Below are 144,179 nucleotides of genomic sequence, written 5' to 3'. Positions count from 1 at the left end.
CCTATGGTAGCCACAGTGGCTAGGCTACCTACAATGCAGTGGGAAGTGGATTTAGCTGTGTGGTCAGTCAGCAAATATAAATTCCTGTCTTCCAGGTGCAGTACAGCTGTTTGGGAAGCCTAGATATTCACCCATAATGGACTGCTGAATGGCACTGACTTTTGGAGCAGAGACAAGCAGCCAGGCAGAGCACCATGTGTTGCATAGCTGGATTGGTATGAGGAATGAAGAAAACAGAAAGGTTCTGTGCACTTTCTTGCCATGTACTAGTGGAAGCTCACGCACTGAAGAAAATCATGTTATAAGCTCTCATATTCATGCAGAGAAGACAGAGGTTTCATTGTAAATAATGTCTCAACACTGAAAATAGCAAACTGCCTAGAATTAATTTTCACTTCCCTAGGGATCAGAAGGTGAATCTAATGAGAGTTGAACCCACTGGCTTCAAGAGAAATAAATACTTCAAAGATGATACATAGGCTAGCATGCAAACTTCCCAATAGGACCATGGAAATGCTGTGCAACTTTATGTATTCTTTATTTACATCCTTTTTACATTTTGCAGAATGCCAGCATGGTCAGACACTCCTCTTTCCGTGTCCCCATTCCATCTGTACTCACCTCTTCCCCACAGATAATTCAGTTTGTGCACTCATGCCTGTCTGTAGACAAAATTACATTCATACTGCTATTTCCTCAGGCCTCTCAAATTCCACAAAAAAAGAATAACAATAAACAAAGAATAAAGTCTTACTTGAGGAGGAAAGCACAGAATCCACACTTTGCAAGAATTACCCGATTTTTACAGATGGGAGGACCAAAACAGAGATACGAAGTAAACTTCCTACAAGTAGTGTTTATCAAAGTTTTTCTGGATGTTTTTCCTTTAGAAAGCAATATGTAACTGAAATCAAAACTCTCCTTGGGAACTCATATGTTTCAGAGAATTTAAGTTAAGGGACAAACTAAGCACAGTTTGAATAGACAGTAAGAGTAGGCAAACCAGGAAGATTACCCTCCCTTGCTCTTAGTGCATCCCAGGCCATCCAGATCACCAGGTTAAGAATTTCCTGCCACAACACCCTTTCAGCAAATTCAAAATCATCTCTCGGGAAAAATGAAATGGAGGGTCCCTACTCTTCCCTCTCTTCCCCCTTCACCAGAGGGCTTAGCCAGCCTGCCTTCCCCAACCCCATCTCTGTGCTGTGTTCCCTCCCCATGCTTCATCCAGGAACATAAGCTTCCCCACCACTTGCCTAGCTGAGGGCAGGCAAGCTAACTCAAGCGTTCTGCCTTGCCAGCAGTCAAACTGGAAAGTTCTTAGAAGTTTTCATTTTCTCTCAGTTCGAAAGGGCTCCCTGTAATTTGTCTTGCTTCCAGACACTGATTTCAGTTACATCTTTCTCTGAAATAAATGACTACCTGGCTGCTAGCCCAGCAGAAGTGTCTGGATGGATACCAAATTACTTTTCAGAAGCCAAACAGATTACTCACTATAAGCTATAGCCTCTCTCTAATGCTGTCTCTAGTAAATATTCCTTACAAGCCTTTTCTCTGCTCTCTTTGCTTTTTCAGTATCAGTTCTTCTTAACAGAGCATCGTATGGGGAACTCATGTTGAGTTTCTTGTCAGCTTATAAACCCCAGGTCTCACTTAGTCATTGTCTAGCAGGGTATTAAAAGTATTAGAAACATTCAGATTTTGTTTAAACGTGTTGTGCTTGTCAAACTACCAATAATGTTAAACCTGTCCTCTTCCATGTTTCCTGTTATCCTGGTCTTTGTGCCATTTGTAAAAGCTGTTGGTAATGATCAGTCTTCAAATTTGTGATGAAAATTATGCCAAATTTGGCTAAACCCTGCAGAACCTACCACAATTACCTCCACCCAGTGAAGTAAGGCCAGATGCTCTTTGAGGTGCTGTGATGAATTACAATCTATCTGATACCTCTGTACTGGTAATAGTAAGGTGTCAAATGTCTGATCAGGTTAAAAAAGGTAAAAACCCATAAACTTCACAAAGCATAGTACAGCTCAGCCTTTTCTTATAGCAGCCAAATCCTTGATTTCATAAAAGAATGAAATCATGTCAACCGCAAGTAATAGGGAACAGGAGCGTCAGTTTTCATTTCAGAACAATATTCTTTCCAAATATCATTTAATAAAATTAGAACAATAATTTAAAGCAAATTAACAAGGAATCTTTTGATATTATCAAAATCTATTATTGATTTAAACAAATATATGGAATCAGTTTCATTTTTGTATACTTTTTTTTTATATTTTCATTCTTGTTTGGAATGAATGATGGAGAAGATTTAAAAACAATCTGGAGTCAACTTCATATGACATTTCTTAATAGACTCTTAATAGAGTCCTGTTATATAAGATGCCACTCGGTGGCATTCGATGAATGTAAGAACAAAAATGTACCGCTAGTTATATTTTTTCTTCAACATTAGACTAAGCAGAGGAACACAAGCTTACTCTTTTCCCTTAGGAATCAATCTACATAACTGTGACACAGCCTCTTGTTAAAACTGTTTTTGAATGTAGAAGATTATTCAGTTCACTGGAAGCTTGAAAGATAATGTTAAACGAAATACAGGGTTGGCTATTTAGGATACTGATGATAGCAACTGCTCTCAGTAAATCACTTCATAAACAATGAGGGTAAGGCACATACATTGAAAAAGTGATTCTGGAGTGGGTAAGAGACAGTATTTCCAAGAGTTTTTACTAGAGTATGTTAATGGTTTTGATAAGGGCAAATCTGTAGTTAAAGTTGTAACTTAAGTCAGGACATTCTTCTTCCTCTCCAGCTGTCACAAGGAAGCACCATTTTCTTTGAAGGCATCATTAAATTTTATAGAAATAAAGTCAGGAGGGAGGAGGAAGAGAGGAAAAAGACTTTTTGTTTCCAAAGACAATTAATTTTATTTATCAACTTCAGTCAACTATTTCACCTCCAGAAATATCTTCTACGACCTCAGAGGAAAAGCTAATCTCAAAATAAAAGGTTTGGAGTTGAGATAGATTTTGGTCATGCCAAGACACAGATAGCTGTATAATTTCACTCAGGTGAGGCCAGATAATTCCACTTGGTTCCTAGAAACCTATTTCATGCCTCCTCTCCTCCTCCACAGTGGGAGGACTGTGCTTCCCACACAGCATCTGCATTTCCCACCACTGCAAGAGGCAACACGATGCCCTCTTTCTCTCTTACTCCCTTCCCAGGAAAAGCAGCAGCCACAGGAGAGCGTTACATCCCGTGTGTCAAGGCTCAGAGTGAGCAAGGCACTGTCAGCCCACCCGGCTGGCTGCTGGCCCGACAGCAGACCCCCCGGAGCTGGTATACGTGCCTCACAGCTCTGATCCACACACAGGGAGAGGTCCTGAAAACCACCCACGCCGCGACAGCCAACTGCAACTGGCGTGCAAAGAGTGAAGGCTGCACTGCGTACTCAACACAGAGCTCTTTCTGCACATTAAAAATAACCACTCTCAATGTGCCAGAGGAGCCTGGGGTGCTTACAATAGCCCTGGTTGTGCTCTGTTAGGATTCTTGTTTGGGCTTTGGCTTTTAAAACTAACAGCTGCTATGTGTTTAAAGACAGTGAATACCAGTATCTCCATTTTACATGTGAGGAAACCAAGACACAGGGCCATGAATTGACCTTGTCAGGACAGGACAAAGTGTTGAAGCCCAGTAGTAAAACCAGGAGAAGAATCCAGGTCTCCTGAGACATGGTTTAACAGGCCATGCTGCCATCACTGTACTAAAGTACCATTCCCACTCAGCCTTCAGCACAAATCTCTATTTAAAGGAGCTATATCAAACTCAGCTACTTTTCTTTCAGGAGCTTGTACATGTGATTGAAGTGCTGTCCTATTATTTTTCCCTCTGAGGGAACTCTGAGAGGGTTCTCCCTCTCAGCAGAAACACACCCCACCACACCTGAACGAGATTTTGGACACCCAGCACTCTATGCACAGGCTGCTGGGATGCTGACTCGCTGGTGTCCATGAACTTCCTTAGCAGTCCTTGTGCAGAAGTAGCAAAACTACCCCTGTGGGGGTATTAAAGCAAGGAATTGGCCAAGGCCTACCTACACCACAGCTTATGACTGAATTTAAGCCTGTTTCTGAGGCATCTCAATACTATTTGGAGTCTCCTGAATCTACCACAGCACTGACACTTCAACAGTTTCACTGAAAGTCTCAGAATATAAGGGATCTTGTTTGTATCACTCAAAAAATGATTCAGTGTCAGCCCTGAAGTGGTCAGGCAGTTGGACTAGATCACTGTAGGTCCCTTTAAACTGAATTATTCTATCAATATTAGATGCTGTTTAAAAGAGCAAAGGGAGGAGGAGCTGTGCTTGCCTTGCCTGCCAGTCAAGAGGTGGTTAGGAGGAGGAGAGTAGGTCTGGAATTCAGAGAGATGAGAAACAGCAATGAGGGGCTTCACACAAACCCTGTGCTCAGCTGGAGAATAAAGAAAAGCTACAGTCTGTCCTCATCCTCTTTTAGAGTTGTGGCAGCTGGAGGAGAGGCAACATGGGATGGCTGGGGGACACAATCCCCCTCTCCCTTGCCACCTTCTTTCACAGACTTCCCACAGACCTTGGCTTTCCACAAAAAAAGGGTGTCACTGCAGGCTAGAGGTCATGAAAATCCATCTTGAGATGCAATCATGCAGAGAGTGGGTATGAGGGAAAGAGAGAGGGAGGGAGATGAGAGGTTAGGATGAAAATGAAGAAAATACACCTCTTGCATGAACATTTGGAATATTTCAAAATCCTAAGAAATTATTGAAACTGTAGGTTTGTGTATACATGCACTTCAGCTAATGATTCTAGTCATGGTTAAAGCAGTTGTCACAGAGAAAACAGGAGAAGGGGATACTGGGAAAAAAAAAAAAAAAAGGAAGAAAAAACAACAGGTGTTTTCTCATACTTATTTTTTTGATCATGTAATCAAGAGATGGAGCAAGAAGAAACTGAATCAAAAGGCTAATGTAGGAACTAGTAGGAGAGTGAACCATAGCTACCTAGACCCTCACAAAAATAATCTTAGGAGGGTAAAAGAAGGAGAAAAAAAAGGAAACACAGAGACACCAGTATAATTCATACATGCTAACATTTAGGGCTCTGGCTAAATTTGAATTTCCACTGTCCAGGCAAGATAATCAACTATCATTGTTAGTGACTGATGGCTTAGAAAATCTCTGCCTTTGCATCTGTGTATGTCTCTCTTCTTGCAAGAGAAATACAAAAAGAAATTAAATCTCTACTATGACAGGGAAAAGGGCATGCAGGGGTATAAGAATTACAGCATCACAAAGCTGGAGCAAACCAGTTTCTCCAAATTGACCACAGGCACCTTTATTTATTGCACTGACTATTAAAGGGGATTTTATTTCCATTATTCAAGAGTATTCACCTGGTTATAACTCATCTTTCATAAAGTACCTCATCAACAACTTCACTGCTGCTAGTTAACTTCCTCCTATATCAACTCTGACAGTTATTTCACCATCCTGCCATTGTTTGACCCTTACCATGCACGCTTTGCTAACAAGATCCTTTCAAATACCTCCATTTTTCTTTCTGTGTACAGCTGATTTCATTCGAGCAATCAATACTCCACAATTTTTTTTTCAGAATCTTTTGCAGGATTCAAATGAACTGTGAAGCAAGAGTCCAAAAAGTTGCACGATTTCAGTCCCCTTCATTGCTCATTATCACCCTGCTGATCTGCACTGTCCAAACATTATTATAAACTGCAAATGCAAAGGACAGAAACAGAGAGAATCATAGTACAAGCTAAAATATACAATACACAAGTGTAAGTGCAAGTGTAAGTATTGGTGCATTTCATTAAGTGGTTTAATATGAAAAACTAACACAGATACACAGCTTTCTCCTGCTTCCTGAAAAAGAATAGGAAAGGTATTTCAGCATCTGCTTTGCTTTCTTCAATCCAGCACCAACAACTGGATTTAAACACCACTAGACAGAGAAAAAACATCCCTTGCTTTACAGTAAGCATTTCCACCTATCTTTATCATTTCCTTTTTTTTCCCCACCTTGTTAAACAAGCCACCAGCTGACAAGGCAGGAGTGTATCAATGTCCACATGACTGGACACAAGCTGTCCCTCGGTGTCTCCTCACAGGGGAAAAAAGCTGCCTTGCAGAAGTTTCTTTCTTTGACTTGAGCTTTCCCTGGGATGCGAGCAGCCTCTCATCCCTAGAGGGCACCCGATGAACGCAGCTCCGAGGCACAAAGCGCCTTTCCCGCAGCCTGCAGGAATTATCTCTTTTAACCAGCTTCTCCCTTCGGTCTCTAACTGCACGTCCAGTCAAACCACTGGGACTGAAAAGGTTTCAGTCATTCCAGTTGCTTTTTTCCAGCTCCTCATGTATGCGCACCCAGAGAGCTTCCATAAACCACCCTCTCCCCAAATTTAGGGATGGCCATTTGTACCAGCAGGTACTCCAAAGCCCCTTACCTTATGATGACAAACATGACCAGAGAGTTTCCCACCAAGCCGACAACGAAGACCACCGAGTAGACAGCAGTGATGATGATGGGGATGGCGGGGGAGATGCTGGTGTGGTTGTGCTGGGCATCCCCGAAGGCCCCGGTGGCGTTGCTGTCATAGTCCCCCCAGCCCAGGAGCCAGCTGCTGCTGGTGCTGGGGGGACGACAGGGCCCTGGGGAACAGGTGGAGTCCAGCTCCTCCCGGAAAATCTGTACGGGGGCATCCATTGGGGCACAGTTCCCACAGGCAGGAGGGAGATGGGGAGGAGAGTGCAGACAGCAGGATGCAATTACGCTGGAAAGGGGGAAGAGAGGGAAAGAAACAGAAGTGCTGTCACAGCCACTGAATGTTAAGACTTCTGAAATCTGTATGTGTTAAGGGGAGCTCTGCTGTGATGGGAACTGTAATTTGTCAAGCAGAGATTTAGGCAAACCACATTCGTATTAAATAATTACAAGTTTAATTACAAGTTTTACACCTCGCTATGTAATGGGCAAGCACTGCTCCTCCAGATGCACAAGCAAAGTTTTCCTCCACTTTCAGAGATTGCACAGAGAAACAAATCAGATGAGAAACAGCTCAGATCCACCCCCACACTTTAACCCTGTCTCTCCCATCCTCCATATTTTAAGTCAAACCATATCCTAATGACAGGGGCCCCTTACTGCCTAAGCTCTGCTATAAAGGGGGAGAGACAGAAACCCACCACCTCTCTGCACATCTGCTTTGACATCCTGCACTGAGTTACTTTCTTCCCAATCTCATACCTGCTTTCAAAGGAGAGACACATTATTGACATAAAATACCTCTTTCAGTCCAGGAAAAGGAGCGGAGTCCTCAAACAGATGTTCTTTGCAGGAAATGAAAAAAATAAAGCAGATCCGCTTGGCTCCTGAAAGTACCACCGACCTTCTAGGACTTTTGAACCTGAGGCACCTGCACCTTCAGAGAGGCGTGCTGGCAACAGAGCCGATTCCCGGGCATGAGCTGCAACGTGGTAGCAGCAGTTGCTGCTGTTCCAGCTCCCACCACTTTTCCCTCTCAGGCTCCCTCTGCCTCCCTCTCACTCTGCCAGGGCTCCAGCAGCACTCTGCACTGATGCACACGTTCTCCTCTGTCTCCGTCCCTGCAGCTCAGAAGCTCACATGACTTCTGTCTAAACACTGAGAGGCAGATAAATTAAAAGAAAAGCAAGACATAAGTTCTGCAATGAATGAATGCTTATTTTTAATACACTTTTCCAAGTTGCCTTTCCTCATTCCGCCTGCACACCCAGGCCTCAAGCAATGATCCTCTCTGCCTTATTGAATCTCACAGGCTTTTACAGACTAGTAGATGCTGAATAAAACAGGAATTTTCAGTTTAGATGCCTTGCCTAGTCCATCAGTTCTTTCATGCCTCAGATCCACAATTGTGCATCCAAACCACTTTTCACTGGGTGGCTGTTCCCCTGTTTCTTTACACCTGCAGCTTGGAGGAAAGTCAGAAGACAGCTATCAAAGCAGAGAGAGGCACCCTGACTGCTGTCCCCAGTTTATTTAAGCTGTCCCACACCATGGGAGAAGTCAAAAATTCCCTGTACCACTGACGGAGCTCCATTCTCCCTAGGCTCCAGCTGCAGCCAGGGATGGAGTGATGGAGTGTGCAGAAATCAGATCTTATCCCTAATATATTCCACCAAGCAGCGGTCGGGAATGCACCAATCTGTGTTCAAGATATCCCTTAACTGGCACACAGACCTTGAAATCCCCACCAGGAGTCCCTCTAAATGGCAAACTGGGAGACGTGAGGCAAGACTCTGAGTTGCTCCCACTGCCTTGGAAGAGGTGGGGAACAGCCAGGTTGGCTGCATCTCAGAGCATGCAGCAGGAAAGCAGGTCTCTGCAGGGAACAGCAGACTGCCCTGCCTCTCTGTGCATTTGGTCAAGCTTAGACAGCTAGGAAAGGGCCTGTGGGTTTCCTTCATCGTTTTCTAATGTTGAAACTTTACTTTGTGCTCCTCTTTTTGAGTGTCTGTGATCAGGCTGCAGTTTCTATTTCTAAAACAATTTTTTTTCTAAACCTATAATCAAGATGAGAAATTATGTCAGCTGTAGAATCAAAAGTCATGTAGGAGGTTTCAAAGGTACAGAATCCCCTCTCTTAGAGGCAGAGGCTTGTGCAAACGTGGTGATGTCTTTCACTGTGGTCACTGCTTTCTCCAGAACATCAGCATCTGCTCACTATCATCTGCATAGAGCTGTCAAAAAGTTTCACCCTTAATGAAGATGGATAAAAATGCAAAATAGCAAACACGTGACAAAAACACCCCTGAGCCAAATGCATTTTAAGGATGGAACACAGACCTGGGACAATAATAATTTTTTGGAAGATAAGATGAGAGCGTAACATAAAATATACCCCAATCCTGCATTTAACCTCTACAATCCATGGGCTCTTGCAGATGTACTGAAGGGAATTACTACTGTTACATCTTTTCATACATAGTTTTACTTGGCAATTTTCAACTTCTTGTTAACATCTTCCCTGAACTTTTCTCCACATTCTGGAATTAAAATATACAGGAGAGCTTTAAGATAGCAATATTTCAGCATTCATTGATTATTTATCTCTTATGAGCAATCATTTTGTTTGGATAAGTATCTTAAATATGAGCTGCAAAATAATCAATAACATGGATTCTAAGGGTTAGGCTGAACTGAGGGAGAAAGGAGCAACAGTTTGTCACTCTGCAGTTGCTACAGGTAGATCAGAAACTTCTATATGGGGAAGAGAAGTCTATTATTGCTCTGCATAAATCTAAAGCACAGATGATGTAAAAAACTCAGTAGGATTAATAGGAGACTCAAAGCTTTTTCAGGCACCAGTGGTTGGACAGTAAGCTATTCTTTCTCTAGCTAAATTCTGTGCTGAAACTCTTTAGTGATCTTAGAGCTAGCACAAAAAAGATGTGCTCACAGCTACAGTCACTGACCCTTAATGGAGTGTGCATTGGAACTGTGTGGGACTGGAATGAGGTGGAGTTTAACCAGAACACTGCAAATTATAGGGTGAGATAGCAGCAACACTTAGGTCGCCTGGTGCCTTCTGTCTGTGTGTGCTCCACGTTGGAGACTCAGTTCTGACTCTCTGTTGCTGTAGGCCTTTGCAATTCAATAGAAAGCAAGTTCTTAGGCTAGAGAAATGCTTTTTCTTCTGAACGTCAAATTCATATAAACTGTTAAAAATAATATTTTCCCTTCTTGTGTTTGCTTTCTTGATGAAAACTTTAATATCTGGATTATCAGCAGTAACTGGTCTCACCGCAGATACTGGAAACACCTGCAGTATCAAAGAAAAACAAAGGGCAGAGGGCGCACCACACTCCATCACCATCTTCCTCTCCTTCAACACGTAACGATTCAGTGCCTCTGTGCCCTTCCCAGTAGTCCTGCAGAAAAGGACAGGAGTCTCCTGAAGTCATGAGGGAAGAGAAAGAAAGGGTTTGCAAGTGACCTAACCCAGACTGTCCACACACTGATGCTAGAAGTCCCTGTTCCCTCTGAGGGCTCACATTAGACAAAAGGCCCTGTCCTTTCCAGGGAAAGCAGGGAAAGATTTAGGTAAGAAAAACAACATAAATGCAGTCTCAGCACTCAGCTATAAATTTCCTCCAGCACTGTTGTGTGGTGGTTTAGGCCCTGCCGGGGTCTGAGACCACGCGGCCGCTGCCCCTCCCCCACAAAGGGAGTGAAATACAAACCCCGGGGCTGAGATAAGGAAAGGTTTAATACAACAGTGCAACAGCGACAAAACAAACAACAACAATAACAATAACAGTAATAACAATGAACAGAGCAAGATATCTACCAATACAGCAGTGAGAGCAGAGAGATCACATAACACACGCGTTCACCGATTCTCCCGCGCTGCTGCGCTTGGGCATCAGGAGGTGACGTCAGCATGGTGTGGAATAACCCGGCTAGAGCTTCCCCCCACTGCTGGGGAAACTTAACCCTATCCTAGCTAAACCAGGACATGTTGTTACAAACCTGTGGCTCACATGCCCCCAATTTTTTCACTATAATACTGCAGAGCCAGTGTTAACTTCACTGGACTTTGGGAAACACAACACATTTTTAATTAAAAATACAAAACTATATATCAATTTCTATATTTAGGGAACATTGTTTAAGTGTGAATTCTAGTCCTCAAAGGTAAAAAAATACCACATTCAGCTGTCTAATACCTAGGTACTACATGTGCATTTACACAACCTTTCTTTTTTCCCCAGGCTCTCTGCCTCATTCACAGATCAGTTACACAATATTGCTACATTTAAGTGGAAGGTCAACCATAAATTGGGAATTTTGTATCTATAAAGTGTTTTCTTCAGCAATCCTAGTGAAATTCTTTGAATGAATAAGGACCATGGGGGGAGGGAGATATGTGATATTTAACAATAGCAGGTGGGAAGGGCTTCAGCGTTGTCTTTTTTATTACCAAAAGCTAAAGTAAAGAGCTGCCTCCATCAGCACACTGCTTCAAAACCTTAACAATGTGCTGGGACATTAATTCAGCCCTGACTCAGAGGTAAGAATGAACCGCACTGAATCACTGGCACGACTCTGTGCAGCACCCGCTCTCTGTGCTGCAGCAGAGACCCAACTCCATCACTCTAGCATATGCAGGTTTTGAGTGAAAGCTGCTTAGTTGCCGACATTGTTTCCCAGAAGACGACGACACTTTCTAGGTATAAGTTAAACGTGAAGGATAGAGCAGACCTTGAAGTTCAGCCATGAATTGTAATGCTGGATACTTTGATACAGGATTGTTTGCAGAGGTCACTTTTTATTCTAGAGGTGGGGAGGGAGGCCAGATGAGTTAATTGGAGCACACTATCAAGATGCTTTTTTAGTTCGTAGTTGGTTTTACTACCTGATTGACCAAAGGCTACAATAACAGTGAACATGAGTAAAGGGAGGAGATGCTGGAAACACTTTCTGGTGGCTTCAGTTGCCAAGGAAACAAAGTTCTCCTGTCTGTCTGCATCCAGAAATGTTAATGCTCTGTGTGAATGCAGCTCTCGGGATATGATGTATTTTATCCTCTACAAAGACAAGCAAGGGAGAGGAAGGGAAAAAAGAGAGACAGGAAAGTATGTGTAATACTTTCTAAACGTTTTTTTGTACACGTTTTGCTCATAGCAGACTAAATATTCAGCATAAAACTTGTGCTTTGTTTTTTTACTTGTAGATGGCAGAAGTTTGTGTTACATTTTAAAATAAATTACTAGTACAGATCTCCATTGTCATCTTCAGAAACCAACTCAATGAAACCCTGAGCAACAGGACAGCCTGTGTGGTCTGTTCCAAGACATGTCCACCTTCCATGAAAGGAAGGTTCTTGGGAGCGTATGGAGAGACAAGGCACCCTCAAACTGCAGGAAGGTGCTGAGCAGGCATTGAAAGGTTTCTGACCCTCAGACTTTAAAAAGGAGGGGTGTCGTACAGACAAGAGCTAACTGACAGTGAGGAGGTCAGTGGCTGGGATTAAGGAGTGCAGCAGGTCATAACAGGAGGCCAGCTGCTCTGCTGTTGCTCTGCCTCCCTCCGGCAGCACTACCATGGCACACAGGTCAGCACCTGCCTTGGAGCAGAGGCAGAATTGTCAGTGCAGGTCACCACTTTCCCAGCTTCCCTGCATTTCATTTCATCAAGGTCCTCAGCTGGAAGTTTTATAACTTCCCACTTTTCTGGAGCAGGCTACAGCTGTGACTCCTGGAGGAGACACAAAGATGCTGAGAGCAGCTGAATGTGAGCTACAAAACAACTTTTAGTGCTTCTCTTTAAAAGAAAAAATTGTAGTATTCTTCAGATAGCTATAGATCAGATACAGGTATCTGGGCTACAGACTAGCTCATCTGATACAGTTTTTTTTTCTTAACTAAAAAAAAACCCCAATTAAGTCTTTCTAATTATTACTTACAACCCACTCCGGTGGGGCACTAATCATCTTTCACAGCAAGGTGGCTTCCCAGCATGTGGAAGCACAGTTCTGCTGGTAGGTGGTACGCTGCTCCAGGGACGGAATGGGGATCAGCTAACACAATCCAAACTGCCACCCATCTTGGGCTCTGAGACACAAGCTGGTGTTTAAATTTTATGGGAATAAATAAAAGCCAGTTTAAGATTAGCCTGGTTGATTCATTTTAGGATAATCCCTGTGGATTGTGTGGGATAAGTACTGGCTTTTCCCCAAAGACCTCAAGCTCCTGCAGAACCTTCTCTTTACCTTTTTGACAAGAAAAGAAAGATGATTCATTTTCAGGAGGTAAGAATTGTGTTGATTATATGCCAACGATACCTAAATCTTAATCTTCTTTGCTTCAGACTTGAATTGTTTGTTGGCTTTTACTGATGCCTGGCAGAATAATCAGACTGAAAAATTATGTAGCTGAAGCTAGAGAAAAGTAAATTTTACACATGCAGACCCTAAACCTTGTCCCTCCTACCTCCTCTGCCTCCTGTTTTTGGCATCTTCATTCATACATAATTAATGGCTTAAACACAAGAGTGTTTTGATAAAACAGGGGTGAATTTAGCTCTCCGAATAAGGGGTTGTACCAGTCTCTGCTGACTCCAAGGTAGAGTGGGGAAGGCTACAGCCCCCTTAGCCGTTCCCCCTTCCCTTTTCCCCTCTAACCGAGTCCTGTGAGTCCCTCAGTTGGGGCCACAGAGAACCCACCTGAGCCGCAGGGGTCAACAGCACATTAATAGAGATGCTGAGAGGGAAGAGTAGCAAAAAAAATCGGGCCTGGAGGACAAAGCTCTCCTCAAAGCAGGAGTGAAGTGAAAGAGGGACTACTTAAATACACGCATATCACCGATACTTACAAAACAAACCCTGACTTACTTGAGGTTATTAGGGTTTATTTGAGCACCACCGAACAACGGGTTAAGAACCGGCAAGCAATTCCTCAAACACGAGGTTCAGGGAGAAGCCCAAAACTTGTCAAACTGCAGAGACAGCCCATTTAGCTAAAGCACACCCGGAGAAAAACATCCCGTGCCCTGTGCGGGACGGAGCGCCCAGGGGCGGAGGAGCCGCCGCCCGCCCTCCGCCCGGTGTTCAGCACAAACAGCAGAGGGTGCCGGTTCCCCGACATGGCGGCGCCGAGCACCTGCAGTGGCCGCCTCACCGGCCTGCGCTGCAGCCCCCTGGGGCCCTGCCTCCCGCCTGGCCCGGCCGGGCCCGGCTCCCCACGCCCGGGAGCGGGGTCGGTGTCCCGGCCGGGCTCCCGCGCTGCCGCCGCCCTGTGCGGGGCGGGGGAGCCGCAGGCCCCGGGGGGTGCCGCAGGCCCTTCGCAGCCCTCTCCCTTCTCCCCTCTGCCTGGCGCTGTCACCTACCGTAGTCATTTTTTCCCCCTGATCATATTTATAATTACTCCGCGGTGTCACAGAAAGGCACGTATTTTAAGCCTTTTGCAGCCATTTGCTTCAGCGGATGAAGCAGCAACATCTGTTAGAAGATAATGGCCAAAAAGACATTTAAGCTCATGTATAAAATGTCACAAAGAGGACAACGGGCATTTTACACTGTATTGTTTGATGCTGTTACTAAACTGCAGATTACTAAGTGTGAAAATTAATCTGAAAACTCGTGCCAATGTTTTGCAGCATATGGAAGTGTGCCTTTTGAGATACTTGTTTAAATAAGCAATGCAAGAAGAAAATTAGTCTGGGATCAATTTGTCAGTTGCTTACAGCCAAGGTGGGTATCAAACCGAGAAACTCATACTTCACTTGGGTATTTTATGTGACTAAGTGGGTCACACAAAATACGAAAGCCCAATTTTATTGCCATTACTTTCTGTGTGTAGTGCCACTAAATTCAGTAATACTGCTCATGGAGCAAAAATACCATTTCTAAAAGACAAGGAGAAGGGGAAAAAAAAGGAAATTACTAGAAGCATAACACAAAATGAGAAGAGCAACCCAAGCTGAACAAAACCTACAGAAGGAAAAAGTGTTGACTAGGTATCATTAGTGTGAGCAAGTGACACCAAAAAGAAACACCAAGTGTAAATTAAGACTTTGGCAGGGGAACAAAGAAAATCATGAAAGACTTAGACATTACACTGAAGTATACCCCGTTACTAGGTTGTCTTCATCTTTTTTCTGATTCCACCTCTTTTAGTATAACTGCCTATTATTACGAATTATCAGCATATTCATAAAGTAAATGGCACCAAGGCAGTTCCTTTTTATTTGAATAAATTAGAATCCCATACCAGCTAATTTTCCAAAGTACTTTTCAATTGTGGTAAAAGAAGATTACTAATTGCTTTAGGTTGCTAATTGCTCTGTGTACTGAAGGGTTTTTTTAGTAAATGCAAAGATCTTTTGAAATCTCAAGAATAGAAAGTATTTTAGTGCCCAATGGTTTTATTTTCCTTGTTTCAATAACATGCTTTAAGTGAAGACACCAGTGTGTCTTTACTGCCTGTGAATTCTTACTTGCTCTGTCATGCAAAGTGGCAGAAACTGCTGCTTTCTACCAGCAGGGAGAGTTGGCCAGTCAGGCATTTTACACAGCTGGCTGTTGAAGATGGAACAATCTGGGTTTTATCCACACAGGCTATTAAGGACAAGGCATTAAACATGCATAGAAGTGCTTATTCCATACGACACAAACAAATCACTGATTAGCTCTGAAAAACAGAAGACATGCATACAGCCTGTTATGTTCCTGACTACATGTAACCCTTTGACTCATTTGCATCCTACAGGCAGAAACTCTCCTAAAAAAATATTCACTTTAGAGGGACTGAGCCCACCAACAAGTTTCTTACGCAGATATGCAATTTCTAAGAAAATCTGCATCATAACTAAAACAAATGTTACTCCTAAAATTGACTTACAGGAAACCAGAATGTACACTCTTTTTGTAGGTGTGCCATCCAATGGCTCTGAGTAATTTTGCACAACAAACAGACAAATTCCCTGAGACTGTCCTGTGATCAGCTGTCTTGTATAGCAGGTTTTCCTCAAGCCAGAAAAGCTCAAGATCTGCAAATAACCCATTCTTGAACACAATTTTTGTAGAAACTATCTTTTTGATGTCACTTTCTTACTGCTGAAGATGGAATATGGATGTGTATGTACACATACAAGGAGAGTGAGAGAGAGGGAGCTCCAGCAGCTGAGGCTGGCAGATGAGTTGGTGGTTAGGGTTACAGAAACAACCCATCTTTAGGTTTTAGCCTTTCCTCTTGGAGTCAGTCCATTGTAGATAAACAAATATTCAGAGAAAGACAGATTGCTCTCTAGTCTAGTAGCCAAAACTCTTGCTAGACATGTAGAAAGCCAAGGCTCACCTCCTTGTTCCAAATCAGATATAATAACTGTGCTGATCTCACACATGCTGGCCAAGTGCGCCTGTCCTTATTGGGTTCCACCAGTAATGTGTTTGGTTTCATCTGGAACATTCACATCTAAATTGCCAATAGCAATTTAACCTGTAAATTCTAGTAATAAACCTGCAATATTTCAACATGAATTATAAAATAATCTCACTGTATTTTAGGTGTCTTACTTCAGTCATTCAGATCTGAAGTTTTGACTGTAGATTTTGAGTTATATTTACCTTGAATTTTACCGAGTGTTTATGGTATGTTGTATAGTTTAAAGCCACATAATGCTTGTAGAATACTTAATCCACCTCTTATATTGATGAAGAGTCAGAAAAACCTCAAAAGCTATTCAGATTATTATGTTAGCAGTCAGCAATAAATTCAGACACAATTATGGGTCCTCTAGCAAGATAGGTTTATTATTTATGATATTAAAAATTTATATGAAAGAGGCTAAAAGTTATAAATAAAAACTTATAAATTATTTCCTACTGTTCTGGAATAGTCAGGCGAGTGTAACGAGATTAACATATTAATTGCAGCATTGCAAAATCTGTATCCTTCTCATGCTGTATGGCAGTGACCCACACAGTATTGTTTCAGAAGTCACAACATACACATGTCATATCAGAAGAGAGTTTCAGAGATCGTCTTAGACAATTGCAGGAGTGAAACTTGGTTCCAAGGAAACGAGGGTCTGGGTTTTATAGGCAGGTCTACTGAGTACAAAGGATCGTGATGAGGGGTTCTTCTTTACGCTTTTCAGAACAATGCAGGATACCTCTTGTCATTAACTTTCTCTCCATTATTAGAAAGACCAAAAATACAGGACTGGCTTCTAGGAACCAAACAGGATAAAAGATGAGAGAAGAGCTGTTCTTCTACAGGGAGGTGACACTCTAAATTTTGTATCTAGTCTGGACAATACAAGGAACCATTTGATAGTAGGCAGAATCAAGCAGAGGCCTCTGCTCTTGTACCTTTGTTGCCTCTGAAAAAAAAATTTAAATGAGTCCAAGTCTGCTGTGAAGATTTATATTCCTGAGCTTCTATAAGTGTCTTGGGGGAAAAAGCAGATAAACCCTTCTTATAATTAGATTTCTCTTCTTTTGCTTGTCTATGACAACAAAATAACGAGGGACCTTCAGAGTTCATGGTCATCCCTGCTGTTCAGCCCAGCTCCGCAGGCAAGATCAGCCCCACGGCCCCTGGAATTCCTTCATGCAGACATGCCAGCTTTTAGGTGAAGGTCCTCTTTCACAGATGTTGCCATGGAAGCTTTTTAGCAACTCAGCTCTGATAAGCCTTTACTGTGCAATCACCAGCTGGCAGTTTGGCTCAAAAAGCCTGCAGTCCCTCAGCACTGTCATTAATCTTAAGACCCATGGAGTGTTTCAGCTAACACTGGTACTATGCACCTATGGTTTGCCTTGACTTGTTAGTCCTCCATTCAAACTGCTGGTTTTCCTGGTCACCCATTCTCTCTGTAATTCCTACTGCATAGCTGCTAGTTGACCCCTATGGGTTAGTATGTTATGCCAAGCAACTGTATACTAAGGAAAAAATCTTACAGAAATACAATAAATATTTAACGATAAACTGTTATAACTCAACCATTTCTGCATACCTAAGGTAATAAGATAGTGATTATCTGGTGAAATAGTAATCTTATCTATATAATGTGAGCTTTCTACAGGCACCATTTCTGCAGCAACTTATTTCAACAAATTGAAGGCCAGTTTTATTTAGTATTTTGCAGACCATGTTCATGAATATTGTTCTTTTGCAGATTTTGTCACTTGAAAGGATAATTAAGACTTTACCATTTCCAGATTAATAATTCCTCCTGGAGAGAAGGTGTTTGTGGGAAAGGATCCAGGTTCAACATTTTTGAACCTATGTGCCGTGTATACACACAGCTACTGCTTTCCCTCCGTGATTGCCTCATGTTGCTTTATAGCAATGCACTAAATGGATTTTGGGGATACACTCCACTAAAACATTTTTTATCATAAAAATATGTCCAGGTAGGTAGAGGATTTTTAAATCCCCCAACTCTTCTTTTATTTCCCTGTGGGCCTTGTTTTGTGCATAACTGGACACGATTAAATAAATTCTGCCAGCAAAATTGTCTGAACCAGCCCTGAGTGGAGGAAGAAGAGAAATGCCATTGTTGATGGGAACTTTCTGCATTTTTTGCATTCTGATTAATTGTAACGCACTGTTTTAGAAATTGCTTAAAGACCGCAATACTGCTGTGAGGCATATACAGTAAAAAGGCTCACCATCTGTAAGATGGAGAAAACACATAAAGGTTGTACTGTGCTTCCAGACATACAGAAGGAATCAATAAGAGGGCCAGAAGCAGACTCAAAAGTCCCTTCTTTTTTCCTCTACTTATTTTCTTCCTTTACCAGATCATCTGCCTGGCCTTTCTGCAAGCTTTCCTGTCATTCCTGTTCCTCAAGCTTTTTCCTTGTGTTAATATCACTGTCCTACTATGCATCAGACCTGTGAACTCTCTGTGAGTCCAATAGTCCATCTGTATCAAAAGCTATCCACTAAAGGCTGGCAGGACTTGGTCCAATTAGCCCTGTTAATAAGGTCCTACAGGACAGGCCTTTTAAAATAGTGGATTATTTTTCTATTATTCCAGATCAATGAGGAGGATAGAAAATAAAAGCACACCTAACACCATATTGTGTGGAAACATCTATCCTTAATATTTCACACTACCTGCATATTCAGGAAATGGGTTGCTTTCATTGTCTGAATGTGGTTCTTTACCAATCAGGAGAAGGAAGAGGATTATGTGAGCCATTCAGCTCTGGAGCAACAGGAATTTTACTGAATTTTACCATATCCTATTGGTGTTGTAACTTTATGACAGAATTATTAATTAATGTGCACAAGAATAGTTTCAGAAACTAAGCAACAGCAGTACTAGCAGTTAACTAAAGCCTCAGCCACCACTCTTAAAAAAAACTGGTTTCCACAAATAAAAGTATATACTCAATACATATATAATTGATAATTAACACTTGCATTGCCACTTTCCTTTGAATGATATAAGCAACAATTAATTACAACCATAAAAAAACAAAATATGCCATTTGCCTTTCTAGGTTTTGTTTTACTTCCCAGGAGGTAAATGAAATGCACATGATCTTATCAAACCTACATTTTGGTAAGACTTTGTACATCTTTGCGGTTGGAAAAAGATCTCTTAGGAAATATGAATTGATACATGAGAGAGAACAAATCTTCTAAGTGGTTTAGCCTTATGACCTTTTCAGTGCAACCAAGAAATACGAAAACCAGAAAATAAGAAAGATGATACATTTAATTCTGACACTGATATATCTATAAGGTGCAACCACCATAGATATGAAATACAACTGTCAAATTATAATTTACCCCTCTTGGGGAGGATTCAAGTTTGGGGGCTTTAAAATGCTATCAGATATTAAAACAAAATTGAAAAATGGCTCCAAAGTAGTTTATTCACTGGTAAATAGTTGACTCCATAGCTCTTCTTCTACAATAGAAGATGCACATATCTTTGCTCCTAAAATACTATAGGTGGACATATACTTCTTCCTATGATCATCTGTCCAGACTGCACTGGTATTAAATTTTTCCCATTCTTATTTTTAAGATAGTTTTTTACTTTGTCTTTCTGCATTTTGCACTCAGCAGAAAAGAAATATTTTCTTTTCAATCAACTTTGCTGCAACTAAATTCTGAATATATAACTACTAATCTCTTCACCATGAGATCCAAACTTAACTTCCACTACATACCTACTTTGTCTTTTGAGATACAGACATAGACATTTGTAGAAGACACAATATGAGATAAGGTAGGATAATAGCTTCCCCAGTTCAAATTTGGATTTTTTTATCTTCTGGTATACCAAATTTGTCCTAATTTGATGATCTTACCGACTCTTCCTCAAAAAAAAAAAAAAATGTTCTACACCCATCAAGTATTTAATTTATGCAGCATAAATGCAGTTATATATATATATAAAAATCACTGAGAGGCAACATAAAACATCTTCTGAGAGTTTATACAGTTTTACCAAGGCTATCTTTTCCCTTTGCATGTAAAGTCAAATTGTCAGTAGTTAGAAATCATCAAACTCACAAAAGACAGGTAATGCCTGGCTAGCAAGGAGAATACTTACAGGATGAATAATATTTTAAAAGCATATTTAACCTAACGGCTTAAGTATGCTTTCACTGAAAATTGGAAAAACAGAACAAACATTGAAAAAATATGCCTCCATTGAAAAATGTTCCAAATTACTTTGATGGCTACAATTAGTTGGCAGAATTAAGCCACTTTGCTGAATCACCAAGTTCAGCAAAATAAGCACAAATTTGCAGCCCCACCTGCCTTGCCCCACAGCAGCCAACGAAAAGGCATCAGTAGCAATCCCTGGAGAAAAATGAGTGACCTTCCTCTACAACAAGCAAAGAAAGTCTGCTCCTGACCCTTCCCATAGCCCCCAGTGGAGCGCTGTTCCCAGAAGGTTTTAAATCAGCCTTTAAGAAGTTACTGCTGCTGCAGGTAGAGACACTCAACCACTGTCCTCTTTGAGACACTATTTTTCAGTTTTCAGACAAACTTTTAATACTGGATCTGTTTAGTTGTTTTTCTTTATGCTAACTTTCAGCCTTTAGCTTGAGGATTTTGAGAGAAATTGGCAAAGAGCATTCAGCCACTTTGGATAACAAGGTTAGGCAGTTTGGTTTTACCTTGTCTTTTTGCTGAAGCCCTCTGGTACTAACATATCTTAGCAGGAAGACTTCATATTTTTCAGAATTTTCCCACTTCAACTACAAGAGCACTGATCATATGGACATTTCCCCAAATGGTGCTATGTTGAAAGCTTTTGAAAAATCTCACTTAGTAAGTGCCTTGAGGAGTCTTGTGAGACCATAGGAAGGGGACAGCTCCATAGAGTCTGCTCGCCCTGAGCAGGTTGACTCCAACTGAACACAGCAATCTCAGCTCATCAGGTCCTGCCCCAGTGCTGAGGCAGTGAAGAGGAAAAGGAAGAGACGCATGGAGGGAAAGGAAGGAAAGGAGGATTATAAGGATGGGGAGACTGGACAAAGAAAGAGGCAGAGGCGGACAAAAGCAGCTGGCTGTTGGCCTGCTACCTTTACTTAGAACAAGACATAATAACTGTAGAAACTACATGGAAAATCTGGGGTTTAATTATAACATCTGTAGAGAAAGTGCAGTCTAGGAAAATAGCCTGTGATTATTTTTTAGCTTGTGAACAGAGACAGTAAACATTATAGTTCTTACCAGTTTAATACTTTTTTCTGCCTGTTCCACTTTAGCATTTCTTTTGTAGCATATCCAGTCAGCACACAAATAATTGAATAACATAGAATAAATCCAGCTGAAAATGCACAGATTTGATATCTCCCCAAGATTTTCCAGAATCCAGCCACAGGGTAGTAACTTTCAGAAGCTTTGGTTTGTCTGGCCTGGAGCAAACCCAAGTCTCAGGGCTTTCCAAGTCAGCCTACAGGGAATTACTACTACAGGGAATTACTACTACTACCATTTTACAGTCTATCTTACTGCTCATTCTTTTCTTCTACAAGCAATGTCCAGCAGGACAACTCCCAAGCAAAAGCATCCACTAATTATGTTCCTGCTTTCCTCCATGTTGCCTTTTTACTTCAGGACTCCATAGGAAATATAATAAAATTACTTATTTTCCACCTCATTGCAATGTGGATGAGAAAATTAACCTCTTTTACAATCATATTTAATAAGTTTATAAAAAAAAAAAAAAAGATGCTTTGAAGTAAATTGGCCAAATAAATTGAAACTAGACTTAAAAAAAAAAGGATCCTCTGAAGTCCATTTCTCAGTTATTTCACTGCCCCGATGTCTGCAGATACTCAGCAGTGCAACTGGTACTATCCTTGTTATCTGGTGGGGTCATTTTGTTACCCTATTTGTTACCTGCTTTTCTGTGGTCTGATATGGAGAATCTTCTACAGCCATGAGAGTACACTGTCTCAGGCAGAACCATCGGTTTGATAAACATTTGTTACTCGTGAATACCTTCAGCGCCACCACTGTGAAATTAACTTCTCTTTTGGCATGAGCAAAACAAAGATTTGCTCAAAACAGCAGAAAATCTACCCTGGATTAAAGGCTTATTTCCCTGTCCTCTGTCTTTCCTTTCCAGTTTTCTACCCTCAAAACTCTACAGTCTTTGGCCCAAGAAAGTATCTGGAGAAAAAAACAGACACTACTTCATTTTCAGTAAACCAGATAGGCACTTCCAGTAGCCAGTAAGACTAATAAAACTGAGGTCGTAAAAGCTAGAGTAAAAATAGAGGGGAAAATCCTGACCATTTTCCAGTCAACAGAAAAACACCCATTGACTGCTTCACCATCATGACTGTATCTGTAATTTCTAGTATTTGTGAGTTTTCATAAATGTAGAAAAAGAAAATTTTAGTACATGGAAATTGGACATTTTCTACACTGAATTCTTCCTAACTGCATACCCTTCCTTTTTTAAAAATCTTTACAGAGTTTTTCACCTTGCTCTTACGTGAAAAACCTTGCATATAAGTTTTTACAAGAAGAATTTGGTGAATTGCTTCTTTGCTGTTAATAAAAAATTCTGAATTTGGAAGGACAGTTACACGGGCATTTGAGTGCTTCTAATTAAATCTACATAAATTTACCACCATGCATAAATATCTAAGGAAAAATAACATTCATTTAGTATGAAAGGTGAGGGTTTTTTAATTTTCAAGTCTGTTTTGATTATGAACATGATTAAATAAAGTAATTAATATTTGAAAGGGGGACTAAGGATGGATATCAAGTGGTATTTTTTAATACTAGAAAAAATGTACAGATAACATTTATTTTGCAGTGAGGCTAACATAATCTTCATGGCTAATCCAGAATGCAAAACTATAAACCAGCATAATAGTCTATCTAGTTTATATATATTATAGAGAGATGACATGCTTCCAGTGTAGAGAAAAATGCAGAACAACATGTTGCTACTGAAGTTAATCAACATGCTATTCCCAGAGAACCACTCAATCACAGACTTAGAGGCAGTAATAGACAGGCAAAAATGCATTGTTCCAAGTGGATAAATAATACTCAAACCAACATTTGGAAAGCACAAATTTATCAGACACTTCATCATATAGTACATTTTTAAGTGTACTTGCTTTGGAAGGAATTAGGTGTACATCACTTCTGTCAGTTTCTACTTTCCTGATATAAATAATGAAATAGGGCACTGTGCCCCAGACAACCAATCTAAGCCAAGCCAGGTCAGTGATCATCATGGAGACCTTTAAGAACTCACAAATGCTTTAAAAATAAAATAAGTTGTCCTAGCAGTACTGAAACAATTCCTGTCCTGTTTAAAACCTCCTCCTGCAGCCTCTCCCTCATATGGGGCTTGTAATGTGTGCTCTGTTCTCCATCCAACCATTCAATTTCACTAAACTCATCTCACATGTATTAAATCCTTTTGATTATTGTGTTGACAAGCTGGGTTAATATTGGCCAATGACTTTAAAAGCCATTAGGAGAGACAGACAGAAAGATACATGTGACAGTTTTGTTCTTTTTGCGTAAAAACAAGTAATGCAATTTGATACCTTCTGAATTGTAGGCATTCTGTATATAGCACAATAAGACTATGGTGCTGCCAGTCATGGCATACTTTCAAAATTAACCAGTTTCCTATGGTTGGAGACAAAAAGAAGATAACATTCTGAAAATAGTGGTGTCCTACCTTCCAGTTTCAATGGAGCTGAGATTTTATAAGTAGGAACTGGCTTCAGGGAAGTTAAACATGCATGGAAATTTCTCCTGTTTCAAGATAAATGTGATGCAAAAAAATGGCTCCCTGTAGTGGAATGCACTGGAGATCTGGATTGTAGCAACAGCAGAAGGAAAGAACTGTAGCAATGACTGTCTAATCTGTTTTCTTGATATGTACAAAGTAATGACAGAGACTGCAACATGAATTCTGATCCACTGCTTCCACCTGCCAGAAGAGGAAGATGACATTAGCTGCCACAAAAGATGAAAAATGTCTGAGCAAGGAAAATGGAAAAGGAGAGTCACTGAGGAAAAGAAAAAAACATGGAATGAATAAAGGCTTTGAAGATGAGCTCAGTTACGAGAAAAAAAGTCAGCAAAAAATAATGTGACAACAAATCTGTAACAGGAGTTTTTTACAAGAAGGACATGGACCTGTTCGAGCAGGTCCAGAGAAAGGCCACGAAGATGGTCAGAGGGGTGGAACATCTCTCATATGAAGAAAAGCTGGGACAATTGGGGTTGTTCGGCCTGGAGAAGAGAAGATTCCAGGGAGACCTTATAGCAGCCTTCTAGTACTTAAAAGGGGCTTGTAAGAAGGATGGAGAAAGGCTTTTCACTAGGGCCTGTAGTGACAGGACAAAGGGCAACAGTTTTAAACTGAAAGAGAATAGGTTTAGATTGGACATAAAGTTAAGAAATTTTTGATGTTGAGGATGGTGAGACACTGGCACAGGTTGCCCAGAGAGGCTGTGGATGCCCCCTCCCTGGAAGTGTTCAAGGTCAGATTGGACAGGGCTTTGAGCAACCTGGTCTAGTGAAAGATGTCCCCACCACCCATGGGGGTTGGACTAGATGATCATTAGAGGTGCCTTCCAACCCAGACCATTCTATGATTCTGTGATCCTAATTTTTATCCCATCCAAGTCTAGTTTAGTAATGAAACCTGCTTGTTCAATATAAATCAATTATCTAAGGTTTGTAAGATTAAAACATGCTACCTGTAATCAATGAAGATCAATATAAACAACCTATTTAGAAAAATCAGTTTCCAGAAGAAAGGAAGAAAACCACAAGCATTCTTCATAAAAATGAAAGTATTTATGAGGAAGAAAGGAGTTTCAGCATCCAGGCCTTATTTATGGTTACTAAAGAAAGAGATCCTTTCCTCAGATATTGCAGCTACATTGAAATGAGGCAAGGGCATTGAAGGACAGCCAATGCCCATTTAGTGAAGGAACGGAGATGCTGGCTCGTAGTGAAAAGGTCAAAATTAGGTAGAAAATAAACATTAGTTATGGAAAAGATCAGGGTTTTAGAAACAAATGCATTCTCTTTTTTTCTGGAAGAAGATTGGTTAATAGAGCAAGTGCAACAGTGTCTGCCGTTGGGAAATAAGCAATGGTCTATGACACATAGATGAATGATTTTAAATAGATGAGAAAGCAGAATGAGGAGCCTTTTCTTCATTTTAAAGACAGAAAAACGAGACCCTGATTACCACACAGACATTTCTGAGGCCAGAATTTTTATTTATTTTAAGGAAAAGTAAGCCACCCGAGTGTATATCTCCTTAAGCATAGATCAGCTCATTTCTCTGTCAGTCTCTTATTTGGACTACCAGTGAAAGAAGTTGAATTTGCAAATCTTGTCATACCTTGACAGGTGTGTTATTTTGTTAGTTATCTACTGGCTGGATTAGCACTTACAAAGTTGGTGGTTTGCATAAAAGCTGTGTGTGGAAACCAAAGAGGTGGGTTACAACTTTTTATTTTGGGTGCAGATTAAAATGAGCCACAGGGACAAAGCCTGGAGAAATGAGTTATGGGTGGCCTTTTTGCCACTGGATGGACCCCAGGAGATGTTCACTATTTGTGACACATAACAGCTCATTGAGAGCCCAAAGGTGTGAAATGCCCACTGCTCCTGTTATTGTTGGAGCAGAGAACATTGTTTTCCATTAATGAGCCAACAAGGTCCGGTTTTGAGGCAGAGTCAGGAGGTATCTCCCACTCTTCACCTGGACCTACTGCCTTTGGGAGTGCAAATTTTCTGCAATTCTGTCACACATGTGCGTGGCCCAATAAAAAAAGCAAAAGGTCTTCTGCATCTTCGTTACCTTCTTGTTCCCTTTCTGAATCAGCTGGTATGATGCAGTCTTGGGGAAGAAAAGCCACGACTGAGAGAAGTGTTGATTCATTTCTTCATAAGCTTTTTACCACCAGTTATGGAGGGCTGTGCTGCTGCACTGAAACCCTACAGAGTGGAAACCTGCTTCACCCTACGTAAGGGCTGACAAGGGAGTGCCGAAGCTGGTGGCCATTCTTCTGCCATGGAAGCAGCTAAAGGTCATAAGAAAGGTATGACATGTCCTTGGCACCCACTTTGCATACAGTGACCATTTGCATTTGCACCCATTTTATTAGTATGTCAGCCACTGGCCATTTAAAATGCAATTTTGACAACGTGAAAAACTATGCTATTATCAGACCATTGGCTTTACCTGATTTGAAACTAAAACTGAAAAAGGGGAGCAAACAACTTGGAAATGTTACCTGTTCTAAGAAAAGGTCATATGTTAGTCATATCTTCTCAAAACAGCATGTTGATTGCTTTCAGTTCAATAATTATTTTATACTTCCCTCCTTGTTTAAACTCTAAGTAATTAACATCATGTTATTTTTTTAAATATAATTTAACATTGATTTTTTTTTCCTACTTAATTAGTTTTCCATCCTTTATATTTCTACAGTTAATAGTATTGGTAGTACTCGAACAAAGCTTACAATTTACTTTTTACTTTAGTTACATTTATTATACATTATGTTTACTGAATCTCTGAGAGGCTTGCAAAAGATACTTTACAAAAAATAATAAATACTTTGTTTGTAAAATTAAGCTTCAAGATCAGTAGGAAACAGGAAACAAGGATTTGAAACAGAGAAATAAATTTGGCAAAAGTAGATTATTCTTTTTTCTTGGTCCAACACTGATAAAACTGTAATCTGTAACAGAATAGATTAGTTAGAGATTTTTTCTAGTTATGGAAATGAATATAGACAAAAAGACATTTCAAAAGCAGACAGAAATCTTGGGACATTCTTAAATCACAGGGGAGAGGGAGTAATCCTCAAGAATGATTGCAGTCTTGCACTGAAGTTTTTCTTTGTAAAGGGTAATGTATGCAAAAGAAAACAGAGAAAATATATCCTATAAAATATTCTGGAAAGTAAATTATAATGAGAGATCCTGCTCCTTAACATAAGCTGTGAAGTAACGCAGATTCTTTCAAAAAGGAACCTGCTAAAGTTAACTCAGGACACTTCTGGTCCTTGAACCAGGAACATCTGATTCTGAGGCAACCAATTTGCTTGTTGAGTAGCTGAAGAACCTGGAAAGTTCTCACAGCTCTACCAGATGTGGTCATTTGGGGCTCCCAGAGAACCCAAGACCCTGGAGACATCCCTTTGCTGTGACCAGCACTGGTCGGAGTCCTGCCCACGTGCCCACGCATGGGGCAGGAGCACAGCTCAGGAGGCCCTGAAGGGGAATTCCCATGGGATGCCCATGAGCCTGGCAGGAGAAGGTTTAGCCAGGCACAACAGCTTACAGATAGTTCTGAGATAGGGTGCTTAAAAGTGGGTAGAACAAACTTTATAGTGACCTTATGTTTAGATACCTTCATGTTTGGCATCTGCTACATCATGGCCCTAATTACTGGATCAGAAGCTAACAGGAAAATGAATACCCGTCTCTACCCACAAACTACTTTTGCTGCTCTTAGTGGTAAGACACACATTAGAGCCAACTGGATCAATAATGGGAGCATTCCTTCTGCCTAACCCAGCTATCTGCTATAGTATTTCCCCCTAGTATGAATTTATCACACTGGGGTTTTTTGCCTTCTTTTTTTAATCAAGGTGTCTCTAATATTTTAGATCTCTCCTCTGACATTTATGTGCCAGCAACTTCCAAAATTACTTTGTGCTAACCTGTCTTCCATATTGTGTGTTTTCAATTAAAAGAAAAATGCAATGAGAAGCATTTAATAGCCATAATAATCTACACTACTGCCATTACACAGACAGCAAGGAAACTTGTTATCTGCTCTTAGCATATGCTACTTCCGTACAGCACAGAGTCACAAAGTCAGTGAATCACTGTCTCCCCAACAGAGAGGAATTAATTAATTCACAAATTTTAGTTCCAAATGAGATATAAATGCCAAGGCCTGTATCCTATAAGACAGGAGTTCCATGGAAGGCTCAGGGCAGGTAGTGACTGATGGTCATACCTGCTTTCAGTACCCACAGCTAAGACAACCACAAGCACTGAAAAGTGCTTGACCGGTCGCATTCACAGGAGCATTTTGAACATTGCCAGCTTCCTATTCCATATCCATCGTAGCATTGCTGCTTGTTAGCATGCTTAGCACAACCCCAAATTAAGATCCTTTATAACGAGCTTCCTACGCATAGAGAGTGGTAGGCTATGTCTGCTGCAAATTGCTTATACACCAAAAAGACCAGGCAGCCCACCTGCAGGGCTGAGACTCCCCTTCAGCACGCCGAACATCTACTGTCTGCTCAAAGTTAGTCCCCCAAGTTTCCTCTTACAGTCTGTGAGAGAGACTCACTGTACCTGCTGTGAGCACAAACAAGGCTGGGCTGACTTCATGCTGAGGATGGCCACTAGATCAGGAGGTCACAGATTATTTCTTTTAAATCTAAACCAGCAAACTACAAATCATGTAGTTCACTTTGAGGGTGTGCTTCAGAGGGGAATTCAGTCCAAGCATTAAACCAGTTTGAAGAAAAACCTGAATCATACTCATGGCTATAAACGGAATAACTGACACTAACTTTTTAAAACAAGCCATTGTTGCTAAACCCAAATGTCCAGTAAAGTGTTCTCCAAAGCATGGCTGACTTAACCACACTTGTGTAGCTAGGGGGTCAGTAAAATGCTTCATAAATTTGGGGATTGCTATTAGGGTTTGATGAATAAAATAGTCTATAGCCACTTGTAAGCAGGCTTTATTTCTTGCTTCCTTTAAAATGTTAATAGTTTTAACAACCGCATAGTTCAAATGGTTTGTGCCGTTTGATTAGACAAGTACTTTATGCCTACAAACTCTCCTAGTGTTATTTGCTAGCATGATATTAAAGTTATTCTTAAATACAGAAGTAAGATTCTTGAGAACTGAAATCTTCCCCCGTGAGAAATACACATCGATTCAGTACATGTTAGACTCTGGTGTTACACGCAAAAAGTTCAGAACATCTTTGCTGCTCTAAAGAGATTATAGTCCTAAAGGGATATGAAAAATTTATTGGAGTTTTACCGACAGCTATTTTCTCCCTTCTCTGGCTGGATTATATTCTGTCTGGAGAGAATGAAGGAAGGTCTCCTGACCTTCTTAAAGTTGACTGTGATCACTCTGTTAAATTCCAGTCTTATCATACTTATTTAACTGCATGGACCTTTTCTTTCTTCTTTCTATTTATTTTATCTGCAAATTATTGTTTAGATACAAAATTTATGTTGAAATTGCTGTAACATTTTACTTTGTGTCAGTACATATCTACACTTGAATGTAACAATTAGAGTTTTTAATTAACATTATTTTTGTCCCTAGGAGATAAAAAATACAAAATATCTCTACAGTTACTTCCTTTCATTGTATTTGGAGTACTCCTCCAGTACTGCAAGAGAGGCATCATTGATTTCCATGGTTACTGTGTCTCAGTATGGTATATATCAATTCAGAAATAAAAAGGCACCTTTCTAACCATCTGCGCCTCAGAGACTCAACATAAACTAGAAGATGAGGAGAATTTTATGTTCTTTCTTTTTTTTCATTATGACCAGGAATAAACATTCTGTAGACTAGATCTCACCCTTGCTTATATTTCAGTAATTCCAGTGTCTTTATCACCTGCTTTTGGAGACAGCTGTAACACTATCACACCTTGTACAGTGAGATTCATCAGCTCATCATCTCCTTCAGCAGAGATTGCATATCATACCAGCTAATATTTATTTGGTGAGACACTAACTGTGGCTTTGCTTGAATAAGAACAGTCATGCTTTCAAACATGATCAAAAGGTTGTTATTTCATCTGATCAAGTTTTACCCTAGGATTCCCTGGGTATTCTAACATGGTGAATTTCCAAGGATGATAGAACAGGTAATTATAAACAGCTAATATGTTTCCATATAACTGTCATTATGTAGGGCTAGGGCAAGGGCAAGGCAGTTTTTTAATATGCTTTAATAAAATGTTTCCATTAATAAACATTTTCTTCCTTGTGAGAAAGTCTGAGATTGAAATCCTGGCCTTGCCAAATCCAGTCTGATTGTATCCAGAATTGTCAGCCTGTCACTTCTGCCACTGTCTCAGCCTATTAAGAATTAAAGGGTGTGAGGAAACCAGACTGCAGTTTTTCAAGCACCTACAAGAGCTTCACGGGAATGTTCTTTGGTGAGACTATATAAATGTTTTCCCTTTGATATAGCCCAGATATACTTTTTAACCTTGTAAATAAGATGTCTGTAGCACCAACAAACCTCATGCTGCTCTTTAGCATACAGCTGGTTGTACACTAGGACTTGAAAATGTTTTGCACCTACATTGAAAAAAAAAAAAAATATGGATGGGTTTAGACACAGAAGGGCTGTAAAATCTTGACCACTTTACTGTGTCTGTAATGCCAGCAGGAGCATTCATTTCCCTGCTGTTAGTATGCTGAAGCCTTCATGGTCTGGAGCATGTTTTTCCTCACTGTGGTCAGCAAGACCCCTACCAGCACAGCCCAGGACCATGCACTGCCTTAGCCCTGTGCTACTTCAGGGATGTCATACTTCAGAAGTGTGACATTTACTTCCATATACCAGAGACCAAGTTTCACAAACCGCCAATGTTGCAAAGCTTGACAGGTATCCAAAAAAAAGTCCAGAGAGTGAGCACAAGAGTTTTGAGAGGGTTTTTTTTCAGTGCTTTGAAACTTTACCACCAATGATGCCAGCTGTCATCTTCTGGTTTACATTAAAAACCAGAATTCCTGTCAACAAGAATTTCTTGGTAGAAAACAGGTAAGACATTGGTCCAGTAGAACAATGTGTATTTATGTTAGTGCTATTATCATTATACAGATGCTTCCAAAGCTAGCCAACCCATTTTCTGCCATTTGGTTTATTCTTGAAATCTCACCGGGACTCTAAAAATCAAGCCCAGACTGAAGACTAACTTATCCTTAAAATATATAAAAATTTCCAGTTTGTATCTTATACAAAACAATTTCAATTTGAACAAATGCCTGAATAAAGATTTGTCACAGAACCTTACCACAGCATTTATTCAATCCAAACACCAAAAACAAAGTAGTAGAACATGAAGGATGTCGTGTATCTTGTAATGTCCATGCATATTTGTCATGAACGGAAAAAAATACATTTCATCTCAGAGATCTTTAATTCTCATCTAAGCTTTAAAAAAGTTTTTTTAATAGCATTTCTAATCTTGATTCTGGTTTCAAAATGTTCTTTTAAATGTTTTTGGTAAAAAGACACTATTTTTAGAACATATTTATTAATGGACAAACTTTTGATGAAGTATTTTGGATCTGAGACAGTCTCGCATAACTTCTGAAAATACATAATATTGTCTGTATATATGTATGTATGTTTATATGTAAACTTAAGTATAAACATGAATATGCAGATGTATAACTAGAACAGCTGATTTCAATTTTTAAAGCTATTTTGTGTTGTGTTTATGTCCAATTGCACTTTTCCAATTACTGAGGAAATAATATTTATCTTGAATTACCATGGTCAAAATTTACTGATCTAAGTGCAACATTTTCAATGTGGGATGCTCCCCAGGCTGGGCATGGAAAAGGCAGAAAAGGCCAAGGGAAGGATGCTTCGTTTTGACTTGGTTTCATCTGCACAACTCTCCCTCATATGCATATGCATTACCATGGAGATTTTAAAGGAGATGAACTATTTTGTTACCTTCAGGATTTCTGCTTCATGCAAGGAACACATTCAGAAGAGATATGTAGTGAAAATATCAGTACAGCTTCCAATTCTTAGAAGTCTTAGCCCTGAATTTCTTTGTCGTCTTGAACAATGCCTGCTGGTTATCACATTTGTTAAGGGGAAGGCAGCAATATTCCTCAACCTCACAGTAACGGGTTAAGATTGAATTAAATAGCATCTTGCTACAAGCAAGCATTTGCTTACAACTGAAAAGTTGTAAAAGAAAATAAAGTCTTAATTCAATGCTGGGTGATAATAAGAATTTGTATGGGCTGTGTGGCAACACCTCTCTCCACTCTGAGATTGAAATACATATAAATGTATAAAGCCTGTGCCTCTCATTGCAGACTCTTTACCAACTATCACAACTACCTATCTCTGTGGTTAGGAAGAAAGATGAGCGAATCATAAATACATTAATCATCTATTCAACGTCCATTCACTTCTGAACTTGCTCAGATCAGAAATCCCTCAGTTCAGAACCAGGCTGAAATTAGATTTATTTTCTAAGTTTTTGTCTGTTCTTCTCACCTATCTGCAACTGGTTCTTAAACCTATCTTAACTGGTGTCTATATGCCACGTGTCTCTGTGGTGGGTTGACCTTGGCTCACCACCAGGTGCCCATCCAGCTGCTCTCTCACTTCCCATCCTCAGCAACACAGGGGGAGAAAATGAGGTGGAAAAGCTCATGGGTTGAGGTAAGGACAGGGAGATTGCTTACCATGGGCTGCAGGGGACACATCCACCTGCTGCAGTGCAGGATCCTCTGCAGACTGCAGTGTGGCTATTATCTGCTCTGGTGTGGCCCTCCATGGGCTGCAGGGGGACAACCTGCTTCACCGTGGTCTACACCGCAGGCTGCAGGGGAATCTCTGCTCCACTGCCTGGAGCACTTCCATCCCCTCTTTCACTGACCTTGCATTTTCTCACTGTTCTCTCACAGCTGCTGCACAGCATTTTCTACCCTTTCTTCAATATCTTTTGCAGAGACACCAGCAGCTGATGGGCACAGCTTTGGACAGTGGTGGGTCCGTGTTGGAGCCACCTGGAACTGCCTCTGTCCAACAGGGGGGCAGGTCCTGATCTCTTCTCACAGAGGTCACCGCTACAGCCTCCCCCCATACCAAAACTTTGCCACATAAATACAGTTTCATAGCCTTTCTTGCATTTTTTTAACTCTGTTTGAATACTGGCTCACACTAGGCCATTCATATGAACACATCAAAACTTTAGGGCACCTCATACTCCAGTGCGTACATGAGAAACTATGAGAAAAGAAACTGAGGATTCATAAAAAGGTGTGGAGTCCTTGGAAGAAGGTGCTGAAGAATTATTTTTATACTTTATAGGAAAGAAAGAAATATTTCAGGAATCTTCTTGCAAAGTATTTGCTCCAGTATTTTCGACAGTTGCTAAAGGCAATATTTACCATTTTCCTCTATACCACTGCATCGTTCACTTTTAGTACCACTTGAATGATGTGACACTTTTTAAACCCTACTGTGAAGGCAGTAAATCAGTCTAGTGCTTAGAACAGATAAAATTCATTATTCAAGCACCAGTGTTACTGACAGTATATCAAAAAGGTCAAATGAGCAGATTAAAAACTTGTGGTATGAATTAAACATATCAGTTGATCTTTATGACAGTGAATACATTTCACACAGGCAAAAGATATTTGTACATTTTCTGTTAACAGATTTGGGCACATCTTTTGCACTTTCTGCTTCAGGAAGTGCAAAATATGTTTGGAGAGAGGCAGATGACAAGCAATGAGATACTAAGAATGTGAAATTTTGCACATTGCCATTTTAAAGGCAAATGTTGACTGAGAGACTCAGAAAGAAAAGGTGTAATTTTTAATCCTCCTAAATGAACAAAACCTTTCTGATTGAAGAGATGGGTCAAAATTTTGTGTAGTTGAATACCACATACACAAATAGTTCATTTTCCTTTTTTGATCTTTAAAGCATTCTATAAAGGGCTTACAGCAGTCAGATTCACTTTGTAGGCTGTATGCAGTCATTGCTAATCTAGGAAGCATAATTTTAAACAGAGCACTTAAATCAGAGTCCATAGGACTAGAAAACCCAGACATAGGAATACAAAATCCAGACGCAGAGAGTAATGCAGATTTCTAATCATTATGCTAAGCAGCCCAGTTTGATCTGCATAAAAAAGAAATATCAGGAAAAAGGTGAACTGAAAAATATGTATATTCCATGTTGGGTTTTTCTCCTGGTCTCTGAAATCAGCATGCTCCCAAGAAAGCAGCTGTGACTCATTTTTCTCACTGACCTCTTCCAGATAGGAAGTCATCCCTATACTGGAATACGTTGGAGGCACCAGTGTTTAAAGTCAACAATCCTTGACAGAGTTTTGTCAAGAAAATGTCATGCAGTCTTTATGGGTCACAGTCACCACAATTTTCGACATTTCCCCACTTCACATTTAGTCTAAATTTTCAAAACAGTAAAACCACTGGATGACAAAACTACTGTTTCCCACCTGATCAAGAATGCTTTATAGCTTTTTTTGCATCTCTTGTGTTCCCCTGTGGCCATCTTTGGTCTCAATTTAGATTGCAAATTCCTGTATGACAGACACCATCTCTCCAGAGGACCACAGGAAAATTCAGGTTAGAAGGATCTGCAGGGGTCCAACCACCTGCTCAAGCTAGGCTGAGACATGAGGCCAGCCCAGATTGCTTAGGGCTTCATCCAGACAGGTCTTGAAAAGCCCCAAGGATGGGAACTGTACAACTGTTCCTGTGCTACTGTCTGATTGTCCTCATGGAGAAAAGTTTTCCTTGTATGCAGTCTGAACATCTCTTGTTTCAGTTTGTGCCTGTTGTATCTTCTCTTCCCACCATGTACTGTTGTGAAGAGCATGGATCCCTCTTCTCAATGGCCTCCCCAAAGATACTGGGGGTCTGCCATTAGGTGCCCCAAAGCTGTCTTCTCTCCAGGCCAAACAAGACCCCATCCTCCAGCCTCCCCTTACAGGGCAAGTACTCCAGTCCCTGACCATCTCAACAGCCTTCTGCTGAACTTGCTCCAGTTGATCAATGTCTTTTCTTCTGTTGGGTGACCCAAAACTGAATGCAGAATCTCAGTGTGGCCTAAAGGGTGCTGAGTGAAAGGGACTGTCATTTCCCTCAACCTACAGGCTGTGCTGCTGTTGATACCACCCAGGATATCATCAGCCTTCTTCCCAACAGGGCACACTGGGCTCATGTGCCACTCGCTGTCTGCCATGGCCCCCAGGATCTCTTCAGCAGACTGCTGCCCCACCTGTCTGTCCTCATCCTGCATCGCTGCCAGCCATTCTTCCATCCCAGGAGCAGGACTTTGCAGTTGTCCTTATTGAATTGCATAAGTTTACTGTTGGCCTGTTCCTCCAGCCTGTCCTGGTCCCTCTGGATGGCAGCCCTGCCTTTGAGCATATTGCCTGGTTTGGCATTATCTGCTCATCTGATGCATATGTAATGTCACTTCCTCCAGGTTTATTGGTAAAGACGTAAACCAAGACAGATCCCAGGACAGACCCCGGTGGTGCTCTGCTTCTCACCAGCCTCCAGTTTATTATTTAACTACCACACTAACTACCACCCTCTGAGCCCAACCATCCAACCAGTTTCTAGGGCTTGGCAGTGCCAGGGAAACACCCATCTGACAAACAACAAATTAGCATGTGCTGGGCCTTTGGCTCTCCCAATCTGATGGAAAGATTTTTCCTAAATGAGGTTTCTTGCCTAATTAACTGCACCTTGCAGATGTCACAGAAAGAGTAAAATCAAATTAAACAGACTTGGTTTTTTTCACATGAGACTATTTACATTGTGCCAGGCCATATTAGTGTTTATGGCCCTAAAATAATAAAATACACATTCAGACAAAAAGAGAGAAGAGTGATCAATAATCTATGGGAGACCAGTGTAGGGAATCAACAACCATAAAAGACCACTGAGAAACAGAATAGAAAGAGATATTAGTCTGAACCCTATGAAATAGTTGGGCTATTTCTACTGCTGGTCTTTTAGACTTTAAATTACCAGTTTTCCACAGCAAATTAAAGGAAAAAGAAAATATCTATGGTTGCATCTGCAGCTATCTATGAAGTATGAAAGCTGAATCAACAACAGTGCTACAAGAATAACAATTATGCTTGGCCAAAAGGAATTCATCACAGGGAACACCAGATCACTAGTTAAAGAGGTCAGCAACTGTTTCAGACAATTATGGTTGACACACATGGATGCCTCCTGATTTCACAGCAGAGCAGTATCTAGCTTTACACTCAAAATGTTTTAAAAGTGCTATATAGTACTGTACAGTATGGGCTGGGCAATGGGAGCAGCCCTGCGGGAGTAGCAGTGGATGGAAAACTGACTATGACCTGGCACTGTGTGCTCACAGCCCAGAAAGCCAACCGTATCCTGGGCTGCATCAAGAGAAGTGTGGCCAGCAGGTCGAGGGAGGTGACTCTCCCCCTCTACTCCACTCTTGTGAGACCCCACCTGGAGTACTGTGTCCCGCTCTGGGGCCCCCAACATAAGAAAGACATAGACCTGTTGGAGCAAGTACAAAGGAGGGCCACAAAGATGATCAGAGGACTGGAGCACCTCCCTTATGAGGACAGGCTGAGAGAGTTGGGGTTGTTCAGCCTGAAGAAGAGAAGGCTCCAGGGAGACTATATAGCGGCCTTCCAGTACTTAAAGGGGGCCTACAGGAAAGATGGGGAGGGACTCTCTCAGGGAGTGTAGTGATAGGACAAGGGATAATGGTTTTAAACTGAAAAAGGGAAGATTTATATTAGATATTAGGAAGAAATACTAATATTTTACTGTGAGGGTGGAACAGATTGCCTAGAGAAGCTGTGGCTGCCCCCTCCCTGGAAGTGTTCAAGGCCAGACTGGATGGGGCTTTGAGCAACCTGGTCTAGTGTAAGGTGTCCCTGCCCATGGCAGGGGGGTTGGAAATAGATGATCCAAACCATTCTTGCCCCAAACAGCATGTGTGGGTTTTGTTAGTGGGCGGGCTACAGGGGTGGCTTCTGTGAGAAGCTGCTAGAAGCTTCCTCTATGTCTGACAGACCCAATGCCAACTGGCTCCAAGAGGGACCTGCCACTGGCCAAGGCTGAGCCCATCAGCAATGGTAGTAGTGCCTCTGTGATAATATATTTAAGAAAAGGAAAAAACCCTGTGCAACAGCAACTGCAGCCAGAGAGAGGAGTGAGAATCTGTGAGAGAAACAACTCTGCAGACACCAAGGTCAGTGAGGAAGGAGGGGGAGGAGGTGCTCTGGGCACCGGAGCAGAGATTCCCCTGCAGCCCCTGGTGCAGACCATGGTGGGACAGGCTGTGCCCCTGCACCCATGGAGGTTAACAGTGGAGCAGAATCTACCTGCAGCCCGTGGAGGAGCCCAAGCCAGAGCAGGTGGATGTGCCCAAAGGAGGCTGGGACCCTGTGGGAAGCTCATGCTGGAGAAGGATCCTGGCAGGAGCTGTGGACCCATGAAGAGAGGAGCCCACGCTGGAGCAGGTTTGCTGGCAGGACTTGTGACCCCATGGGGGACCCACACTGAAGCAGTCTGTTCCTGAAGACCTGCACCCCATGGAAGGAGCCCATGCTGGAGCAGTTCGTGAAGAACTGCAGCCTGTGGGAAGGACCCACATTGGAGAATTTCATGGAGAACTGTCTCCCGTGGGAGGGACCCCATGCTGGAGCAGGGGAAGAATGTGAGGAGATCTCCCCCTGAGGAGGAAGGAGCAGCAGAGACAATGTGTGATAAACTGACCACAACCTCCATTCCCTGTCCCCCTTTTGCCTCTGGAGGGGAGGAGGTAGAGAAAATCAGGAGAAAAATTAAGCTCGGGAAGAAGGGAAGGGTGGGGGGAAGGTGTTTTAAGATTTGGGTTTTATTTCTCATTACTCTACTCTGATTTGATTGGTAATAAGTTATTTTCCCAAATCGAGTCCTTTTTGCTCATGACAGTAATTGGTGAGTGATCTCCCTGTTCTTACCTTGACCCACAAGCCCTTCATTATATTTTCTCTCCCCTGTCCCACTGAGGAGGAGGAGTGATAGAGTGGCTTTAGTGGGCACCTGGCACCCACCACACAGCAAAGTCCTTTTGAGTGATAAAGAGGTCACATGGAAGTAGTTCTTACCAATGAAATGTTTCAAAGTCATTCCCCAACATCTTGCATAAAGCCATAATTTCTGGGGAAGCTGTTCCTAATAGGTGATGAGCCTCCTGACCAGACGTGCAGGAGAAGGCTCAACAAAAAAAAGGCTTTTGTTTGAAGAGCTAAAAACTATGTGCTGACTTAAGTAGCCCTTGGGATGTCCTGACATCCCAAATCTGGAATGGAACTGCAGACATAAATCCCGAGTTCAAGTTTCTCTTACCACAGAACAGTTTCATCTGAAGCACTTTTCTAACCCAGCCGAAGTGATAATGTTAGATGAACTACCCTCCAAATGTTAAATATATTGGTCTGTAAATTCCCAAGAGGCAGATGCCTGCAAAAATGTTTTATATCTCTTTCTCAGTGTTTCCTTCTAAAGCTCCACATCTACCCAGACAGAGAAGAATTAATTCACTAGTCAGTCCACTGCTTTCACCTTTATAATTACTGAATACAGCATTCAATTTTAGCCCTAGGTCTATCCTTTCTGCAGAGCTATTTCCGCTTGCTTCTGGCCAGAAGAGTGCTGAAAGGCAGCAGATAAGGTAATTAAGGTCATTCTTCTCATTTGAAAAAGCATGCAAAACAATCAAGCAAATTTACTTTAATATCACTGAGAATTGCTAACTTCCTAGGCCAATACTAAAGCTGGTGTAAATTGAAGTTATTTATTTGAAGGCAGGTGAAGCTACAGTGTAGGTAGCTCCTTTGAAGTGACAGTGATTTATTCCTCTGAGAATCTAAGCTAGAATCTGGAAAAAACTATGTTACTGTAAAAATGTTATATAGAACCTGCTCAATAAATAAAATGTATTTGCCTTAGGACAAACACATTTCCAAGTGCTTGTTTACAGAAATACCTAGCCTGCATGGAGCAAAGCATCAGTTTCTGAATATCAGGTGATCCACAGAATTTCCTGCAGTCTTCTCCCCATACGGTGAACTTCCTGCTCAGCCTCTACTTAGCATGGGAGCAGGTGTCCTCCTGTCCTATGCCCAGCTCCAGCTCATTCTGTGCTGCAGCAGTTTTCTCTAAGCTGCACTGGGACAACACAGAAGAAGCTACACTAAAGGCATGGGGATCACTCTCACCATTTAGCATCCTGTAGGACCCAGCTCTTAGACATGCTGGGCATTAGCTGCCCCCATCAACCACAAAAGTGTGGTGTGCAACCAGCAGATGTCAGTGAGCTTGTCCCCTTTTATTGTCGATGGAGAGTGCCCCATTTTAGGCTGTGGGAAAGCACAAAATGCCACCCAAATTTCCCTTCATAAATGCACTGTTCCCATTATAAATGCACTCAATTTTTTAGACTCCTGCTTATGAAGAGACAGGCTGAGTGGGGGAGGTTGGAGTAGATGAACAGGAGGTCATCAAGTAAATTTACATTAATATCACTGAGAACTGCTAACTTCCTAGGCCAATACTAGAGCTGGTGTAAATTGAAGTTGCTTTCAGTTGTTTTCAGGTTAATAATAAAAACCAGTAAGACATTCCATTATTAGACACAACAGGAAAAAAAAAAAATTAAGTCAATCTCTCCACAGATTAGTTATTACACCCTTCAAAAGGAGAGCATCCAGTGTCTAGCCATCCTATTATCCTATCTCAGTGAGAACTGGAAACTGCTGGGAAAGAAATTAAAAGCAATAAAGGCAGGAATTGTGTAATAGGACTTCATGAACAGGGACACTCATTTTCCCAAAACAGACTTTTCTTTCTCTGATGGGATCAAATATAGTGAATCGATACTTTAGCCCAGAAGTGGTTCACAGTTTTCAGAGGAACCTTTCTGGAGGAAGGGACACATTTCCCATGAATAAAACCAGTACTTTAGGGGACAAATATAGCTATAGCTCTGTTTGATGTTATTTTAATACAGTTACCATGTTTAGGGAGAGGGAAATAAAGAAAAGGAAAGGAAAGAGTCGGCCTTCTGTCCTGACATGCTACGACATTGACAGGGTTGAAGTGGAAAATTCTGCTGTTTCCCTAGAAATATTGTATCTCTGAGTGCAATAAACCCAGGAAGTTAGTGAGCAATAAACAAAAGTATTTTTATTATTAGCTTGTGTCCTTGCTTTTATTGAGTCTCAAGTTTCTTTGCCAGAAAGAATATTATTAGTTTTCCTCCTTTACCTCCCAAATGACTTGAGTCTGTACAAATTGGGGGGTTTATTCCTCAACTACACTTTCATATATTTCTATAAAAAGATGTATGTATACACACACACACAGAGTGGGAGATAATTTGATATTATATATATTTACATGAGATATTAATAATAAATAATCAATGTTTATTATATATATTTAAAGTTTTTTTATATATATGTATACAGATATATCTAAAAACACAGTTGCTGTATATTTCAGAGTTTCACTGTAATTCAGTGTCCTGTGACTGAATTCCCTGTTGTCCCAGTTCAACCCATTCCTTCACTTTCCTTCACTTCCAGTGCTATGAATAAGGAAAACTATAGTGACCCCCCCATCTAAAGCTTTTTCTAGAGGTCTCCATTTAGAAACACTGTACAAGTGCTAAATCTTTGGTTTTATGAATGTACAACCCCCCTCCAAGTTTTGTAACCTGGAACTGCTGAGGATTTCCTGGCCAGGGAAAGACTGAGTTTCTTAGAGACACATTCCTGAGCCTTGCGTTGGGAGAGTCCTTTATAACAACTAGGGGAACCATTTGCCAATGCCAATCAACCTTGATGTTGGAAGAGATGCATGAAAACACATTTCTACCTACAGTTCTATAGAAAGTGAGAAAAAAAGTATATACTGAAGGAAGGGCAACACCACTCACTACAAACAGTTAAATCAGTGAGCTTAGTTCATCAAGCATTTTTCTTCTAAACAGTTATTTCTTATCTGTTCTCCTTTTCCACCTGCTTTTCTGCTAGCCCCCTCATTCATCTTTACAAACAAGGTTTTATACAGGAATTTTTAAATTTGAGCCTCCAGATAAATATGTACTCAGAATTCATTCTCAGCATGTCATTCACATACAGCTTTAATTTTATAAAATACATATCTATTAAAACATAGCAGTGAGCTTTTTCAATTGATTTAGCTAATTTTATTAGCTGTGGGAAGCAGCAGAGTAGCCACCTCTGGCAGAAAAAAAGAAGCAGATGTTGTACAGAGGAAGGAAGATTTTTTTCCTTTTTATATTCAGCATCTGCTTTAATCTTCTTTGGCCTGTTGAATGATTAAGCTCCAATGAGACTGTTTGCACTTAGATCTTCCTGAAGCCTCCTCTCACTGGAAAGGATTCTGTGTCTATTAGGAAGGATTTGATGATCTACCTATTCAATATTAACATCCTGCAGATAATTCTGCTGCTTCTTTGTTTCAAAAATAGCATGTTCCCTTTCTGTCACCTGGTACTGCAGTGCGTGGAACAAGCAGCCCACTGCACTGAACATTAGGACAGCTTTCCTTTGTACAACATTTGCTTGTAAACTTAGGTCAATAATAAAAGCAATCATAAATATCCAGCATAAAGACTAGAGTATATGCCTGTTACCATTACACAATAAAAGTTTTTCATCTTGAAAATGCTAGCATCTGAATACTAATAGCAGACGAGAGACCTTCCATGACCCTTTTTAGTTGCATGTATCAGTTTTATCTAGACTATGCTTCAAATGCAAATGCTGGGGATGTAATTATTGGTGGATGCAGATTTTCAGTGACTGAAACAGAGATGGACAAAAGATCTAGCTAAAGCTTTGGCCCAGAAAGCACATTTATGACATATTAAGTATAATTAAGCAAATAATTCAATGCATTTTACTTCTTTTTCCTGTGTATGGAATATTTCTTTCTAATAAATATATATAAAACAGATTATAAAACAACTGTTCCTCACAGCTGCTTATCTGACACTATAAACAGATGAGTTATATCTAGTCTTCAACAGTTTCACAGAAGCACCCTCCGTGTCACACATTTCATCAGTTAAAAAGTATGGATGCATTGGTGTCATTTAAATGACTCTGGGTTATTGGTCTAAGAGGAAGAGCTGACAGGAGACTGTCCCCTCTAATGCTGAGTATCCCCCATTTCCATGGAGCTGTGCCACCTCTACTGTAAGGACACAAAGACACAGAGGTAACAGTCAGTATCTGTGTAAGCATGAATGTTCATGGAAGACTACTACAAAATCTACATTACAAAGGAAAGTTTACATTTTAATTTGAAGAAACTGGAAGTCTGCTCTCCTTTCTGTCCCCTAAGAGAATTATATAAACATAATATAATTTGTCAAAACAACAAAAACAGAGAAAACAAAAACTGAAGAAACAGACTACATACTGAAGAACCTTGAATCTTGTTGGAAAACATAATCTTTTTGTGATGGAGGAGAAATATATTGTCGTGCTCTCACACACCTCATTGGTTATTTTTGTGGTGAGTAACTCCTGAACTAGTAGGGCTCTCCCCGTTGGGGAAAGCCTGGGCAGGCAGCAAGGCTGAGTGAAGACGGACGGGCAGGAGGAAGAGCCAAAGCCGCCATCATGGCCAGGCACCTGCTCCAACTGAACCTCACGCTGCTGCTCATGCTGAGACACTCACCTTGCACACCCTCTCCCTGTGCACGAGGGACTGGGGATTAACTGTGTGCAGGGAAAGCATCGCTCTCGGGATCAGGGCTGCACTACTGCCTTATTTTTGACATCTTTTGCTGATCCTCTCTAATTTGCTGATAAACATCAGAAAATGTGTGTTTTCAAACACATTTCTGTAATTCCACACCTGCAAGGTTGACAAGCTCCTAGACAGGAGACAATACAGTGCATTACCAGTGCAGTAATAGGGTGCTATCCAGACTCTGGCTGGTAGCTCATATTCACAGCTATTCAGCACTACCCTGAATAGTTTTGTGCATTGGAACAGGACTCAAGGCAATCACACTTATCTGATGTAGTAATTGTTTGTATGAATCCTTATTTCAATTGCCAGCTAGTGGCCTTGCACAATTCACTTCCCCCACACTTCAGTTTCCCAGGTTTATAGGTGGGACTGTGATACAGGCCTTTCTCAGAAGTGTTCAGGAACTGAACTGATGAAAAGTGTTGGTTGAAACGGTCGCCTTCACACAATTACTGTGTGATGATGATAATTATTATTATTATTACTATTATTTCATCTGGTCACATTTCAAGGACTGATTTTTCTCCTACAGCTTGAACACAACAGGCATCCCAAAAGCAGAGGCTTTCCCAACAGACTGTGCTGTATTTAAAAGAGTGTATCAGTAGCATGATACCATAAGGTTTAAACACAGAAAAGCTGTAATTAGCAGCAAGATGTTAGTGTTGTTGGCATCGGAAATTAAATTAGATCTTGCATTCAAATCAGTCGCACGTACTTGGTTTCTTTTCATATTTACATTTTTTCAGACGGACAACTATAACCTTTCCCTTAAAACATCACAATATTATTTCCTTAAGCTTTAATGATTAATCTGTATTAATTAATTAATTAAAGATTTAATCAAGTAATAAATGATAGGACAAGAGGTAATGGCCTCAAGTTGTGCCAGGGAAGGTTTAGACTAGATATTAGGAAGTATTTCTTTACAGAACAGGTTGTTAGACGTTGGAATGGGCTGCCCAGGGAGGTGGTGGAGTCCCCATCCCTGGAGGTGTTCCAGAGGCGGGTTGACATAGTGCTTAGGGATATGGTGTAGTTGGGGTCTGTCAGTGCTAGGTTAAAGGTTGGACTAGATGATCTTCAAGGTCCTTTCCAACCGAGATGATTCTGTGATTCTGTAATGAAGTCCCCCTAAAATAAAAGATAGAAATATCTTGAGTACAAAACATTATCTAAGTCTTAAGGATTCAATAATTATGTCCCCCTAAAATAATGGGTAGAGGAATCTTTCCATTAGCTACCAAGAGAGGCTGGGCATCTAACTTCCATTAGATGCCTGAGTTTCAAATGACAAAAAAGTGTGTTAAAACAGGTTAGATTGGCTGAATCCTGAGAGCATCATGTGAGGGATTTTGCTGTCCTTTGTAAACGGGGAAAAATGTCTTGTAGCTAATGCATGGTCAGAGTGATCATCAGAGAAATTAGATCAGAGCAACTAGCTTACTATAAATTATTATCCTGTTGCTAACTGCAAAATAACTTCCTCTGGTAAACATAAGCTGTGAGGAAAACATACCTGGTTGTGGAGAGTTGCTCCCTGTAATCAGCCCTTGTCATTATACTGTTGGAGAGGTATGATCACAGATTTTTAAAATATATTTCAATAACATTTTTAGAGGATTGCAGACAAAGTTGAGGGGGAAAAAAAAAGAAAAAAAAAAAAAAAGGAAGAAGAGGATTACTGTGACACAGTTTTATCCTGAAATTTAAGGTCTCACAGAGAGGTTTATAAATGTATGACAACAAAGACATATTGATGGTAAAAGATTTTTTGGAATAATTCTTGATACATTTCTGATATGAGTAAGCTAAAGAATCTGAAGATGAATACTTCAGCAGCTAGTCAAAATGAATTATTTCTGCTTAAACATCCACTACAGTTGAACCTGGAGAATAGGGACTGTCTTCACAAGTGACTTTAGTATCCACTGTGCCTCTTGCCAACAGAGTTGTATTCTCCTGAGAAAAATGTGGTTTTGTAGGTAGGGAAGGGAAACTTTGATAAACATTATCCCCTCCCCAGATTGATTGTTTATACTGTTCCACCTCACCTGTAAATTTAAGAAATGCATAGATTACCATTAAATACTCATGGAGTTCAAATAATTTCTAAGTACTTGATATTCCTGCAGTGACACAGACTTTATGAGGACTGTACTAGTATACCATACAGAAAACAGAAAAGAAAGATTACTGCTAATCTCAGCAACAAATGTCAGAACTATAACTATAACCCCCCTTGTAATACCACTCAATAAAAATTGTCTGGAGAATTTTGGATTTTAACTGTTTCTAAAACCAGTTTTAGAGCCTCTACCCAGTAGTTTGTTCCCACTGTGTGTGCTGCAACCCTTACAAATAACTTGCCTGGGATTTCGGATCACTCTGAGATCTCCCACCACGTCAGTTACCTTTAGCACATACAAGAGAAAATTAATTTGAACAGTATCAATGCCAGAATCCCTCAGGCGATGACCACTGCCCATAAAGACAGCAAGCGGGGAAGCACAACCAAAGCCTTAATGCCCCATAGTGGCCAGTGGGAGACACCCAACTGCACTGCAGATTCAGAAACTCGGGTGCTTGGTCATGCTCTTTAAAAGGCACGTTTATAGACAAGACATTCAACCCCTACCAATGTCTGTAGGATGAAATCACCAACCATGTTTTGGCGCTTCCTGGTAATACTCTTAGACACTCTGAGTGTCTTTGAAAATTTAGTAATTTCCAGTATCATTTTTGGTGAAAGTCTCTGTTTTCCAGCTTGATGTTCACTTAACATTAAGCAAACAAGAGTGATTTTATACATACAATGTATGTTTTCGTATACATACATATATATGTATGTATAATTGAGAGTCACTCACACAATACGAAAAATAACTTCTAAATAAAAAACTGCAACTCCAAGACAGCTGTCTCAGCCCTCCCTTTGCTCAAGGAGGGAGAGACTAGGAGTAAGAACACTTCCACATAAAATAAGCACCAGCAATTTGGGAGTTTAGCTCCTTAAGTAGCTCCTCACCACTCCTGTGCAGCTGCAGCACAGGTAGCAGAGTAGCTGCTGCAGCTGGTGCACAGCTGCAGGGTGTTTCTCTGCCTATCAAATTCAAGTCTTATCAGCTGAAGCTGGTGTTAATAAGCCAGATGTGAAATGTGGCAACTGCCTGATTGATACAAAACCCATCCTTCTCCCTTGGTTACACCTACTTGTGAATCTGGTAGGCAGAATCTCCTCCTGCCCAGCAGACAAACTGGGGCAGCAACCTCCCTGTCAGATTAACAGTTTGAAACAAATATACAAAATAGTCAGTAATTTTAAAGGTCTTAGTGAGATTTCTACTTCCTTTGATTGCTTCTAGGAGGACAAAGAGGCCATTCCTCAAGGTAGAGTTTGGCTGTGGGAAGGAAGCAGAGAAGCACAAGCAATTTGTTGACATGAAGAATTGTAAATTGTGCCATATACCACAAACTGGCCAAGTACTCGGTTCTGTGCAGAAGCCTGCAGCCTTCACCCCTCTTGCACAGAAGCACAACAGTCATCTGCCAGCTTTTCTTTTTAACAACCTCGTACGATAAGGCTTTATCGACTTCTAAAGAATGCAAGTTCAAAACTGAATTTAAACATAAGAAAAACAAAGAGCGAGACATTTAGCTGCATTCAGGTTCATTTGTTGTAAATGGCTTGCTGGGTCAAGAAAGAGTCCCACAGAAAGCCCGAGCCTTTAATCAGAGCCATACCCTGCCTACTAAGCAAAATTATTGCACACATCATACCCATCTTCTGACTGCTGTCAATCTCATCAGTGCAAATCATCCCAAATCCCAGTAATGTATAAGCTGGTAAAGTTTTCAAGACATAAATGAAAACCAGTGCAATGGGTGAAATCTCTTGCTATATGGAGTTATGTGTAACAGGACAGATCTTCCTGTTAATATCCTAAGCCATGCCTGAATTTAGCATCCAAAAAACAAGTCTAAATAAAATTCTATCAGATAACATCAGGATTTTCAAAAGGAGTTTGGTACTTAAATCCCTTTGAAACTCAGATATCTTAAGGACAATTAAAAATCTCTATTTAAATATTGCCAATACTGTGAATTATGTTGATGCTACAGATCTCAAGAGTACTATTAACACTTTTAAGATTTAAAAATCAATCAATCAACTGTTGGTACTTGGCATAAATTAGTGAGAAAAGGTATAGCTGTGCCATGCCACTTGTTCTTGGGGCCAAGTTCTTTTAAGGCAGTGGCCCATAGCCACAGCAACCATCTGCACAGCACTGCAGCTGGGAATGAACCAGAGCGCAGGACTGCAGCTTTCAAGGGCCAGGCAGGGCACATTTCACATGTGACAATAAATGCAATATCAGGGATACATGCTTTTATTTTGTAGAAGTAGTTATACCACTGAGATTAATAAAATGAGTAACTGACTCACATAACTTTAGATAAAATTCACAAAAATATTTTTAAGAAAGTCCACCATCAATTTTGAAATGGTTATTTGGATAAGTGAGTTTCCAGTCTGGACAGAGGAATGTGCACCTCAGAAACCTGGAGAATACCCAAGTAATGTGGCTGGTTTATTTTACAGTTCATTCTAAGGAGACATTTTTATATTTCATCATTCTCAGAGAATACAGAAGGCTATTATTCATATTGATACCTATAAAAATGTGTAATTCTGGTCAGGATTCAAAGTGTTTATTAAGTTTTCCACTCAAGCTTGCCAGTTCAAATGGAAGGTGGGCATGACAACCTTACCAACAGTTAACCTCTGCTTCCATAGTGCTGAGATTTTTCCAACCCCAAGATTTTTATAGCAGAACCTATCTATCTTTTCACATTCAGAATTGTCACAAGAACAGCAGTTCTGCAGACTGAATTTTGACAAACGGCAGCTTTTTCTGCCATATCTGTCCCAAACCACTAGATATCAACTGCCATAATGCATGGAGAATCAGATGTACAAGTTGAGGTAGGCAGAGGAAAGAGGGGAGATGAAATTCAGAAGTCTCCTGCTGTGATTCTTCATTGCCTGTTACCTGGAGCAGCTGTTCAAGCCAAGATTTGTCAGATCCAATTCCATGCTATGCTCATTTATATTGGTTTATCTCATTAAGATGAGCTATAATTCTGGAAGACTAAGTCCCAGGAAAATTCCCTGAATAGTGCAAAGCTAATTTTACACACCACTTCTGTACCAAGCCAGCAGCTTAGGGTGTACTGAGACATTGCCAGATTTCCCTTATCCCTGCCTCTTGCATAGACACCACAATGTTATCATGCAGTTGTAGGTACTCTGACCCAAATTAAAGTCAGCACTGGGGGAGAATTCTGGTGTATATCAGAATTACTCTGACTGAGAAAACAACAGGGAATCAATAGGACATCTTTAATTTCAGATTTCTTGCTCTAAAAATCAATCCAAGTTGTGCTGATAGATCAGATTCACCAAATGCAAGATGCTCTAATGCAGCCCAATGGTTTTACATACATTTTGTTTGAACAGGGCACCAGCTGCCAGGGAATATGGCCCTGCATCACATTACAGCAGTGTAAGAGGGAAGGCATATGCAGGAGGCAGCAGGTAAATCCTTTGCTCTTTGTTTAAATTCACAGAGATTTGCTTGGAATAAGCTCCATATCACACAAAGGGTAGAGACTTCTTCCATTATAAAGCCATTTGCCAATAAAGTTTATCTTACCCTTATACCATATCAGATAGTTCCCCTGCTCAGTTCTTCCCTGGTGCAAACAGCTAGTTCTGAAGTGAGCTTTAGCTTGGAGGCTTCAGAATTACGGAAGTCAACATCATCTCACCACAGGTGTCAAGGACACAGTCTGGAGTCCTTCACAGCCTGCAGGAGCCCTTTCTTTTGGACCCAAAAAGCACCCAGCTGTGGCTGGATACCTGTCTGCAATAGCACGCCGCTCATTTAAAGTAGCTCTTTAGGTTAAGGTAACAAAATAGATGAACTTGGCAGTGTGCTACCAATAGATTTGTTTTCTCCGCTACTCAAAATACAGATCCCAAAACACAAAGCATCAGTAAATCAATTATTAAATTAATAGCCATACAGGAACACTTAGAAGTAATATGAGTACCAGACATGCAGACTGATCTTTCACATTACTAATAATTCACACAGTTGGTATTTAGGGGAAGAGAAAAACTCTCCCTTCTTCTCTGCTTCCAGTATATTCTTGGAAGAAGGTCAAGGATTGTTCTGCCTCCCAAAATAGAGAAGTTTTGTCAAGTAGGTTACATTTGTTAGACAAACAAATCAAGTCTTATGACTTCTTTCGAAATTTTTCTCAAAATTTTGAATTAAAACAGCCTGGAAAAACCCTAAATGCTGATTTTGGCTTCAATTAACTCATCGTCCTTGCCTTTTTCTACCAGGAGGAAAAAGGCTGATTTGGCAAAAGCATAACTTAGCCACTCTGAATTCCTCAACAGGGAAGTCTGTTCTCCATCAGTCGTAGAGAGAACACATTTAAAAATTAAACTAACATTTGCTTTTGCTTTGGGTTGGTTTGTTTTCATTAAAGTGCCCAAGGCTTCCCAGAATTTTGAAGGAAAGCTTTTTCCCACAGAATGAGTGCTGGAAAAAGATTGGATTTTTCTCCAAAATAACTTCCATTATCATCTAAGGAACAGTAGAAGCAAATGCACAGCTTTCTTGGGGAACCTGAAAGTCATCAATTTCAGGCAACTTGAACCACAAAGAAGATCTTCTAGTATGCCAAGCACTGGTACAGCTATAGCTATGAGATACCTAGAACAGAAGTAATTTTCTGTGTATATAATGGTCATCCTGATGGAGAATAGGGATGGAAACCAAGTCCTGCACCTGTACCCAGTGTCTTCAGCTGGGGATATCACATGGGGAAGAAACTTTGTCAGCCTATTCCTCCTAGAAAGCCCTGAAAAATGTAAAGTACAAGTAGTCCGTTTGTCATCCCCACCACATTTTGGCACTTACCTGAGTGTCAGACTTACTTGGTGGAACAGAGGGAGGAGTCAGCCTTGGGGAATTTTTTCCTCAATGACAAATTAAAGATAATAAAAACAACAATAGTAATAATAATTCCCTACAAAGTAATTCAGACAAAATTATTTTATTTTCCAGATGCAATCATTCAACATCAAAAATGCCAAAACTGGGATGATCTACGTAGTCTCCACACAGGCCTCCTAAATTCATGTGTTTAAGTAATATAATTGAATTCTCCTCAGGATGCCTGCTTTATTTGGTGAACAGCATGAAGAAACTGTTTGAGGGCAGAAAGTGTGCTGCAGAAGTTTGGCTGGAATAACACTGCTGATATATTTTTGTATAGATGGTATTTCTACCACAGGGTCTGCTGTGCAAGGTCTGTGTGGGAAAGGTTTTATTTATCTTTAAAATAAGCAAAAAGTCAGACACAAGTGCTCTATAGACAGCCTACTTTAATTTCCAGACAGAGAGCTGAATTTCTTCTGAAACAACATATTCAAGACCAGACAAACTAAACACCAAACTCCGCAATTGGCTGTAAGTTCCTACAAGTATTTTTAGAAAAAAGAATAGTAGAAAACAACCTGTCAGACAGAACAATGTCATTTTTCTTGCCAGAAGTTTAGCTCACTTGCTTAAAGCTAAGAAATTATTTAGTCCTGTCAATATTCCTGTATGCCTATGTACAATGATACCAATCACAGATCAGAACCATATCTAGGTCAGTATTGTCCTTATGAGTGACTGAAAAATTTTTACTAAAATTTGAAGGAGAATAAGATCTAATTAAAAGAGTAAAAATAAATTCAGTTTAAGAAATACTTCAACAGACATTTGTACTTTACAATCTGTAACATTAATATTTTTGTTTCTAAAAGTAGGATATTCAAACATAGTGGTGCACTTAGGACACGGACAGCCAATGCTTTATCTGCAGAAAACAGGAAAGCACATTAGTAAAAGCAATATTTCAGCCAACTAAAAGTACTATTTGCATAAACCATCCCTTTCACATTCTAAAGGCAATGAACAAAAATTAAACATCATTTCTGCAAGCTGTCCCCTACTGCACAGGAATTTAAGTGGAATTTATTACTTTGTTTTTGAAGCAATTTAACCCCATATCCTTTTGTCTACAAGGAGACAAGTCATATAGTGAATACATGAAAAGGAAAGGAAAAAGCAGGATGAAGAGGAAAAACAGGTACACAAAATGAAACCAGGGACATCCATTCATATTGTCTCCTCATACATTAATTCTTTACAGGATGCCATTGTTTCATTTCTGGTATTTCAGTCTTCTGTATATTTTAATAAACAAAATATTTCCCTTGCTATTAATTCAAACTTGTGATCATGTAGGGCTTTTTTAATTTTGTATTCCCTTTAATTATAACAGCATGAAAAACACATTTCTTTTGCACTGTTCTCTGAGCATTCAGGAATGAAGAACTACCTTCTATATTTAAAATAGAATTATCCTGTGCTCTGAGATGCACTATAAACTGCATTACCCTCTGGAGCATGTCTTTAAAAACATGCCTATGTAAACAGCAAAGTTATCCAAGGACACAGTTTTGGTGATATTTGGTCTATGAGCCTTTGCCTGTGTGTCATAAGAGAGGGGGTAGAGAGTCAACAGTAAATCTTACACGAGCTTGCAGCATTTCAGTATTGCAATTCTGTGTATTTTAAGCTTCCAAAAGTGTAACAGCAGTCAATTTTGGCTTTATGAAAACCTCGTTCTTTACGAGTTTTCTGACACCTTTCTTTAAAGAAAGAAAAACAATAAACCAATATAAAAAAAAATTGGACATGGCAGTCAACCAACAGATCTTTACATCCATGGCATTCAAGACAAACTGAAAAGAAATAAGAAAGCAGAAAAAAGAGACATCTTTTGCTCCGGTCCAGGAAGATACATCAACACTTTGAGCTATACATCAACATACATTGTTGCTCTCAGTTCAGCACAGAATCATAGAATGGTTTGGGTTGGAAGGGACCTTAAAGATCATCTAGTCCCAACACCCCTGCCACGGGCAGGGACACCTTACACTAGATCAGGTTGCGCAAAGCCCCATCCAACCTGGCCTTGAACACTTCCAGGGAGGGGGCAGCCACAGCCTCTCTGGGCAACCTGTTCCAGTGCCTCACCACCCTCACAGTCAAGAATTTCTTCCTTATGTCTAACCTAAAACTTCCCTCTTTCAGTTTAAAACCATTACCCCTTGTCCTATCACTACAATCCCTGATAAAGAGTCCCTCCCCATCTTTTCTGTAGGCCCCATTTAAGTACTGGAAGGCTGCTATAAGATCTCCCCAGAGCCTTCTCTTCTCCAGGCTGAACAACCCCAACTGTCTCAGCCTGTCCTCATAGGGGAGGTGCTCCAGCCCCCTGATCATCTTTGTGACCCTCCTCTGGACCTGCTTGAGCAGGTCCATGTCTTTCTTATGTTGGGGGCCCCAGAGCTGGACACAGTACTCCAGGTGGCGTCTCATGAGAGTGGAGTTGAGAGGGAAAATGACCTCCCTCAACCTGCTGGCCACACTTCTCTTGATGCAGCCCAGGATGCAATTGGCCTTCTGGGCTGTGAGCACACATTGCTGCCTCATAGTCAGTTTTTCATCCACTGATACCCCCAAGTCGTTCTCCACAGGCTGCTTTCGATCCACTCATTGCCTAGCCTGTGTTTGTGCATGGTATTGCCTCAACCCATGTGCAGGACCTTGCACTTGGCCTTGTTGAACTTCACAAGGTTTGCATGGGCCCACCTCCTCAAGCCTCTCAAGGTCCCTCTGGATGGCATCCCTTCCCTTCAGCCTGTCAACCGCACCACACAGCTTGGTGTCATCAGCAAACTTGCTGAGGGTGCACTCAATCCCACTGTCAATGTCACCAAAAAAGATGTTAAACAGCGCTGGTCCCAGTACTGACCCCTGAGGAACTTGTCACTGGGCACTTGTCACTGGTCTCCACTCCATTGACCGCAACTCTTTTGAGTGCGACCATCCAGCCAATGGAAAACAGAAAACAGCATCACAGCATAGAGAGTACCTGCTCAGCATTAGGGGGACTTCAGTGCCTCATTTCTGAGGATGCAGCAGAAGCAGGGCTGCATTCATGCTGCACTCCCCTCTGGCCCTTCTTCAACAAGAATGCACCCAGAGGCAGTGTCCATCCCCAGAAGAGCTTCTCCCCTGCAATCGTCCATCAGTGCATGGCAGTAACCACCACCATCCCAGCATCAGCCTGTTAATTTTCTACCACTGGGGAGAAAAGAAAATAAATTAGGCAGTGAAACGTCTAAGGAGACACTTGAATGTGCAGCTGTTTACTGAGCGTGTGAAAGAAATGACCAGAGCGGAGTCTGCCAAAATGGAGACAGTTTCATTCACACCGAGAAGGTGCATGCTGAAAGACTTAACGGCAGCTCTGTAGACCCTGGGGGCCTTATTTTCAGGCTTGCAACTGGCACACAAACAGCAGGAATGCACCTGCAGGAAGCTCTGGCCTCTTCAACTTGCACAGGCTGGTGGCACGTCTCACTTAGCAGCTGTGGGGATGGACGAGCCTGTGTGCTGGGTTGTTTTCTCCTGCTGCAATGCTGCAGTTGTCTTCTCAGGTTGATGCATTACAAAGATCAGTTCCTCTGAGACTGTAAATGCTTGGTGTTGTCATGGAGCCAGCATTACCTTTCAGAATGTAATTTATCTAAAGCCTAGAGAAACCCTTGACTCTACACTGTAGGGAGAGATGAAAGCTCAGTATACCTTAGGAATATATTGTTAAGAAGAGATTTTGTTTAGAGCATGACTAAAGGAACAGGTGAGCAGGGGAACCATCACACTGCTGTATGAGAGCAGGCCCACAGCAGACATTCAGGTGGGAAACAAAAAGTGACTGGGAGTCTCTTGTCTGTATTATGAAGTGCTGAAAACATTCACAGAATCACAGAATCTTCTAGGTTGGAAAAGACCTTGAAGATTGTCTAGTCCAACCATTACCCCACATCAATGCAGGATGGTCCCATGACCATCAGACATCATCAGCCGAAGGGGACAGCCCAATCTAAAACAACATTGCCTGCATCAACACAGCAAGTTGAAACAAAATATCCACACCCAGCCCTCTCTTCTGCCCCAAAAACCCAGGGCATTGACTGCAGGTACAGTCACTGCACCAACCCACTGGCCTATTTGCTATTCTGGTGTAAGTAAACCTTCTTCCAAACCTGACCATGATTTCCAGGTAGAACTTTAGAGGCCTTTAGAGGCAAATTGAATCAAAACTCTTCTATTCTACAGAGACACAGACACAAACCCTTTGGAAGATCAAACTGGGGAAAAAAATTGTTCAAAAGATTTTGACCAGTTCAGCTTGCTCTAAAAATTAAAACTTAGTAGACTTTTGTTAACTTAGACAGTCATTTCAACAGTGTACTGATGAAATGTTAGGATTGACTCCCTCAGTGGGTTTGAGCACTTACTTGGATGGGGGGAGGAAGGTTTTATGATTATTTTTTTCAAGACTTTGATATAGGAGGCTGGAGAGCTGCCTTTACAGCCTGGTAAGCCAGAGACACAACAGGGACTTTAATGTAAGCTTTCAAAGCCCCTTCGCAATTTTGAGATAAAAGATCTTTTCCATCTTTTGTTCCAGATTCATTTTAGAGGAACAAGAGGGTTTTTTTGTTGTGAGGACAGAGGGTCTCAGAGGGACAAACCACAACCTTATTCATCAGTTGCCTCCTTTTCCTGCATGTCTCAAAGAATTTAAAAACAAGCTACCTTCTGCTTTCTGGCCCTTGTAAAAGGAGGTTGTGACTATACCAAGAATATGGACTATGCTCCTCTGTTAAGATGATCACAGTGCCATTCATGGAAGCTCAGTTTGCTACAAGATTGCAATGACTCTTTAAGTCAAAATTGAAGACAGATGCTCATCGGGAGATCGGAATGCAACTGGCTTTTCAGCCACTGTCCTGCATCTTCAGGCAATACACAACACCATGATATCCATTAGCATAAGATACAGAAGTCACAAGGTAAAGCAGAAGTACTTCTGACAATGAACAGATGAATGTACAAAATCTCGCCTACTTGAAACACATTCTTCACCCCCCCCAAAAAAAAAAATTCCAGTAAGGTGAAAGGATGGGAGATCTCCTGCAGCAGGCTGAGGACAGAGGATTTGTTGGGGGGTTTCAATATTATGCAAGAGTCTTGGGAAAGTGGGGAGGGCTAGGAAGGGGTAAAGTTTCCAAGCACAGACTGAGGCACCCAGTACAGAAAAGGCTTTTCGGAGACAGCTATTTAACACCCACACTGAAGCAGCTCGTTTCTATTTCCATTCCCAGTTCTCATCAGTGAGATGAGACCAGACCTCCTAAAGATGCTCAGTTCAGCTGTCTCCGAGGCAGTGAATGAGGGCTTGCCTACCCAGGAAAGCCATTGGTCAGGGAAAAAAAATAGCCCTCAGTTTTGAAATGAAAGCACATTAAGCAATCAGTATCAAGCCCCTCTTGCCATGCTGCCACTCTGGTTTGACACACTAATGGCCCCTTTGTTCAGTTTCATTGAAGAAAGTCAACTTACCAAAAGGTTATTGAAGAATAACTCTTGCAGACCATTCCTATGCAGTCACATCCTTCCATAGCAAGCAGACAATATCTTACAGGAGAAAATCCTGCAATGATGACTAGCACAACTGGCAAAGGTTCTACCTTCCAACCCTAATCAAGAAGGACATGTAAAAAGAGAGCCCAACAACAGTATTCCTCACTTTTCTTGAAACTGAAGAACTACCTGAATGCTCTAAAAGATAATCCAGCTCCCATTTAATGCTCTGATGCCACAGTGATTCATTTACAAGTGAAAACTACGATGAATTTTGAATGTTCATTGAGATGAACCTTATATTATAAACCTGTATTTTCTTCCTGTTTACCCAACTACATAGGAATAACAGGATGTTTTCCTTTGGGTTTGGGTTTTGGTTTTTTGTTGTTTTTTTTTTTTGGGGGGGGGGCGGTTGTTAAACAGTTTTGTAGTCTTTTTAGAGGACTTCTTGAAGCCCTCAGGCTATAGATCATTGTAGATCACTGTTCTAAAATTCACTCAGGCTAAAAGGACCTGAGCAGAAAGCCATGCTCAAGCTACCAACTCCTGATGCAATCCAGAGTGAAATAGATTGCAAGTATTTTGGCAGAAGGTTGTAGACCTTTGATTTTAAGCCTGAAAAGCTTAGCAAAGTACAGGCCACAGAAAAACACTGAATCTCTACAAAAAGGAGGATTCTCTCAGCATGCTTTTCATGCTCACTGGCAGGTCCACAGAGCTGTTTAAGGGTGTTTCTCAGATAAAAGAATGCTTTTAGCAACAAATAGTATGGCAGAAGTAGATAAAAAATGGAACTGAACAAACCAAGGATGCTAGGAACAGTTACCCACCGAAATGAAGAAATCAGGTTTCTTTGCCTGTCAAAAAATCCTTATAATTTGTTACTCCTTTGGAGAGTTACCAGTGCTTTAGGTTTGCAAAGGGTAGTGTTGTTCCATGCTCATTTGTTTACTAATTTCATATTTAAAGGCAACTGAAATGTTTCTTTTCAATGCCATAGTGTTTGCTTTAATTATGTAGTCAAATTAATGACTGAACAACTTTCTGAAGAAAGAATAAACTCAGAAATGCAAAAGGATGACAATTCACACTGCTCTAAGAAAACATTTTTGTTTTCATAATAATGAAAACTTAGAGGTTTCAAGCAACCAAGCTGTAAGTGCCAGAAGTGAGGTCAAGCCATTTTGGTACCAGAAATAGGTTAGTTTTTCAGAAACAAGACTATCCTGATTGCTTCTCAGTTAAACACTCATACACTGGTGTTTGGTTCCCACCACCTGGATCCTGCACACTCTTGAGCTTTCCTTGGCCATGATGCACTTGTTAGGCACAACCCCTTGAGAAAAGGGGTTAGCAGTGCAGAAAAACAGTTCAGGCACAATGTTAAATGTTTCACCAAGTTATGGACATCCCAGAATGTAATTGTATACTCTGAGAAATATATTTTGTCTTAGTGGAGTGTCTGCTTGGTGAAGAGTTCCATACTACAGAAGTGGACCTAAAAAAACAACACGTAGAGCAAGGCCCGCAAAATGAAGTGCTTCATATGAAGTCAGATAAAATGTGTTACTCCATTTAAAATGGAAAAATTCTGGGGAAAAGGATGAGGGAGGAAGAGAGAGAGAGAGCAATCAAGTTTTCCACACTGCCCTTTTTAGAACCATCAAAGTCCGATTGTCAGGCTGGCTACTTCTCAGACTGGAAAAGCTAGAGGAGGTTTAAAAAAACCCTAATGGCAGCATAGCAAGGGAGTTCCTTTGGGGCAGCATGCTAGTGATAAACAGGCTTGGAAGCGTGAACAAGGCAAATGCACCATTAGGATTGCAGGCAAATGTGCATGTTCTTTGCAAAGAAGCCATGAAAAATGTCTCTTCAATTTTTCCTCCCCACGGGATTAATCCACCTTACCCTCAGCATTAGGTTACTCCCTACAAGTTGCAATAACATTAACTTTGTGCCGTCACTTTAAGCATGACATTAGAGCAGAGAGCACTATAGTATGTGAATGTTAGACGATACATTAGAGGGAAGACTTAAAACAATAAGGCTGCACCACTCTTACTCCAAGGATTTTGCAGAAGGCTCCAGTTTATTGCAAGCTCAATGGAAAAATAACCTGAAGGGTTGCACATGGATCTTCTATTTGAGATGGCTGCTCAGAAGGAAACACTGGCCAAAGAAAAGCACAGCCAAAAGCATTAAAACATTATAAAACAATCCTATTTAAGGTAGCAATATTTATTGTGTGTTTAAAAGCACTATAAATTCATGAAGCATGTAGTACAATATTTTAACACAAATACTTTTGTATTAAATTCATCATGTTTAAGTATTCAGGTGTGACAAAAATGTATTGTGAATAGCTAAATTCTAGGCATAGCTTTTGTGAAGTTTTATAAATCTATAAAATACCCAAAAAATTTACAATTATATTTCTCTATAGCCTCACTGCTCTGGAACAGCAACCATTTTAAAAGTTGTAGCCTTTTCCCACATCAAACCTTAAAGTTTGTAAGACATTCTTGCATTCTTCCACTGGTGCCTGCATGATTCAGAGACCAACCAGCTGACGGCACCTTTAGAAAACAATTTAGGACATAGAAGCCATAATCGACAGAAAGAAAAAGGTGGAAAGAAGTATTGCAAATAGTCTCTGGATTCCCAGTCACCCTGTTCTGATTTAATCTTTTCACAGAGGGAAGAAAAAAAGGTTCATCAGCTACAAGAGGAAATCACTAATCACAGCAAGATGCAGGTTCACTCTGCCGTTTCTCTTGAGCCTGCTAGCATTTGCTGCCTCATGGCACTGAAATCAGAAGCCATTTACTTATGGATAATAAATTAGTAAAGATTTTTTTTTTTGTCCTTTCCAGCTTTTTTGAATGATTGTAGAACCTGTAAACTCACCAGTAATATAAAACTACAAGAACTGAAGATTTACAAAGTATTTTATGGCATTTCTTCCAGGCACAAAATACTATCAACAGTTCTAGGATTTGCATGAAAAGAATTCAGCAAAAGTACCAGAGAAACTGCCCACCCCTTGTGCAAGATAAACACAGGGCATCTGCAATAAGCACCCATAATACATCAACACAAGGAATTCCATATAGCAGCTTCCAAGGAATTCTGTTTATGCAAGGAAATGAAGAGAAGTCATAAACCCAGTTTTCAGGTAAATTTCAAACCAAATTAGTTTTTCAGGCACAAAGGAGATTCAGTGTAGTGAAACCTTCATATGGCATCACCTGCTTTATGGGATCTACTATATGAAACAACTAAAGACAGCTACCAAGTATTCCTCATTCTATCTCTTGCATTAAAAGTTCCATTTAAGTTCCATCTAAGATGTCATTCACATTTAAATCCAGCCCTGTACCAGTTTGTGTGCAGTCAAAGGAAGAGTTTAACTGTCTAGGGCCACTCTCCGATACCAACCCCAGTATTTTATTTCCTTAATTCCCAGCATTTCCTAGGGACTCAATTCTTCTGTTGTATTTTAAAAAGGGGGAGAAAACATGGGTTTCCTCTTTTCCTCTTGTTTTTGTTTCCAAATCATCTCCACTTGAAAAGTCTATCATTCTACAGCTTGTAAGCGTAGCCTTGCCTCACTCAGCCTTTCCTTAGTCAGATCAAGTGGGCAACTTGGAGATGATCTACAACACTGGAGATAAAAGTTAATCAGCACACATAGCTACACCAGGATATTTTTAAACAAATTACATTATTAATATTGCAATAAGCTTACCAGGAGATCATAACGCACTTACTGGAAGCAGCAAAGATAGAGACCGTGGAGCCCCTGCTTTACTGTTTCATGCATAGAAAACTTTCTCCACCTTTTACTGGTAATATAGTTAATTAGAATAATAAGATCCAGACCTGCACCTCTCTGAATGCCTTTATGATACTGATTCATCCTTACAATATTCACATAGCCTCTTCCACCTTTGAAAGTGAAACCTTGTTCTCCAAAGAAATGCTAAGTGTGTCTGTGGAAGGTTTTCCCTGCAGACAGACACCACTTGCCCTTGTGGCTGCTCTCTGACACATTTCAAAGATCTCAGCACCTTTGATATGAATGAATTTACTTTAAGACAAACCACTTTGTGGACAGGACTCCAGGCACATTAGGTCAGGTAAGGGAAAGGTCTCATGAGCCCAAACGAGTAGCAAGATTGATTTCAAAGTGTAAAAATGAGATGCACCCCACTATGCTAACCCAGACTCCAGCATCGGGGCTAAAGCTCTGATGCTCAGGGGGAAACAGGTTAAGCACAGTCAGATACCAGCTCAACTGGGAAATGGCAATTTGCAGCTGGAAGAGTGAGGTACCAGGGGTCAGATTGCTATAGTATACTTCACATTTGCTAGTAGCCATGGTTAATAATTGTGCTAGCAGCTATAGTTACTGCACATATGGGGACAATTACGAGGTTTTGAAGCTTGGTTGAGTGAGACTTTGAAGTGTGGTCAAGATGACCTTGATTAGTGATAAGAAATTCATCAAGGATAGATTTTGATCTCTGAACCCTAGAAAATAAGCAGAACATCATGGATCATAAAGAGAATGTCTGGGATTTTGTTAAGGATGAGTTATTTGACAACCCGGCAAAGTGACTAATCGATTCATTAACTTGGCAATGAAACTAACGTTTGAGTGTCCTGAAAGTGAACTACCTTCATTATAATACTAAAACACACCCACAGGTCAAAAAGACCCCTGCCCAGGTTAAAACCTTCCCCTGAGAATGTGTAGTAATAGAAGTATTATGTAAGCTGTATTATAATTGTATGCTAATCACTAACCAATCAGTATCTAATAAGCATGTTTGGAAAAGTACTAACCTGATTTTTGTGTATAAAAGAAGCACAAAAAACTGCTGTTGATGTGCTTGACTTGTGGAAAATCCACTGAGCACCCAGGCCTGAATAAATACAATATCTCTCCTGAGTGTGTTAAGATTGGTTTATTGCATGCCAGGCATGAATCCTCTTTTTGGATAACAAGATGCCCTCTCTCCAGCTGTTAGTTACCTCACCTGAGCCCAAAGCTCTGGGTCCAGCCACACTGCTCAGAGAAAGAGATCAAAGTCCATCCAGAAGATCTAGCTTTCATATGACAACACCCAAACAAAGGGTATCCAAGAGCTCAGTAATGGGGTTAACAGTGACAGGGTGGGAAGCATGCTCACACCAAATATGTAGAACAGGCATCACATACAGCAAAGTCTTACAGCTGCAAGACAAAGGAAATTTTGTCAAATATACAGATTTTTCTCAACTCTTTTGTCTTAGATGTGTGGGTGAGTTTGCAATAGCCAGGGTGAAATTCTGTAACTTCCTTACACATCTCAACTCACTAATACTAATGAACCTGCTGGCATGTAAGAAACAGACTTGTGAGGAAAGCTTATGAGCTTTCTAGATGCTGTGGAGACACACAAAATGTACATAAGGGAGTTTTCCAAGCTTAGGAAGCATCAGAAAGTGAATACACAACTTCTGGACTAAAACACCAGCAGGTGATATCAAACAAGGTTTTCTTGAAGTACAAAATTGGCTGATTCATATCCAGACCAATGCAAAAATGCAAATCAGTTTCACTTTATAGTAGAAGATAAAACTGGAACTCCCCTGGGTTGTCGGTATAGGAAATCCAGCATCCAGTCTTGACGAAAAAAAAAAAAATATACATATATGTATGTACATTTACACCATCACCTCTGTTCTGCACCAGTGGTAACTCTCACAAGGGAATATATTTACCAGAAAAATTCTCCACGACCACCAAAGCAATCCTGTGGAGTTACCTTGGGGCAATATCTTCACTCCTTCAGAAAATAGTCCTTTTTGCTCTGATTTCTCACTGCCAGAGTTTTCCCATCGTCTTTAATGGAGCAAATTTCACTTGGTGTTTCATGTGCATGCTTGAATTAAAACTCAAAATCCCTTTTTATAGCTGCATGAGGGGAAACAATGACATGGGATTTGTCAGAGAACTACTCTGATTCTGGTTCAGACTTGATGTTAGCAAACATTTCTTTACAAACCAGGTGGTCAAACAGTGGAACAGGCTTCCTAGAGAGGAGGTCAATGCCCCAAGCCTGTCAGTGTTTAAGAGACATTTGGACGATGCCCTTAATAATAGGCTTTAATTTTTGGCCAGCCCTGAATTGGTCAGGCAGTTGGACTAGATGATGGTTGTAGGTCCCTTCTGGCTGAAGACATTCTATTCTACTGTTTTCAGAATCGCTAAGGGGTACCTCCCTCAAATCTCACAAAATCACATGTTCAAAGCCTTTTAGTTCTAGTCCACTCTCTGCCCTATCCCTGTTCAGGCTAACAAGCGGTGGGTTCCCAGGGGACAGACAGCTGCACTGCAGCAGAACCTGTGGAGGACCACGGCAGCATCAGCCAGACCTGACAAGGGAACTCCAGGAAATTCACTCAGGACATGGCAGATCTGTAATTTGTTCCCGTGTCCTCTGTGGCAGAGCAACTTTAAGCTGTCAGAACAATTCCACTTCTATGGTTTTTGGACACTACTGATGATAATTTAGACAAGCTACACACTTAATTTCATTGTTATTCACCTCATAAATTGCGAGATAACAGCTAGTTTGTAATTGATGCATTTATACTTGTGTTTGAAAGGAAGGCTTACTGCATGGTGAGATAAAGGGTATTTTAAAGTTTCTTTTTCTGAAGATATATCTGTGTTTCAATTTGTAATTGGGAAGTTTCTCACTAAAAACACCCATGACATGTTTCTTTGGAGAATAGTTTCAGAAATTATCTCAAAAAAACCTCAACTTATTTGACTAAAGCAAAGTACCATCTACATGCAAGAATCCCATTTGAGTTATGAGTTGATACAACTACTCAGTGTAACTGCTAATAACTACCAAAAATTAACTTGCCAGACCTGTATTCAGTCAAAAGTCTGTTAAAAAACATTTGTTAAAAAGCATCCATTTTAATTACAGGGTTAAAAAAAGAAAAAAAAAGAAAGAAAAAAGAGGAGTGGGATTTTTCCATTACTTCTAAACTGACCTGGAAAGAGGGCAGTTCCATTTTTCATGAAATTTTATTTGTTAAAATAAATAAATAAAAGTAATGCCAGCTGCTTTTGAATGGGAAGGATAATATTGGTTTTGAACAGCAGCATCTTGAAATCATTATTTTCATATGTAATTCCCCTGACTAACACCTAGAAATATCAGAATCCAAGCGGGGATTTTTTCCCATGGCCATCCTCACCAAATCCTTGTGCAGACTATGGCTCCTGGTGGGCATCATCCACCAGCCTTAGGACCAGGCTGTCTGTCAGCTGGCTGGAGTCCACAGAGTCCTACCATGAAGAGTCAGACCCAGGGAGACCCACAAAGATACGTTTAAGATCTTGATCTCCCCTAATCCTTTCCCAGCAGGGCACATCATTCTTGGGCACGATGGATCGTGAGTCCTGTGGATCAGAACAAGGCACAGACCCTCTGGATAATAAGATGTGCAGTTATCTCAATATACAAGCCAAAAGCCCATTAACCTCATTATGGAGCCTGACCTTACAATCTTGGAGCGACCACTCACGAGCAAACTTCTACAAGTTTTTCAGTTAAATGAGTCTAATGTTTTGAACAGCAAGGGTAGGATATCTCAGGTACCAGTGGCAGAGTCCTGAGTGAGCAGAAGCCTCTGAAGCTCATCTGATGACCTTATATATTTGGTCTGTTAGACTTGACTCAGTCATAGACTTTGTACATACCAACCTTTCAAAATCACAGCAACTGAAAAATTAAGCAGTTGCAGACAAGTAAGCAACTTCTGCTAGAAAAACATCATCATGATCTCCCCATAAAGACTGAGGTGGTACAAGATGGAAGCTGTGCATTGACTAGGAGCTGCAAATTGAGCCATCAGCTACCACCCACACTGAATCATTTGCCAGGATGAAGAGTTGCAAAACCTTGCAACAGCACATGGGGTTTTGTTCTACAGAAGCCCAGCTGAGAAAGGACAATGTAAGGAAAAAAACTCCACCTTTTGAAGGTTTGTCTAGGAGACTCAAGCTCCAGCCCTGTAACAATTTGACAAGAACCTGCTTGGATGGCTGTATTGTAGAAACCTCCTTGAATTCAAGCTGGCATGAGAATTAGAGGTGTTGTCTTTTATCATTTCATTGCTCTGCAGCTGTCTTTGAATGAAGAAGCAGATTTCTTAAACTTTTCACTCTGTTCTTACCTTAAAGTTTGTCTAGAGTTGAGAATAGCTTGGGTTTGGCTAATAGCTCTCAGGCATCCCACCTTTGGACGAGTCCCCAGAGTGCTAAATGCAAGGTCAGGAGTTGTCAAGGTATCACCCAGAGCCCTTCACCATGTCCCACCAATGTGCTTACAATAGAGGGGACTCACACTCGTAAGTCAAAGCTTCTTTGCCAAGTAGCAGGTTGCAGGGGATTGCATCTGGTAATTATGCAATTCCACTTGGAAATATGACAAAGACATTTTAAACATACATTTTGGACATGGCATCTGATTTTTTTCCTCTATTTTTAGGAAAGGTTATGCAATTTGTGTAATGGAGGTTACAGGTGATAATAAAAACATCTTCTGTGAAATACATCACACTGTTTGTCTAACAGCCTGGAACAGATTGAACAGAAATCAAGAAGGGAAGGAATTTATCTTGTGCCCATCAACCAGTAGAGAAAGATTATTATAATTAATTATTATAACACAGCTATTTAACAAGGTACACTGTCATTTATTCACGTGCCAGAGCGCAGCTGAAAATTGCCCATCAGAAATAGTTTTGACTGAAGAAACTGAAAGGCAAAACAGGAACCACTTGACAATGTTAGAAATTTACTAGGGCAGGAATATATATTTGAACGAGCCACATTTATTTTAAGAATCCGCATTTGTTGCTCATTCACCTCAGAATAAACATTACCAAAAGTGATCCAACTCATGCCAAAGATTGTCCTGCTGATAACAGTTTTAAACTACCACAGACATTCAGTATACAATCGCTTTATTCTTCAGTGTGTTAGTGATGCTTTTTTTCTCCAGCAGCTGCAAATGTTCACAGCAATTTATTCTATATGTACAGCTAAGTTGTTCCTGTTTCTTGGCTTTCCAAGCCTAAAATGGATCCTGCTGATCTGCATTACCATATAAAAGAAACACAGCTGTATACTTCTCCTTTAGAAAGTGCTTGGTTTAGGTTCATCATGTCACTGTCCAGTCCTTTCTTCATCTTTACTGGAAGTCAGGTCTGAATAGGTATCAATCTCTTTGGTAAAAAAACTGATGTGAAGAAATCATCTGACATGACTGATGTCACTTGCTCCATGGTGGTACCATTTTCCAGCAGGGTTTTTGCAGGCCAGACACTACAAAACCTATATCTGGTTATTTCTGCTCATCTCCAGCCTCATGCTCTTCAATTTTTTCCCCTTTGCTCTCCTTTTTGAGTTCCAGCAAGGCACTATTAAGATGCCTTGATTTCAGTGGGTTGGTCTCACCATTTTTGGCAAGATACTTGCTGAGATCACATAATCTCTTCCTACTTGAGCAGGCTATTTAGTCATAGTTTCAAACATATTTGTTTCCCCTTCCTTTTTTCTGATTTTGTTCAGGGATTGAAGTACTGTGATATAGTAATCTCAAATTCAAGTTTGTATTTCCCTCAAGGACTCTTCTCTAACAACGTAGTCCAGAATCTGTATTTTGTTTAATTGTGTTCCCTCCCATAAAGTTAAGTTTATCTGCATTTTGAAAATCATCATCTAAATCATCATCTAAAATCATCATAACTGGAGTTTATAATCTGCAGTAAGCTTCTGTATCCGTAACTAGCAGAGTTTCTAGTTCATGACTTCTACCACAATAAAAGCACACACACAATTTATGACAAGATCTTTTCTCATGCACTTTCCTTCCTTTATATCATAAATAGCATTAAAAATACTCATTAATACACAAGACTGTGTATTACACTCAGTTGTTGTACAGTAAAGCAGGAGTCAATCACTCCAGTGTTCCCAGTTGCTAATCACTTTTTAAAGCCATCCCTCACCCACTCCTCCCACACACTTGAACATCTATTCAGCAATTTTAAACCCATTTTAAACTCTGTGCTAGCAATTTTTTTGAGAAACCTTCCTAAGACTGGCTGACATGCTGTCAAAAGAAAATGTTTGCAAGCCAGCTTTCTAGATAGGCAGTCAAAATGACAGGCAGACATCAAGCAGAACTGTCTGTTAACAAATAAAGGGTAGAAACAAGCCCTAACAAGAATGGCTGGCTGGCTTCAGAGAGCTGGATAGCTCTCTGATCATTCTACAGAACAGCAAAATTAACTGTGTTTCTAATTCCTCTCAGAGTGCTAACAAAACACATGATAAAAGCCTACTGAAACATCAATTAGTATCAAATTTCCTCACAAGATATTTGTGCATATCTAAGAGATGGTCACAAGTGTAACTCCCTGGAGCCATTGGACTCTCTGAACCCTGGATGTTTCAGTTGGTGTGAAAAAGATTTAGAAACCTGTTCTGCTCAATTTCAAAATAAAGATCTGGAAAGCCATTGAATTTGGCTTCCTTTAACTTAGAACCCCACCATGTTGTTTAGAATTGCCTTTTAAATTATATTTCTTCTTCTATAAAAGTATTATCTTTGCAATATTTCATGAAAGTTGATAATAATCCAGAACATATGGAGCTATTACTGGAATATTCAGATATGATATTGCTGTAATATTCATTATTCTCATTTCAATTTTAAAATGATTAAAGGCAGACGTATTTCATATGAAATAAGACCTTGTCTTTTCTAAATTAGGGTGTCTCTTTCCGTATTGCCATGAAACATTTCCAGAATGAAAATTATCATCTTAGAAGTCTGAAGCACTCACCTTGGAAGGGCAGATTTATGTTCACATACTTGCGGTGAGTGGGACAGTTGCAGAAGAAAAGACAGAGAGGTTCATTGTAGAGTACTCAGGGGTTTTTTAATTGGCACGGTTCCCTCGGATGCAGATCTGAAATCAGTTCCTCACTCAAAATCAAGCAGAATGGAAAAATATTTCCCTCCAGCCCAAGAAGCACTTTATTCACTGGTTTGGGGGATCTACTGGACACGTGCATACAGTCTTGCAGCCCCAGAAGGTATGTCCTAGGATCGCTTTTTGTAAGTGGAAAGGAATATTCACTTTTACATCAGATTGGGCTTCACAAGCAAGGTAGACCTGGTTTCATAATCATATTAGCTGCCACTTAGCTGTGGTCTGCTTAACAGGCATGATACAAATGCAACAGCAGTATTTAAATGTTGGACATTGGCCCCTGCTATTATAGTTACATCCGTAAAACCCCTCTTGGACTTTGGCAATATTCACTAATGAGGTGAAGGTATGGGGGGGAAAAAAAGCATCAGTGCTGTAGAAACAAGTACAAAACTTCTCAGTTCTGTGCAGAGAAGTTCCCTATGACTCCCCAAGTAATTTCTGCAGATAACAAAGTAACATAACAAGTAGGGTCCAAGCCTGGCAAACCAGCAGTCTGAGCTGGTTATCAGGGAGCTGCCACATAAACTGTGCTCCAGTTGCCTTTTGACTGTTTCTCCATTCCCTGGAAAGATTCTCTGAGGAAAGGAGTCTCCCCTGCGCAGCGTGTTTGAACACGTTAGAAGCGATGAGGGATTGGAGGCAATGCTGCAGTAACAGCAACTGCTGCAAACACTGGCTGGAGATTCTACAGTGCATTGCTTGAAAATGTCTATTCCAAAACTTTTTCTAGAAATATGTCAAGTTAAGTAATGTTCCTCGTTGAGAAAGATTTTGCAGTTTCCTGCTGGAATATCTAGCTGCAGAACAGGGGCCACCTCACCTCCTCCATAACAGAACGAACAAGATCCTGTCAAGGTCCCCATGATTAGAGCATTAACCAGGGCTGTGAGAAATAGCTTTACATATCTGATCTAAAAGGCAGCCTTTAACAGAAATACCCACATCCCAAGCGACCTCTAGATTACCGGCTTCATCTTTTTCCTAGGAAGGGGAAGGGCTCACTCCTGTGAAGAATAAGAACATATTTCATTTCTAAAAAGTAAAGAAGCTTTTCACACAACATTAAAAGCAGTTAGTGAAGTGAAATGGTCTGTATGGGTATGCGTGGTGGGGAGTAGTTCTGACAGTACATAGTTAGAACATAGCAGATATTTTTAATTAAGGACACTGGAAACATAACCTAAAATTGGTATTAAAAATGCATATTTATGCAAATATATTAAGATAATCATGGGTGTAATGATAAAGTGAAATATCTATATTGTTAGATTTAGGGACACTTCAGAATAATCTTAAAGTTAGCCTGAAATCCTGTTTAATTCAGAATTAATAGTTTATTCTTAAATCACTTTTCTTTCAAATCATTGAATACAATTTTAAAAGCATATAAGTAGCTTTAGAGCCTGAGTACCACTGATCTCCAAAGAAGCTCACATTTCTAATACCTAAGCTGTTACAGAAGTAAATCTAGAACCATAAATCACTTAGGCTTTTTTGAAAACATAACCTATTTATTACAGCTAACACATATGTGATTAAATGATTATGCTCTTTTCTTATCCCAAAGTTGTTGTAATATGCAGGGAGAGTATAGTCATGTTGCTGTACAATACATAGGTATTACTGCTTGTTCTGTTAACAAAATAATGTTTATTTTGACAGAAGCTGCTTGGAAACTTGTGAATACCCTAATCTTACTGCCTACCCGTTCCTCTGCTAAAGATTTTGATAAGTCTGACAACACATGCAGCTCCACAAACCCTGAGATGTGTTTAAAGATCAGCAAAATCCCTTCCCCTCTGTTTATCCCCCTATATATCTGTTTCTCCTCCTCCATGACAGAGGTTTGAGGGGTGTGCTCTGTGCAGCTGTGGGGTTTGGGTGCATGTCAGGTGAAGACTTCTCCATGTCACACCTGTGACTTTGGGGAGGGGTTGTTAAGGAGGAGGACAGCAAGCCTTCCCGTGAAGGGCTGACCTCTGCTTCTTTCTGCTTCTTCCCCAGGGTCTCCGGGCTGAGGTCCCCAGCCCACGCTGACACCTCAACAGCCTGCTGGGGTGCAGAAACACGTGGAGCAGCATGTCTCTATGGGCATGGCACACCCAAATGCTGCTGTGCTGATGAGCATAGCGTGCGCCTTGCTCAAACAGTGATGGGTCATGAGGGACTGGTACATCTCCCAACCCCCTCCCAGTGTCTCAGCCCTCCCAGGTGAGAGACTCCATTCCTCTTTAAGGCATGATGCCAAGGAGGCAAAATGTCACCAAGGCTAATCAAGGTTGTGGCACATGTGTACATATTCCCTGAGAAGGAGGGGGTACCACAGCCTTCATAAAGGTCTCTAAATTGTCTGATAACAATTCTGCAATCACATCCCCATTTTCCCACAGCACCACCCCGCTTAATCTCCCCTCCTCTCCAAGCTAGCTCTTAATCATGAATAAAACACTACAAGAAGTCCTCAGTGTTCTAAAACATCCTGTGCTTCCTGCCTAAATGAGCTGCTTTGGCTTTAGCCACAAAAACTGTGGTTTGTACTATTCAGCCTTTCAGGACAGTTCAGCTCAGCAAAACCCACTCTGAAAAAAAAAGGGCAAGAGATGTCTTCCTCATCTGACAAATATGTGTACATGGTAAAAGGAGAGCTGCCCCCCTGCCACAGAGAAGAGTCATATGTTATCAGCAAATCTCTAATAACACACACAAATCTTAATCCAGGGCTAACTGGAATTGAAATATCTTGCCTTCTGCATTACACCTCGCCCCATATGTTTTTACACTGAATGGGTTTAAAATGCCTATTCATTACCCTGGGATTGAGCTATACCGCCACTGAGCATACAGAGAGTCACGGCCCCATGCTGCACAGTGCTGATGGTTTCAGTTCCTTTACAATACCCAGAGGAAAGCTGCTAACCCACAGTCACGCACCACAAGGTCTCGTTTTCTGATGACCTCCCCCTTTTACTGACAGCAAACAGAAGCAGCGCAAATTGTGCAGAACACAGGGGCGGGAGGAAAGGCTTTTCACATGCCTCATTTTGCTGCCCCATTAAAGACAAGAGGTGTCAGCAAAAAAAGGCTCTGGATCTTCACTCATAAATTTTAGTGTGGAATTGCAACAGTTTGGGCACTCATTTTGACTTTATGTAACTTTAAACTATTGCATAATCACATTTGGGGAAGTTCGAGCTACCATGGACATTCATAGGAGCCGGAGGGTCTTATCCAGCAGAAGAAATGAATAGAAGTGCAGGGAAACAGGCAAAACACAGAGGCTTAGTTGTTCCTGGGTGCTTACATCACAAAAGTGCTAATTACAGTAATTTGATGTTGCCCAGATTGTAGCACTCCATCAAGTTAATGAATTTTAGCATGGTGACAAATGATTTTTGTTTCTAAGTGGGCTGTAGTCTCCTTTCAGTGAAATGATTTTAAATCATTAAAATTTCGATTAAATTTCAGAAAAAAAATTGCACGTGAAGCATATGTGTATTTTGAGAAAGTTTTCCCAATGTTTCAGCTGTCAATTTAAAAACATATGCAGTTAATTTCTGTTAACTGGTCCTGCCATTCACAATCATGTCTAAAACATGCAAATCACATCATTCTTTATACATCTATACATCATCCATAGCACCAGATTGTTCAAAACACTCTTTTAAGAGTCAAGGAGGTACTTGGATTTGAATGCATCATTTCTGTGTTTTCAGAGAATGAAAACATGCTGATGAATGAACAACCTCACAGCTGCAGAAACAAATGGTGTTTTTCCTCCTGACTGCCTCCACCAGCACCCTCACAGATGACTTACGCACCTCTTTTTCTGAATTACTGAAACACCGTGCATGTACAGCCGCATGCATATTGATGTTCTGCTGTTATCAGATGCTTACACTGCAGAACTTCTAATTATAAATTGGACACTGCCCAGATGATAGTCTGTCAAATTAATAAATTATAACTCAGTCATCTACAGCACCACAAAGCCCTGTTGTGGTTTTGGGGTGGTGGTTTCTTTACAATTTTGATTCAGAGCATAAGGATGTTAATGACTTCCTCAGAGCCACAAAACATAACATTACTTCAGAAAAAGACTTATGGGCAGATAGTTATAACACATTCAGGGGCTGATACAAAGAATGCAGCTTCTTTTAGACATGGGTCAAGTATTTGCTCTTTCATATTGCATCTGCTTCAAGTAGAAATTACCAAATTAAAAGAATAAGAGGCAAATGACTAAATGACTTGGGAGACACAGACCCAAGTCTTTAATTACAAGCAGTTTGATTGAGGTCCATAAGGTGCTGAGCATTTCTTGAAAAGGGAGTGAAGGAGAGCTGGAAGACATCCAGCACTTTGCAGGACCCAAGTCTGCTGGATAGTTAGATAGCTAAACTCACAGCAGCAACTGGAGCCACCTCTGCTGACAGTGAATGATCAGATACCATGGCAGGCCCAGTTCATCCTTGTCAGAAATAAAATGAATGCTTTTCAAATCCTAACCTGCATGAAATTCTGCAAATTTTGCCTTTTTTTTTTTAATGTAAACTTATATAAATTGTAAGAATCCTCTCCCTCCTGAGTGCAGGAATGATTAGATTTTTAATTTCATCAGCTACAGTGGAAAAATCTAATAAGTGCCTTCTATTAAATTCAGCTTTAAATTATTTACCTTGAAGAAAATAATTGCACCATCACATCTGTTTTATATTAGCAAATAAGGGAAAGGAAGAAAAAACTCTATGTGATATACTGTGCACAGGATGGATGGATGAATGGATTGGTCTTAAAATTAATGAGCTGGGAACTAACAGTCATTAAACAGAAGAAGAAAAAATAATCCCCCCCACTGTTTCTTATGTGACAATGATATGCCTATGAACCAAAACTCTGAGGACAATTGAACTCCAGTAGGGAGTAGCAATGCCAGCCCTGCAGCCGTCAGTGCCCCTGTGCTGAAAGGCTAAACCAGTCCATGCGGCTAAAACCTGACCCCAGGCAAAAGCTTTTAAATTCTCTGATCCTCTCTCATGCTTTGTATCTGTCACCTGGAGTAGCAATACTTAGGACAATTTTATCTCTGTTATTACTGAATCAGTTTTCCCATTTGGGTGTGCAATTCTTTATCTTCAATATACAGTAAGAACACAGTATACACAGAAGCACCAGTATTAAATTCCATGCATTTCTACTGGTTTACTGTTTTATAAATAGATGTGTACTTAGGACTGTTGTCAATAGTATAAATACTTGTATCTACATACAGTTGACAGCTAGAAGAGGCAAATTAAGATGAGATTTAACATATTAGCAGTAGCCAGATGACCAGATACAACCAAAACCAGAATCATCTGACTATAGTAGTGTACGCTTGCAAAGCATGCTTGCTTATCTGACATGATATGTTTAATATGCTTTATTGCTGTAGCAGCCAGAGCATTTCTTTAGAGCCTTGCAGAGCTGCGATCCCACAGCTGCAGAAGTTGCTGCATCATTCAGCTCTGCTTGCAGAACTGCAATTCCCAGACTTCATCTTTCATTGAAGCCACTGATACACTTGCCCCAGACACCCTCCTGGAGCCTCACAGTGATGGAGAAAACACAGCAAAAGTGAATTACTAACAGCCTTGGGCTTTTTCTAAAAAAAGACCATTAACATTTTCCTGGTATTTTTCTTCTTAATCACGTATGAAAGGTAAATGAGAGATGCAAACATCATCATGCTTTCTAATTCCTTTAAAACCAAATTAGATTTTACTCTACACTTTGTAGTTGCATCATTGTCTATATACTGCAGGATTGCATGTTTAAAAAATAAAAAAAAGCAAAACAATTCAAAAAGGTGTATGCAATGTGTGTTTTGCTTCAGTGACTATGACCTTTAAAAATATTCAAGCTGCTGTTTGATTTAACATTTTAACAGCAAATACATTTTAATGCACAGAGGACCATTCTCAAAGTTCACAAAAATGTTTGCATAGATGAAAAAAGGAATAAAAGACTAGCAGAGAAAAAAAAAAAATAGCCATAGGTTCCTTCTAAGTGTAGAATAACCTGAAACTATCAAGTTTGCTCATACACAGTCTGACACCACACAATTCTGATCACTCCCAGCCCCAGACCAGCATTTTATAAGCAGCTTGGTTCAAAGTTCACATAAATCACCAGGAAACCTTCCACTACTTCAGTAGACCATTTCATTGAATTAAATCCTTCTTACTTTCTTTAGGCACTTTCCTGCACCTGTGTCACAGAGCAGAATCAGAGATTTTGTAGACAGGACAGACCTCTCACGAGGAGAATATATGAAGACACCAGAATACAGGAGAGGTTACACCATCACCATCTCCTGGCCCCTACCCTGATTGGAGATCACACTCCAGTCCACTTGTTTCACTGACACATTTAGACATAGAATGACACCAAAGGCAGATCACACTCACTTTAGCAGAAGCATCTGCGGTTCTTCTGCATGTATTTTACAGGTATTTTGGCTTTCTTTACTGTTGCTTAGCCAGCATCTCCCATGGCCTGATTCAGTCACCTGAACATCAGCACCTGGTGCCACCTGAGATGCCTTGGAGAATCCTACCTGCCCACATTGACTGATAATCTCTAGGGCATCTCAAATTGCACTAGACACCCTCATTCAGGTAACTAAAATATATCCATTGTGTTAGAGGCCTTCCCACTCACCTCCCCAGTGTTTTTGTGACCTTAACCTTGTGTTGTCTCCACAGCTTCCGAGCCTCAGCCTTCACTCCCGTGCCAGGGGACTGGCAGGGCTTTCAGCAAAGTGAGGCCATAGAGACAACACTGTGAATGAGGGCAGCTCTTGGCAGCTCACTCCCTCTCTGCTTGGGTTGAGGTCAGGAAGCCCAGCCCCTTGCCCAGGAGCTCAGCACAGCCCCTTGCCCCAGCAGGAGTTCAGTCACAGTGAGCTGTGTCACTGTTCAGTCACTGTCCTTGCTGACAGTGCATGGTCCACACACCGAGAAGCAAGAGGAAGATGTGCCAGATGAGGCATTTCTTAGTCCCTGCAGGATACTGTGAATTTACACACTTGTTCTCTTTATGATGGTTCATTCCTCCTAGCAAGAGCTAGACAGAGGGGGTTTTCTTCCTTGCAGGCAGCAGTACTTTCAAGCCCATTGCACCTAGTGGCCACATACATATTCATTGTACATAGACTCTACTGGGTATTTCTTTTCCTGGTCATATTTAATTCCCAGCTCACTGTTATCCTTCTGTAGAGCCCATAGGCTCATCCGTCTGAGGGGTTTTGCTAATACAAGCCATCATTTATGTCCACTGGAGCTGTACTGGAGACAAAACTCCCAGCTAAACCCATCAACTTCGTCTTTAGACAAAACAAAATTTTAAAAAATCTGTGCTTGCAGGATTTTTTTTTTTTACAGTAGAATTTGCCTTTTTTTTTTTTTCTTCCTGACAAGTCTGTGAACACTTGGTCCTTTTATCCCACATCTCCTAGCCAGTTCAAGCTCAGGTAAGGCTTGAACTAAGCAGCATGCAGCATGCCAGCACAGGCCACATGTTGATGACTGCTTCTGCATCTTTGGTGCTGCCAGTGCTGCTTAGACAGCTCAAGGTGCAAGTTCCTTTCGGGCTTTTGGTCTATCATTAGCAATACCTGAACTGAAGTCTCTTCAGTTAGAAAAAAGCAGCATGCAGTATGCCAACCCTGGACATATCAGTGCCTTAGATGGCTGCTTCTGTATCTCTGGTGCTGCCAGTGTTGGGATGAGTTCAGATAGCTCAAGGTCTCAAGCAGAGCCAGAGAAACAATTTCCTTTTGAACTTCTGGTCTGCCACTAGCAGTACCCGAACTGAGGCATTTTCATTTAGGAAGCAGCACTATGAAGAGAACAGTCTCTACAAAATATTGTCAGTTTTGAGCTTTGTCTTTTCCTTTTGCCTAAAATAATGTACATACATTATTGAAAGGCCATGAGAGTCCTCCTGTTTGCTTTTGAGATTGTCCTGGTTTCGGCTGGGACAGAGTTAATTTTCTTCCTAGTATCTGTTACAGTGCTGTGTTTTGGATTTAGTATAACGTTGATAGCACCAACCAAAACATCAGTGTGTTAAGTAGCACTTAGGATAAGTCAAGGATTTTTCAGTTTCCCATGCTCTGCAAGCGAGGAGGTGCACAAGAAGCTGGGAGGGAGCATAGACAGGACAGCTGACCTGAACTAGCCAAAGGGATATTCCATACCATAGAATGTCACGGTATATAAACTGAGGGGAGTTGGCTGGGAGGGGCAGATCGCTGCTCAGAGACTGGCTGAGCATCAGTCAGCAGGTGTTGAGCAATTGCATTGTGCATCACTTGTCTTTTCTTTGGTTTTATTTCCTCTCCCTTTTTGTCATCTTCCTTTTCATTACAATTATTATTATTAGATTTTAATTATTAAACTGTTCTCAACCCACAAGTTTTACTTTTTTTTCCCCAATTCTTCTCCTCATCCCACTGGGCCAAGTGAGGAGTGAGAGAGCAGCTGCATGGTGCTTAGCTGCCTGTTGGGGTTGAACCACAACAGAGATAAAAACATTAGGTGGGTTGTTTCTTTTTCCTAGGTCTAGTGGCATAACATTGCTTTAATCTTTCCAGCTGGGCAACTGCTGGTTTTATGGATGTTGTTTATCTTTTTCTGCTGTTGCATTATTTAAACATTGTCACAGACAGCAGCACTCAGGCTAAATATTTTTTTTAAAAATCAATAAACCAAAATCCCTTCAAAATATTGCTTGGTGGGGGGGAAGTCCCTGAACTTTACTGGATGCTGGTAAAGCACTTCAGGACATTTCTTCACTATGAGGGTGGTGAGGCGCTGGAACAGATTGCCCGGAGAGGTTGTGGCTGCCCCCTCCCTGGAAGTGTTCAAGGCCAGGCTGGATGGGGCTTTGAGCAACCTGATCTAGTGGAAGGTGTCCCTGCCCATGGCAGGGGGGTTGGAACTGGATGATCGATAAGGTCCCTTCCAACCGTTACCCTGCCCTTGTCCTGTTCCCTGGCTTTCTGCCTCAGTGAGCACACCCTTCTTCACAGTCCTATGCTCTTCCTCCCTGTGATGCATCTCCAGCCACCTGATAATGCCCTGGGAAGACTACTCTAATACAACAACAGCACGATGGGAATAAAATGAGTCACTACAGGAGCCATAAAAATCACATTTTACTTATTACACCATAACTTCTCCAAGCAGGCCATTCCTACAACAGATCAAACTTCACTTCTGCAAAACAAAGCAGAAAACCCCAAACGACAACTCTCACAACATGTTTTTCCAAGTCCTACCGCCAGGAGACCCTAGATAAATAATGTCCCAAGTCATTTGTTGCACAGTCATCTTCCCACAGCTATTTGTCCAAAGAATGGGCTTGAAATATCCACAGAGCTATTCAGTGCTTTGGCAGTAAGTTACAAATATTTATTGATTTAGCTTTCCAACAGACTCAAGTGTTCAGCCTGTTATCTAGCATGAGAGTACATATCCTCCTCTTAAATCCTGGCAGGATAGTAAAGGATTTCTGCCAAACTAGTTTATTGCTATTCTCTTTCCCCCATGGCTATCAATACCACAGAGACCTGTACATCGGCCTTCTGCACAGGGATTGATTTTACCCTCTGGTCTGCTACAAACGTGGTGAGATTAGCTGATGTCTTCCTGATGGACCTGCTTTTCCCCCAGGGTAGCACTATGAACCCTCTTCATCCTAATCTAACTAAGTATTTATAACCAGAATTCTTCCTGCAATCTGCATAGGTACATATTTTTATGTGACAGAAGCAACCGTTGCAAGGAAAGGTACAATCTAGCAATGCCACTGGATGATTTCCCATACAATTCATTTTATTCACTCCAGCTTTGTTCGGTGCCAGACAACCCAGTAACAGGAGACCATGAGAGCTAGCTTCATAAACCTGCTGTACTTGATAAAAATCAGACTTAAAGAAGAGAACTCAGTGGCGGTAATTCTTCCTCTATTTAAAAGCAAGTCTAAGATGAACGGATAGCCAGAAAACTTCCTTTGAAACAATTGCATATTCACTGATGTGGTTTCACAAGCTCACTGTTCATTGCACCCTGGCAGACACTCACCACACAGTGCATGCTTATAAAGCTATTATCTAAATCTGATGGTTTACACTCCCTGAGGTTTTGTGCATGTACATTTAACATAATGCTTATCAGCTGTAAGTGCCATAGGGATAGGATTTTTAAATTATTCCAAACAGCCTGTAACTAAATTGGCAAATAAATTGCTATCATTTTAGATTCAATCCACCATACTCATCATTTTGGTGCTGTTATCCACAAAAAGACCCTGAAGATGCTTTGCTTGTTGTCCACTTATTAAGCAAGAGTCGTGATCCAGTTGTTACTGTATTTATCTCACCTTACAAAGGATTACCAATCACTGATGCACTATTGAACAGAGAAAGCCAAAGTCTCTTTAAATCTCAATTTCCCTGTTTTTTTTAAATTTCAGTTTTATTAATATGCCTTCTTTTCGTCTTTGAAATAATTGGCAGTTGCTCAATCACAAACATACCTTTTATCATTTGAAAAGCCCACAAGTCTCATTATGTTTAGTCTCTCCTTCTGCATATATGAAGAGCAGCCCAGCAGGCATTCATTATACCTCTCCTTTCAAGTACTATTGTTCTGATGTCATGGACATTTCTTCTAACCTGACCTTATGAAAGAGGTGATATGCTTTTCACTCTCTCATTTCCACATGATTTAGAGTCCATGTAAAGCAAGGAAATGAGAAATTATGCCTCTGTAAATTTGAAAAAACACACAGGTTGGGTGTCATCCCACCTGTGACACCAGTTCCCTGCTGCTTCTGCTTTCTCACAGAGCTCTGGGGATCCTGGACCTCAGCCTAGCTGCAGAGAAAAGCCAATGTCTGCACACACTCTAAGGAAACCTTATTTTATCCACACAGAGACACTGACCCAGAGCAACAGGCAGGCACAGACAGCACACAACTTTGCTCTGCCTGGCCCCGGGAATCTACTTTGCTTTAGCTGAGAGAAAACACTTCTCCGGTCTGTTCCACCACTCCTTTGCCACAGCCAGGACAAACAGGTTACAAGCACATCTTCCAGGACTCACAGGGTTAGATGCAGAAGCAAAAATGACCTAAGCAATTGATGTGGCATGAAATGATATGTTGCAAACTCATGTACATTATGCATCTAATGCCAGACCTGTACACACACAGCTGTGTACCTGGAGAAGTACCACATCCTCTTACCCCACTTTGAAGAGCTGCTGCTCAAGCAGGTGGGGCTGTGCTCTGCAAACACTTTGGCACCTTCAGTCGTCAGTTAGTCATCAAGTCTATATCTACATGTTCCCGAGCAGGCTTGCCCTTGGTCATGGCTCAAGGTCTAAAGCACAGCCATGCTATCAGCCACTGCTTTCTATGCTTGCACAGAAAGAGCTCACATACTGTATAAAGAGCATCTCCTAGGTATTTCTGCCACAACAATATAAAATGGTTACAACTTCCTAGAGTACCTCATCTCTCCTCTTCTGGAGTTCTTCTGTATTCCTGGATTTTTGCTATGCCTTTATATTGATGTCTCATTTAATTGGTTTTATACCAACAAAATAATTTTGTTGACTTCAGTCTCTGTTTTTTTGTGCAGTGCTAAATTGCGACTGACTACATATCAAGAACACATGAGCCTTAAGTACACAGAAGTGATAGCTAGAAACTGAAGAATATCTTCTCTCAGGTATTTGGGGTGAATAAACTACATTAAGGGAACATTAGAGAACTATGTTTTGAGGAACTGCATTTTGAGGGTAAATTTGAAGACAGATATGAAAACATATCAAAGGAGTGATAACCCTTACTCTGTGTTAAATAAGTTTTAAACCATGGCAAAATACTGCACAAAAGAGAGAGAAAATAAAGGGGGGTTTTGCCAAATAATGTTTACAGAGATAACATGATCCTTCTGTGCAGTTTGAAGTCCGTGGTGGTCTTCACATGCTAGCCTACTTCATTCTGAAATTCAGATCGTAAATTATCTTTCAAAATTTACATGGTGGATATCTATTTAAATTTTCCGTTCTTTGGGTTTTTTCTTTCTTCTTTTTCTACATTTTAATAAAAAAAAAAAAATAACTTGTTTGGATAAACCTGTTCTTTCAAATTCTCCGATGGTTTATTCATCTAGTTCATGTTCATATTCATCATGTATCTTCAGCAGGATTAAATTAAGAAAAAAAAATACTTCTTATTCTTTCATTGCACTAAACAGAATACTTGGGAGCTGACCAGGTAAAAAGCATGTGCCAGTATGCCTTTTCTGTCTGTATTTGAAAATGAGTAACAAAGTGGTAGTGTTCCAGCAAACCTCTGCCACCTAGCATTTCCAGAGTACCCTTGAGATCTAAATACTTTAGGCTGACCATCAGCTACTAATTTTCACTTAAACTAATTCCATAGGAAAAACGGCATAGGAGGAACATAAAGTTTAATGCAAGAAAATTGTCTCTCACATTAGAATTGATTGCTGTTCTTACAAATAATGTATCTATTTTCTTCTCTTACTTCAGTCAGCCTTAGAGAACAAAGTTTAAGCTTTAGAATACTCATTTGTAGTTACAAGTGATCTAAAAAATGAAAAAAGTGCATAAATGCACTTGTTTCAAAAGCACTGGAAACCCAACAAATAACAATAGCTTGAAATAAATATTGCTCTGTAACACTAGACTCCCCATGATACAGAGCATAGGAAAAACAATTCTGTGAAGAGCTATAGGGAATTTTGGTATTTTTTATGATAAGCATCTAGGTTTTAATAGGCAAATGAGTAAACTAAAGAACCAGAACTTTCCAGAACAAAAAAACAGGGATGAGTATTGGAGACTAAATAAAAATTATATTGCTCAGACACTATGGAGAGTCATTCATTTCACCTTTGTTATTAGTGATTTTCTGTATCACTGAAGAGACATTCAGAGTGAATATGGCTTCAGCCTTAAAAAAACAAAACAAAACAAAACAAAAGACACACTTCTCCAGTAACAAGCAGATTATACAGCTCATTTTACAGATGCAAATGAAGCCACCACTAAAGTATGTGCAGAGGATTCAATTCTCCTTTTGACCTTAGCTCTTACATGCCAATTGCCTGCCTTGTTTCAAATAGCTGTTCCTCAGCTAGTGAAAAACACCTGCTGTTTCCATAGGTGTTAATCTTTGTTAATCTTAAACTCTGCTCCTACAGCTCTATCAGAGAATATAAAGATTTAGGATGCTGCAGACACCGATTTTCTTGGGCAGCCAGAGCTTATTCCCTTTCAAATCCAAGTGCAGATATAACCCCGGAAGGATGGGATAAACCAGGCACAGCAAAACCTGCAGAACACTGGCAAACACTTTATCCCCCTATCTGTACAATTCAGGTCATAAAATATCATAGAAATTCTGGAATCAAAAATGAAAAAGACTCCAGGGAGACCTTGTTGTCAATGAACATTTTGTGGACATTTTACAGAGGTGTTCCATAGACTAAGGGAATGGTATCTATGTATTATATCAAATGACGGGAAGGGAGCTGTGGTTAATAAGGATGTATTGGGTAGTGTGGGACCTGAGCATGACGTTTCCCAGAGAAGTTGTGGATGCCCCATCCCTGGAAGTGTTCAAGGTGAGGTTGGATGGGGTTTTGAGCAACCTGATCTAGTGACAGATGTCCCTGCCATGCATAGCAGGGGGGTTGGACTAGATGATCTTTAGAGGTCACTTCCAACCCAAACCATTCTATGATTCCATCTGTTGGCTTTGCTCAGCTCATGAAGATTCACAGCAAAACTCAGGAGCTGAACATCCAACTCCATCTGTTAGGACTTGAATCACATTCAGTCAGAAACCACAGAATAAGGGAGAAGCTCCTGTTTTGTAACTTAAAAGGTGAAACAGCTTGCAGATTTGCAAGCACACTAAGAATTTCTGCTTACAGATTATTGTAATCTTGTAACCACAATGGCTGCAGAGCTGAACTCTCTTCCCACAAAAAGCCAGACAGCTACTCACAGGGAAAAAGCATGCAATAACCAAAAATTATTAGAACAGGTATTTTTCCCTCCTGCTACTGAGATCTGTTGCCCTACCAAACTATTTCAACAAATGAACATTTGTCACTGTCCATAACTTCTGGCAAATCCTATGCTGTATTTTACATACCTAAAGAAGAAGGCTGAGTAGTTAATGACTGTCTTGAATGGGATCACATTCCTTTTACACCAGCTTCCCAAAACAAGAAAACAACCCACTGCACATACTCAAGTTATAATCATAAACAATAGTGCTCAACATTTAAACCACCAAGGCTCTGCAGCTAATACAGCACACTGGGGATGATGGGCCCTATTTCAGGCAAACAAGCAAGATGCCGTTAGGGTGCACAATGCCTAGCAGAAAGGGCAACAGCCCCCATCGGGGCAGGGAGAAACTACTGTAATATAAATAATTTGCAAAAGAAGATTTCATTTCACATCTGAACTCAGAACAGATATAAAAATAGGCTATTGTGTCTGGGATTGACATTTTAGATATTGCTTAGGTCAAGAAAAGTTTCCTGATCCTCTTCATTTACTGTTGCTCCCCAAGAGCCAAATCCTTTTCTCCACCCTGTGGCCTCCATTTTTCTCATAATTAGAAAGCTGTTTTCCTCCAGTCAAGACATATAAGTGATAGATTCTGGCTTATGTAGTTACAGCAGCTCATCTAGCTCAAACTGATGGCATCAGTTAATCACATAACTGCTGCCAACAATAACAGAGAGGAACTAAACCCTGTTCTAAACAGAAAATTAAGTCAAATAAATTAAAAAAACAAATAACCCTGATGGAATCACAGTCTGCTCGTAGGCATTTTATGAGCAAATTTCATCACAATAAATCCAATAAATTCTGTAGTTATTCACTTAATACTGCTTTTATTCATGTGGATGAAATTTTACAGTGAATTTTATAGAGAAACAATAAATTGCTACATTAAAAATCAAGACAATATTACAACAGCTCTTCTGTGTGCATAAGAGCCATCTCCTATCCAGCTCTTAAGTGGATTAACTTATATTGCCATATAAGATGAAATCAGGTTTGCCTGACTACATTTAATTTCCATTCTATTTATGGAAAGTTCCCATTAACTCTGAAAAGCATTTAAGCTATTTAGAAACTTAAGTCTAAATGGAAAAATCTGCAAGCCTCAAAATAATGGTTTGACTACTCATTGTGGTTGCAAGTACTCATGTTTAAAACCTAATCTGCCTAATTTGAAATATCCATTTGAAACCAGGTATCTGTCTCCAGATGGGTGTTGTGACCACCAGCCTAGCATTCTCAGGAAGTTTCTCCATCTGCTTTGCTGGAGCAGCTACATTTTGCATAGCTGATTCACTGAGATAACTGTAACTAACCTCTGTCTTCTGTGTCTGTAACATGCTCAGTCTACTTCATCCCATTCTCTGCCCCAATATTTAACTTTCTATGTAAGGTAGAGAGTAATGAATCAAGAGACAATCTGTCTCCAGCATCAGCTTCACTGTCCACTTGGAGCCAGATACAAACTAGAATCATCCAAAGATGCTGATTACAATTTCAGACTGGGAACCCTCCGGCCCCCAGTTCATTCTCTTGGAAAGTCTCAAGTTTGTGCCATTAGTTCAACAGCTATTATCTCCTTTTAAGGTAAGCATTCAGGACAATGCTCAGAGTAGTTACCAATACCTAATACCTAATTAATTCAGTTAAAGTAAACAAATCACTAACAGCTCATCACTCAAATAAGTTTTGTAAAAATAAAAATAAAAAAAAAAAATCACGCTGCATTAACAATCAGCCTATTAAACTTTGGAAACATTTCAGAGCAATTCAGCTCAGGAAGAAGACTGTAAATCCTCTTAATTAGAGCTTGTTATGTAGCTACACATGTGCAAAAACAGCCCCGCATTTCAGGAAAACATGTTAGAAGACTTTTAATTCTTGCAAGCAGAAGCAGGAGTTAACCTCTTCTTAGCTCCAGAGCTAGAGAAAGCAGAAAAGCTTTACCCTTTCTGCTAACAAAATTAGGAACACACACAAAAAAATTCTACTCTTACATCCAATAATCTTCCAAAGCCTTATAAGATTTTATAGGATTATACTAGTTATCCTCATCAGGAACACAGATGGTGCTCCTTTGCTGCAGTCAAGAATTAGGTTATGTTGACCCATGGTTTGAGATATCAGCCAGCAAAGGCCAAACAGAACAAACGACTGAAATGGGGAAGGATGGGCAGAACCCAAATACTGTTGCACAGCTTTCATACTGGTGTGAAATGGGTCAGCATAAGAAAGGCAGTGACAATGATTAATAAGGTAGCACAGAATTATCTCTGATTGAACGCCTACTTAATGCTACATCTTTAGCAGTGGAACTGGCTGTTCCCTGGACACCCAGCCTCATGAGCTGGGAGATGGGGAGGGGAAGCAGATTGAGGTCAGCACAGTTGAAGAGGAGGTGGTCAGAGACCTGCTACACCACTTGGATGCACACAAGTCTGTGGGACCGGATGGGTTACACCCAAGGGTGCTGAGGGAGTTGGTAGATGTGCTCGCCAAGCTGCTTTCCATGATTTACCTGAAATCATGTCTGACTGGGGAGGTCCCATTGGACTGGAGGGTGGCAAACGTGACACCCATCTACAAGAAAGTCAGAAAAGACGATCCAGGAAACTATAGACCTGTCAGTCTGACCTCAGTGCCAGGGAAGGTCATGGAGCAGGTCATCTCGAGTGCCATTAAAAGTCATATAATGGACAACCATTATATGGATCAGGCCTAGTCAGCATGGGTTTATGAAAGGCAGGTCCTGCCTGACAAACCTGATCTCCTTCTAAGACAGGGCGACCTGCTTATTGGATGAGAGAAAGGCTGTGGATGTTGTTTACCTTGACTTTAGTAAAGCCTTTGACACCATTTCCCACAGCATTCTCCTGGCAAAACTGGCTGCTTGTGGCTTGGATGGGCACACGCTTTGCTGGGTGAAAAACTGGCTGGATGGCCAGGCCTAAAGAGTGGTGGTGAACAGAGTTAAATCCAGTTAGCAGTTGGTCACCAGTGGTGTCCCCCAGGGCTCAGTTTTGGGGCCACTCCTGTTTAACATCTTTATTGATGATCTAGACGAGGGGATCGAGTGTACCCTCAGTAAGTTTGCAGATGACACCAAGTTGGGTGGGAGTGTTGATCTGCTCGAGGGTAGAGAGGCTCTGCAGAGAGATCTGGACAGGCTGGAGCAATGGGCTAAGGCCAACTGTAGGAGTTTCAATAAGGCCAAATGCCGGGTGCTGCACTTGGGCCACAACAACCCCCAGCAGCGCTACAGGCTTGGGGAGGAGTGGCTGGAGAGCTGCCAGTCAGAGAGGGACCTGGGGGTGTTGATTGACAGCCGGCTGAACATGAGCCAGCAGTGTGCCCAGGTGGCCAAGAAGGCCAATGGCATCCTGGCTTGTATCAGAAATAGCATGGCCAGCAGGGACAGGGAAGTGATCTTACCCCTGTACTTGGCCCTGGTGAGGCCGCACCTCGATTACTGTGTTCAGTTTTGGGCCCCTCACTACAAAAAGGACATTGAATTACTCGAGCGTGTCCAGAGAAGGGCAACGAAGCTGGTGAAGGGTCTGGAGCACATGTCGTACGAGGAGCGGCTGAGGGAACTGGGGTTGTTTAGTCTGGAGAAGAGGAGGCTGAGGGGAGACCTCATCGCCCTCTACAACTACCTGAAAGGAGGTTGCAGAGAGATGGGGATGAGTCTCTTTAACCAAGTGACAAGCGATAGGCCAAGAGGTAATGGCCTCAAGTTGTGTCAGGGAAGGTTTAGACTGGATATTAGGAAGTATTTCTTTCCAGAAGGGGTTGTTAGGCGTTGGAACAGGCTGCACAGGGAGGTGGTGGAGTCCCCATCTCTGGAGGTGTTTAAGAGTAGAGTTGACATAGCGCTTAGGGATATGGTGTATTTGAGAATGGTCAGTGTTAGGTCAATGGCTGGACTGGATGATCTTCAAGGTCTTTTCCAACCTAGATGATTCTGTGATTCTGTAAATTCCCCTCATATCTTCATCTTGCTACGCACCAAAGAAATTATGAGGCCACTGTGAAGGCACTGATGAACCAAGAATACGTGCGTGATGTTAACAGAACATCATAGTACTTACATCAGGAAGAAACTATTCAAGGGGGGAAAACAGCTTTGGGGAAAATTATTCTGAGACAATAGAAGTGACTTTCCCTATTATTTTCAAAAGAACATTACCAGGGGAATGGAGTAATGCAATAGCAAATAATACCTGGGTTACTTTGGATAGTTAAGGGTGAAGTGAAGATTGACGTATTTGACCACATAGTTCTTCAGATGCAAGAGAAAAACCAAATTAGTTAACAACACACAAGAGTGTGTTGTTATATCTCAGAGCGGTTCATTCTGTGTGAAAAACAAGTCGAACCAGCAGACTCAGTCACAAGATAATTATGAAGTACCACATTTACAAAAGCTGTTTTGCTTCCCTACAAAAGCAAACAAAAAATAGTTGTGGGTGTAAACAGCTTAATTAAGGCATTTTTAAATTTAAATATAATACTGCAGCCTTCCCCAGAAAGCCACAAGTCTGACCCAGCAAAGACAACAGAAACACAGCATATCAGTTCAGTAATTAAAGCTCCAGTTATAGACCAGCTCATTAGTTCTGCCTGTGGTCCTCACGCTTAAGATTTTTCTTTGTGTGAGGAGGTGTCAGCTCCATTACAGATAATACATATACAGCCCGTGTCTCATAAACCGGTTCCCTCTAACACAGATGTGAGGCTTGTGTCAGGACTTTCTAACACCTCTAATACATCAAGCCTGCAGTGCTCTTAAGTTTTGCATTCTGACTCAAGAAAGAAAGCAGTCTTTGCAATAATATTAGGATCCACTAGAGACAGAGATAACTATTTCTAAGTAATATCCTTCTAAATGACTTCGGGAGGTATCTGGGGGAGAGTTACTGCCACCAAAGGTTAAGTAGCTATAGGAAAATATCAACACAAGAATAAGCTATCATATCCTCACCATAGCTTCAGTGAATCTGGAAGCAAGAAGGTTTAAAGCCATCAGGGGATTGGGTTTCTGGTCCAATCTCCCAACAGCAAGAGTAGGAGCAAGAAACACAACTGACACTAAGACAAAGGCAATTAATCCTGCAGCCATTGAGAATGGGGGCCCAGAATCAACAAGCCAGGCCTTTGCTGATCTTTCCTGAACCTTTCCTATAATCATGAGACAATGCTCTGCTTCCACAGGGATTCACAGCCCTTCAAGGATACTGGTTAAGCCCTAGGAAAAATTCATGGGGGAAATGGGAAGTGGCTTTGCTTCAGAGCCCTCCCTGCTCCCAGCACAAACCTTCTTCATTCCCTGCTGCAGCATCACCTTGAGCACAGACACTTGCACTAGCCTGAATCCTCTGGTTCGGAAGAGGTCTCTGCAAAGATCTGTCCAGGGAAACGAGATCACTGAATTAGCCTTTGAAAGGGATGAAATCAAGAACAACTTTTATGCTAGGGCAATCCACCAGTGCAGCTGAACACAGCAGGTCCCTCACTGATGCCCTCCTCAAGCGGCCATAGCAGTCTGGAGAGGATGGGGTTACCAAGCAATGCCCTGCACTGCTCACAGCGTCTGCTAAAAAAGTTGAGACCTTCTCATGAAAACCTTCTTGTTTATTACAAAACAGTTATCTCTTGATGCCATACCTCAGAAGGGAGGCTACACAGCAAGATAGCTGCAGAGCCTGCTCCATCTGCATGGCTTATAACCGGCTATTTTCATAAGAAATTTCATCAGAACACAGATTGCTTTTGTTTAGCCTCTTTGGCTTATTACAAATCCTGGGCTGCAACAGTGGTGATTAAATAACATTCCCAAGCACTGGTTTAATTAAGCAGTGTAAGTTATTTATGCTAGACAGGAGCTCCTGATAATACTGCAACCTTTATTTTTAACTCCTTTACTGCAAAGTTGTGCTGAGAAAAAGCACCATCTGTCCTCTACTTTGGTCACCCCTTAGAAATTACCAGACACTCATTTTCAAAAATTCTAGGAGAAGAGCAGAAGTTTTTGCCAAAGTAATGTTTACTATAAGCAAATTCCCAAAGATTTAGAGAAGCTTTATGCAGATCCCGTTGTAAAGGCCTTTCAGGGCAATTATTGTATTCAAAATACTATAGCCAAAAGGTACTTTAAATCGACAGACGAGTTGTTACCTGGTCTTGCAGCAGAGTTTCTAAAAGCTCAGAAAAGTCAATGAAAACAAAGGTTTAGCCTTTGGTCATCAGCGAGGAGCCCCTCTCAGGGCAAAACAGAAGTGACTATACATAATGCTTCAGGTATATAAGGCATCAGTTTAACTTGTTAAAGACCAATACCAGGAATTCAACCAGGACACTGGGTCTTAGGAAAGGTGACCATATAAAAACAGGAATGCAGGTAGAAGCTAGAGGCAGCTGCACATTTCCTCCCAGTACCACCTCCCAGTGCCCAAAGCTCAGCATCACATGGACCCAGGTTATTCCCGAGGTCCCTTCAGCCATGCGTCTCCTTGCAACAACTCCCCAGCCAGGCTATGGAAACACAGCAGCACCCCTTAGTTGCACAAATTCTTTGCTGCCAGGTATTTTTACCTGCACAACCCAACCAGCTCCTCTTGCCCTCACATAGGTGAGCTATGCCCTCTCAGGCACGGCACACACATCAGCCTAAATGTAGAAAGCCATGAGACTATTATCAGACCCTTGAGTAAGTCTCAGAAGTGTCATTTGATCAGGTATGGCTCTATTTCACTCACTCCCCAGGCACTTCAGGTAGGAAATAGCTTGCCTATCACTTCATAAAATGGCAAGTTTTATCTGCAATTTCTAACAGCTTCACATAATAGAAAAAAATATAATCGAGATTTAAAAAGAAGTAGCTTTAAAGGAAGTACAAACAACTCTCACCTCAGGAAAAGCTACATGGAGTTCTTTAGCCATAACCACAACAGGACGAAATACTACCTTTCCTGGCTTGCCTGGTGTTTAAGCCTCAGGGGGAGCAGGTTTTCCTGCGGTCATGGTGGAAGAGAGAAAAATGAAGCTGTAGGTCTGCTTACAGAAGGAAACAAGTCGGCAGCAGTGACATATATTTAGCACAAAGTCACACAACCCCTTCTACTACTTTGCCAGCCTCCCAGAAAGCCAAAAGGTTAAGTGGGAACAGCAAGCAGTTGTTCACTGCCCTAAGAGTCAGCATTTGCATCAATACACAGGATGAAAGTAGGATTAGACACACTCAGGAGAACAGCAAAAATGCAACATGTGCACCACCATGAAGCCTCAGCACACATTCTCAAGGAGTTTGGTTTGTTGGGGTTTTTTTTCCCTAAGGTAAGCAAGGTGGTAGCTGTCTGTCTACAGAGAGGGAAAAAAGCTATCAATATTCATTCTTTTACAACTCTTGCAAGACCATACAAGCTGTTGACAGCTGAAGTGTGGCTTGAGAAATCATCCTCCATTTGCTGATCTCTTTTGGAATCCATTTACCCAACAAACATCACAAATTCAATTACTTCTGTGGAATCAAGATGGGGCACAAGGGAGAAGCAAACGGCTAGAGATGTTGTACCACAGGCATTTCAAATTAAATACAGTTTGAGACACCAAGCAGAGAGAGTAGATGGCACAGAGCAGTCTATTTTGACAAAGACTAAGATTTAACTTGCTTTTGCATGTTATAAGCATCACCTACACAAGCTGCAATGGAGTTCATTTCAGAGTGTTTCTCCAGAAGTGGTTTACCCTTCACTGTTACTGATGGTAAAAATTTACTATGGTAAAAAGAGAATTGCTGAGAAAAAAAGTATTTTTTTTTATTATTACTTTATTTCAGAATTTTATTTTACATTGACAATACATTACCTAATTCTGTCAGGCTATGGAGACCAAGGCCCACAGATTAAATTTCAAGTATCATGCTGCTGATACAGCAGAGCCTGAATCTTGTGAGATATGACCAGAGCGAATACAAAATACTTCTATTATGAGCACTGCATGAAAAAGGTCTTAATTTTTATGCTCTTCAGAATCATCATTTTCCAACACCTGTTTCTCAAGCCATCTCAGGAGAGGAGGTGGAGAAGAACGTTTTAAAAATCTGTTGATTTCAAGTACTGTATTTATTGCGTCTGGTGATCTAGAATTACTCCATAGTATAAATTGTCTTTTTTAACCCAAATTGTGATTTTTCATATCTGCCTACAACAAAAATTTAAACTACACTAACATGAAGCTGTAGTCTCACAGCCAGTGAGAGATGTTTACAACCCCATTGCTGTAGAAGAAAACACCTCCCTCTTGAAAATACAAACTTAGAAACCCAAATTTGCATAAACAACAAAAATTTGCAAGTGACTTTACAAAACAAGGAATTAATGGTCCTTACTGCTCTAAAATAAATAAATGAGAGAATGGATAGTGATGGCAACTATGGCAACACTGAAAAAAAGTCCCAATAAAGATGACACTACAGAGAGAAGTTCTGCTTAATAGTTTCAAACAGGCACTCAAAAGATTTTTTTTTTTCCCCTGGCATTGAGTAGCTGGAAGCCAGATACAAAATGATTCTTTATAAAAGGTTTGAAATTAAAATATCCTGTGATCTCCTAGCCAAAAAAAAAGTTGCAACACAGAAATCTTGAAAGCAAAAAAACCCCAAACATTTCTAAAGGTCATTTTTCTACTCACTATTTTATGTCAAAATTATTTCATCTTTTTAATTGCTGACTAAAGTATCTTGCCCTGTGTTGCATGCACCCACAACCAAAGTATTAGCTGTGATCCCCACATTGGCAGACTCATAATCCAAAGGTGTATTTTAGCCATTCGAACCTGACAGAATAGGCTTGGTTTGCACACTTCCTTTTCATGGAAGTTATCTAGAGAATGATGACCTTTAAGTCTGCAATTTGTCATGTCTTCTTGCTACGAAATAATCCGATACTGTAGCAGCTCTGTGATTTCCAAATCATTAGGTTTTAACTGTCATCGCCACAATCAGCTACCCAATTTCTTTGCCCATTTTTTGGCAGAGCTGGATGTGTGTAGACTTTTTAAAATATTTCATGATGACACTGAAAAAGTTATTTAAATTTTCAGCTTGACAGTTTTGTCTCTACACAGAATCCAGACAAGGCAAACTAACTGAAGAGCCTTGAAAGAATTGTATCATTAATATGCACATAACAGCACCAAAGATGACTCATGAAAAACTAAATTGTTCCTTTCTGCATGAAAACTAAATTTGCAGAGGGACAAATTGTGCACTTCTGGGAAAACCTGTGAGATTATCAGGCTAAAAAAATATATATACATATTGTCCCACTGCCCACTTTTACTTGAAGAGGATTTTTTCAAGTTTTCCCTCTCAAGAAAAATTACATTCCCATAGCACAGAAGTGTTCTTGGATACAAACAAGTAACAGAAACAAGACACTCTGCATAACAGTCAGACATTATTTCATTTCTGTTTTTTATTAGGCTCCTTACTTAGCTTAGAAGCAGCAGTAAGGCCAAGGAACAGGTCATGAAAAATATTCCTAAAGGATATCGACAGTTTTTAGCACATCTTTTGTGTTCAGCAATATATGATGCATCTCAGAACTGGCCATACCAATGAAATATGCATACCCCAAGGAAAGAAGAGTTCCCACAGAACTCCCTAAATGCTGCACCTAACATTTGCAAGCAAGGTTGCTGCTATGGTATTTGAATGATGATACCCTTGGCCATTTGAAAATTTCAACAGCAGTTCAGATATTTTGAATAATCATTTTGGAGTCTAAGAGATAGTGAATATAATTAAGTTAACATACCTGATCATCATGAGAGCACTAGCTCTGTTCTTATCATCTTCTTTGATGCAGCACATCGTTCTAAAAAAGACAACTCACAACTACTCTGCAGAAGCGGCCAAAGGGAAAAGCAAGAGCTTTTGGTTAGAGATGAATCAACAGGATTTCTTATGACCCCTTGACAATTACTGGGCTAAAGCTAGCATGTCATTCACCAAAAAATAAATAAATAAATAAATAAATAAATAAAAATTGGCCCAGCAGGTCTGAGTATTAGAAATTGTTGACAATCTTCATTTGTTCATGCAGGTGCACAAAGACATTTTTGCAATTCTGATGAGATACTGAAAAGAGGTTTGATGCAAGCGTCCAGGGCCCAGGCCCTGCTCAGCCCTGGTTTGTTTGTAGCAGAGTAGCTCTCACTGGCCAAGACCAAGATCTGGCCTCCTCTTCATGCAACTGCAGGTCTTAAGATCTCCAATGGCTTGTGGGAATAAACATGCATTAAGCATATGATTAAAGCATCTTCCTGCCTTAGTTCCAGATGTCAGTACTGTTCTTTGTCATGCTTCCCTGCATCCCTCCTGCACTGAATTTTGAGAGGTTTAAATTCTTTGCTGCATCTTGCAAACTTACTCAAATTTATTTCCCATTTAGATTTCAGACTGAGACCAAAGTTTAAGGAAATCATTTACCAGATGTATCATGAAAAGCAAAAGAAACATCAAATGCAAAACTTGAAAATCAGCTTATAAAGATTTCAAAGACTCAGTCACTTTCATTATAGAAAAATTAAACTTCATTTATTCTTGGATGCAACGAGTGAAAACAAAAATTAGAAAAATTAAGAAAAGTTTCATGAAGAGAAGATTGATTACCATAATTTGGAGAAAGGTAACTGCAGCTCCTTGCTTTAAAAGCAAGTTAGTCATCTGGTCCATGACAGCTAATCTCCAGTTATCTCTAAATCTTCATGTCACCAGAGGGAAGGAAGGAAGCTGCTGGCACACACTTCTCTTCCTAACACCAAGCTCTACCCACACTGTTATCACACAGCCCTGAAGCATTCAATCTGCCACCATGGCATCTACCTACCTGTCCCATGCCAGATTTTGGGAGAATGAGGCTGAGCAAGTTAAGTGAGCTAATGCAAACAGGTGAATAGTAAAAACAGTGTTCAGTAGCAAAAGCTAAAGCTAATTGTATCTTGTCAGATAAAACCCAGATGCAGTAGAAAGTTTTACGAATTAGTTGAAACTCAACAAAAGCTTTTGGTTGAGTTTCCTGATTACAAAGGTTAAAAGTTCCAGGACAGCTCTGCCCCATTTTCTCTGATGGGACCATGGATCCAGGCCTTTCAGCAACTACAGGTATAGGCCTGGATCCATAGGATGGGAGATGGAGAACCTACAGCTCTCTGCTATGTCAAGATTCCCCAGGACCTCTAAGAGAGGGTGAGCACTCAGCCTCCTGGAGAAGTCTCAGCTCTGACAACTTCACAGTCCAAATTACCGGCTGCACAGAAGGGTCCTCCATTACCCACCCTCCCCTCCCCACCAGGTTTCCGGGCTTGTTACTGTACAGTTGTTGGTATGATCCTCCTGAGATCACAACCCTTGAGCCACATAAACATTAACCACCAGGGGCTGGAAATCTCATGGCTTTCAGTTTTCATAGGCACCAGAGTATCAATACTGCACACTGATATAAGTGAAACATCACAAGCTTTTCTTTACTAAATGGAGGAGAATGCCAGGTATCACACAGCTTGGAAACAGACCACATAAGAATTAAACTATGCCCAGGAAAGATGGGGAGGGACTCTCTCAGGGAGTGTAGTGATAGGACAAGGGGTAACAAGTTTAAACTGAAAGAGTGTAGATTTAGATTAGATACAAGGAAGAAATTCTTTATTGTGAGGGTGGTGAGACACTGGCACAGGCTGCCCAGAGAGGCTGTGGCTGTGCCCTCCCTGGAAGTGTTCAAGGCCAGGCTGGATGGGGCTTTGAGCAACCTGGTCTAGTGGAAGGTGTCCCTGCCCATGGCAGGGGGGTTGGAACTAGATGATCTTTAAGGTCCTTTCCAACTCAAATCACTCTACGATTAATACTAGCAAAGCAATGGAAAGGAGAATTTGTGTAATACATTAACACAATATTTAGATGTTTCAGGACAACCCCTGTGAGCAATTTTATTTAATGTTATGAATAGCTTGGTTATTTCTAGCTCCCAGAAAAGAGGAGGGGTTGCCATCAGGTTACCAAGCAGTGTTTCAGCATTCCCTTCAAAAAAGAAAACAATGCCAACTTCTGGTTTTGAAGATGGGGGTATATTCTTTTCCCATTAATGCCCTGTCATGGTTCTTGTGCCCAACATTACAGCTGTAATCATAGGACCAACCTTTCACAGCATCTTCAAGACAAATCTTAGGCTATGCTTACATCAGCAAGAAGTGTGACACAAGAATCTGACTTGAAGAGCAAGACATTTGGCGCTAAGAATTCAGTTTTCACTCAGCATGCATTTCAAAGGGCCATACTTCAAACAAAATCTTACCTGGTCCGATGGACTGAACATTTGCCAAGTAGCCAAAATGCACAGGATGTGTGTCCCACAGTTCAACTATCAGAGAACCCCATTCATGCACTGACACCATCATTGGTGCAAATTGAAGTGTGGAAAGCAGGAAAGACTCAGATTTATTTAAAGAGCATTCAACTGACCCAAGATAAAACTGGCATCATAGGTGCACTCTTGTTCTCCCAACAGCTTTTCACACCACCAGTATCCCTCATCACTGTAGCAACATGCAGCACTGAGATAAGATCCATTCAGATAACCTTCACTCCAACTAAAGTTAGTTTAATTCTTTTCAGGCTTCAGCATCTATTCTTATGATACTAACTTCAGTGTCAAAGCTTATGCCTCCTATATGCAGAAGTAAGCAATAGTCATTAATCTACACAATCCAATTTTAATTAAACAGGCCAAGAAATCATCACAAACTGTCACCCCTTAAAAGTCTTTTCTCCACTGCAAAATTTTAGTTATATATGATGACAATCCAGACTCAGTAAGAAAGATTTTTCCAATTTTTCACTTGATGACAAAGTACCCTAAGCTACCTCAGAGACTTGCACCACACAAGACTACTGATGAGATTAAGTCATGTTCTCTCATCTCTTTTTTCCATTCTAAAAATGAACCACAAGAACATCAACTGTTGTGTTGCAAGTGCCTCGAGCCAAGCTTCTATATATGCAACAAGACTGTTCTCACATGCCAATCCAATATCATCTTTGACTTATTGACGATCTTTTTTACTATCATGAGCTACAAAACACTGAAAAGATTGATAGCCAAATTATTTGGGTAATATAAAGGAAATACAATGGATTTTAGAATTACACCAGAATCCTAACATTTGCAAGTATTTTCAATAACAAAAGCACTCCATGAAATTCCAAGTTCATCAGCTACTGCACATTTGTTATTCATAAAAAAACAAACACAAGTTGACCTCTGATCTACAGCCTTAACACTGTTACACAGCTTGCCTTTTTTTTCATTAGAGGAGTGTTTGTTTTCTTTTCCTCTTCTCACATCCAGATTTTTTTAATGTAGTTTCTAACAAGAGAGGAGTACCCCACCCCAAAAAAACCCCCATACATTTGCTTTTATATACAATTTTAACACTATCTTGAGACTTGGTATATATTTTAGTACTGATAATCAACATTTCTCAGGCTACTGCATTTCCTACAGAACACCAAGTCAAAGCTTTATTAATTTGTCTGGAGACATATAGGGACTACTCGTTTTTCTTGGAAAGTGACAACCCTGATAACCCACTAAAAGACAAGAACAATTTTTCTAGGCTAATTATAATATGGAATGAATATCCTTTAATAACATTCTTTATTATGAGAATAAATACATAAAACAAACACAATATATTAGCCACATTTTCCTCATATACATTCAGAATATAACAGGAAGCTAATAGGCATAATCATGAGAACTAGTTGAACAAACGAATTTTTACTAAGCCAACAACACTGGAGGAAAGCTGGAAAGTTTATGCACTAATAGCAAGCAAAGAACATGTGATTTCAGTGTTTCCTTGATATTAAAGACAAACATACTGCAGTTATAAGCATGAAATGATGGAAGTGTTTAGCTCCGTGCAGTGGCCGTTTGAGGTTGTTCTGACTGCAGCTGCTTTCCAAGGTATTCCCTGAAATGCAACAAAAAATTAGATTAAGAAACATTCTGGAGAGTAGGACAGTGGTGGGAAGTATGAAGTAGAGAAAGAGGGAAAAGCTTTAAGTTTAGAATTATTCATTCAAATAATGTCTACCATCAACAGTCAACTGGAGCTACTACAGGAGTACTTAAGCTTTAGGTACCCATCATGTATGTCTCTGAAAATAAGGTACAAACCGAGTATCAAAAAAACTGTCTGGAAAAGAAAAAGCCGAGTGGTAGTATTTAGAAGTCCTGGCAACTGTTACAGAACACCCACAAGGCACACAGATATTGCTTGCTGAATATACATCTTAGAAGCTGTGGCAAAGTATTTAAAAGAATCTCTTCCCATAACCCAGCTGCATAAACACAAGTAATACCAACAGACATACCAGCAATTTAACCCACAGGCTAGCAAAATAGACACCTACTGAAGAACTATACGTTCAAGTTGAAAGAAAGAAAAGATATTCAAGCCAGGGCCACTGTATACCAACACTTTCTTTACAGTGTTTTCCTCACCTGTATTTTGAAGTGCACTAAGTCACTTATTTTATACCTGTCCTCTCAACACTGGAACAAACACCCCCTCAAATTCTTAGCATTTGTCTGGAGCAACAATATCTAAATTCTATGGAAAAACACTGCACAATTCTTCTGAACTGTTCTCATTTTTCACTGTCTCCTGTGAAAGCAGCTCAACACTTCAGCGAACCTCAAAGAAGCTGAAAGAGGACTATTAGTAATATCTGGCTTGTTCCTTGTTCCAGAAAATAAACTTCAGTAATTGTACCACTGTATCAGTTGAAAGAGAGGTTCCAGGACCTCTGAAATGTAGGCGTTTTTTCCATTGCTGATTATACACTTAGCACCACAGTTTCTCTCACTACACAGGTATTTCAACCTACACAGGTTAAGCATTAGAAGCAGTTCAGAGAAATAATGTTCAGAATAAAGCCATTTAAAAAAAAAAAACAAACCCAAAAACCCACAACTCAACAGTATGCATTTTTTCTTTATTTAAAAAAAGAAAAAAGATCAGTCCTTATTGCAAATCTTACTCTTATTTTTCTTATTTCAAAAAACAGTTTTCAGTTTACTGTCCTGTTGAACAGCTAGTCCCTATGCATTACAACTCCTATTGCACCATGAAGATTAGCATCACAACCGTACCACCCAACAGCACTTTTCTCAGTTTTAAAGTATCTAGAACAGCAAAATTCCTATAAAGTATCATGTTAACTTCAAACTGCACTAGCAAAGAAAATGACACATAATTTGTATGCTGAGCCATATGTTATGATTTAGCACCTTCCTTCACAGCTTTATCAGGTGTTGCTGCAGAATCACACTATTTTAATGCTTGGGCTGCACTCAATAGGTATGACTCCTGATCATAATCGGCAGATTACCACCCTCAAAGTAGAAACTGCTGATGGCAAAGAAGGAAATGAGCTGCTCTCTTGGGGTTTTGCAGGACTCAAAGCTGTACCACCAAAATAAGCAAATTTTGACAGCCATCCAAAAGCACAGCCAGCAACTATGGAAGGGCTTCCAAACTCAAACCTCCTCCTGCTCCTTAAGTATTTTTTGTCTTTGTTTCATACCTACATGCATGTACAGATTCTGTTGTCTGACACGCAGCCTTGGAAGCAACTGACACTTGCTGCACACATGGCTCTGCTCACAGCATCATAACCCTGCAAAGTTATTTATTCTTAAAGCACACATGAACTATTCTGAATATGAAATTCCTATGCAATTACTTAGGAAAATTAATCAAGCTCACAATCTGTAAGTGTACAACTATTGCATAGCTTACACTGGTTCAGATGTATGCTCACGGCTTACTGAAATTCAACCACATCACAGTGTATTCAGCAGAAATCTCTGAGAAGGCAGAGCAGTAGCATATTTTGTAGGTACTTAGTGCCTTTACAGACATATTCAACTTCTAAGGACACACAGTAGATAGTACAGTACCTTCCCTACAAAACCTTTTATTTCGGTCATTCATTTGCAGGTGGGAGGTTTAAGTCCAGGGACAATGGAAAAGCTCTTATCCAGCTTCCCCATGCCAAATGAGTACCTACAGTTACTTCTGTTAACCACTAAAAAGGAACTGTATTGATGATGAAGGCTAAGAAACAGGATAAATAAATACAGTTGATTGCATTATCATGTAGGCACTGTTACCAAGATTTAAGGCTACTCTGTAGTGTTGGGATAGGAAAAAAAAAGCAGCAGGGGGCTATCTTAGGAGATACATGGGCTTTGGAGAACAAAGTTTATACCAAAGAAGAATAGGGACAAATACTGAATGTTCAATGCTAACTCTATAGAACAACAGCTTCTAAATACAGCACACTGCAAATCCTAGGCAGTTTTAAGATTTTTCTAATGTCTCTCTGCATAACTAGTCATTTTAAAAGAAAGCACGTAATTTTGTCTGGGATGTGCACTCTGAAAATCATATAAAGCTTATCTGAATTTGTTGCTTCATTCAGTATGCCGTTTATTTATTTTACCTCCAATACCATACTTGATTCTGCATTAGTGATGCATCCTAACTCCAATTGTTTAGCAGCTGCCAGCATACTCATACTCTCCCTGTTGGTATCAACTCATTGAATAGCAGTTTTTTCTAAAAGTCTGCCTGTTTAAAGGAAGTTTGTAGGTCAGAGCCTGCACAGGTGAAGGGATCCTGTAGAGATGAGGCATCACACCTGAGCCTAGAGATGCAATCCCTCCCTAACAGCAGCTCACTACTACGGCATAAACAGAAAGGTGAGGCAACACAGTCTGGTAGTTTAGTCAATGGGAGCAACTGCCAAAAGATGCTACGAGTTTTGCCATTATGCTGACTCAGCCAGCGGAAAAACAAACAAGTTTGCAATCAGATCCACTATGGTTTCAGTAGCACTTGCATGAATACTGAATATTTGAGCTATAGAGGTTAAGCCACTGCACTTTACATTCACGTGAACAAAGAGCACACATGATCCATCTCTGCAGGTCAGCTAGACTGAATATTGTAACAATTCTCTTTTATTTCTGACCTCTGGCCCCCAACTCCCAACTGACAGAGCAAGAAAAAAGTAAAATGCTGCACTTACTACATGAATCATGAGCAAGCTTTCCAGACCTAACACAGCTAGAAGACAAGCAAGTGGTGGAAACTAATGCACAACGTTCTAGATGACCAGTAAGGCCGTAAATAAATTACACGGTAAATACAGAACATCTAGAATTCATCTAGCTCTTCATCTAGCTCCTATTTTAGTGAAGCAATAGAAGGTTGGAATTAGACCCTTTAGAATTAAACCAGGAGACTATAGGTTTGCAAATCAAAGACAGAAGATTATTCCCACTGCTCAACTTCAGGCACTGAAGCTGCTCTGCCCTGCCCTAAAAAGCAACCTGCTTCTCTCTGTTGTTCATAGAAGGAACCTGGGCTTCTAACTGCAGGTGCTTTTAGTCACAACATCCCATCCCTGAAGTTCAGTAAAATCTTGTGCCACAATGCACATGAAAGGCACCTGCTTCACCTGTAGAGATTAACATAATAGGTTTCTTTAAAGTGATATATGTAAGTGTTGTCAGTTTAGAACTTAATGATTTGATTCTTTTGAAGTCTGCATCATTAAAAACATTGCTCCAACCAGCACTAGGTTCCCCAAAACAGTTCCTAATACCTAATAATTAATTACCATTTAAAGATATTAAGTGATGCTAAAAAGATACCTTTTCTCCCTGTTTCATCAAGTGCATGATCATTTAACTTGCACATGAAACTGGAATATTTCACCTGAACTTACCTGATTTGAAAAGCTGACAGCAGTTACTGCTTTTGCCAATCTAGCTTCACTATTTAACAGAATGCCTGAGAGTCTGATTTCTCCCCATTTATCCCCAACTTAAAACCCCCCAAGGAAAAGCCAGTTGAGCCACCTGTAATGAACTATTGAAATTACTTAGGAGTTAACTGTCTCCAAGATGAGTTATTAACAGTCTAATGATACAGCTGCATTTTAAGCAGAATGCCACTTCAGCTGCCCCATGACACTCCCTTGGTTCAGGTACCATAAATTTTCCTTGCTCTGCTACTCCACGTACAGCACTTGTACCAAGCCTCAGTCTGGCTAAGCAAACCTTTATTTTCTAATCCTTCTCTCAGTTAGCCTCCAGATCTAGGAAGAGCCTGACTACCTCTGTCATACATGTGTGTCAGATAGAAATGCAGAGTTGTTCCATGCCAATCAAATTCAAGGAAAAAAACAAATTGCTTTAAGTGAAATAATTGGAATTCCAAAACACATGGAAGCAAGGGGTAAAGTGCTTATTGTTTCCCCAGCTCTGAAGACCAAGGTAAGCAAAACCTTAAAGTTGCCAAGTAATCCATCTTATGACAAATCAAAGCTAAATAAGTAGGCGCTTGAACTGCACTGTGCAGCCATCAGGGGACTCTGCTCTCTCTTCTCCCCATACAAGCTATGAAACAGAAGAGCTCATGACCCACATCAAAAGCCAGATCTATACAAAGACAGATCTAGCCTCCCACATACAAACGATGTGTTGTTTCCTTAGCTCAAGCTATCTCATGTCCATTCCAGGGGGAACACTACTTTGGCAAATACGAGCCAAGGACAATGTGTCCCAGAGGCTTACGTTGAAAATGGGAAAAAGCCAGGTTACGCATCCTAGAAAACTTTTACGACGAGTGAGGTTTGTGCTGGAGAAAGACCAGAGTTTTAGATTTTTATTACCAAATTTACAAGACGTCAGAACACACATGAAGTAAGACCTGTCCCCTCCTGCAGAAGGTAAATTCATTAACTAAACCTTCCACACTGTAATCTGTTTAGCTATGGCTGACTTAGAACACTCAGAATGCTTCAAATGTATCAGAACAGCATAGTGAGAAAAGCAGCATATCACCAAACTTACAAGTCAGGAGGAGTGTAATATACAGTAATGACCCAAAATTAGGTTGCACATGACCACACTTTAGTCTCCATCTCCACACACTCAGAAATTCAATGTTATTTACCAAAGTCCTCCCTACAGGTGAAGAATATTAACACTGGATTTGTCATAGTAGGTTATTTAAATGTCTAGCATTTCGCTGCTGTAGAAGGTTCCCATAGTATGAGAGAGGGGGGAAGCAGGATAAAAGGAATATAACATGCATGAGAGTTAAAACCCCATATTCTTTAGAAGAAAAAGGGGAAAAGTTGCTTTGTTTTACAGAAGATACACTGCAGGGAGAGGGGACAGGAGCTTTTTGTCAGCCTGGCTAGCTTGTCTTCTACAGCAAGTAGATGTCTTAACCTGTCAGAATGTGCTTGATAAACCTTGTTCCCCTACCACTTTCACATTGTTAGCATCATCACTACTCAGCCTTTTAAAAAGATCACACCATGTCAGAAGCGAGAAAACTGGCACAAGTTATAGGTACTTCCAAACACCAAGCTTTTCGGAAATAAAAGGTTGTTTAAGTTCAAAATTAAATTAGTTGTTTGTATCTCAACATCTTTGTTCCAATGTACTGAGATGTATTGTTGGATTTTATCTTTCTCTAAGGCAATGCCAAATTAGAAATATGAGCTTTGGTGAAATCATAATTAATAATCAGATTAAGAATCCCTCATTAGTATTTTTAACTCTCCATGTTTTATGCTTAGCATACCTAATTAGTTTGGCAAGCTACACCAAGTTGTTGTGTGAATACTAAAGTTTTTCAGAACTTCAGCCCTTCAATGCTGTTGGAAAGACAGTGCCACCCACCAGCAAGTTCTGTGGCAGAACATGCCAGGACTTCAGGGTTTTGGAATTTTATTAGAGAGTTAGTCAACAAACAGTGAAAGAAGAACCTCACTTCAAATGCTGTTCTCAGCAATTGATGAAAGAGGTACCAGCAAGTAATTTTCAACTAACCAAGCAGCCCACAAGCTTCTGCTACTCCAGGAGCTCAAGAAAAGTTGCACTTGCGTCCCTTAAAATGACAACAGAAAAAATAACAGTGTAGAGTGGGGGAAAGGAGTAGAGCAAAGAACATCAATGCAAAAGAATGGTCAGGCATGAACTTTGCAAAGCAACTGCCAATTAAGTACTTGAACAAGTACAAGCCTAAAATTACAGCTTGGATTGAATATTAAGCAGTTCAAATAAGTTAAAATATATTGTTCGAGTTAATTACTCATATGACATTCAATCATGTAAGGTGAAGCTACTCAATTCAACTGCAACCAAAATATACAGAAAACGTAGCTAAGATCTTACACATCAGCACCATATTGCTCTTATTTAACAACTGCACTCTTACCACATAAAAATGTTATTCCCCCCTTAAAGAAATCTACTGTCTTGAATATTCTCTCCACACCAAATATTTCTTATTTTTAGTGATATGTTAAATAATCTTCACATACCAGTTGTGAACCATCAGCTTCTGCACAGCCAGCAGTGCATTATAACGAACTTGTTGGTCTTCATGATGCATGTGGTTCATTACCAGCTGTTTACCACCAAGTTGCTCAATCACTCTGAAAGAGAGGAGAGGAGCAGTTTTTTTGACATTACTTCAGCTTCTGGGTAGCTATCCTATCCAACCACTTCATGTTCAAGGCTTTAAGAGGTTAAGTTAATAAAGTAAATATTATGTGACTTGGAAAGTATTTATTTCCTACATATACATCTTATTTGACATGTTACAAATGCAGATCTCTCATACTACCTACTGGTTTTTTTATTTTTTTTTTTTTAAGAATTCACAACATGAGAAAGTGTTTGTATTGAACTCCTGTTTGCTACCCACTACCTACTTCCATAAATTTTGAAATAAACGACAACCAAGAAAGGAGACCTTTTCAAAGAAGGTTATTTACTTTACCCAGCTTGCTAAACAACTCAATATTGGCTTGAAAGGGTTAGCAGGGTACAGCACTATCTATTATTTAGGAGGGGGTAGTGCCCTTTCCTCCATAAATTGATGATAACCAGGTCATTCAATTTTTTGCAAGAATAAAGCCCCAATCCAGGCCAGCACTGCCTAATCCAGAAAAAATGCTTGTGATCACACCAACACCTATTAAGCCATCCACCTGGTACTCCTCATCGTGCTTTTTGCCATCCAAACTGTACTAGAGCCACAGATACAGAACTGGCTGCTAAGATACAGAACTGCACAAGATACAGAACTGGCTGCTAAATTACCATTTCCAGAAAAAAGATAGACTTGAGCTCCATCTTTCACTACAAACTTCACCACAGTAGTCAGCAATATCTTTTTTAATAGCTATACCAAACCCCACACAAAATACTGATGAAAACTTGTATCACGTGTCATGAATATATCATTTAAAAAAAATAGAAGGCAACACACTTAAAACCTGAAAAAGTATCACTCTCCAGATGAGACTCTACATGCAGCATTTTGATCTGTCATAACAAAGTAAATTTGGAGAGAATTTGCAAGGAATATATAAATTGATTACTCACTGACTTGCATATGGTTTTTTACATCGGTTCTCTCACAGGTCACTGACTAGCTAAACATAATATCCTGTGAAGAGGCTATTGTTTCCATTACTCTCAACCTGATGCTATCCTGCCATTCTAAGCTTGCATTAGCTACCTGCTTTTATTACTGTTCTTTTCATGGCCAAATTAATCCATTACTACTGCACAACACAACATGTTTTTGTAAGCTGCAGAACAGGTATAAAGACATAGTGTGGAGATGAAAAAGAGAATTTCCCATTTCATTTTATAACTCAGTCAAAACCATCCTGGAGACCACAGGGAACATTATTTCCCCACAACATCAAAACATTTAAGGATGTTTCATACAACAGAAATGCATCCAGAAAAGTGCAATTGTTTTAAGCTGGAAATCCTTGCCAAGAATTCAACAAGTTAGTAATATAAGATTCAAAAAAACCTTTATGCCTGCCTTAGGCTGCCTCACATTTTTAATCACGAGTTAAATATAAGACCACTGCACACAAAGACAAGACTATGAAACACAAACAAGAATTTTTTTCCTCGTTACAGGACTAACTTGAACACTGAATTTTCAGGAATTGAAAGGAGGCAAAAGAGGCATTAAACTCTAAAGCTTCCTTTACGCTAGGAGCATGCAAGAATCAAAATGAAAAGTTTAAGTCCTACAATCACAAATGGTAATAGAGTATTTCAGATGACAGTACATCACTGATATTATAGCCAAGAATATGAAGAGTCAGTGTTACCATTCTTGCATAATGCTGCCGACCGGTAGAAATCACTTCCCAGCCATGTGTTTTAGACTGAAAGGTAAGTAACTGTGAGGAAGGTTCACAGTGAATCCTGTTCCTTCAAGTTCCAAACCTGCTCAAAACACTACTTTTAGTTCTGTTTTCCCTCTCCTCAACTTCTGCTTACTTTACAGCAGTAATAAGAGCCCAGTGGGGCAATTACAGTATGTGTACATCCACTACAGGGACTGCTCCCCATAGTAACAGTGCACTAAGCCAAGACAGTGGCAATTCAAACAAGTTTCTGGAGACAGATTTTAACATGACCCATTTAAAGGGAGAAAGAGGAAACAGAAGATGAAGACTAGATGATCTTTAAGGTCCCTTCCAACCCAAACCATTCTATGATTCTATGAAGACCAATGAGAGCAGTTTAGACTGTTATAGCAGAAAATATTAGTATAAAATCCACACTACATATCTAGAAGGAGACCAAGGTGAAAAAGGGAATGCAATTAAGCTGGTTTTGAATCATGAGCTAAGGAAGGGAATGGCTCTGGGTGTCAATCTCGTGCACATACAAAACATAAAAACCATGTTCACGGCACTCAGTTGACTAAAAGTGTTGATCTTACATAACAGTAACCCTTGGGCCACACGGAAGTTGTACTGGATGCTGATGTTTAGCCTGTGTTTATTTTCAGTGACAGCAAACACCAATGCTGTACTTTATTTCTGCTGCTATATTGACAAAAATGCATGTTGGTGAGGCTTATTAGAAGCCCACGGTGCTATTGCCTTGAGAATTTTGTCCAAAATGTGCAATTTTAAAGACAACTTAAAATTATTTAAGCTGACAACATTAGAGAACAGCCAAGCAAAAATGTAGTATTTAGTTTAACAAAAATTTTCTTTTGTCAAAGAGAAAGGTTAGCCAGAACTGTAACTCTAGGTCTGCTGTGAGCAGCACATAAATTCAAGAAGTTTTAGGTTCTTCAACGTTCAAAGGCTGAAGGACGATCCAAGTTAAGAGCTGAAGGATAAACACAGGAAACAACAACATTTAAAGACATTTGAATTCTCTTATTCTTCTAAACCAACAAGTAGCATCCATTCTCAAAGTGAGTCATACAATGAGAGTGTGTAACGTCAACCAGGAGTGAGAACAATAATCAGCTATGTATCAAAAAACATCGTAGTAAGAAATGGACTATTATGTGGGAACTGACACACAGTCCTTCACCATTTTAAGATTTTAGTCCTAAAATTGCTGAAGTTATACTTAGTAAGAATACAGTGGATTACAAAGGAAATTCTTTAAAAGAGATTGAGGCATTTTAGGTTGTCCATCAGAACAGAAAGCTAAATTAGTCAAGTCCTTAAGCAGAAAGCAGCTAAAGTACTAAAATTTGCTGTAAGAACGTGGGTTAGAATAGTATCTAGGACACTTATTATTTGCTGATGAGTACTCCTTTTGAAGGCTGACGCACTGTGAATAGGTTTAACAGCCTGAGAGCTGAGCAGAGCTGTGGTTTCACCAGCAATACATTTTCCCGGCTACAGACTGATACAGGTCCTGTTTATCCACTCATCTGACTTCATCACTTTGGTCCAGCAACTGCGTGGCCATACTAGCCCAACCATTATGCCACACTTGTAGATGTGTGCAAGCTGTTTAAAGATTATGGCAAATGCCTAACAAAAATGGTTTCAGACAAAGGGCAGCTCAAAGCAAGGACAACCAGTATTAGTCCTTCAGCTTTGCTACTTGCAGTCATCAGTATGAGTCTCCACCTTATTGGAGGATATCTTGCCTCCCCTCCAAATACCACTTGTCACAAATCTCTTTCGCAAGACACAGGAGCTAATTAGCAAATACACAGTACTGCTCAGTACAAGTGGTACACACCGAACACCTCTGACCTTTCTTAGTGGACCTAGAAAACAGTTAATTTGTTCCAATAATCTGAAAATACCTTCACTTCAAGTTGCTTACCAGACTACAAGGGTCATGACTCTCTCTAGAGCGAACAAGTCTTTCTAGCATATATATATGGCACAAAGTTTCAGTCTGTTGTTTGTGATTCTACTACTGTCAAGACAGCAGTCTGCACAAGAAGTGTTCATGAAATTCCCAACAAGCCTGGAAGACCATTCTCATCTTTCCCATTAAACCCTATGCAGAAACCAGAAACAGGCCACTTCTTTGCTACAAAAATTAAGTCACATGTCCCTTCGGGTGACTGAGAAGCATTGTTCCTGCAAAAACCAAAGGTCCCTTTCTGCTTCAGTGGTCTCTCTACCTTAGAGACGCAATTATTCAGCAAACTTCTTTGTTCACAGGTTTTTAAAACAAAACAAAGCAAGAAAATATAGCAATGTCTGTCTGCATATTTTGAAGGAATTCAGGTTTACAATAAATATTAACTTTCACTGAAATGTGTATTTGTGTAGCTAACAAAAACATGCTAAAGACTGCTAACTGAATCTGTGCTAACATCACTGAAATTACAATAGAAATTCTTTGTGAGAAAAATCTTGTCTCAATAGTCTTAAGTCATGAAACAGACCTAATCATTGTTGAAATAGTTCATCCCTATTGTAAGTCAAATAATTATAGACCAATAGTCATTACAGAGGGTAAAAATTATATTAGAAGAGCTACCAAGAATTTAATAAACATTTCTTCTGGTGCATGCCTTCTGCTTTAGTCTGAACAACTTATTCAAGACTTGTTTAGACATAGGTTTCCTTCACTGTTAAGAGACACTTAAGTATATTAAGTCAAAGATCTAATTTGTATTTTCTCATTTCATCTAGTTTGTGTTTTCTCACCTTCCTGGTGAATTAAGCTTAAGCATAACCTGCAATCCCTATGTAGCATATTTTAATATCAATAAACAAAAAAGCCACAGGCAACGTATATACTCTAGCTGCTGTTGCATTTAGGGTGAGAATAAGTTTGGTAAGAGATAAATCCCCTGCATTCTAGCCGGTCCTCAGAGATTAGAGGGGCTAGGGGCGGCTGGACTTATCCCTTAACAGGTATACCAATTGGGGTCGTAACTATAGGTCTGACTCAGATGCCCGAACAGCCCGTAAACTGTAAATCCGATTGCGTTCAAAAGAAGCCGTCAGATTCACGACTGGTGCGGATTAGTGGCTGTCACTATAGGTCTAACCCAGCCCAAACAGCCCATACACTGTAAGTCTGCTTGCATTCAAGAGAAGCAGTCAGATTCACGAATAGTACTGTTTATTTTCATGCAACATCTCTTTAAGATTGCCTACGATAAATGCAGAAACTGCAGGTTGGCTATACAGCACTACACAAAAGTATTGCAATCACACACACACAGTTCCCGGGTATACACTCAGCGCAGCTGAGGAAATCTTACCAAAAGGCATCCCTTCTGGGGGCAGGGGGCGGGGTGAGAGCACAAACCCGTCGATCCGTCCCTCCAGTTTGGTGTTGGATTATCGTCCCTCCAAGTTAGGTACAAACTTGGGGTACTATTTATCTTAGTAGGTATGGGTGAGTGGGTGGGACTGTAGTCAAGTCATTATTTTTTGAGTAATGACATAATTCATTTCGTGGTGCCAAGGGGTACAGGTAGTTTTTGTGGGAAAAAGAGGGAGGACAAGAAGCAAGGTCAACTTGGTGCGAGGGGTGCAGCTGGGTTGTGTGGGAAAAAAGGGAGGATGAGGCACAAAGTTGGAAGGTTGCTACAAAAATCATCTTTCAAGACAAAAAGAGTAGAATAGGAGATAAATCTGTCCTTGAAATGAAAGAATGGGACCGCGCGGCCTATGCCCCACTTCGTGTTCCTCCTTGGTGCCACAACAAACACAAATCACTGGACCTCCATCCCGTCCTGTGCTTGCTTTGGGTGCCCTGTGTCAAGGAAATGTGTGTTTTGCAGGTTTCTCACTGTTTTGCTTTTCTCACATTTTCAACACCTAACAGCTGGTCTCTTGAGTAACAACATATTGGTATTTTTCTTACCGTTTCCCACGGGGATAGTGTCGTACATATTCTCCCACATCATGAGCAGCTACAGCCAGCACTTGTGGGTCGTCAGAAACCTCCAGAAGTTTGGTCAGGATTCTGGGAAAGGATTTGAAACAATCAAGTCACAGGTTTCATTTAGGGGAGCTTTTTTTGTATTGATTTTGTTGGGGTTTCTTCATCGTTGTTTTTTAAAATCACCAATAACTTAAAATAACGAAGTCTGTAACCATAAAAATGCTTTACAAGTCACCCAAACAGCAAAGCTAGAACAGAACTTTTCCCAAATGTGCAGTTATGCTTAAAAGAATTGAGATACTGCCCTAATGAACAGAATTATTAAGATTCACTAGAGTGAGTTTAGTGAGCCACATCTACAAATACCTATAACCAAGGTTTACAAAATATCTCAAGACAAGTTTTGAGTTCAAGATACACTGTACTAACCAACATATAAATATTTATAGACAGGGCAGAGGTGGGACACAAACACAAAGCCTACACAAGGCCAACAAATGCTGCTGCTTCTGTTATACGACAGACCCCAGTCATGCTTGCATGCTGTTCCCACCTCCCGCACTCAAGATCCTGCACTATGGATTCAGAAAGTGGTAAGGCCACATTGCTCGTGATGCAGCAAGAGGGGTATAAGCCTGCTATCTATCAGCCTTTCCCCAACACTACTCTTCCCCTCACCTTACAACAGCTCAGCGCAGGATAGAGGACAAAAAGGGCAAAATATTACGCAGAACACTGTTACACAGAGTCATTTAAAAACTAAAAGGCATCCCAGCAGTTGAGAACAAAGCAGCACACAGAGTTCTTTGGTCTGTGCAACTGTGAACTTCTCTTGGTTCAAGACCATCAACTTTATCTAAAAAACATCACTTATTCAAGTGTTGAGGACTAAAAAGCAGTTCTGTCCAAACTCAAAGACTGAGATGATGAAAGCTATACCTTGTAATTGACTCCAATTTCATATATTATTTTGTTAGCATGAACAGAAACACAGAGCTGTAAGAGTTTCTCAACTCTTACTCCAAAAACACAGACAATATTAAGTAGTTTAATCAGTTTTAGTGGAAAACAGGTACCAGTAACACTAGTCTCTTACCAGTAATGAGTGTAAAAAAAAAATGACACAGATGTGAAGGCACTAATCATAAGTTTAAAAGGTTAAACATACAGATCACAGGAAAATTAGATTCATCTATCCTGAGATGACAATCGTGTTCTAATCACAGAAAGTTAGTAACAAGTTGAAATAGTTAAGGAGGTTAAAAATTCAATTGGAATTAAAGAAACACATTCTGGTAAAATTAAATTACCACAGCCACTGCCTCCCTAGAGGCCAGAAAGTGAAAGACGAAGCACTTTTCATTTTAAAAGAATTCCTAATTCGGACAAGAAGTAGGAGCAGAAACTTGAACACTACTCAGACAACACTGAAGATCCATAAAATATCGTTGAACAAAATACAAGTCCAGCATCACTTGCTTAAGAAGTTAATAACAGAGAAAGGCAGGAAAAAAAAATAAGTTTAACAGTAAGCTTAAATATATTAGAGTTAGAAAACAAGTAAGGTCGCAGATAAGGGAAGATAAATTATGTACCTTGAAGCAAAGAAAGGATTGTCTGTTAAATGCCTTACAATGCAAAAGAAGTTCTGAGCTGCAAGAATCTCCACACCACATGTTTGGGAGGCTAGTTGGTTTTCTGTGGGGGTTTTTTGTTTGGTTTTTTGGAGGGGTTTTTTGGGAGTTTTTTTAAAGAAACTACTGTAGATGACTGTCCTTTTGGCAGCACAAGTACAATAAATTTACCTAACAGTTCCAGAAACAGAAGAGATGAATACAGCAAAACACTGCAATTGCTACAGGAAATACTAAGCCTCTTGATCTTCATATTGCAGTTGACAGCATATAAAATTTTTAAGCGTATAATCCTATACATTTAGCAATATGCTCACAGGGAGGAATTTATCAGACTTGTTTTGGTGAGGCTTCAGGGCAGACCGAAATGCACGTAAAGCTTGTTCTTGCCATGCCTTCAAACATCTCACATGCTCTACTCGCCCTCCTGACTTCTGTTAGGTCTGGCACTTATTAGCAAATACTGAATAGGAAGAACACCACATATTAAACTTAATGACAACGAAGTTAAACTAAGAGCTCCTACAAGCTATTTGACCTAGAAATCTTTTGGGTACATATTTTCAGAAGCCAGCAAATAAGTCCTTGACTCCAAAAGGAAAGATGAGCTTCAGCTTCACTTCATCTAACCATTTAAGTACACCAAATAGTCCCAAGACAAAATAGATTGCAACGTAATGCAGCAAGTCAGATTTTCCATGGAACAGTACCACAACTTCCAGCCCCCAAGTATTCAAGACAGGAGTTCATTACTCAGGTCAACAACAACACACAACACACAACTAAGACTAAGGTATGGTAAAAACATTTTTAATTACATCAATTAGTATAGCTGTTTTTCAAGTGAAAGCATGAAAAGAGTCAACGGCACAAAGCTGCATGCAAGTTAACCTATATTCCCTCTATCATCATCAATACATTCTCACCAGTAAAAGCAAATAATTTTGCATTTGAACAAAACAAAACATACATGAGTAAGGACCATACATTCTAAAAATAGCAAGAAGTTCTGACTTGCTTTCATTCTAGACATTACTTCGTGTTGAAATGTAAAACCTGTATTAGATACTGGTTCAGTTAAACACAGAAAATATTAAAGAATTATGTGAGTCAAGACTTTAAAACTTACTTGAGTAGTTCATAATTCTTCTCATTTAGTCTTACAGCGTTCTCACGCCAAAACTTCTCAGACTTGTGTACAGGACTCCACTCCAGTCTTCCTGACTTGAGCTCAGAACTGTACTCATCAAAGGAACTGGAACACAAAAGACCTAAATGAAATATTGGCTGAGCTTCTATGAACAGAGTTGAACCATGTGCCCAAGCCAGTCCCTAGCAAGACAAAGCTGGAGCACAACTTGCTATGACACATTTGGAAGTCAGCTCTTTGCAGAGCTTAAGAACTGTTTCCTGTCTCAGGGTTCAACACTTTAAAAATAAGGAAAGGCATGAAAGGCAAGAGAAAAATTTGTTTTCAAACATACCCCTCCACCTACCCAAAAACACAATTCGTGTAGAAAAAAAACATAAAGACTCAAGCCACACAACCACAGCATTTGGGAATTTAATTGGCTGTTTTGCCTGTTTTCTAGGTTTCAACTTCCCCAACCAAGAATCCCAGTCCTTGCCTTTCATCCAATTAAACCTTTGACATGAACTACAAATATGCAGTTCAATTTATGCACAAGAGCAAGAACACTAAAACTAAAAAACACTAGCAAAAACTTGAGTTAATCTGGACAGCAAATGTATTCTAATCAGGTAGTCTTCAGCTTAGACTGAAACCTATCTATAAGATCCCTCTGAAGTCCTTTAACAATTTATCAGTTACAAAAATCACATATTAAAAGTAAAGATTTATTTTCTATTCAGCATGTAAATACTCACTTAGAATAGGAAACGCGTATATACAACCAACATCTCTGTATGCTCTACCTTATCAACTAGCATTTATGTATCATAAGTCTGTATGTTAAAAAAAAAAGTTTTACCAATGTTCATATAATGGCATTTTTTTAAGTTCACACCGCAAAGCATACCTAAGGTCCTGCACGCTCTCACCAAGCTTGTCCAGCAGAAATTTGATATCTTCACTTATGTCTTCATCATCATATTTCTGCTGATCCAAATTTTCTAGCTGCTTTAAAACTTTACACTGAATCATGGCAAGAGCATATTCTTGGCGAGTTTCTCTCTCAGTAGATTTCTCTAACAAATTCTAGGAAAGTAAAAATGTATTTATTTTGTTTGCTTTAAGAACAAACTACTTGGTTTCAAAGTGGTATGTTTACAAAATTCTTAAATTCTTAAGTGACAGAATTGACCAATTCCCAAAATAATCTCTCCAAAGAAGTAAAGTATGGCTCTACCACACAGTGGCTGCTTTACACCTACATTCAGTAGCATAAATTGCCTAGGACTGATCTTACTACATGGGAGGAGTATTCATATGTGTCACTACAGCAGACGAAGAAGAAGTTTAAAAAAAAAAAAAAAAAGGCTTCATCTTGCAAGGTCAAAGTAATGCAACTGTATGTACTGAAAAGCACAACCACCACTGTATTCAAGTTTAGGTCACTTACACCTTTTTCCCTCTAGATGGTATACTACCTAAAGTATTAATTCACATGCTTTGATCACTTTCCAGTTCAGATTGGGCTGACTACAAAGACTATTCAAATATAAAGGGCAGGCTTATATCCCAAATCCCAGAGCCTCTGCCATAAACAACTATTTTTATCTGTGATTATCATTTTAGCTTTCTGTGCAGCAATAGCATTAAGCGGGAAAGCCTTAAAAAAAGCCAAACAACACCACAAAACAAAAACAACCTGAAGTCATCTTTCCAACTCAAGAGTTACCATCTGGATTAAGTCAGCTTCTTTTGAATTTGGGAATATTCCAACTAGACATTTTTATTCAAACAGAAGCTTGTTGGTAAGACTGGAATTAGAAGCACAGAATGTAATAGTCAAGTTCCAATGTCATTTATCCATTACCTTTCTACTCAGTTTAATCATTTTCAAATTATGTTGTTCAGAGCTAGCCACCTGCACTTTTTGATAAAGCTGAAAACATGAATTCCGTATAAAAGTCAAAGTCCTTAAACAGAACATGTATTTATATAAATAGGCCTTCACATCAACCAGAAATAAACAATGAAACCATACAGAAAGAATTTAACTGCGTGTCACAGAACCGTTACACCTAAGGTTTCTAAGATATCAGACATCATATTAGATAGCAAGGCAGAACACTGCAAGTTAAAACTTGCATAGTGAAAATAAGTCATATTGCTGCTTTTAATGGCTACATACAATTAGCTTTAATGTGCAAAAAAAACCCCATTGCTATTTCAGTAAGAACTGACAAGTAAAAGGTAATTTACAGAAAGTAATGCTAAATCACTTAGAGTTAAAAGTGCTAATGAGAGCAAAAACACAAATAATGAATCCTAAAAGACAAAATTCAACAAGTTCAAGGAGCAGGTAGATGAAGTTTCCAAAGAACTCCTAGTTAAGACAATTATAGGCAGATGTGGAAGCTACTCAAATATTATTACCTATCTCATACCAGAGTGAGATATTCAAGCTTTTTAGACTGAAATTGAAAGGATATGTTAGGAAAGCACAAACCGGAACACATTAAATAGAAACAGTAAACTACTTGTTGAAAAAAAAAAATCTTAAAGTATAAAATGAGTTACATGTATAAAACAGGCATAGAAGAGAATAAAAGTACAAAAAATGAGGAAAAAACATTTTAATAGGTAAAGAGATAATTGATTCAAAGGAGACAGAAGTACCCAATACCTGTTGCTTTATAGAAAAACATTACATTACAATTACATACTTCAGGCAATTAACTTGCCAAAGAGGTGAAACAGGTCAATTCAGGAGAAATCATAGCATGGTTTAGATTACAGATCATCTAGTCCCAACCCCCCTGCCATGGGCAGGGACACCTTCCACTAGACCAGGTTGCTCAAAGCCCCGTCCAGCCTGGACTTGAACACTTCCAGGGAGGGGCCAGCCACAGCTTCTCTGGGCAACCTGTGCCAGTGTCTCACCAGCCTCATAGTAAAGAATTTCTTCCTAATATCTAATCTAAATCTACCCTCTTCCCATTTAAAGCCATTATCCCTCATCCTATCACTACAATCCCTGATAAAGAGTCCCTCTCCATCTTTCCTGTAGGCCCTCTTTAAGTACTGGAAGGCCGCTATAAGGCCTCCCCCGAGCCTTCTCTTCTCCAGGCTGAACAACCCCAACTCTCTCAGCCTGTCCTCATAAGGGAGGTGCTCCAGCTGCCCAATCATCTTTGTGTACCTCCTCTGGCCCTACTTCAGCAGGTCCGTATCCTTCTTATACTGGGGGCCCCAGAGCTGAACACACTCCAGGTGGGGTCTCATGAGAGCAGAGCAGAGGGGGAGAATCACCTCCCTCGACCTGCTGGTCACACTTCTCTTGATGCAGCCCAGGACACAGTTGGTTTTCTGGGCTGCAAATGCACACTGCCAGGTCATGTTGAGCTTCTCATCTACCAATACCCCCAAGTCCTTCTCCTCAGGGCTGCTCTCAGCCCACTCATCACCCAGCCTGTATTTGTGCTTGGGATTGCTCCGACCCATGCGCAGGACTTTGCACTTGGCCTTGTTGAACTTCATGAAGTTCAAACAGGCCCACCTCAAGCCTGTCCAGGTCCCTCTGGATGGCATCCCTTCCCTCCAGAGTGTCAACTGCACCACATAGCTTGGTGTTGTCATCAAAACTGCTGAGGGTGCACTCAATCCCACTGTCCATGTCGCCAACAAAGACGTTAAACAGCGCTGGTCCCAATGCTAACCCCTGAGGAACGCCACTCATCACCCCCCTCCATTTGGACATTGAGCCATTGACTGCAACTGTTTGAGTGCAACCACCCTGCCAGTTCCATATCCACCGAGTGGTCCATCCATCAAATTCGCATCTCTCCCAATTTAGAGACAAGGATGTCGTATGGGACAGCATCAAAAGCTTTGCACAAGTCCAGGTAGATGGTGTCAGTTGCTCTTCCCTTATCCACCAACGCTGTAACCCCATCATAGAAAGCCTCCGAATCTGTCAGGCACAATTTTCCCTTAGTGAAGCCATGCTCCTTATTTTCCATATGCCCTAGCACAGCTTCCAGGAGGATCCGCTCCATGGTCTTGATGGGCACAGAGGCAAGACTGACTGGCCTGTAGTTCCCCAGGTCTTCCTTTTTTCCCTTTTTAAAAATGGGGGTTCCATTTCCCCTTTTCCAGTCAGTGGGAACTTCACCTGACTGCCACAACATCTCAAATACAATGGATAGTGGCTTAGCCACTTCATCCACCAGTTCCCTCAGGACCCATGGATGCATCTCATCAGGTCCCATGGACTTGTGCACCTTCACGTTCCTTAGATGGTCTCGAACCTGATCTTTTCCTACAGTGGGAAGTTTTTCCTTCTCCCAGACCCTGCCTTTGCCTTCTGCAACTTGGGCAGTGTGGCTGGAGCACTTGTCAGTGAAGATTGAGTCAAAAAAAGTTGTTGAGTACCTCAGCCTTCTCCATACCCTAGGTAACCAGGTCTCCCATTTCCTTCCAGAGAGGGCCCACACTTTCCCTATTCTACCTTTTATCACCAATGTACCTATAGAAGTTTTTCTTGTTGCCCTTGATGTCCCTGGCCAGATTTAATTCTGTCAGGGCTTTAGATTTCCTAACCTGATCCCTGGCTGCTCAGACAGTTTCTCTGTATTCCTCCCAGGCTACCTGTCCTTCCTTCCTTCCACCCCCTGTAGGATTCTGTTTTGTGTTTGAGCTTGTCCAGGAGCTCCCTGTTCATCCATGCAGGCCTCCTGGCGTTTTTGCCCAACTTCCTCTTTGTCAGGATGCATCACTCCTGAGCTTGGAGGAAGTAATCCTTGAATATTAACCAGCTTTCTTGGGCCCCTCTTCCCTCCAGGGCTTTATCCCATGCCTCTCCATCAAGCAGATCCCTGAAGAGGCCGAAGTCTGCTCTCCTGAAGTCCAGGGTAGCAAGCTTGCTGCGTGCCATCCTTGATGCCATAAGAATCTTGAACTCCACCATTTCATGGTCACTGCAGCCAAGGCTGCCCTTGAGCTTCACACTCCCCACCAGCCCCTCCTTGTTGGTGAGACCAAGGTCCAGCATAGCACCTCTCCTTGTTGACTCCTCTATCACTTGGAGAAGGAAGTTATCATCAACACATTCCAGGAACATCTTGGACTGCTTATGCCCTGCTGTGTTGTCCCTCTAACAGATACCGGGGAGGTTGAAGTTCCCTGTGAGGATAAGGGCTTGTGAACATGAGGCTGCTCCTATCTGTCTACAGAGGGACTCATCCAGTCGGTCTTCCTGGTTGGGTGGCCTGTAGCAGATCCCCACTATAATGTCTCCTGTCCCTGCCCTCCCTTTAATCCTGACCCATAAATTCTTGGTCAGCTCCTCATCCATCCCCAGGCAGAGCTCCACGCACTCCAGCTGGCCACTGACATAAAGGGCAACACTCCCTCCTCACCTCCCCTGTCTGTCCTTCCTAAAGAGCCTGTATCCTTCTGTTCCAACACTCCAGTCATAGCAGTCATCCCACCACATTTCCGTGATGCCAATAAGGCATGCACACGTCTCTAGCTCCTCTTGTTTATTCCCCATGCTACATGCATTTGCACAGAGGCATTTAAGTTGGGCCCCCGATGAAGCTGACTTGCTGGCTGGAGTGGCTGGAATTCCTTTGTGGGGCTCCTCAGGTGCTCTCCTGCTGACCTGTGACCCCTCTCCAAGGTCTGGGCATCTATTGCATCTATTGCTGGCACTGGCATCAAGCTAGTAGGAGTGGGAGGGATTGAGGTTCCCTTCCCCCAGAAACTTTAGTTTAAAGCCCTCTTCACCAGCTTGGCAAGCCTATGACCAAAGATGCTCTTTCTCTTCTGACAGATGGGCCCCAGCAGTCCCCAGTACACCAGGTTTCTCAAAGCAAGTCCCATGGTCTAAGCAGCTGGCTGTGGCATCAGTCCCGTAACCAACTGTTGATATGCCAGATTCAACTCACCCTTTCAAACTCCTTCCCTTTGACCAGGAGGATTGATGAAAAAACTACCTGTGTTCCAGACTCCCTTACCAATGCTTCCAGGGCTTTATAATCCTTCTTGATATTCCTCAGACTGCTCCTGGCTGTATCACTAGTGTCCACGTGAAACAATAAAAAAAATCAAGTAGTAGAGAAGATGTATGCAAGTTGTCAAGACTCATGGCATACCTTCAGTAATGCACAGGCAGTAGGAATGATGTGGGGAATGATCAAGCCTAGTCCTTTATGCAATTCACCTATTTTAGTTCTTTTTTTTCATATACTGATACCGTGGCCACAGGAAAAGAGCTATTTTGCCTCTGCCACCTATTTTAATTTTGCTTCAGAACTCACAGCTCTGATGTCTAATTTCTAATCTATTATTTCCTGGCTGCCAGTTTATCACCTCGTTTTCATGACAACACTAGTCTTTAATGTTGGAGAAAGGAAGCGGCTAAATTAATTTCCCTGAAGCCTCTAACAGGACCATCTTATTCTTTCTCAGCCTTTATTAAAAGAACTTGGCTTAATTTTTGTCTCCTCTTGCAAAACACACTAAATCTAAGAACTAGCAATTACTTCTCCTACTTTTTATGACCTCAGAATTGGAAGAAGTTGGATATAAACTGCTGATCCCCTCAATTTTTCTCTTTCTTTTTTCCAAGCTGTGTTGCTGCTTATTATTATTATTAATCCTAATATTAAACTCTTAAAGTACGCTAGAACACCTACAGAGGTCTACATAGTAAGAACAGCCCCTACTGAATACCTCATGTCAACTGACCTCCTTCATCAGGAGAAGAATCTACCTTATTCAGAAATTTTTCAAAGTGGCTAGAGACCATTTAAGGCACAGACTAAGCACCTGCACACAGCTCATTATTGCTGACCAGCAAGTCAGTAAGCAACAATTCCCCTCTCACCATCCTAACTTGCTTGTAACACCCACTACTGGATCACAATCAACACCCAGGATAACAAATAGTTTCCAAGATCTACATGTACTCAGGATACAAGTCCTGTTTTAAAACAGGATTACAAGTCATTCTAGCATTACACAGACACTTGACAAGCATGCACATAAACCTATGTGTATATGCACAGTTAGCATCCATGAAAACAAATTGGTACTCTCACAATGAAAACATCAAGCCTTGGTGCTTAGTTATTCCAGATTAGGCTGAGGGGAGACCTCATCACTCTCTACAACTACCTGAAAGGACATAGTAGAGAGGTTGGTGCTGGTCTCTTCTCACAGGTAATTAGTGACAGAACAAGAGGGAATGGCTTTAAACTCCAACAGGGGAGGTTTAGACTGGACATTAGGAAAAAATTTTTCACAGAAAGAGTGGTCAGACAGTGGAATAGGCTGCCCAGGCAGGTGGTGGAGTCACCATCCCTGAATGTGTTTAAGGGTCGTTTAGATGAGATGTTGGGGGATATGGTGTAGGGGAGAACTTTGTAGAGTAGGACCGATGGTTGGACTCGATGATCCCAAGGGTCTTTTCCAACCTGAATGATTCTGTGATTATCTTAAACAGGACCAGTGATTTTCAGGTAACATGGACACAGTAAGTCAGCTAATGACTCTTACATGGATATTGTCATTCATCTTGACAGATTTTTGGACTAGTAGACAAAAATAGTTTCTACATCAGTCAGCTGGACAAACATATGCATGTTTAAAATAATATTTTTAAATTAAAGCTTCATCAGGCAAAATTTATCAGGTATTAGTACCTATAGTGTTTTACACTAGTACCAGTAGAAAAAAGAATCTTGAACTAAGAAGGGAAATCACTAGTTACTTTAAGATGACATTGAATAGCAGACATCCGTTACTTGTAATACCATCTCTATTACCTGTAGCAAAACTCAGTTCACAAAAAAAGAGGGAGAATTAAGCTTTCAATCCAGTTTACTGAGACAGTCTAGCAGAAACAGCTGTGCACGAGCAACATTTGAGACGTACTCATTTGAGAGAGAAGTGCAGCGTGACTACAGTCAACAGTCACTTACCCGAAATGCTGCAAGGATGATTCTAGTTACTTTCTCCTTGACGGATTCCTGAAGAATATCCGACAGCACTGGAACAATATTATACCGACGGAGATATTCACACATTTGAGGACTAAATGCCAGCAGCCACACACAGAAAATCATCTGATACTGGAGCTGGAAGCCACATTTGTTGCTCAAGACCCCCATGATACTGAAAAATTAGCATAGTATACATTTAGCTTTTAAATCATGACTGTATAGATTGCATTGCTTCACCCTGAAACATGAAAAGAAGGGGTTAACAGGAACTTATTGGAAAGAGCTGCTGAGGATTAGTATACAACACACGCTTCACAATATCCTGCACCAGCATTTATCACTTGTACAAGCAGCTTGTTCAGAAAGCCATCTTTTAAAGATACAGTTATTTCCTCCTTAGCCCTACAGCCATAAAGCAGCTTTTCCCATGTGAACTGATGTGGTACTGTATCCATCTTCAGGTTCGCCGAGACTCTTTTTCTACTGGCATGTTTAGAGCATTATTTGTCATTCTAGGAGAACAGAGAAATGGAGGTACACATAGCTACTCCTTCAGAGTTAAGAAAGAGAAGGAGTAAACAGAACAAAATCTACACAAATTGAACTTGTTTCCTTAATTGTTACTCTCCACAGGAGTGTCTGAAATGAGCTGAAGTGGTTATTACTTAACAAGTGAGTTCTCAGAAAACAGCTTATAGATATAACACATCACAGATATACAAAACACTACTAGAGAAGAAGTAATATCAGATCTCCAAGAAGAAATCATACTGAAGCTTTGTTCAGCTGAAGTTTTGAAAATTTAATAAGCAATTTACAGGTCCACTCCAAAAAAACGTAACCCAACTAAAAAAAAAAAATTATCTACTTTCAAGATCATTGCTATCAAAATGAAGACAAATTCAAACTTGTTGAAACACAGGCTTACTGTAATGCTTTAATAGTTTATTAAAAAGCTTCCTTGGTGAAGAAGTTTGTTTCAATAGTGTCACCTTGACACACGTGAACATCTTTTGAACTTTTACTTCACTAGCAATTTTGACTTTTCTCCATTTCAGAGTACAGGGCTATTTTTTCTTAAAGTGCAAATTGTATAGCCACCATCCCCAATAACGCCTGCATGGCAGAAAAATTATTTCTAGACAAGCATTTTTTAAATAAAATGAGTGACATCCTAGCCTCATGCAGAGCTATTTATGAAGAGAATCTGGATAAAAGAATGACCTACTTGAAGCCGTATGTGGAAAAAAATTGAGCTTAGCTCTAGAACATGTTTCTCCTTTCACTAATATTTTCAGACTGAACAACTCCAAACTGAAAGACAAGGAAGATTACCAGAAGCTCATTTCATTAGTTCTTGTTCTATTAAATAAAAAACAGAGCATCTTCAGCTGAAGACAAATGGCTATATAAGCAGTTCTTCATGAAGAGTAAAGTATCATTAAAGCTTCAACACTGGTACCTTTATCTGCAAGTTTCATTTGTCTGTTTGATTGTATTAATGTTTGAAAACAAATAGGTTTTGTACTCAAACAGAGCAGCTGTCTTTTACAAGAGTTCTATTCCAGAAGAGGTCACTAGGGAATGTGCTATTGTAAGTGCAAGTTTATCCATATAAATTGAAATAAATGCTCACCAATTTACTCCATCTGCTTCTACCCACGCAAAGCGATATTCATTGACCCTTAGCATCAGCTGCAGACATCCAGCAACACATTGTACATACTGGGAACTCTGGGTGAAAAGAAGAACACATCATTTCTTACAACAAGAGTTAGGTAGTAAGTGCTAAAGTTCAGTTTTCCAAACTAGGCTTTACCGGCATACTTCAACACACACTTCAGTGACACTTCTGAGTTAAACAGGCTCACTCTTACAATGCTTTACATCCCCCTATGTAGAAAAAAAAAAAACTCACAAGAAAAGGTGAGAAGCAAAATAAAAATGGAGAAGAATTTTGAATAGGAAAGAAGTGTTATGAAAGTGATACCATTTTATATCACCATAAAAGATTTTTATAGCACATTTGAACATGTCTTCTTTCAGTATCTAGGAATGAAGGCTGTCTTCCGTTCAATTATACCACCAGAGCCCTTTCACCCACAAAGTCAATTGTTACTCCATTGAGCAAACTTTGGGAAATAAATCAGCAAACTGGTTACCAAGCTTGAAGAAGTTTGCTAGAGGTCATTGTAGAAAAAGGAATCTTGAGCTCAGGTTCTTCTCACTCACATTCTCCAACTCAGAACAGCAGTGGTGCCATTACAATTGTATATTTTCCTAGGCATTTGCTACACAGTACCATGCTTATCATAATGAGATGTATATTTATACAAAAAAATACCACTAGAAAAACAAGTATGCAAAATCATCCTCAAAGTTTATCTTTGCATTTTAATTTTTTATTCTTTTCGTTAAAAGCTTAGCACAGTATATTGTACTAAGAAAAGAATAAGTCAGCTAAAGCTTTTCCATCAGGAAAACAGATATGCACCACTGAATTCTATTTTCATTCAGACTCCTATATGAACAGTCACAAAGACAGAATCATTAAACAGCTTTTCATCTCTGAAAGTATATATTTTATGTGCAGTAACACATAAGATGGGCTGCAGTTCAAAAATGGGCTTTGGTCAACACACTGTCCCTCCCACTACAGGAACAGAAAGATTCCCAAGGTGCAACAGAAGTGGCATTTTTTTCTCTCTTGCTCAACTTCAGACATTATCTTCACTAATACTCAGACATGCTGCTGATAAAATGTTGGGGTTTTTTCCCCATAAACCTTTTTCTTTACTAAGTGTCTTGAAAGTCTTATGGTAGATCACTCACATAATGCAAGGTCAAACCCTTCAAACATTTAATGGAGTAAAGAAGTTAGGCAATCCCATATGAAGAGAAAAGAGACAATAAAGCGGATTTAAAATAAAGATGAATTAATCTCTGATGAGAGACACAGAATTAAGACCTTTATATAAAAACTGAGTCTGAACATCTAGCCCCAAATCATCATAATTCATTTCGCTGGGTTGGTACTCACTCTCACACACCATGCAAATAAAACAGACATAAGCAGACATCCAGCCCTCCCACTCTGAATAATGTATTAATTTATCTGCGCCACCAACCTGTGTACTACTGAACTTGGAGTTTTCTTTTTAATGAGACTGCCATAAAAGCATCCTCTTCCAACACTATAATTGAAATTTCAAAATAGATGCCAGCCTCATTTCCTGTCTAAAATGCTACAACTGCATCTGTAATTTAGTCTGAAATAAATTAGTCAGGACCTCCTTGGAAATCCTTCACAAGCTAGATCTGAATCAGAACACTAACAAAGTCAAGACAACACTTACCCAACTTAATTGTCCTAGAACATATTTGCACTATCAGTTCTGCTGCTTTGGGACCCTGCAGTGGTACAGTACATCCATGCAGTGCTACAGTACAATGAATACAGATTTCTAAGCAAGTTAGAAGAGCTCACAGCTCCATAACAAGTGGTGTTGTGTGCTGTAGAACTATTTACTCTTTTAAGGTTATATGACTGAGGGCTGTCAGCCTAACAAAACCTAACAGAACTGCACATGAAATACTGAAATACTTTAACTTCTACGCTTAGGCCATAATTTTACCCTCTATCCATGGTCATGTATAATAGTCTTTCATCTTTTCTATTTTCAGCCCCAGTCAGGCGGTAATTTAAGAGGCTTTTCTCTACAGGAAGCTAACACTTTAAAGTGATGACTACACTTAGAAGAAAAACAAACTGCAGGTTCATTATTTAAGTCTTCTGGAAAAACTGTGAACATGTTCAGGTTGCAAAAGAAACAAAAGACCCAACTGAATTCTACTCCACATTCAAAAGCTACAGTAAACTGTCTCGTTGTGCCACAACAAAACAGAAAATCCAGTTATGATGATCACTAGTGTTTGCTATACTGCCGCAGTTCATCTCCAAGCTCAACAGCCATTACAGTTACATGAAATTCAGTATAAATAAATACTGATGTGAAAAGGACAATTCATTTTCCCCTGAATTTAAGCTATTCAAACATGAAAAGCTTAGAGCTTTGAAAGCACTCTTGTAATTTCATGCTACAGAGGTTGAGGGGCAATGTTAGCTTCAATATCTGATGTGATGTACAGAACTTAGGGTACAAGAGCCAAAAGCTTCTTAGTCTCATGTTGCTTCTACAAGTCCGACAGTTCAGTGCTAAACAGATGGTACTGTTCAAATATTAAATTAATTGCTAAAACTTGAAAAAAATCATATGCAAAGAGAATGCCACATACATCTACAGTTTTAACAACACAAGACGACTTGTAAAATACCTACTTCTACTTTCTCTGAAATCCGTGTTTTAAAAATACTTTTGTTTCTTGGCGCCATCACCTGGCACTCTGTTGTTGTACAGTTCTGATTCCAAGTACCTTCTATTACTGACACTAGACAGAACAGCTCTGCACCTTAATCCAAGGAGGGGGTATCACCTGCCCAAAATCTCAAATTAACAGATTTCAAAGATATACTCACATCGCTTGTGGAGACTGCTCCTGCTTCCACAGAACCCCCTGTACCACGTAGTTTCTAGCAAAAAACCAGAAGTTTAAAATCAGAGCTGTCCTTCACTTTTACAGAACAGTTGTTACGAAGTTTCTTTCAATTCTCCAAACTCTCTAATTGTACAAAGATTAAGAATCTATTAGATACTTTTCCTGCTCAATATATTATGATAGCATTGTATTTAAATCCCACACACACCGTTATGTCTAAAAGAATATCCTGGGAGCTGATCCTGGTATATCAAGATTTAGGGTTTATTTATTTATTTAAGTGTGGATTTAGTCAAGACTTTTATCCACGTTCATCTTAGAATTTGAAGACTGTTCTCTCGAATCTTTCTGTACAAAATTCCAACTGTAATATTCTTCTTCCAGAGCAAAAAAAAAAAACCTCCTTTTTAATAAACCCAGTTAGGAAAACTATGAAAAATATACCATTACTAAACCTAGTGAATGTTTCTCTGCTTTCCAGAATCCACTTCTGCTACAACACTACCTTACAGAATGACAAATCACTGGGTTTTGGTAAGGATTGAAGGGAAATTCTGCAAAAATGAATACAAAGGAAGAACGATTCATCTTTCAAGGACAAGCTACCAGTAAGCAGTTCAAACTGAGCTAATGTCATAAAACCACTGTCCAAATAAGTCAGGATTTATTTTGTTCCAAGAGATGGAACTAAAAATAAAAGCTTTGTACTACAGTAAACTGGAAAAAAGCTTTGATATGTGATTTTTCTTTCTGGCAAAAAGCTCTTGGAAACAAAACGATACAGGGCAACAAAAAAACCTCATCACATGTTTTCTCAGTGTCCAGAAGAAAAATTAATGTTAAACAGAAGACAAAAAGTCTTATTTTTCCTTTCTAATTTACATTTCAAATACTATGGTAGAAAATAAAAAATATTAAGTTAAAAACTATGTGTTTGAATAAGGGATGTTTAGCTTTAAAAATTAAAATTTCATTTTAAAAAAGAAAACCAAAAATGTACCTTTTTTTTGCACATCTATAGATTCATATTCATTAAAAAGTTTCCAAAGTCACTGTAATGTTTAAACAGAAGTAGTTTTTTACCTGTGAACTGAGTTGAGTTTTAATCCAGTTGAAATAGTAATTCAAGTCACTGCCTTCCATAAGTTCCCTCCCCCAGGCAGCCAGTTTGGCAATAATTCTTGCTGCCTGAAAAAGAATGCAATAAACAGTCTTTTCAAACGCAGCAACTTCAGCATTCAGTGAGAAGTCCTATAAGCTCTGGAAACCAAGTTTAGGTAAAAGATGGCCCCTTACAGAAACCTACCTGTTTTCTCTGTAGGGGGCTCTTCATGCCTAGTAATTTTGTTTCTCCAGCTTTCTGCTGTTTCTACTTCCTAGTAACTGGTATATTTTCACAATGTTATCAGACACTTGTAGCTGATGAAGTTCACAAGGCACCAGCAAAGAACTCAAAAGGGGGTGGAAGTGAGCTATCAATGGACTACTGCTGTAGGACTCCATTACAGTCAGAAGTCCATCAACAGTAAGACACTGAATGGCCTAACACATACATGAGCAGACTTATTTTAAACAACTATGGCATATGCTAACACAAATGATTGTAAAGTATTGAAGTTTTTTGTACTTGAACTGAAGCAAGTCATCTTCAAGAAGGGAGAAGTTTCAAGCCTAGAAAAAAAAAGTGGAAAACCAAAAGGGATGGTAGCATGTAAAAGTGAAGTTGAGGAGTAAAAATGTAGTGAGATTAAGAATTTTCATGATGCCTATGGCACAAGAATAGATACAACAAGAGTATATTTCTATGACAGCCTTTCCAAATTATGTCTGACGTAACTCCACATTGCAGCCTGCAGCTTATTTATAGAAACATTTGAGCCAGCTTATGTATAAAGTAGTCTAACCAAGAAACTACTGAAGTAAGAGTTCATTTGCCTGCATACAGCTCCATGATGCAGTGAGGGGACTATTCCAGGCTCCTTTCCACTATACTGCATTCAGATGCACAGCAGCACCACCACTGATGTATAGAGGAATTATGAGTGAGAGTCTGGAATAACGATCTCTACACTGAAATATGTCAAATTCACTTCTGAATGCAGCCAAGTAACCCTATAAAATCCCTTCAGCTTTAAAACATGAGATGACAAGTCCCTAGCTTACCATGCTCCTGAGTTTAAACTGCCCCTGAATGAGAGACCATTCATGCCTAGCAGAATTTGAGCCTGGACACAGGGAACAAGTACTTTTGTCTGTCTATGCAGATGCAAGAATGTAGCATCAAAAGTCTTCCAGTGTGCATAGTAAGGAGGGGAAAAAAAAAAAAAAGGGAAAAACAACACAAACCTAAAACTTTGTTTTGAAAACATTCATGCTGTTTAAAAGTATATATATATGCACAAACAGTACTAAAAGGCATAATAAGGGAGTAAACAGTGTTTTAAAGTAAATTCATGTCACATAAGGTTCTCTGTGACTTGTAGTTATTTGTGTATTTTTGCAGTACCTAAAAAACCCAATATCTAAATAATGCATCTGTGAGCAGAGAAATACTGGACATAGAAATTTCTGTACTATACATTTGAAAGTCGCTATTCCAGGAAGACTAATCAGTTCGCACTGCAAGGGTCTAAAAAAATTACACTTTACCTGCATACTTGAGAAGTCAATGTTGTCTGAGCTTGCTCAGATTGCACTTTTGCAAGATGGGTCTTCAGCAGCAATACCACCAAAAAAAAAAAAAAAAACCACCACCAAACCACCTCACCAACCAAAAAACCCCAACAGTCTCCTCCTTCAGCTGCACCAAGTAACCTGATTCCACAGCCATGCAGTGAATCAGTCAGAATAAAATAAAAAAAAAAAAAAAAAAAATCAAGCCTGACCTTTTTCCTTGAAAACAGGCCAGCTCACTGTTCAAGTTGCAGTACAGCCCCCAAGAGAGTTACACTGGCCGCTCCTAAGGGCAAACAGCATGACTTGCCAGGAATTCCTTGTACCAGTACTGCCACCACAGCATAACACAGGCCAGGTATATGGTTTTGTAGTTTGAGCCACTGATTTGATTCTACCATATCATGCCAACGTAAACATATGCAGTGAACAACAGTTCACAGCTGTGCAGTTTTCTCTCTCTTCAAGGCATAATGCAAGTTTTATTGGAGGAAATTATGGTGTCAATTAGGAATTTACAGTAATATAACCATATTTTTCCCCCCACAAGGAAGAAAACTGCTGAGATTAAATGGCCAGTTCTCACCACAGATGACAGAATAATATTAAGAATTCCAGAAAAGTTACTCCATATCCACTAGCAGCATCCAGTGGCTCAGAGCACAGCAGATACCATACAACACAGATGGTTGTACTGGGTTTGGCTGGGATGGACTTAATTTTCTTCACAGCAGCTCACATGATGCTGTGGTTTAGACTGTTGACCAAAACTGTGTTGATATACCAATGTTTTAGCTGTTACCGAGCAGCGCTTGCACAACATCAAGGACTTTGCTGGGTAAAAAACTGGCTGGATGGCCGGGCCCAAAGAGTTGTGGTGAATGGAGTTAAATCCAGTTGGCGGCCGGTCACGAGTGGTGTCCCCCAGGGATCGGTTTTGGGGCCACTCCTGTTTAACATCTTTATTGATGATCTAGATGAGGGGATCGAGTGCACCCTCAGTAAGTTTGCAGATGACACCAAGTTGGGTGGGAGTGTTGATCTGCTCGAGGGTAGGGAGGCTCTGCAGAGAGACCTGGACAGGCTGGAGCGATGGGCTAAGGCCAACTGCATGAGCTTCAATAAGGCCAAATGCCGGGTGCTGCACTTCAGCTACAACAACCCCCAGCAGCGCTACAGGCTTGGGGAGGAGTGGCTGGAGAGCTGCCAGTCAGAGAGGGACCTGGGGGTGTTGATTGACAGCCGGCTGAACATGAGCCAGCAGTGTGCCCAGGTGGCCAAGAAGGCCAATGCCATCCTGGCTTGCATCAGAAATAGCGTGACCAGCAGGGACAGGGAAGGGATCTTACCCCTGGACTCGGCCCTGGTGAGGCCGCACCTCGATTACTGTGTTCAGTTTTGGGCCCCTCACTACAAAAAGGACATTGAATTACTCGAGCGCGTCCAGAGAAGGGCAACGAAGCTGGTGAAGGGTCTGGAGCACATGTCGTACGAGGAGCGGCTGAGGGAACTGGGGTTGTTTAGTCTGGAGAAGAGGAGGCTGAGGGGAGACCTCATCGCCCTCTACAACTACCTGAAAGGAGGTTGCAGAGAACTGGGGATGAGTCTCTTTAACCAAGTAATGAGCGATAAGACAAGAGGGAATGGCCTCAAGTTGTGTCAGGGAAGGTTTTAGACTAGATATTAGGAAGCATTTCTTTCCAGAAGGGGTTGTTAGGCGTTGGAATGGGCTGCCCAGGGAGGTGGTGGAGTCCCCATCCCTGGAGGTGTTTAAGAGTCGGGTTGACTAGCGCCTCAGGATATGGTGTAGTTGGGAATGGTCAGTGTTAGGTTAACAGTTAGACTAGATGATCTTCAAGGTCTTTTCCAACCTAAACGATTCTGTGATTCTGTGACTTCTCTGTTTCTCACTCTACACTTTCAGTGAGTAGGCTGGGTGGGGGGACCAGGAGGCCGGGAGCGGACACAACCAGGACAGCTGACCAAAGAGATACACTTGCCAGGCACCAGCCTTCTGGTGTTATGTGACTGCTTCTGCATCACTTTTTTTTGTTGGATTTGTTTTGGGTTCCATCCCTTTTCCCTTTTTTCCCCCCCTTCACTTATTAGACTGTCTTTATCTTGATCCACGAGTTTTTTCGCTTCTGCCTTCCTGATTTTCTCCCCAGTGCCACTGTGACAGACAGTGCAAGCAACTGGGTGGGAGCCTTCCTGTCAGTCAGGGTCAACCCACCACAACAGCAGACATTATTTCTTCCCCTGTATGCTTACAAAACATTTTAAGGAGATTTCAAGGAGCATTGAGAGAATAAAGATATTTACCTTTCACAGGATGAGAACTTAAATTCTAGTATTTGTACAGCATGAGGAGCATTGACTGGCAGTTGTGACAAAAGTAATTCTTCTAGTTATGTCTTACTGTGCTTAATTCTAAAATCCTTGCTTTTCTGAGCCTTTAAAACCTGCTCTAATCTCCCAGAAAAAAAAAAAATGTCAATAAACAATGTAACTTCTTTCAAAAATGTGGTCAAGGGAAGCTTGTATTGTATGACTCATCTAGACTGCAAGAGAACAACTTTCCAACCCAGGCAGTAGTTTAGCTTCAAACTCCAATATCTTCTGAAGAAAAATAAAACCAGCATTTCTCTCTACCATCTTCAGAGACAGGTTCATCTAAAACTTACCATATGCACAGTGAAAAGATCTTGTCGATTCAACATCGGCAGAAAATAGGACCATGCAGTGTTTTTACCACGTTTTGCATAATCAAAGAAGATACAAACACGCTGATGATTTTCCTGTAAAAATTGGGAGAGGGGAAAAGATGAGAGACTTGTAAAAGTATTCAAAATAAAGCCACTATTTGTTCCTCATTATGTTGGCATCCATTCTCAGAGCATACCCTGGCTTGTAACAGCCCATGGAAATGGCAGTTGGAACTAGATGATCTTCAGGGTCACTTCCAACCCAAACCATTCTATGAATCTATGAAATTTTTCAGTTTGACAGTTACTTGTAGATACAGTTCATTTTAGCACTCCAACATTAAGGTTAGAGATTTTGGGTGGGGGGAAACAAACTTTGAAACCCTAGTTGTATCTCAGTACTCCAACCCCTGCTTGAGTGAAAATGGATGTATCCTTTTGATCAAGCAAGCAGAATGAAAGAAACGAGAGACAAGCTAAATACTGTCATTTCCCAGAGGAACACTACTCCTCATCCAATCAATTATGACTGGATAAAGTCCATACTAAGTTTTCCACGTATTGCTACTTTGACACAAAAGCCTGTTTTTCAACTTGGCTATGTGTGCTACAAATGAAACTTAGCAGGCATAAACTAGTCCTGTTTCTCCATTCCTCTCAATGGGAAGCGAGCTCTTCTCTCCCAGATGAGACTGCAACTGGTTCAGCTGTTATCTCAGGCAAAATTCATACCTAGGAGAGGACAGACACCAAGTCTGTGTTCCAGGGCTTCTAAATTGAACCACAAGAGACCACAAGTACCTGAATCTGGGCACTGTGCACAGTTTCATCAAGCATCTCACCTAATAACCCCTGTGAAAAGCAGCTCTTACGGTTCTCCTTAAAGCAGACCAGAGGTCATGCAAACCTGAAGGAGAAAGAGGAGCTCTGCTATTTTCTAATAGTCTAGAATACAGTCAGTCTTCCAGAAGATCCAGTACCTGGATTCTTGCTTTTTCTCAGCATTTCCAAATACTTTCTAACCTGCTAGATAGTAAGCTTTCGTTCTAAAGAAGTATCTCCCCACTGAAGTCAAGTTACTACAACCATGTATACAACTCCTATCAAGGAAGGCAAAACTGTTTGAAACACTGTAATTGGGAAACTTGCATGAGAACACTATCTCACTACCCAATTAATTTAATTTTCAAACTTCCCTAGCTGAAGAGCTTTCCTCTGTCAATTCAGCACCCAATTATTAACCCTATGGACCAAGAATCAGCTAGGCAAGCCTGCTTGTTGAAATACAATCCATTAAGCCCAAGATGACCTGGATACATCTTACTAAGCATCAGAGTTGCAACCAACACTTCATTGAAAGTATCAAAGTTACTGCACTACATGGGCTGCAAATTGCTGTCCTGATCACTGACTGGGAAATGTCAGGTGTTACTAGTTATCTGACAGTCATAACCCTTACAGTGATAATGCTCCACATGGCATGTGTCAAAAAACACTGAACAACCAATTTTGAGAGGGTTTTGGAAACTACGAAATAAAAATAATTTTAAAAACTAAGATCTCAGGAACCCAGTGCCTTGGTGGAGAGCCACTACTCTGTGAGGGTTAGTTTGATGAAAAATGGCAGTTTGATCAAATAAATCGCTGTTAGTATCTGCACTTGTGCTACACAGAGTCTAGCTAAAAGGATCGAAAATAACTAGATTAATGAGTTCAGTTTACAACATAACTAAGGAGGAGACAGACAGGTCTGGAAGCAGAAAAGCTGAAATAACTTCAACATGCTGTCAATCAGAAGACTAGTCTGGTGTGCTGTTAAGGTGTGGGGTAAAGACAGGAGGGAAGGAGTGGAGAACTGCCTATGGCCCTGAAATATGTAGTGCTGAACCTTCCCAGGCAGCTACTGACTACACCGATAAAAAGGAAATCCTGAAGCTCTCACATCCAACAGTTGAATAATTTAGTATCTGTCATTTCTGAAGACGCATAATAAAGCTCACTTAGGTGGTACTGCTACCTGCTATGGTGCAGGTTCTTAAAGATTTCATGAGTAACAGAGTGTGCAGTGTGACGAGGTCACTAATCCAGAGAAACTGTTTCAAGTATTTATCATATGAATAGAATAATAAATGTTTCCTCAGGGACTCCAGTATGCTAACACTCTCCACCTTCAGAAATAAGCAGAATGGTGATACTCTAAGGCAATCACTATATTAATTTCACTTCTGCCAGCCTCCAAAATAAATCTCTTTCTCAGAACAATGATCAAATCCATAAGTAGAACTGCTGGAACAATCCTAGACACCCAGGCAGGCTTTTGGTGTGCTCAAAACACAGTTGATACGATTTTTACATCCTCACAAGAAAAGCGTAGAAAGGTAGTAGAAGAACCACAGACAATCATTACCAGCACAGACAAGATATGCTACCTATGATAGTTTCTAGAAGTTTCAGCTATCAAAAGTAGCTTTCAAATATTTCTCCATCTTGTGAAACTTCAGTGAACATCCATACTCAAAACAATTTTACTGAAAGAGTCAGTGGCACCATGACAGGCCATGTCTTTGACCAGTTTTTCACTTAAAATCTTTGCATGTATTGAATTAAGACTCCTTGGGTAAGGACAGGAGACTTCATATCCACTACTGTGGATTCTTCTGTCCATGCAGTCTGCAGAGACCCTGCACTAAACTCACAGGCACATAGTCAGTGGCCCATATGCTGCTTTCTGACAAGAATCTTACACCTTAAAAACATGCAACCAAGGGTCCACAAGGCATCACTGACAGCATGTTCTACGGTCTGAACGTGACCAAAAGAAAACAGAAGTCCTCTTTCAGCCTTGCCTAGTGGAGACATGGAAGGTTAGGAAGCCCTGGGATGATGCCATGCAGATGCCTGCACACAAGCCCTCTATGCCAGCAGCAAGACATCCCTGAAAAATGAGATCAGAGAGCACTGCAAAAGCCAGTGCAGCCTTTCAGACACTGAAGTAGAATTTCTGAAGTGAAAAACACATCAAATTTCAAATAAAAGCAAATATATACTGTGCACCAATATCTCTATTCTCCTGTATCTCTATAAAGCCTGGACAATTTAAAGTCATTATGTTTTACATTAAGAACTCCACACATGCCACTTCTGTGGCAGGGTAAGGTCCTGAATACAGAAATGTCAGTGCATGACCACGAAGTGAGAAAACATATTCATCTGGACAGACGTGACAGAAACAATACAGCAAATAAGAGATTACTCAAAAACTACTTTCTTGTGGCCACCTAGAACTAATGCAATTGTTCAACAATGGGCCAGTGAAAGCCTTTACCTGTGGGGTATTAATTCCACAGCACAGAAAATATCAGCTATCGCCTATTGTAGCTCTAAACTACATCCTAATGTCAAAGCACGTAAGCAAAACAAGACCTACTAACACTCACAAAAAGTTCCAAAGAAGTGGAAGTGGAATGATTACTTCTGTGGCCAACAGAAAATGAGACTCATTCCTCACAAAAGTAGCCATAATAAACAGAGTTCTCACACACTAAGACAAAGTTTGTCATCAAATGTGTAATTCAAACCAAGGTACTCCCAACTCAGCAGCCTAATCAAAGAATGACACTGAGGGTCCCTTTTGTCTTCTCTGCTTCTTAATGTTTGTGTCACACTTGAGAAAAAAATACATCTAAATAAAAGAGGAAGAGGGTTAGAGTGACAAAGCTGCAGATGGGCATGAATAAAATGCCACCACCAACACTAGCTATTATTCTAGCAGTCAGGGCACTCACTCAGGGCTCTAACGTGCAGACAGGCACCTGAAAGAACACCATAATCCCCATGTAATACGTACTGTGGGGAGGTTCAAGCTTTTCAACTTGCGTTGACAATCATGAATACTCAGAGCTCAAATTAGAACTCGACATAGTTCACCTCCTAGGACAATGTCCTAAACCGTTCAGTAATCACTATAGACACATTTCACTGCAACCTTGTATTAAATATAACATAAAACAGCAGAATAGAAAGTGTCAAACAGCCAGACATTCCACATGAATACCAGGAGAAAACTTCACACAACTCAACCCATCTATTTACATCATCACTCCAACCACTTTCTCTTAGTCTGCTAAGGAGCAAAGAAATGCAAAAGCAGAATTATCTGATTGAGTACAGTCTCCTCTTGACTTGTTCTGGTCAGCACAGCAGTCCTGACACCAAAATTAATAGCCTACTTTATAAGTCACTGTATCCCATAGCTACAAAGAGCTATATATTTCACTGAATCAAAAGTTCCTGTTTTATAATTAAAGCATGTAGAATTTCAGAACATGTTGTCCTCAACAGTCTAACTTATGTTAGAAACCTGAATCTGCAGAAACTACACCTTCTTGCTGAGGGTGGCCAAATCAACACCTTCACAGGAAAAGGTTCAACAACTTCAAGTTAGAAGCCATACCCTACCTACACAACAGGAAAGGGCTGAGGTCACAAATCATTCCTTAACACCCAAGAATTGCATTAAACGTGGTTGAGAGCCAACAGACAAGCATACAGGTACTTTTTTTTCCAGAACATGAACATATACATACAAGACTAAGTTACCCATACAACAAACACCTGAAGAGACCTGAATTAGGCTAAAGAAACATTCAAGCATGCATTTAAAGACTTAAAAATAAGACAGGTTATTGACCTACTTGCAGCATATCATCAACCATAGTCAGAATGTACTGAACCGTCTGTTCCTTGGAGATATGAGTCATCAGATTTATAAATGTTTTAGCACACTAGAAAAATAAAAGATACATTAAAATTAACATCAGCAATTGTCTTCATTCCTTTTGATAATATAAAACAGGACCTCATTAATTCACAGTTAAGTCTTACATAACCATTGAGCATCCCAACATCTTATTTCACTGCAGTGAGAGATAAATACATTTGACATTATATTACAAAGAAAATTTTCTGTCACATTGATCGTTACCCTTTACAAATTGTTTTACGGCTTTCAAATGAAATAACAAGTACTTGCTAGTGAAAGTCAGCACGGTTCTTTGTTGAAAGACTGATGAGAAAAACCTCCATCAGCTTCCTTTTTTATGGCAGTGAGGAGAAGAACCAAGTAAATTGACAAAACAGCAACAAACTCAGACATGGTATAAGAAAGTTTCAGCAACTTGGATGGAGGGAGGGAAGACAGGTCACTCTCACCTGTTCACTTCCTATACCTTGTAGACAAATCTTTGTATTTGAGCTGTTTTCTGCCTCCTGAACAATTCTACTCTACAATATCAGCAACAGATATAATAGGCTGAAACAGTCAAAAAAAACCTTTTTACACTTCCTCCTTCCCCTTCACCCCATTCAACTAAAACTGAAAGAAAAATGGAACTCTGAGCTGCTACACAATAATTATATAGTGGCATATAATATTCACCAGATATGCTTTTGTCACTGTGCAAAACATGGTCCATTACATAGCAGTCACACAATACAAGGGGTGGGGGGCAGAACCAAACCCACACAACAAACCACAGAACAGCCTAAAATTAAAACAGAATAAAGGGCTGGAAAGTTTTGTGTCTTGAGTGCATCTCCTACTCTTCACCTTTCCCCCGCCTCCCTCAATCTTCCTGATGTCTGACATTGCTAGAACCTCAGGCTTTGAGACTGAGGTTCTACTGCTTCAAGCATCATTAAAGTGTCTTTGGTCATACTGCCTGGGCTCCATAAGCCAAATGGCATGGGTCACCTATCAGCTGTGTCCAATGCAGATGTCTCATATCTTACCATGCCTAAAATGACACAAGACACCTTTGTTTAACTGAATCCACCTTAGCAGTCAGTGGACTCTATTGCTGGAACTTTACAATTAATCACCTAGCTAAGCTGAAATTTCACTGGTAGTAGCTCTCATCAATAAACTGTAATGATAAAAACTCCAAAAAAAAGTGACTCAAGTACAAGTGCGCATGATTAAGTAAACTGGGATGAGGAAAGACTTGAGTGAGCTTGACCCACAACAGAGTCAAAAATCAAATGACGTTAAATAATTAATACGTTTTTATAAGAATGTTCAACCTATATCTAGAGAAAAAAAAGAATTGTAACACCAAGTTTCATACTTCTTCCATAACATCTTAACTATATACAGCCAACAATAAAATAGAGTTGGTACCAAAATTTCCTTCCATCCTCCTCCCCAAAAGATAAATTATTACAAAAAAGGAAAGTTACTTGATTGCCTTCTGTTTGCAACAACTCCTGTTTTTCTTCTGGATTTCTTTTCTGTTCAAATCTTTGAATAAATTCACAGTCTTCACCTGAAATCATCTGCCCTCTGAAAAGCAAAATATGAAACCATAAGTGACATGACCTATAAGTTATTTCAAACTGTATTGGGTCTATGTGGCAAGGTTTTGGTAGCAGGGGGGCTGCAGGGTCAGCTTCTATGAGAGGACACCAGAAGCAGCCCCCATGTCAGACAGAGCCAGTTCGAGCCAGCTCCAGAACAGACTCACTGCTGGCCAAAGCTGAGCCACTCGGTGATGATGGTAGCACCTCTGTGATAACATATTTAAGAAATAAAAACTGCTGCGCAACAACAGTCAGGAGAGAGGAGTGAGAATTTGTGAAAGAAACAACTCTGCAGACACCAAGGTCAGTGAGGGAGGAGGGGGTGAAGGTCATGGCAAAGCCAGTTGTGCCCCTGAAGCCCATGGAGGGCCACCATGGAGCAGATATCCACCTGCAGCCCATGGAGGACCCCACGCCGGAACAGGCAGATATGCCCTAAAGGAAGCTGCGTTCAATGGAAAGTCCACACTAGAACAGGCTCCTGGCAGGAGCTGTGGCCCTGTGGAGAAGAGCTCACGCTGGAGCAGGTTTTCTTACAGGCCCTGTGACCCCGTGGGGGACCTATGCTGAAGCAGTCCATTCCTGAAGGACTGCACCCAGTGGAATGGACCCATTCTGGAGCAGTTCATGAACAACCATATCCCGTGGGTGGGACCCCAGGCTGGAGCAAGGGAAGAGTGTGAGAAGAAAAGAGCAGCAGAGATGAAGCATTATGAACTGACTACAACCGTTGTTCCCCATCCCCCTACACTACTCAGAGCAAGGAGGTAGAGAGGCTGGGAATGAACTTGAGCTTGGGAAGAAGGGAGGGGTGGGGAGTAGGTCTTTTTTAGATTTGTTTTTATTTCTCATTATCCTACTCTGTTTAATTGGCAATAAATTAATTTAATTTCTCCAAGTAGAGTCTGCTTTGCCTGTGATGGTAATTGGCAAGTGATCTCCCTGTCCTTATCTCAACCCAAGAGCTTTTTGTCATGTTTTTTCCCTGTCCTTTTGATGGAGGGAGGGTAGTAGAGTGGCCTGGTAGGCACCTCATGGCCAGCCAAGGTCAACCCACCGAACAAACCTTATTCTCTTCAACTTGAGATCTCAACAGTATTGCTTTACCAATCCTATATCCCACAATAGAACATAAAGAGATCCTTTCTACAAAAGGCCTCATGTACAAAGAATTTAAAACTAACGATGGAACGGTCTCTCTCAAGCCTTCACTATGCATCACCTCTGCTGAACAACATTCTCTAAATAATTCTTAAACTTCCAGTGGCTGAATCCAACAGCCAGTAGAAATAGCTCTAAGAACTGAAATACACAGCTAGCGTATTATGCCAAAATTATAACACATAACACAAATAATAGTCTAATCCAACCTGAAATAAGTGCTGAAAAATAAAATTAATTGTTATTTTAAAGTTTTCCATAAGCAATTAAGAGAATTTTAAGGAGTACAGAGAACTTGGTTCCCAATGTATTTTTAACTTTCACTAATTACGACATTTCAGCTTTTTCTGGTAGTTTGAAAACTGATATGCATGCAAGCTCATCCAAACACATAGCAAGGGGGCCTGATATAGTAAACTGCTGTGGACACTGATAAGCTAACAGTTCTCTACTTGATCTTCTCTTTAACTTAATATTCAAGGGGTTACCGTCATCACCAGTGCTATTTCAGAAAGCTGTTGACTCAGCTGAAGAGCTGGCAGAATATTGCTGGGTTTTTGTTATAATACAAAACCTACTATCACAACAAATAACAGATTTGTCAAAATAGTACAGTCAGGTACTCTTCAGGTAAGAAAACTAATTTTAAACCAAGTAGTCCTGAAAATATCCAAGACTTTTAATAGGTGACTAGCTTTACTAGTCAATATCAGGAGTGCTTCAGAAAAGAAGGAAATTGTGCACATCATCATCAATACAAAAGTCACAGGGGATGAAAGTATTAGACATTGTTCTGAGTTATTTCCAAGACTCATCTCCTCTTACATTTCCACTGAGTCAAATGCCTCTTCCACTTTGCAAAGCTATGTAGCACTAATTCTTTTAATCCACCTTTTCCATGCCTTTTCCATGGTCAGTTTCCAGATGTTCCATGACTAGAGGTTCCATTAAAATCCTTGTAAACCTACAGGAAATGTTCACTTTTTTTTTTTAATTGGCTCACCTGAATTCTTGAAACACAGAAACATAAATAAGACCCACAACGTGTTCTCATCTTTCCTTTTACTTAAATGGTTACATCATGAGGATGGCCTCATTACAGAGCCATCTTTCCCAATTTACTTTTCAAGCAAAGAACATCAGTAGTGCAGTACCATATACACTATTTGTGTATTCTCGTTGCTTTCTAAGAAATATCCTCATATTCACTGAGGAAAGGCATTTAAGACTTACTAGATGGAAGATTCATAAAGCCAGTGGTAGTCCTTGACTAGTTTCTACTAAAACTTAACTAATTATAGATGAAAAAGTAATTAGTCAATGATGACCATGCTGCTACCAATTCCTTCTGTATTGACTTGTGTTCTTTCTCACCTATTAAAGATGGATTTGAATAGCTGTTGAAAGATGAGGACAATTGATCTGCCACAAATACTGGACTTAATGACCCATAACTAGAACCCTCTCATGTTTCAATCAACATTGGCCAAGCCGGGACTCCTGGACAATATTGATATAAAAGTAACCAGATGAGATGCTTGTTTATAAGAATATTGCCATTTAGGAAGCACTTCAAAGATGACATAAGATGAACCCTTAGTTTTCAGCTTTAATTCTTGAAAAAGCCTTAGCCTAGGAAGAGAGATGCTTCTTTACAGCCAGGCTATTAGAAGAGGTCTGCCAGCTGCCAGAGAAAAAAAGCTTTCAAGCTTTTGCTTTCATCCTACATTAGACCACAAGAAAAAAATTAGAAAAAAAAAAAAGGTGTGGGGATTGATGTTGCCTTGAGAAGAAAAGACATTAGGGTTTACTTTTTACTGCTCTGTAAGTGCCATTCAAAAAGACACTTTCCAACCCATACAAAACAGTACAAGGGATTTGACAGCTTTGTAAACAAGTTGTTAATATTTTATCAGGGATCTCATACATCTAATTAATAGTTTTAGTAATTTCAAATGCATCTATTTCCATTCATCTCACTTTAAAATTTAAATAAATGATTATGTAGTAAATCAGCAACCAGTGGGAAAAAAAACCACAAACCATAACAAAAAAAGCAGAGCAGCCTCAGACAGCTGGTCCCAGCTACTGTGATGCTATTTCCACATTTTCCTCAATCCCTCTTCAAAGAGACAGGAACTTCCCAGCACCTTTAAGCAAACAATGCAAGTAACCGAAGCTGCCCTCCATCCTTCTTCCTAACAGCTATTTAATTTCTTATTTTCCAGGATGTGTCTTGCACATTTTGACATTTTGACTGAGCTTCAGCTGTCTGGCTATATCAGGTGTAGATCAGGAGTCCTGTAACCACGTTTTAAGCTATGAGCTCAAGATACTAAGGCCTGCCTTTGAGAGCACTAACTATAGGAGAGTAAACTGAAGCTGTGTAAGATTTAGAAAGCATGAATTTGTAAGACCACCATTTTTAAAACCTCTTGGTCTCTCAAGATGACTCAGAAACTTGTGATTCCTTCTTTTTATTATGCATTTCCTCCCGCAGCTCTTGTTCCTTTTTTTGTTTCAATGACTTAACAAAAGTCATTCTGGAGGCTAGGGGGGGTTTCTTTGGTTTTTAATTTTGGAGCTTTTTGTTGGTTTTCTTTTATATAAAAAAAAAAAAATCACTACATCTGCAGCAAATATGAAGCTCATATGAAGCCATCATGTTAAGGCATACTCTTGTTTATCCAGACATCTACAATACTTTGCACATACCTAAAGGACATTCATTTTATCCAATCACTCAGCAGTTTTAACACTACAAAATTAAAACAGTAAAAACAGGCTGAGTGTATTCTACAAGACTGGAACAAATTTAAAAACCACACACAGACACACTACAAGTTAGGAAACTTCTGTCTTTCTTCTAAGATAAGATTGGCTTTTAAAGTCCAAGAAATTTAACCCACTTTAGAAGGTTCCCCCACCCCCAGGAAAATAAAATAGATATTTTAACAACAGAATTCACAAACGTATATAAAGTACTTGAAAGCACATAGGAAGCTAAGTACAAATTAGCCATCGGGTATCTCACCTGATTAAATATGAAGCATTGTCAAATGCTATCTAGAAAACCTACAGTGCAGTAAGATGCAAGTTAAACTGAAACAAGTTTACTTTTCCACAGAACTCATTTACTACCCTTAGAAAGCAAAACCAAACTTGCTTCAAGCAAGCTAACACACCCTCCAAAGGCATTCCGACACAACTGAGGCAAATGCTGAAAGCAACCACACAGTACACCACAGAGATCCACCATATTGAGGAGGTTACAGAGAGGTGGGGAGGAGTCTCTTTAACCAAGTAACAAGCAATAGGACAAGAGGTAATGGCCTCAAGTTGTGCCAGGGAAGGTTTAGACTGGAGATTAGGAAGCATTTCTTTACAGAACGGGTTGTTAGGCGTTTGGAATGGGCTACCCAGGGCAGTGGTGGAGTCCCCATCCCTGGAGGTGTTTAAGAGTCGGCTTGACATCGCACTTAGGGACATGGTGTAGTTGAGAATGGTCAGTGTTAGGTTAACGGTTGGACTAGATGATCTTCAAGGTCTTTTCCAAACTTCATGATTCTGTGATTCATATTTTCAACTAGCAGAGAGCATCAACACCTCTAAACTGCTATAGGTCTCAAGATCCAAAGGCAGGAAAGTCTGTACAGAACTAATGGCCTCAACTACATTTAGTTTCCAGAAGGTAGGTAGACCTACACATCATCTTCCACTGTTCCACGTTTTGGTACTTTCTTCTCCCTCAGACACAGACCCTATCTGGAATTCAACACAAAAAAAAGTGTAAATTTTAGCATTAAAAAAATCTTTTTCCACAGCCTAATTTTGAAATGAGCAGTGAACACAGTGGCAAACCAGTAATACATACAGTTGTCATACCTAAATATTTCACTCATGCCAACAGCATACACAGAAAACATCAAAAGTCAGCAGTTGTATGTTAGCGTAGTTTGACATTTACTTTACAGTTATAACCTTCAGAGATGGAATAAACAATATTGCCAGTTAATCTTTAGCTTGAACTGACTTTACAAGAGAAGTCAGGCTACTAGAGTTTGACCAACTATTAGTAAACCATTCTACTTCTGCACTGAAGAACACAGACAGCAGAAAAGAACTTCAGAACGTCTTCCTATGTGACCCAGACTCCAACGCTGTTGCGACTGATGCAGTCTTTAAAGCATCTTTATACAACTGTCACAGCCAGATTTAAAAAAAAAAAAAAAAACAAAAAAAACCAAACCCCACCCCAAAAAAAAAAAACAACCCAAAAAAACCCCCAACCACAAAACACAAAACCACTTCATCAGAATTTCCTGTGAAGTTCTTTGACTTCAACTACATAAATGCTATCTATTGTTTAAGGAACACAAATTATGGCATGCCTGAGTTGATATGTTAACTTAAGGAAAACAAACATAAGAATCTTTTCTCCAATGTAAAAACATCCGAAGACTTGAAGTACGCCTCCACATATTTATCTGCAAGCTTACCACACCAAATGCACAGACTGCAAGAACACTAGAAGCGTCCTTCAAAATCACCAGCACCCCACCTTCCTTCTACTCTACAGACCAGAACAAACCACTCTGACCTGCCTCTAACAGATGCATCAGAAGCAAGCAGTTTCCACTCATTCATTAACATGCTTCATTCATTCCAGAAATGAGTCCATATAGCTTCAATAACTGTCTTTTCAACAAATCCCTTAAAGCACCAGCCTCAAAGACACCATCATGTCCAAACCTGCCAGTTGTAAAAAGGACATGTCCAAAATCAGGTATCATTTTATTTCCTCTTTAGAAGCACCAACAGTTCTGCTGATGTTTCCCGATAACTAATAAGGAAACTCCTCAGCCAAGGAACTAGATTTATCTTCACAATGCTTCACAACCCCTCTGGCACCGCTTAAGCTCCATCCTTGAAGCTATCTTAGCCAGACGGCCAGGCTGTTATCAGTAAATACAAGACAAAGATTACATTTATTTCAGAGCAATAATAAACAGGACACACTGTCATTGACATACAGAGGGCACCAAGCATTGAACAGTTTCACAACAGGATCACAAACACTACCCAGATACACTGCAGTAGCCTCCAAAACATAGCCAACCCATCAAAGAGAGGAAATAACTAGTACATCCTTCTTTCATAGATGCCAGGACAAAATAAAGTCAAATTCTACATCTAGAATCTGAAAAAGAACCATCAACCCTGTCTTCAATAAAAGTTACACAGTAGTTTGCCGACAGATAAACAAACAAAACTCCCCCATCCTTATTCAGCAGCAGAGAGAACCCCAAGAATGAAGGAAAATTATAAAGGGTAGACCACACAAAGCACAGTCAAGCAATTAACACTACATACATATTCAAAATACAACTCCTTGTCAAACAAAACCATTCCCTATATTAACAAAAGCAACAGATGAATCTCACCATCCCTATAGTCTGAACCACTAGAGAAGCAGTGAAAAAGATTTGTCTCATATTCACTTACATTGACAATGAACAACTGTACTTCCACTTTCATCCCGGATAACTGCAAACTAGCTGTTCACTTGCCACTAGGACAGCACAGAACAGCGGCTCAGGCTTCCTCAGGACATGTTTCCTATCAGATGGATAACAGGGCACACAGTAACAGAAAAAGCCACTTAGACTTTTGAAAAGTGCTTGGTAGCTGCCACTAAGTTACCACTTTCAAGTTCCTCTTTTGCCTGCAAAGCCACTGTAATGTCACACTATAAACTGAACCAGGAACTGATCCATCTGAAAAATGGCCTAGAAAAAGGAAGTTGCCTCAGCAGATCAGTTCCTTAATTCATATTTATCATGCAGATACACAATCACAAAGAGAAAAAATAATACAACTGAATGAATGGAATAAGCAAGACTGAGCTACATAGCACAGGGCAAAGCAAGTAGTCATTATTAAGCTTCCACCGGGTTAGCATTTCTCAGCTTGCATGTGTACAGTTTTGCAACGTTATTTTAATATATAGCATATATTTATGTATCACAGCAATCTGAAAAAAACCCTATTTTTTGTGAACTGGTGTAATGATGATAATCACAAAGCACCATCAGCATGGTTTGTACCTCCAGAAACATCAAGATTTCTGCCACTTCAGTTACATAGCAACGAACGCTGAAGTAATTTGCTATTATACATGGATCCTCAAAAGATAACAGTAATTTACACTTCGCCAATATTCTTCATAGGTACCTATCATGAGGAATGCAGGGCTGCAAGAATCTCGCATTTCACTTCAGAGTACGAGGACCAGCAACAGTCTGTTTCTTCTCCCTATTCCCTACCTCATGCACAAATCTGTTTTCTTCAGCTTGTCCCTATATCCTCTTTGGACAATATTCTTCTCACTACACCCAGTGACATTATACACATTCCAATGTAACTTTGAGCTTATCTGAAATGGCAGCACAGCTCTCCCCCCAGACTGAAGTATTTGTTTGAGCCAACTCGATTTACTTGCTTCAATTACTCTCCAATGTTGTTCTTCCCTTAGTAAAGGTACAGCTTATTTTCCTGGACTTCCAGTCCAGTTTTGCTAGTACAATTTGTAGTCCCACCAAAGACATTTCAGCAATGGAGACAAAATACCTACATACAAGACAACTCTTACTATTAACTTTTCTTACTTCAGTACTCATCCAATAAGGCTAAAATTGAGAAGGGTGTTTGAATTATGAGGGGGAAAAAATGGACAGTTTTACCACACATTTGTGCAAACTTACATTATTTGCTATTGTAGCGTTCAGTTCAGAAAAGTAGAGTTCCCTTTCTGTAATAAGTCATAAGAAAATTTTCCCCAACCACTTCCATTTAATGTAGACTTTTTCCAACTACTTCCATGGGACCAACACAGAATGTTCCTCACTGCAACCTAATGTTTCAACATAACCCAAAATCCCAAGAGGTCTAACACTTAAAAGGGAAGAGAAAAAAATGTAGAAAGTTTTTACTTACTGGAGATACGACTGCCAGTTTACTTTGTTTGCCCGAACTTCAGCAGCTTTGGCAGCAATGATGTTTGTCGGGACAGCAGCATCTACAGCACCTCGGATATCCATCTTAACTGATAATTAAAATGTACCTAGAAAGGCAAGTCAAGTAAGTCAGATTTTGAGCAGAGTATCTGTCTGATATTTTAAAGAAATAAAAAGGAAGACCTACTTTCAGGTGTCTCACCCCTAAAACTGTACTCAGTACTTTCTGAGAAATCAAAGTTTTATAAAGCATCTAAAACGTGTCTTCCCTGAAACAAACAAAAGTAAGCCATACCTACACATTAAACTGTAAACAATCACAAGTTTGCTAAAATAGAAGATATATACCATTACTAAATAACTTCCAGTCTTATAAATTCTTAAACAACAAATTGAAGTTATTCGAATAAAGACTACTCTTCTGCAATGCTCAAGTAGCCCTACAGATAACAGAAGCTGTCTTCCTTTCAAATCATGGTTAAAATTCAGTGCATATCCTCCCCACCCCCACACATTATGACTGATTTAGTTATTTGTCTGAAACATTGGAAATACATGAATTACAACTTCAGAGAAAAAAACCTACAAGTTATATAAACTAAAACCCATGTGACTCAGACTAACAAGAATATTCATACCATCATTGTATACAAAGCAAACTGAAAAATAAATATGAACAGAAGCTCTTCATCAGGACACACTATGTTACCACAGACAGTGACCTTCACCACTTCTTTCTCCGTCCTTTGTGGTTTAATCTTCACCTAACTTTGATGCCAAAACAAGAAGTGTGTTTGCAAAGACTTGAGACCCAGAAGGAGCACTAATTCCTTACAAACTAAACCACATCAAGCCTCTCCACACAGACTATTTCCAGACTTCTCTGGCTGCCTTTACAGAAGCAAGACCAAACTGGCACATTCTGCCCCATCTCTAACAAGCATACCTCGTTTGTACAACTGAATGATGACTGATATGATTCTAACAAAAGAAAAAAAAAAAAGAAAAAAAAAAGGAACTACCCTGAACAAATGGAGCAGCAGAACTGTCCTCCCTTTGAAACTACTTCCGTGAGCTGGCACCCAGAGGCACCATTTACTATGTCCTTCAAAGACCACTGAATGTGTCCTAGCTTTTACATGACCCTGCCAGAGCCATTTAAATACTCCTCGAGCCGCAGAGGGGGCAGGGTCGGTAACAGCGGTTTCAGGAGTACGCCAGCTCTACAGGTAAGTCGAAGAAGCCAAGAGGCGCTGGGACAGAGGGGAGGAAGACCCTTGGCCCCATCCTGCCACTCCCTCCCTGCACAGGCTCACAGACACGGACGCCTCCTGAGGGGCCCGGGGGCGCCCAAATTCCTCGGGGAAGCCTCAGCGCCAGGCGGAGCCCTTCGCACCGCCCCCAGGGCCGCCAGAGCCCCCGTGAAAGGCCGTGCGGCGGGACGCCCCCACCCCGAGACCCCACGCCCGCCCCCGTGGCGGGCAGGGCCCGGGGCAGCTCTCACTCACCCCACGGGCACGCCGGCGAGTGAGAGCCGCGGAAGGGAGAAGGCAGCGGCCGCCCCTCGGCAGGCCCGAGGAGCCCACACACCCGGAAGCCCCCGCCGCCGCGCTCCGCCAGCCTCCGCAGCAGCCCCACAGCGACCGCCGTCATGTGACACCAGTCACCTGACCGCGACGGCGGCCTCCGAGGGACAACTCACGCCGAGCGCCGCGCGCTGGGCGGGGCTCGCGCACGGCCCCACCCAGCGGCCGCTAAAGCGGGACAGGGTGTGGTGTACGGCATGGGTGGTATAAGACATATTTAATTGTCTATAGATATCCAGGGTACATATTTATATACACACAGAGACATACATGTACGTGTATGGTTTGACGTGGGGCTCTGCCCCGGTACCGAGGAGACGGCTGGCAGGACGGGGCCCGTAGGTGCCCACCCGAGCTGTGCGCTGGCAAGAAGCGGCCCGGTGTTTCCACGGAGGGAACACGAGGCTGGCTGGGAAGGGCTGAGAGGCTCCCCAGGGTGCTGCCCCTCAGGGCAAGCTCCTGCCGACCCCCGGGAGGCCC

The 144,179-nt window shown here is 40.4% G+C and overlaps 2 protein-coding genes across 5 annotated transcripts in view; both read right to left on the bottom strand.

Annotated features, from left to right (window-relative positions):
- OPRK1 (opioid receptor kappa 1) overlaps nt 1-6,775 on the bottom strand; it is a 25,496-nt gene extending 18,721 nt beyond the window's left edge. The window contains exon 1 of one of the 2 annotated variants that reach the window (XM_074847471.1): nt 6,516-6,775. In XM_074847471.1, coding sequence (XP_074703572.1) covers nt 6,516-6,775 — 260 coding nt within the window. The remainder of the gene's footprint in view (nt 1-6,515) is intronic. The other variant, XM_074847480.1, reaches the window with a different exon arrangement.
- An 87,470-nt stretch (nt 6,776-94,245) lies between these two features.
- ATP6V1H (ATPase H+ transporting V1 subunit H) lies at nt 94,246-143,780 on the bottom strand. 3 transcript variants are annotated; one of them, XM_074819163.1, is made up of 14 exons: nt 143,622-143,780; nt 142,094-142,220; nt 133,817-133,919; nt 132,274-132,363; nt 127,559-127,672; nt 123,285-123,389; nt 122,182-122,235; nt 119,281-119,378; nt 117,624-117,816; nt 110,549-110,727; nt 109,639-109,764; nt 106,855-106,956; nt 101,043-101,156; nt 94,246-94,600 (listed from the first exon to the last, which is right to left on the bottom strand). In XM_074819163.1, the coding sequence occupies exons 2-14, from the start codon at nt 142,195-142,197 to the stop codon at nt 94,540-94,542; spliced, it is 1,443 nt and encodes a 480-aa protein (XP_074675264.1). In that variant the 5' UTR covers nt 142,198-142,220; nt 143,622-143,780; the 3' UTR covers nt 94,246-94,539. The 3 variants fall into 3 exon arrangements, with proteins under 3 accessions (XP_074675264.1, XP_074675275.1, XP_074675284.1); XM_074819174.1 differs by lacking the exon at nt 143,622-143,780 and adding an exon at nt 142,409-142,427; XM_074819183.1 differs by lacking the exon at nt 143,622-143,780 and adding an exon at nt 138,803-138,862.
- Nucleotides 143,781-144,179: the final 399 nt, after the last annotated feature.

Source organism: Strix aluco, chromosome 1 (genome assembly GCF_031877795.1).
Source record: "Strix aluco isolate bStrAlu1 chromosome 1, bStrAlu1.hap1, whole genome shotgun sequence".
In the NCBI taxonomy this organism is placed as follows: Eukaryota; Metazoa; Chordata; class Aves; order Strigiformes; family Strigidae; genus Strix; species Strix aluco.
This window is presented reverse-complemented; position numbering and strand designations above follow the sequence as displayed.

Coding starts and splice junctions, on each gene's coding strand:
- ATP6V1H (XM_074819163.1), bottom strand. CDS start 142,197: ATGGATATCCGAGGTGCTGTAGATGCTGCTGTCCCGACAAACATCATT. Junction 133,920..142,093: donor AACTGGCAGTCGTATCTCCA/GTAAGTAAAAAC, acceptor TTTGCTTTTCAG/AGGGCAGATGATTTCAGGTG. Junction 94,601..101,042: donor AAGCTGATGGTTCACAACTG/GTATGTGAAGAT, acceptor GTTGCATTTCAG/GGAATACCTTGGAAAGCAGC.